Source organism: Furipterus horrens, unplaced genomic scaffold, assembly GCF_987537825.1.
Source record: "Furipterus horrens unplaced genomic scaffold, mFurHor1.1.pri manual_scaffold_1, whole genome shotgun sequence".
Taxonomy (NCBI): domain Eukaryota; kingdom Metazoa; phylum Chordata; class Mammalia; order Chiroptera; family Furipteridae; genus Furipterus; species Furipterus horrens.
The window spans coordinates 8,037,808-8,179,839 of record NW_028327171.1 but is presented as its reverse complement, the minus strand read 5'-3'; the positions used below and the strand labels follow the sequence as shown (position 1 = coordinate 8,179,839).

Sequence of the window (142,032 nt, the reverse complement as noted above, 5' to 3'; positions counted from 1 at the left end):
ATGTCCCCCCCTCACCCCAGGGCTTCAGCTCTGGGCTGTCATCCTGCCCCAGGAGCTCAGCTAGACAAGTCTATCACGCCCCAGATTGGCTCCTCCTCTCAGATGTCCTTGCTTTGGGCACAATCTGGACAGCTGTTGGTGGGGTCCCAGGCGCAGCGGGGCACTCCCGCCCTCCACAGCCAGCCGGGTCCCAAGAAGAACAAGGGATACTGAGCTTTGTGTGAACAGTGCGTTCTAAACTGGCTGGTCAGAGCAATCACTCCCCCAACCCTCTGCCACAGGACAAGCACGCACACAGGCCCCAGGGGCCAGGAGTCCTGGGTACAGGATGAGAACCCCAACACATGCACACAGCAGCACCCACATGTGCACGGTCATGTGTTTCGTGATCTGTGTGCTGTGGGGACCACCATGGCTTCTCCTCATTGGAGAATCTGCAGAGAGGTTTTCTTCTCTCTTTCGTGTCCCCACCTATGTGCTCTCTCTCACAGCCGCCACCTGCTCAGTCGAGGTAGAAAGAAACCATCTTTGTCTAGTTCAAGCCCTTGGGAGATGCCGTGCCTTCTAGTCGTAGCCTCTGGAGGTAACGGTCCCTGGGAATAGACCTCTCTGTCTGTCCTGGCCTCTCCCCTTCCTGATCCTCTCCATGGGGAGGGGCTCACGTGCCCTGTGGCTGCCTAGTGAGGGAGTCCTTGGGTCCACAGCTGTTCCCTGGGATTTCGTCTGGGGAATGCGGCTTGAGTTTTCTGAGGAGTCCAGCTGGTTTTGTTCCCTGTATCTGACTCTAAGTCTTCCTGTAGCCAGGGACAGGCAGCAGCCTTCCTCCTGGCAAATGTGCCAGACAGTGGCCCAGAGGCCAGGTGACAAGGAGACTGCAGGGATACAGGGCTGGTGGCATCAGCCCCTCCCCCGGATCAGGTTACACAGAAAGAATTCGTGGCCCATGATCCATGTTCACCCCCAGAATGTGCGATCCCGTGGCTCCACCATCTGAATGTCAGGCCTGCGGGGAGGAGAGAGACTAGGGGGCTCCTGCAGGGGCGTACCTGCCTCAGCCTGAGGAGCTGGAACACACGTCCTTCTGTCCCATAGCGGCCCAGCACCCTGCACAGGACCCAGAGGTGGGTGCAAAAGATGCGGATCTCTGCCACACGGTCCTTCCAGAAACTCACAAAAATCCAGGAGAATTCTAGCAGCGGAACATGACTGCCGGGAGGGGCAGAGAGCTCTGGGTGGAGCTCAGGGTGGGTGACACCTGACCCAGAGCAACGCTGGGCAAGCTCGCCCTCCAGCGGGGGTTGGAAAGCCCAGATACTCAGCAGGGTGCTGGGGCCACGCTGCCCCTCTTCAGGCCACCCACACCTGTCCACTGGACCTATAGCACTCGCTCAAGTTTTGGGGGTCGGGGGAAGCTGCTGAGTGCTGGGTGCCATGACAGGTGGGGCAGCATGCGTGGATGCAGGAGCTGGGCCTGAGGGGACAGAGGGCACTGGGTGACATGCTACTTCCTCCTTGTGGTCAGAGCCGGGGGAGCTGAGATAAGAGAGGAGGAGGCTGGGAAGGAAACCCACAAAGAGTGAAATGTTTCCTCCTCATGCCCAGGACTATACAGACATTAGAGCCTGTCCAGCACTGACCTCTGCCCTCAGCAGCCCCTCACCCACGGTGCTCCACACCCACCCCTCCCCCTGCCCCTGCCCCTGCCCCAAAGCCTTGTGACGGGGACCATCTCGGGGTGCTGGTATCATACCACAGCCCCATCCATGCCCCTCCACAGCCACGCACATGTGGGCGAGGGAGATGGGGGGAGGGGGAGGGCAGAACTACTGTCTTAAAGAAGCAAAGGCCGACCTCTCTGGGTCCCTGCGAAGTCCTTGCAGCGTACGGAAGGCTGATGGGAGAAAGGCAGCCGCGGCGATAACGTGCCTCAGTGAGAACAGCTCTGCTGATAAGGCCCAGGAGTCGTTAACAGTTCGGGGAATGCACACACATGCAGTACACACGCACACACGTACACTCACGCACGTGCGCACATGGCCCCTAAAGAACCCGGGCCCCTCTCCATCCCCCAACTTAAGAGCAAGCTGAGGAAACCTGTGTGTGTGGTCCTCAGGGGCCAGTGCTCCCTTGCACCTAAAACCATTGAATGTCGGCAGGGGAGTGAAACCCTCCCTATAACTTTCATATTTGAATACATGGCTTGGTAGTGAAAAGCGTTAGACGCTTTCTATTTTTGATTTTGGAATCGGGCTTTCTACCTCCGCACAATGCAGTGGAGTGACGAGTCGGTGTGCAGTTTTCTTGCTTTACCAGACAGGAAGCTAAAATGCTAATCTGCCCCATTCAATACCAGATACTGCCCTTTGCCTGCCGGCCTGGAAACTGCCAAATTGGGGAAGTTTCTAGAATGTCCTGTGTCCTTGAAGAGCTTCAGACAAAAATTCAGGGGGGAAAATGTTTATGGGGAGACTTTCCCATTTATGGGGCGAAGTCGGGGATTTTCTGGAAGATAAGAGGTGTGGAGACTGTCGCATCTGCATTAGGCCGGGAGGGGACTGGGAGAGTGTAATGGAGGAGCCGTGAGGGCATAGAGCGGGACATGCGGCCCGGGGGTGGGGGACAGAGAGCAGAACAGACAGGGGTGCAGAGGAGGGCCTGGGGCAGGTGGGAGCAAGGCCTGACCCCTGAGGCTGGCTGCACTGCTACTTCAGGATTCCACTGACACCCCAAACCCATTTCATAACCCCCACCTTTTTTTCAGCTTGAGTTGGTGGATTAGCCAGCTTGGGGGCCATCATACATGCTATGGAGTTGAGACAATGAAAGTCATTCTCTTGCACTTCTGGAGGCTGGAAGTCCAAGGTCAAGGTGTTGGCAGGGCTGGCTCCCCATGAGGTCTCCCTGGCTTGTGGATGGCCATCTTCTCCCTGTGTCCTCACATGGCCTCCCTCTGTGTGTATCTGTCTTAATCCCCTCCCATAAGTACACCGGTCCTATTGGATTAAGACCCGCCCTGAAGGCCTCATTTTTACTGAATCACCTTTCTAAAGACCTTATCTCTATGTTCTGGAATAGTGGGGGTTAAGACCTCAAACTATGAATTAGAGGGAGACACAACTGAACCCCAAACAGCATGTGCCTGTTACTTGCAACCAAAGCGCACTAATCCATGCCCACCACCACATGCGGGGGTCAGGATGGTTCGCTGTTATTTGAGACAAGTCAGTTCTGCTACCCATGGTGAGAGGACAAATGAGATCCATGAACTTGAAAATGCCTCAGGTACCGATGGCGGGTAACTAGCTTCTGAGATGTAGGTGAGAGTAACCTGCAGGGCACGTTACCTGATCAAAAGGATGAAACAAGCAGAGATGTCATTGGAGATGGGAGAGGATGGAGAGGCTGCCCATCAGAAGTAGAAAGTGCATGTCTAGGCTGACAGCGCCATCATCTGTCATCCCTAATCCAGACAGTCATCATTGACCCCTGTCATGGTCCCATTTGGGTCCCAGGTGTCAGCCCAGAAACACAGACTAACAGCAGGGCTGCTCTGTGAGTCACTGTGGGCTACAGCAGGGCCAGCATCGCCAGCTCTGAGTCTCCCCAATAAAACCTGAGTGTGTGGGGGCCCCAGGCACCACCCATGTTCCAGCCCCTTGTTCAAACCACAGTTTTAGTCCTTGTTACCATGTATTGCTAGAAAGGCCAAGAGTGGGACAGGACAGGCTACCTCGTGACCCAGGATCCAGGGGTGTGCGGCCATTCCACCCACCCACACCCTTGGAAGTGTTAACCTGCCTCACGCTTTTCACCGTGGGTTGTCGATTAATTTAATAACCTCTGGCTTGAACACCTTAGTTGGATGAGTGAGCTTGTTTGTTCTGTGGCTGGTGGTGTACGTGGAGGTTACCACTGCTTCTAGACCATTCCCCACACAATAGGGTTCTGTTCAAACAGTGTTGAACTAAAGACCACGCCAGGAACCAACACTTGAAGCCAAGTTGTGGGTTAAGATCATGTTTGTAGGGTCATAGAGAAAGATATTGTTAGCTTAAGGAAACTCCCTCGCCTTTCTTTGGGAGAGTGGGAAGGGCAGGTTGTGGAAATATTCAATAATTGTGAGCCTGATAGGGAACATCAGTGGATGTTAGGGAACAATTAGACATTTGATCCAAACATCATGGCTATTAGAAAATAGTCATCCATGTTAAGGCCCAAGAAGACAGAAGATTATAGTTATTCACAGAAGGGTGAATAGTATTACAGTATTTTAAAGGTATGTCTTTTAATTTTTAAATTTTAAAATTGAACTTAGTGAGGTGACAGTGGTTAATAAAATTGTATAGATTTTAGGCGTACAATTCTATAATGCATTTTCTATACATTGTATTGTGTATTCTTAATTATTCTTCTCAGTTTTTAATATGGCCCTGAATTAGACATTTTGGGGGTAGCAAACAGATTAAATTAGGCAGGACTACACATAGCTATGTATGCATGAGGTAATGGACCTAATAGGCAGGGCACATCTATACTAAAGGCAAACATTGAAGGGATTTTTTTTCTTTGTATTTAATGTCTTCTAATTCATCATTGACCAGAGCTCAGAAGAGCTCAGCGTCTACCCGACTTGCTAGCTAGCAGTTTCATGGATTCTGGTGGCAGACAGGAGAGTCCTGGATCAGGGATGAAGGACTTGATTGCTGCCAGGGGAGCAGGCAACACGCGATCATCATGTCTGTGCCCCTGAGTCGGGCTGACACAGACGGGCTCAGACACATGCCAGCACACACAGTGGGCTGCACGACAGGAGAGGAACCCTGACCTCTTTGGAGGACTTGGAACTTTTGAGGGCCAGTGAGCTTGCCTGCCCGCGGCTCCAGGCTCACATGCCACATCTGCCTTCTCGGCTTGTTTGCTCCGTGGACATCCTTGGAAAGAGAGCCTGGAACGAAGGGCTGATGGGACAGCCTCCTAACTCATCTCCTCAGTGGTCGGGGGAGTATTTCCGTCCAGGGTTATGGGGGACAGCTGAGATCACCCCCAGCTTATGAGCCACACACACACCGTCTGGGAGAGGAGGGCCCCATGGGCCAGGCAGGGCCACCGAGGGTGCCCTTAGGAACAAAGTGACCAACTGGGGGCTATGGAGGAGTCTGTGCTGCATCCAGAGGGTGGGGTTCCCCATGGCTCCCACCAAGGACATGATTGGCTGATTTGAATAATTCTGCAGGTTGGCTGGCTGGCAAGGGAGATCCCCGACTCAGGGGCCAGCAGGCACTCAATAAGGAGGATTGTTTGACTGGGGACCTTATCCGTGGGGGCAGGCAGGGAGGAGAACTTGTGGTTAGACCACTTGGGGCCTCTCAGCTCACAGGTGTCAAAGCACACTTAACACTGAACCTTGATTTTAGATCTCATTCCACAAGGACAGTTAGTGAGGCCTGCCCAGATGTGAGAGACGCGTGGAGAGTCATCTCCCAACAATTTTAAATGTTTTCAAGTTCATTTTTAGAGAGTTTTAAGATGACAATACGGGGGTAGGCAGATTTCTTTTTTTCTCAAAGGACCAGATGGTAAATATTTTAGGCTTTGTAGACCAGACAGTCTCTGTCACAACTAATCAACTCTGCCTTTAAAGCTTGAAAGGAGCCGTAGACAAATGTGTAAATAAATCGGCATGGCTGCGTTTTAATAAAGTTTTATTTAAATAAACAGACAACGAGGTCATGGGCCACCGTTTGCCAACTCCTATCAGTTAGCTGTGACACGTGGTGACTTAAATGATTTAAATATTTTGAAGGTTTAAGAGAGACCAGATTGTGGTTTGTCTCAGCACAGTGTCAAGTAAAACAAAACGAAACCCCCACTAGGATACCAAAGAGACATCTTTAAAGTAACGCAAATCTCGAATAAACTCTCTCAGAGAAGTACAAGGAGGAATTGCATTGCACAACACATTAGAAAATGTGCTCAAATTTTACTCATCCACTTATATTTCCAAATATAACTCACCAGGAAATCTTGAGTTTCATTCCCTCCCAAACTCTGTATCAAACTTTGCATTAGCATTAATTCCCCTGTTTATGTCTCCAGCTTTGGCCACGTTGCTTTTAAGTAGATAAATCTGGTCCTGGGCTTTCAGAGACTATTAGTTACCCACTCCCGTGGTCAGCACAACCGAACTCCAGAAACCTGGAAAGCTGGGGAGGAAATTGAATTCTACATTGTTCAACCCCCATTTCTCTTCTGCTCTTAGGGGCACTAGGCATGTAAATGTGGGTAATAAAAATATTTCTCCCCTGGTGATAGTGTAAAAATGAGATCTTACCCTACTTAGTTTCAGCAGGCATGTGCGACCGCAGAGCGTGCTGAATAAGCCCCATCCCTCCTCCCTTTACACGCCAGGACACTGTGACCCAGAGAGGTGAGGAGGTTTGCCTTTGTTATGTTCAGATATTATTTTATGAGTTCCACAGGTAACTCGGGTAGTGGGCCACATGAACTGGGAAGTTCCCATTTCTCAGCTCCTGGGGTGCGGGTTACCCACTTCCCAACTCCGCGCCCCGCGTTAAGGAAGTCCACAACGTGCAGACACCGGGTCTGTGTCTGGGATACAGCCCTGGCTCTGAGTCTCACCCTGCACTTACACGCCGGGTTACAATATTTGAGCGCGGTATCTTACTTGTGTGGATCATCAGTGGGGGCGATAATATCAGCCCTTCCTTTGCACACACTCTAGTGTGTAAGCATTGAATACACTGTAGCGTGTGAAATCCTTAGATGGTCACCTGGCACAAAGTTAGCCTGCAGGAAGTAGTCGCAGTTTCCTTTGGTACAATGAATAAAGAAACCAGAAGAGTAAAAAAAATCTACTTAAAACGCAGGTGTGGCCAATGTTTTGAATGAGGTGAACAAAGGTGCTTGTGAGAGAGGTGAAGGGTACCTGTTATCTCTCTGAGGGACGTGAAGGAAGTCTTCCTGGAAGAAGTGGCTCCTGAGTTAAGAGCTAAAGCATAGAAAGGAGTTAGCAAGATGAAGAGTGGAGGGAGCGCACCGAGAGGGATGAGCACACACAAGCAAAGGTTCAAAGGCCGGGGTGCGTGCAGAGAAGGGTGATGTGCCTGCATCGTGAGGGGGGCCCAGCCACAGAAGAGGCTGGAGGGGTACATAGGTCCAGCTCACAAAGTGTCTGGCTTTTCATACTCAGGAAACGCATAGCTGGTTTTTACCTTACAGGCTGTGAGGAGAAAGGGAGTGGCAGAGGCATGGCATGTATAGACTTTCATTATATAAAGATAATTAAGACACTCGACTTTGGAGGTGGATGAAATTATCTGTGGCTGAGGGGTGAGTTAAGGGATAGTTGTAGCAAACAAAGTGAGAAGTCACAAGGCCTAGACTGGGCTGTGAATGCAAACGCTTACAGAGACCAAACAGGTGCCATAACTGGATAAATCCAGCTGGGTGGTTCCTGGCTGCAGCAATCTGGAGAACTTGCCCCCTGCACTGAAGGATCACCCCAGTTTCAGCCTCAAAAACTTCCTTCAAAATTCCTTGGAGGAATTTTGTAAGTGATGGCTTTCCTCAGCTTTGGTTTGTCTTAAAAAGTTATTGAAATCTCTGTACCTTTTTGCTCAGCTCTGCTGTGAACCTAGAACTTCTCTAAAAAATAAAATCTACTTTTTAAAAAAAATGTATTTTGCCTTTATTTTTGAAGGATATTTTCACTGAGTATAGAATTCTGACTTGACAAGGTTTTTTTCTTTTAGCACTTTAGAACCACCATTCTGTTGCCTTCTGGTTTTCATTGTTTCAGATGAGAAGTCACCTGTACTTCTTATTATGCTCCCCTGGGTGCAGTATGGTTTTTCTCCCGTTGCTGTTAAAATATTTTTAATTCCTTATATTCAATAATTTGATTATGCTGTGCCTTGATGTGGTTTTTTAAATCTTGTTTGGAGTCTCTGAGCTTCTACAATATATGTTTATATTTTTCATCAAGTTTACAAAAAAATTTTTTTATCATTATTTTTGCAGTACTTTTTCTCTCCTCTCCTAATGCTGCGTCAATTTTACGTATGTTAGACTGGGTGACATTATCTCGCCCGTCACTGAGAGTATGTTCACTTTTCTTTAGTTCCTTTACTCTGCATATTTCAGTTTGGAGAGTATATACTGCACTGGCTTCAAGTAAACGAGCCTTTTCTCCTGCACTGCTTGATCTAAAGCCCGTACCGTGAATTTGTCGGTTTAGATATTTTTTTCAGGTCTAGAATTTCCACGTGGTTCAAATTTAGTTTCCATTTTTTATTCAGATTTTAAAACTTGTTTTCTCATTATAGTTTTACATTTCCCTTTAAATAGTTGAACATTTTAGTGCAAAATATGGGTCTGTTTTTAGTCACTGATTTTTCTAATGATTATAGGTCATGCTTCTTCACACAATGAGTAAATTCTGGTTTTGTGTTAAATATTATCGTGTCTGGATTTTGTTGTCTTCCTTAACAAATGCTAAGTTTTATTCTGTTAGGCAGTTAATTGACTTGCAGGTTAAATTTATTTTTTAAGACTTATTATAAAGATTTTCTGGAAAGGAGACAGGGAAAATGTCTATAGATAACAGCGGGGTGTGGCATTGAAAGAGCTATGGCTCACAGCCTGCATCTCCACGGAGCACGGTTTTTGTATGAGGATAGAGACATCAGGTCTCAAGGTCAATGTCCAGCTGCCTTCCTGAGCCCATGAATGGGAGCATGGACAGACAATACAGTTATAGGCATGCTGTGTGCACACCTCCACGTTCATGAAGGGCACCACTCATACTGCAGATCTATTATAAAAATTTATTCACAGGTGGAAGCAACTTGTCTTGAAGTAATGTGCCTTTTTCTAATTTGCACAAAACCACTGTGTGGGTGGTTGGTGCCTGGGAGGGGGGTGCTGAGCCTCTCTGCCTGAGATGGATGCAAGGAAGTATCTCAGGGAAGACACAGACTTCTGTTAGGGCCAGAGCAGGGTGAGAGACTCAGGGATTGAGGAGGATGCGCTGTGTTGTTGACAGAGATCAGGTGGTTTCAGCTGGAAGTCTGGAAGGGCCGGGATGGGGACAGTGGGAAGTTGGGCCCAGGGAGAGGAAGCAGAGAGAATGGAGGAGATGAGAAGCCAGGGAGAACAGATGATCCAGGGCCTCATGTCTTGGTGGTGACTCAGTGTGACAGGGACATGGGGAAGGGAAAGTTGACTTTGTATGGTTTTCAAAGATGGAGTCCCATTGGTTGCACAGCAGTAGATAATCAAGTTCCTAGTTTAGGGATGCTATAGCTGCACCCCAGAAGCCCTGGAGGACGAGGCCTGTTCTCTAGACCCGAGGACCCAGGGTTTTGGATTCCTTGAACCTTTGGGTCCCTGGCTGCTCAACCAATGACTGACAGATTGGCAAGTCCTTGTCATTTCTCTGGTGGTGGGGAACTTAACGATCCCCTCTTGGCCTTCCTACCATGTCTTTCTTCTTTCTCGGTTGAGGTATCTCCTGTCTGGCTTCTCTCCTCCCTCCCTGTGTCCCAGACTCAGACTCCCTTACCCAAAGCACCTTACCCATGGGCACAGCTGGTCTACAGGCGGCATCTTTCAGGAAATGCAAAGAGCTCCCATGGAAGATGAAATGTTGGGGGTTGCTGAAATGAACTAATTTTTACACTCATCCAGGCTTCTCCTTTCACCTGGTTGGACTCATCTCCATGGAGGGCAGTCCCCTCCCCAGGATGGAGAAAGGACAAAGGGCCAGGAGAGCCCCTACCTGTGCAGCCCCAGAGGAGGGAGTCTCCTGTCCTCCTTGGAGACCCTCCCTTTCCTGAAGCAGGTGGTCTTCCCTCTGCTGACAGCCAGCCTGGTCATTTTCCCAGATAACCTTGTGCCCAATATTTTTTTAAAAATCCTGTGGTAGTCACCTTTTTTATCTGGAGAAATAAATGGCTTATCCATTCCTGGGTGTGACCCTGTGGGCGCCCAGCTCCAGACGTGCATGTGGCCAGCTTTCCACGCTGGCATTCTGGAATGAGCCGGCCCTCAGCCCAGGCAGGGGCAGCCTCACACGTGCCCAAGGAGCGCAGCACCTGGCCCGGAAGCCTGCCTGCGTGGCCCTCTGTCTCCCCGGCCGAGCTATCTCAGTCCCTTTTTGTAACAAAGGATCCAAAGTGTTGGGGCCAGGGGCGAGAGCAAAAGGTTATTTCCGCTTGCTGAGCAAACAGAGAGAAGATGATAAAACACCCGCTGGCAGTGGGAGCCCTGCATTCTGCAGGAGGCCCTGGGTGCAGCTGAACTTGGACATGGCAGGCGCCCAGCTCCTGGCAGCAGTCCTCATCCTGGGTCTGTGTGCCCTGGCGGGGGCTGAGAAACCTTGTAAGTAGCCCTCAGTGACCCTCCATGGTTCCGTGTTCACAACTGGGCAGGGGAGCATCTAGGCCAGTGAGCCTGGAGAAACTTCTAGAGTCCCAAATGCAATGGGAGGATGTAAGTCCCCCTGGGTGGGTGTCTGTTCTTGTTTGTTTCTTTCCAGAGAAAAGGAGGGATGATGAGTTAACTGGAGGGAGGGAACAGTCAGAAAGGCACCCTAAGATCTGTGGTGTCGGCCACACAGCCAGCCCCCAGTGATGCTCATACTTGCTTTCCTGATATTCAGGGAGGATACCTGGGGTCCCTGTGACCTCCGAGAAAGGCCTCCCTCTGGGACAAGGTCGGGATGGCCCCAGGCGCTGGGGGGGCAGCTTGAGGAGAGGGACTGAGCAGGAGGCCCCACCAGGGGCTCCTTGGAGTCCGGCCTTGATCATTTCTCATCTTGACCTCTACCTGGGTCCATCTGTCCACCTCTTTCCAGAAGGTTATTTATTTATTCATTTATTTATTTTACTAATAAAACCACTTCAGCAAAGCCCTGTCAACATGGGTGAGAGAAGTCTCCCCATTCCCCTGTGTGGGTGCTGATGGTGTCTCGACCGTGCCCTCATGAGCGCTGACCCAGGGTCTCTCCACAGCGCCCTGCCAGTGCTCACGGATGAACCCCCAGAACAGGAAGAACTGCGGCTTTCCCGGCATCACCAGCGACCAGTGCTTTACACTGGGGTGCTGCTTCGACACCACAATCCCGGGGGTCCCCTGGTGCTTTGAGCCCCTCCCGAAGCAAGGTAACCTGCAGGAGAGCTGCACCCTCTTCCCGTGCCCTTCGCTGCTAGCCCAGGACGTGGCTAATGGTGCTTGGGGTCCAATGCCCAGGGCCGCCAAAGGGAAGAGAAAATGCCCCCCTCATCCCACGTCCACACCTGGAGGCCCAAGTGCCAGACTTTGTCCTTTTTGGCAGACATATGTGGGAACCCATGTATGTACAGAACCTGTTTTTCTGTATTTGAAGATAAAACAACTGGCAGGCCTTTCCTGCCTGAAGGAGTTTCTGGTGGGGGAGGAGACATTTAATAGGACATTATGAGCAGGGCTGCTCACAGACCTCAAGGGGTACAAAATTAAGACTTCTGGGGTTATCTTCTGAGAGTGAGTGTTAAAGACAGAAGGTCATTCACTCCAAGGCATGCACAGAAGAAAGTTGTGTATGCAGAGGACGCTGGCGGGTCTGCAACCCCGTGCCCACCGCCTCCCGTCCATGTCCCCTGGGGACTGACTGGGACGCACCCGGGCTCTGAGGCTGGTTGCTGGCCGGAGCCCTCCCTCAAGGGGAAGTGCTGTGGGGTTTTAATACTTGGACCGAATGCTTTGCCACCTTAAAGGGCACTTGCCAGCCTTTTCTCCTTGGGGTCTGATGGGCCACCCCCTTTTACGGAGGAGAATGCTGAGTCTAGAGACGAAAAATGACTTTCCTGAGGCCCCAGCACTTTAGGTCTTCTGACCTGTGAAAGCTGCGGGGAAGAAGGGGTGGCCAGTCGCAGGTGCCCACATGTCTGCCGTCCATGGGTGTCACACCCCAGCTGTAAATCCAGCCGTGTTCCGGGGCAGGATGGGGGCAGGAATCTTTAGGTAATGATAGTGGGCCTAATGGTATCTCTGCGTTGTTTCTCCCCCAAACCTGGTGACGGTGACCAGAGTCAGAGAAGTGTGTCATGGAAGTCTCGGCCCGCAAGAACTGTGGCTACCCGGGCATCAGCCCCGAGAAGTGTGCGTCTAATGGTTGCTGCTTTTCTGACACCATCCCTGAAGTGCCCTGGTGTTTCTTCCCGCAGCCCGTGCAAGGTAACGTCCCCGTGGCTGGGCCCCCACCTGGCTCCTCGACAGCTCCTGGACACGGAGGATTCCTCAGGGGAGGCGGGAGCTGGGGCGGGGAGGGCCCTAGGCTGCACTTCATGCCTGGATGCCACGGAGGGCAGGCTCCTGGGCCTCGGTGGCCATGTCAGGGAGCCAGTAGATGGATGGGTGAGCCTGCCTTTATTGCGAACCTGTTCTGAAGGCAATTCCAGAATGTTCTCAACAATGGCAGCTTCCTTTAGATAAGTTGTGTGTCTTTATGATGGTTAGGGAACATCTCATTGTCAGCCAGGCCCCTGGATCTGGGCCCACTTTGGTGGCCCCTCCAATTTCACTGCAGTTCAGTCCCAATTTTTGGATGCTCTTACATGCCACCACTGGGTTAGGTACTGCGGATGGGGCCCAGCACAAAGCAGATGTGGCCCCTTCTCTTGCGGGCCTCCCTGTCCTCTCTCATGTGACCAGGCATGACAGCTTCTGCCCACAGCATCCTGTTTCCGTGCCAGTCCCCAGGGGGTGTTGAGTTCCCCCCCAACACACTCCCCATCGCATGTGTCTCCTGACACTGAGTTTGGCAAGATAAAGGAAAAGAGGGCATTTCCCAAAAAAGTGGGGTGGGGGGGCACTGATCCTTCCCTTTTAGAAATTTCCAAGTGTGACCTAAATTAGGTCTACCTGGAAAATGCTCCCCCTGCCCCACCGCTGCCCCCACCAGAGGACACTCCAGCCCTGGGCATTTATCCCAGCACGGAAGCTCCTTCTTTAGTGGGCATCGCTGGGCAAGTGGCTTTGTGTCATGTGACCCAGAGCACCACTCGCTCGGGCCTCTGGGCTCCCACCAACCGTCTCGCATTTTAAATTTCTAGACTGTCATTATTAAGCGGCAGTGGCTTCAGAGGACCCACCAGCTCCCAGATGCTCTGAGACAGAACAGGAGACCACCATCTTCTCGGTTCCATATTTCGTGTTTCCTGATTTCCTGGGTTTTCTTAGTTACTTTTTGTCCTATTCCATGGTTTGACACTCGGTGTCTTGAAATAAAGAAAACCCTTCAAACCTGCTAACTTTTACTTTGGGTTCATTGACCCAGATGTGGAGACAGTTTGTGTGTGAGTGTGTGTGTGTGTGTGTAGTTTTAATACTCTTTCATGTACCTTAAGAGCAGCAATTCATTGATATGTTCAGCGCCTCTAGCAGCAAAGTATTGGCATGTAAGTGAACTTGGAAACCCACCCCACTTTCTAACATACACCTGATCATTCATATAAACACTCAGATGACGTTAGCCCGGAAACCTCTTGCAGTAACACGTAAATTCAGTTGCAATTACAAAATCACTTCACTTTTACCAAATGCATCACAGACTGCCTGCTTTTGAGCTGAGCGAGCGCCAGGGCTCCCGTCATCTGTTCCTGAGGTGCGTCGGAGGGGCTGAGGCTGGGTTAGCGCTAGATGCCCCCACAGCTTACCTCCTTGTTTTCCCTCCTGCACCTGCGAGCAGCGGAAGATGAGGCCGCCAGCTCTCCCTGAGGCCCTTCCAGCCCACAGGAAGGTGGTTGCAGGACAGGGGTTTTGTGTCTATGTGAAGGGGTAGAGTGGGACTGCAGTGTGCGTGACCCCAGGCCAGACTGCCTGTAGCTTCTCCCTGCCCCTGGCTCCTCCTCTGGCTAGAGCCCGCTGGCTCAGCACGCGTCACCCCATTCCCTCGGAAACCCAAGGCCTCTCCTTCCCGGGTGGCAGAGGAACCAGGGATGCGGACTTTGCATTGAAGGTGGGAATTTTGGAAAGTGTTTCTTTAAGGAAGAGGCTTGGCTCTGTCACCCATCGGGACTCCTGTTTTCAGGCGGGGGCCACACACAGCCTCAAGGTGAGTCTTTACCCTGCTTACTACACAATCCTAAGCTCAGTAAGCGAGGCTGTGGCTGGAGCACAGGGCCTCAGGCACGCTCAGGACAGACGGCCAATGGAAACAGGGGCAGGCACTTGTGAATTTGCTCATCCCCGGGCAGCGGTCCTGCTCCCTTCTGTCCACATGGTGTGGTTTACCTGTTCCCGAGTCAGCCAGGTCGGCCGCAGCCAAAGCAAAGCCAAGTCCCTTTCCAGGGGCCGCAAGAATTATTCCTGCCAACACCCCAGGGCCCTGTGCAAGGCTGTCTTGCCACCCTTGGGCATTCTCTGATCTGCAGACCTCTTGTGCTCAGGCTGAGTGAGGTCTGCTTGGCAGGAACCCCTGGGTGCCCACATTGAAGGCGTTCTCTCAAAATTCCCTTCCCTTGCTCCTCCCCCATCCCACATCCTGCCTCAGGATTCTCTTTGATGCGTCAGCACCCCGATTCCTGCCTCGCCCTTCTGAGCACAGAGTGCGGGGTTGCCAACGATTTCAGTGGCGTTTGCTACGGGCTTGGGGGTCCTGGTTTCAGGTATTGTAGCTCCTGCTTCTCCAAAGCCGTTGATGACAGTTTACCACCCAGCATCCCAACGTGGCTCTTCCTTCTTTAGGGGGGCCACCAGGAGGTCCTCACTGCCTCCCTCAGCCATGGCTGGTGACACACGAACCCTCTCCCACCAGAAATGCCAACCTTTCTTTGTCCTTCTCTCCTCCTGTCTCATCCCTTCCCCTCCACTTCCTCCAGGGATGAGGTACCTCTGGTCTCCTCTGCCAGTCCCTGCTTCCCTTTCCCCCATTCCCTGTCCCTTCAGAGGCACCCACAGTCACTGCTGGGCTCTGGCAGGCACTCTGCTGATGGTGGGGGAGGGTGAGGGCTGGTAGAGAGGGTCCTTTCAGGAACAGGGGGAAGGGGAAGGGCCCTCACCCCCCACTGTCCTGGTCTCCTGGCCCCTGAGGTCCATCCAGGCCCTTGACAGCTGGTTCAGGTAATGAAGGGGCTTTAAGAAGCAATTTCAGGAGAGGGGACTGGCCAGGGCATTGGTGGAATGGACGTCACAGTGCATGTGGGGTTGATACCCCAAGTGTGTGACATTGGGGGGCTTCTCTTATCTCTTAATTTTCAGGTGTTCTGTTCGTAAAGCCTGGATGATACTTATCTCCCTAGCTGGGTGTGAGGAGAATTAAAATGAATGTTTGTGAGCTCCCTGGTGCCTAGTGGACCCTGCTTGTTGGAGCACCAACCAGGAGAGTCAGGGCAGAGGGGACTGTGTGCTCCTGGTGTCCTGACACCAAACACGGCCACTGCGTGGTCCGTGTGTGACAGCCTCTCCCACATGCCGAAGGGCAGTATGACTGCATCCAGGATGCAGGTGGGTCCCAAAGGCTCTGTCCTTACTCATTACAGTCACTGAACACGCACATGTATTGAACATACATAATCTGCTCTCATTTTTCAAGGTGGTTTTATTCTGGAAAGTCACCAGCACTGAGTTAGCAAATACTGAACCACTGAGATCGGGGGAAATACAGCTTCCGGAGAACATCTTGACCTATTTCATCAACCGATCCCTGTAGGATTTGGCTTGATGGGTGTTTGTTTACAGAAAACTTATTTGATATACATGGTCGACTCACTAACATGGAGCTCACAGCCAACAGCCCCGCAGCTCTCTCAGAAGCCAGCTGGCCTAGTGACCCTGCTTTCTCTCTAAGAAACATCACAGCCTTCTTGCCCATAGGACACTGGAGAACCCTGGCCCACCGAGCTGGAGGACCATTTAAATAGCAACATCACCATCAAAAAGCACAAAAATGCCAAAAAGGAGACACTAAACAGGCCATGTTTACAGTCTGAGAGCAGAGACAGGGAGGCAGAGGGTCATGTTGTCGGACCTCAGTGTTTTAGCTTCTCTGCACATCGTGCATCAGCTAACAACCACGGACGCACTGGAAGTATCAACTTTGGAGGGGCCCATAAATTTTAGTGAGTTGGTAACCTTGAAAACAGGGAGTTCGTGAATAATGAGGAGCTACTGTATACTCATTATAGGTAGAACATATTCATTATACATATTTTGGAGATGTGGTACATATAAGGGGGGGATCCAAAAAACTCCAGAATTTATTTTTAACAAATTGTGTATTTATTTTTACATGTTTAAACTTCAGTCACCTTCAAAGTACTCTCCATTTGATACAATACACCTATCAAGACATCTTTTTTCACTGCACAAAACAGTCTTTGAACTGGTCAATTTTGATGCCTTTTAGTGCTTCTACTGTTTTTTGTTTGTTTGTTTGTTTGTTTCACTTCTTCCACATCAGCAAAATGTTTCCCTTAGAGGACTTTTTTCATTCACAGACACACAGAAAAGTCACTCAGGGTGAGATCAGGTAAACAGGGAGGGTATGGCATGAGGGTCACACTGTTTTGGATCAAAAACAGCTGAACACTCAACACAGTGTGGGCAGGCTTGTAAATCATCTATCATGAAATGGGCAAATGCATTAAAAGAGTCTTAAGAAGAATTCACTGCAGCTGAATACCGCCTCTCACAACAACGCCCGCTGGTACACTGATACAGATGGGTTCCTAGAACACTCACCTAGTGGGGGAAACCTGTACTGCAAGGGACCCACCCTCCAGAAAATAATTCTGCTTTTTTTTTTTTTTTTTTTTTTGCGGTGTGTGTGTGTGTGTCCCTTGTGCACATAAATACCTCTGGCTGTTGCTTCAAGGTTCAGGGGACCAGCCCTTCTGTTGACATCCCTTTTGCCTAAAAAAAGGAGGAGGAAAGGCCACAGAACCATCTGAACCTCCACAGGGCCCCCTGGAATCAGGGGTTGCAATAATATTATTTGTATCAGCTCTCCAAAATAGACACATTGCATTATATGGTCTAACAATTTCTGTATCAAAGTCACTTCCTAGATATGCCACCTTCGGCAAGTTACTTAGGTGTTCTGGGCCTCATTTTGCTTATGTGCAAAGTGAGGGTGTTGCTAGCACCTTTTCTCATAGGCTTTTGTCAGAATTCAATGGGTCAGTTCACAAGCAGCATTGGGCACATAGTGAGTGCTTAATGAGAAGGTAAGGCCTGTTGTTATTATTAATACACACACTTCCCAACAGTCTGGGGCCCATTCATCAGGATGACAGTGTGGTCTCATTAGTCTCAGTACCCATCAGCCCCTTGGGATCTCACCTACTCATGTGGGAAGGCTAGTCCTTGCCAAGTCCCCTCCCTGGGGTTCTGTGGCCCTGGCCACTAGCGGGGGTGCTAGTGGGCATGGTCCCTCTTGTAGGCTGGAACTCTGAGGTAGCCACCTCATCAGGAAAGCCCTGGGGGTCTGCCCCAGCTGGCAGAGTTCCCATGAAAAATAGAGTTCCATGCCCCTCCGTTCCCCAGCCTCTATCCTTCCTTAAGGCTTGTCTGCATTTGTGGGACAGTCGTGGGAGGTCCCAGTATGTCCCTGGGAGTTTCCACAGCTTCCCTGCTACCCTGATGGATTTGGGAACAGAGGAGCCACTCCTGAGAGTGTCTGGCCCCGGCACCAGCCCAGCCAGGCCTCCCTGGCAGCTCGGACACAGGTGTGCAGATGCCATAGCTGCTCAGGCTGGGTGACCAGGTTTCTACAAAGGCCCGTGGGTGACAGCCTACATGTTTATTTCCTGTGATCCAAAGAGAGCTCAACGCTTAAGCGCTCAACCTTAATTTTGCGGTCATAAATGTAGCTTTGAGGAAGGAAGGACCCTTCTATTTGTCCCATTTGGGATGCACGGCTAATGAATCTAAGATGTTTTCCCCCATAAAGAACCTCCCAAGGCTGAGGATGCTCAGGAAACTGCCTGTCCTACAGTGCCCTCTGCTGGCCGACATAGGAGCAGAATTCTCCAGCTTCCACCTTCCCCTTATTGGGCATCCCAGGCAGCAAAGATTTGGAGTCTATCTATCTACAGTTTCTTGAAGTCAAGAGGTTGACCTCATCAGTGATTTCAAGTTGCTAAACTTATAAAGTTGGATCAGGCTGACTTTATTAATAGGAGCTCACGAAGCAGAGATACTGAATTTAATGCTGCACCTGGGGTGATGGGGGTAGAAACAGCTCTCTCCCTGGCTTGAAGTCGGCCACCTTCTCTCTGGGTTCTCACATGGAGGACTTCCATGCACATGGGGAGAGAGGAGCGATATCGCCTCTCTTCCTCTTCCTGTAAGGGCACCAATCCTATCAGATCAGGGTCCTATGCTTATGACCTCATTTAAGCTTACGTCTATAAAGGCCCCACTTCCAGGTACGGTCACATTGAGGGTAGGGCTTCCACATATAAATTTTGGGGGGGGGCAACACAATTCAGTCATAGAATCACCCTTTCATTGATCAGGCTACTGTGCTCACAATAGAAATACTGATCATGGTGATGGTTATACACTGAGCGTTTTTTTAAAATTAGCTTTATTGAGGTATAATTCAAGACACTAAAAATTGCCTATTTTGGACTTCCGGCCAAGATGGAGGCCGAGACAGACACACTGCGTCTCCCTCCACAACTAAGAAGGAACACAACTACCTCAAAACTAAGACAATCAGAAGTTCCAGAAAATCAAGCTGCATGGAAGTCCAACAAACAAAGAAATAAAGAAGAAATACTCATCTAGACAGGTAGGAGGGACGGGGCCGGAGTGGAGAGGACACAGTGTGGTAGTGGCAGCAGCGGCAAGCCTGTGGAAGCATGGCCACACGTTTTAAAAACTACAGAGGGACACCTGGGGAGCTCTCCCAGCACCAGACCAGACCACACAGCTCACGGTCCCAGTGCTGGGTATAAATTAAGCCTCATTGTTTCTGACTGTGAAAACCAGTGGGGGTTGGGGTGGAGGAAGAAACTGCTGGTCTCTCCATAGAGTATGCTTGCTTAAATAGCCCCCATGGTCCTAGAACATCTGCAGACCCATCCAGTCAGGGAACGACAGCCAGAGCAACAGCTAGAGGGGCGCCAGTCCCATACGGAAGTGGAAGAAGTACCTGGAAAAGGGTGAGTGCTGAGCAAGCAGCATTGTTCTCTCTCAGATCCCTCCCTCACATACAGTGCCACAATGTGGTAAAATGGGTTTCCCATAATGAGGAACCCCTAAATCTCCGTCCCTTACAACATAACAGGAGCGACAGCTCTACCTAAGACACAGAGGCAAACAAACACAAGAGCCTGTCAAGATGAGGAGACACAGAAGTATGGCCCAAAAGAGGGAACAGATCAAGGTTCCAGTGGGAGAACTAAGTGATGAAAAGATAGCCAACCTAACAAAGGAGGAGATAGCCAACCTAATAGATGCAGAGCTCAAAATACTGGTGATAAGGATGCTCACAGGCTTGACAGATATGCTTAAGTATGGTAGACACATAAGGGAAGAAGTGAAGGCTATGCTAAATGAAATGAAGGAAAATCCACACAAAACCAATGGTGAAGGGAAAGAAACTGGGGTTCAAATCAATAATTTGGAACATAAGGAAGAAAAAAAGAGTCAACTAGTATAAGAGGAGGAAACAAGAATTGAAAAACATGAGGAGAGGCTTAGGAACCTCTGGGACAACTTTAAACATACTAACATCCAAATAATAGGGGCATCAGAAGGAGAAGATGAAGAGCAAGAAACAGAAAGCTTTCGTGAAAAAATAATGAAAGAAAACTTCCCAAATTTGGTGAAGGAAATAGACATACAAGTCTAGGAAGCACAGGGCGTCCCAAACAAGCTAGACCCAAGGAGGATCACACCAAGACACATCATAATTAAAATGCCAAAGATTCAAGATGAAGAGAGAATCTTTAAAGCAACAAGAGAAAAGCAGAGTTGCCTACAAAGGGGTGCCTATGAGACTCTCAGCTGATTTCTCAAAAGATACTTTGCAGGCAAGAAGCGACTAGCAAGAAGTATTCAATGTGAAGAAAAGCAAAGACCTGCAACCAGGATTCCTCTATCCAGCAAAGCTATCATTTAGAATGGAAGGGCAGTTGAAGTGATTCCCAGACAAGCTCAAGGCTAAAGGAGTTCATCATCACCAAACCATTATTATATGAAATGTCAAAGGGACTTACTTAAGAAAAAGAAGATCAAAATTATGAACATCAAAATGACAACAAACTCACTCCTATCAACAACTCAATCTAAAAAATAAACACAAAATCCAACTAAGCAAACCAGAATAGGAACAGAGTAATAGGTATGGGGATCATTTGGAGGGTTATCAGCTGGGAGGGGGAAGAGGGAGAAATGGGGAAACGGTGCAGGGACTAAGAAGCATTATTAGTTGGTACAAAATAGACAAGGGGAAGTTAAGAATAATATAGGAAAGGGTGAAGCAAGAGAACTTATATGCATGACCCATGGATATAAACTAGGGAGGTGGGATTGCTGGAGGGAAGGGGGATACTGGGTGGAGGGGAGCAAAGGAAAAAAAATTGGGACAACTGTAACAACATAATCAATAAAGTATACTTTTAAAAAATTGCCTATTTTAAATAAATCAGGTCAGTGAGATTTGAACAATGTATACAGTCATGTTAATGCTACCACAGTGAAAATATAGAAAACATCTTCATCCTCAACCCCAATTTCCTTATGTTCTTCAGTCAATACCCTCCTCCCACCTCCAGCCCCAAGAGACCCATGATTTACTTTCTTTCCCTGTAGTTTGGCCTCTTCTGGAATTTCACAGAAGCTCAGTCACACAGCGTGTGGTCTTTTGAGATTCATACAGGGCCTTCCTCCCTTTTCCTTGCTGAGTAGTACTCCACGATTAGGGGTATTTCAATATGTGTCAACCATTCGCCGGTTGTTAGATGTCTGAGTGACTTCCATCTCTTTACTACCATGAACAGTTGTGTACAACTCTTGACTTGACTTGGGTCAACACCTTTGTCTTGGGAAATATCAGCAGGATTGCTGAGTCATATGGTAAGTGTTGTATTTAACTTCACAAGAATCTAATTGCTCTTCAAAGTGGCTGTGCCATTTTGCCTTTTCCCCGACAAAGTATGAGAACTCCAGCCACTCTCCACAACCTCTCCAGCACTTGATGGCATTAGCAAAGCCAGTGTGTGTGATATGATAGCTCGTTTTCACTTTAATTTACATTTCCCTAATAGCAAATAATATTGAGTATCTTTTCATGGACTTATGTTTTGCTTACTTCTTCCCTGGTAAAGTGTTCAAATATTTTACACCATTTTAATCAGGTGTTTTGTCTTCTCTGTACTGAGTTATAAGAGTTCTTTATCGATTCTTAATACAAGTCCTTTATTGGATATATGTTGTATGAATATTTTCTTCCAGCCTGCGACTTGCCTTTCATTTCCTTAACATCTTTCAAAGAATAAGTGCTTTGAATTTTGATAAAGTCTAATATTTCCAATTCTTTTATGATTCACATTTTGTGTCCTAACTTAAAAAAAGAACAACTTCACCTAATCGAAGGCCACAAATAGAGTTTTATAACTTTAGCTCTTATATTTTGGATTTCTGACACAATTCAAATTAATTTTTCAGCATGAATTTGGGTATGTTCCTTTCTTTTTTTCCTCTGGAACAATTAAGTAGCATTGGGACAATTTGGTATTTTCTCTGTGACACAACCCAGGTATGGAGAGTTTTATAGATTTGTGCCTAGATAAAGTTCTCCATGTCTTCTGTTGTTTTATTTGAGCTTCTTGTCTCTACTGGAAAAATTTTGGTAAATTGAGATTTTCCTAGAAATCTATCTATTTCATCCAGATTTCCAAAAATCAGTTGTATAGTTATTCAGAACTGCCTCTTATAATTTTTAAAGTTTTCTCTGTTTCAACAGGTATTTCCCCTTTGTCAATTCTTATTTTGTATATTTGGGTTTCTTTCCTTCCTTTTGTTTTTTTTAGGTTGGCTAGTGGTTTGCACATACTGTATTTTTTTTTTTTTTTAAGAACTGAGGTTTTAATTTATTGCTTAATTTTACTATTTGTCTCTTAACAACTTCACTAATTTCTTTACCTCTGTGTTATTTTGCCTTATACTCCTATTCTTTTCCTAGCTTTCTTTGTTAGGCACTTATTACTGATATGTGTTTCAAGCTATACATTTTCCTGTGACCACTATTCTAAACATTCTTCATAGACTTAGAAACGTGGTATTTTGATTATCATGAATTTTAAGGAAGTTCATAATTTTGGTTTGTCATTTATCTTTTAGCCACAAATGTTTAATAAAAGCTATTTAACTTTCTACATGCAAGAACCTTTAAAAACTGTTGTTATGATTTTCTGGTTTTGTTATGGTTTTTTTTTTTTTTTTTAGATTTAGGATTCTTTATTTTATTTTTTTAAGTATATTTTATTGATTATCTTGTTACAGTAGCTCCAATTTTTCCCCCTTTGTTCCCCTCTGCCCAGTACCCCCCTTCCCTCCAGCAATCCCACCCCACTTAGTTCACGTCCATGGGTCATGCATATAAGTTCTTTTGCTTCACCCTTTTCTATATTATTCTTAACTTCTCCCTGTCTATTTTGTACCAACTGATTATGCTTCTTAGTCTCTGCACCATTTCCCCATTTCTCCCCCTCACCCCTCCCAGCTGATAACCCTCCAAATAATCCCCATACCTATCACTCTGTTCCTATTCTGGTTTGCTTAGTTGGATTTTGTGTTTATTTTATAGATTGAGTTGTCGATAGGGGTGAGTTTGTTGTCATTTTGATGTTCATAATTTTGATCTTCTTTTTCTTAAGTAAGTCCCTTTGACATTTCATATAATAATGGCTTGGTGATGATGAACTCCTTTAGCTTGAGCTTGTCTGGGAAGCACTTCATCTGCCCTTCCATTCTAAATGATAGCTTTGCTGGATAGAGTAATCCTGGTTGCAGGTTGCCTTTCATCACATTGAATACTGCTCGCCAGTCCCTTCCTGCCTGCAAAGTGTCCTCTGAGAAATCAGCTGATAGTCCTATAGGCACCCCCTGTAGGCAACTTTCTGCCTCTCTCTTGCTGCCCCCAGGACTCTGTCTTTATCTTTCACCTTTGGCATCTCAGTCATGATGCGTCCTGGTTGGTCCCTTCTGGGTCCAGCTCGCCCAGGACCCTCTGTGCTTCCCGGACCTGTATGTCCATCTCCTTCACAAACTTTGGGAAGTTTTCCTCATTTTTTTCAATTCTTGCTTCCTCATTCTGCACTGGTTGACTTTTTTTCTTCCTTGTGTTCCAAATCATTGATTTGAACCCCGGTTTCCTTCCCTTCACCATTGGTTTTGTGTGGATTTTCCTTCGTGTCACTTAGCATAGCCTTCACTTCTTCCCCTATGTGTCTGCTGTACTTAAGCATATCTCTGAAGCCTGTGAGCATCTTTATCACCAGTGTTTTGAATTCTGCATCTGTTAGGTTGTCTATCTCCTCATCTGTTAGGCTGGCTATCTCCTCGTCGCTTAGTCCTCCCACTGGAACCTTGATCTGTTCCCCCTTTTGGGCCATACTTCTCTGTCTCCTCATCTTGACAGGCTCCTGTGTTTGTTTGTCTCCATGTCCCAGGTAGAGCTGTCACTCCTATTACGTTGTAAGGAGCAGAGCCTTAGGGATTCGTCAGTACAGGGAGACCTGTTTCCCCACGTTCTGGTGCTGTATGTGGGGGAGGGGTCTGAGAGGGAACAATGCCACCTGCCCAGCACTCGCCCCTTTTCCAGGCACCTCTCCCACTTCCGGACGGGACTGGAGTCCCGCTAGCTGCTGCCCCAGCCGTTGTTACCAGAGTGGATGGGTCTGCGGATGTTCTAGGACCGTGGGGCCCTTTAAACAAGCGGATTCTGCTGAGACCAGCAGTTTCTGCCTCCACCCCAACCCCTAGCTGTCTGCAGTCAGAAACAATGAGGCTTGATTTTTTCTGATGCTGGGACTGTGAGCTGTGAGGTCAGGTGAGGAGCTGGGAATGCTCCCCAGGTGTCCTTCCTGACTTTTCAAAATGTGTGAGTGCACTTTCTGCTGGCCTGCCACTGCCACCACCACACCATGTCCTCTCCGCCCCTCCTACCTGTCTGGATGAGTATTTCTTCTTTATATCTTTGTTTGCTGGACTTCCATGCAGTTTGACTTTCTGGAACTTCTGGTTGTTTCTAGTTGTGAGGTAGTTGTGTTCCTTCTTAGTTGTGGAGGGAGACGCAATGTGTCTGTCTAAGCCTCCATCTTGGCTGGAAGTTGTTAGAATTTAGTTTTGTTGTGTTTGATTGCAGGGCGATTATAACATTTCTACTTTGTGGAAGGTAATACTTTTGTTGTGGACACATATATGATTAAATTTTGTGACCATTTCATGTGCACCTAAGAAGAGTTGGTCAGGACGTAAAGTGTGGCACACACATGTCCATAAGATCTGCTGCATTGATTATATTGTTAACTCTCTATTTTCTTACTGATATTTTTATTCACACAGTTGTCTTATGACTGAAATTGTTCCCCACAGACACAGCACATTTCCCCAGAGCACAGCAGCGGTGTTTGTATACGTTTCTGCCATCATTGCCTGTTCTTTCCGGTTTGTAAAGTAGAATACCTTTGCCTAGCACTTTCTTGGTACACAGATATTTGTGTTATATCTTTGCTGTAAATTGTGGCTTATGAAGTGTCCTTCTTCGTGTGGAAGGGCCTTGGCCTGACTTCTATTTTGGTTGATGACATCCCCTGTGCTTAGCTCGGCCTCTTAGTACTTAAACCACTTTTGATCCTGAGTGTTTTAAAGTTCTATATATTTTAGCAATATATTGACAAATTTTAATCATAATGATTATTGGTTAAAACCAGAAAGCAAACGGAATACTGGTGAAGAACATGGGAGCCTAACAAAGAGAATAATAATAAAAATAATAATACTGAAAATTTATCTTCAGACCTGCAACAGACAAGTTATCTGATGACTTGATTTTAAATTCTCATAGGCCACATCTGTGTTTCTTCAGAGAGTAAAAGTGATGTTTAAAAAGAGGATCTGAGTATAAATTCTTGCATTTTTATTGAAACACTTATCCAAAGTAAAATGCTTTTGTATCAATTCACTTTGTCTTATACCATACAGAATTACTATAAATTATTTGTGTAGCTCCCCAAAAAGTTTGGGGTTCTATTTTTTTCTTTTTTACCATGAAAGTGTGCACAGTCAAAAGGCTTGGCAATCATTCTCTCCTGCCTGCTTTATACTCCTTATCATGCTTGAACCTCCTATTAATGCCAAGAGTTATTTATTAGCTCCAGAATCCCTAGACTTGTCTGCTTTATGGCTACATTATTCTGCAAAATGTACCTTGGCACCTGAGTGTATTGAATTATGTCCCAGATGATCCTCATTATGGCCAATAAAGCCAGGGCAGGGTGCCTGCCTGTCTGCTGCAGTGTGCTTTTCCAGGGATCTATAAACATGCAGCCGTAGGAAGTGTTCAGCCTTCATCGCTGATGGTTTTCCATTGATTCAATAGCTCCTCGGCGCTTGCCCAGAACCATGCAATTTGCCGGATAAGTAACTTCTGCCCCAGAGCTCAGCACTGAGTTATAGAGTTCCTGTCTTGGGCCAGTGTCAACATCCTTCATCCTCTTCACTGACCCATCTCACTCCCAGAGTCGCCCCACGGCAAGGACTTCCATCCTCCCGCAGTTGGGGTTCCAGGGCAGAGAGCAGCGTCCAGGAGGCAGAGGCGGCTCAGCAGAAGACTGGGAGGGCGGGTGAAGCCAAGGCTCTGCCCCAGGGCTGAGTGGCTGCTCTGGGTCTGCAACCCAGCACAGGAGGCAGTCCAGGAGGCGGGGCAGTGCATTAGACCAAGTCGAACTATCATGGAGTCATGAGGGACCGAGCATTGTTATGGAGTAAGTGTGAGAACCAAACGGTCCGAGACAATCAAATTAGAATTTAAAGAGCCTTTATTAGCTGGCCAGAGACTGCCTACCCATCCACAAGCCGGGCTTAGGTGGACAGCCCCGACCTTAGCAATTGGGGGGGTTTATAAAGCATTTCAGGTGCATTCATGTTCCTGCAGGTGCAAAAACTTGGACAGAAATACAGTTTGTGTAAGCAAAAAAAAAAAAAAATTTTTTTCCCACTATTCCCAAGGTCATTGCTCAAAGGAATCGGTTACTGCTATTCCCTAAGTCACTGCTCAAAGGAATAGGTCATTGCTCAAAGGAGGAACAGTTAGGTCAAGTTCCTTGTTCTGCTTGGTTTAAGCATACAACCGTGGGGGTCTCGTTCCCAGGACCCAAGTTCAGCTGTTTATCTTACTGGCTAGACATCTAAGAAATACCCTTTAACATTCCCCACTAAGAAATACCCTTTAACAAGCATGTCTTAGAGTTTGCATCTCAAGGTCATCATCACAAACGTAATGAAGCAGTCCTGTCATGTGGATCTCCTGTAACAGTGGCAACTACTCCTGCTAGTAGTAGCGTGAGGATGGTGCTTTACCCACTGGGATGCCCTGTCCCTCACTGCTCGAGCCCCACACCCACTGTGGGGCATCATGGCTATCCATCAGGAAACCATGACACCCACAAAAGCTTGAATTCCATCTTCTGTCTAGACCCCACAGGGCCACCCTCGCTCAGGTTTCCTGCACTACTGTAACCGAAACCAAGGTCCGGCTGCCTGCCGCTTTGAAAGCCAATACTAGAGAGGCAGGTGCTGATGTAAAGGAAAGTGGTTTTTATTCAGGTGCTGACCACCCGGAAATGGGGGACCCATGTCTCAAAGCCCATCTTTCCCTCTCTGTGCAGGCAGGGTATTTCATAGAGAGGGGGAGGGAAAGCAGAACCAAGAGATCAGGGGAGAGGCTGTGGACGGGCAGGCAGTGTCCTTGCTGGTCCCGATGGGGATGTGGCTCTTTAACGCCAGCACCCTGGAAGTGGTCAGCGCCAGCCAAGTTCCTGCAGTTGGGTGAGCTGCATCACCCAAAGTCACGGTCACGGCCGTTTCTTGGACAAGCAGGAACCAGCACTGCCGATGCCTGCAATCTGCTTATAAAGAAATTGTCAGTGTGTGAGTTCTTTTTACCAGTTCGTGAGCGCATTTTATTCCAATTCTATGTCATGGTAAGTCAGAGTAGTGTAAAGATTTTATTCTCTGTTAGACTACAAGCTGAAGGTGAAGGACCCCGGTCACGATCGCAGTGCTTGGTCCTTGAGCAGCTTCCATCTGGAAACCAAGTACTGGGGACCCTCCTGCCTGGGGCTGGCTGTCCGGGGTCTCCTCCACCGCATATGTTCTGAGTCTCAGGACCGTCCCGCTCTGCCCTGGTGCCCCAGAGACAGTCACATGCCCGTATCTTTGTTAAGTTATTTCCGTGTTTTTCACATTTTAGGCAATACTTCCCCATTGACCTGACTTCCATCTGGCTCAATTCAGTGTCTCCTGTCCCTTTAAGATTTCCCCTGTTAGGAAGAGTGAAGGGTTAACATCAAGGGTCCAATGCCCACAGATCTGTCCCTCCCACGTGACTGTGTGTTATTTGTGAATTTACTATTGAAGTTAGCACATTCACCTACTCAACCTTAATGGGTGATCCACTAGAGGGCAGTCACTCTAGCAACAAGAATGCCTCCTGGATTCCACAGCGTGGATGGGTTTGAGGTTAGAATGTTCCCTCCATGACTACAACTTACTTATCAAGGGTGACTGGGGACCACGTCATCTTCTTCCTCTGCAACCCCCACAGCTCCTGGGCTGAAGCCTGTGCACACAATGGATGTTTAGTAAATATTGACTGATTGTTCTTTGTTCGGTAATGTTTCCGCCTGTAGGAGCTTAACAAATATCACTCTGGTAAAACTCCTGAAGACATTCAGAAGCAAGATCTCATATGAGTGCTATGTATGTGTGAATAATCTGTTAATAAGCCTTGGTATTTAGCTTCTTGACATTTGATATGCAAAACAGGGCTCTTTTGAGTCTTGAGCACATGGGGGTGTGGGGGGGGAGCACCTTTATAATAAGAACTCTGGGTCACTAGCTATGGGAGGCTCTTGCCTGTGGATGTTGACATTCTCTGCCATCTCACCCTTTGCTTTCGATTCCCTGGTGGGTTGGGAATCTATGGCAGCAGGGAAAAGGCATCCTTTCAACAACGAAAGCTTGGGGAGTATGAGAAGACTCACCGTGAGAGATTTGCTTGCTGCAAACCCGGCAAATAGCCACACGGCACCTTTAGCACAAACCAGCCAGAATCCTGCAAGCAGCCACCCCGCAGAGGTGGCCAGCTGTGAGGGACCTTCCTGTATGCGGAGAGGGCTCCCTGCACTGGGCAGACAGCCCCGCGCCTGCGGGTCGGCACCCAGCTGCCCGCCAACCTGAGCTCCGAGGCATCATTGGAGTCCCCAGTCTGCGGCACCTGAGACCTCCTCTGCAGTTCTGATCGAACGTTGTGGTTGTTTTTGGCCACCGACCTCTTTCTTAAGGGTGGGATCTGCTTTCAGTTTCTTCTCTCATTCCCCCCAAACAACTCCCTAGCAGCTGGGCTCATCGCTATTGGAGATGTGGCAGAAAAAAACCACACATGAGATAAGGGGGCATTTTATGAGATATCAGCCACTTTCAACGCTGATCATTTTTATTCCACATTTGAGAGACAAGTAATCTAATAGCCCCTCCCTGCTGGGGAGCAGTCAACAATCACTTACCTGTGCTTGAACAAGTTAGGAGTCATTTCTCAGAAGTCGGAATTGCAATCTCTAGTTTAATTTCTCTGTCGTACCCGAGGTGAGGGACAAGATGGTCCATGGCAGGGAGGATGCAGTGCAGGCACCTTTGGTCCAGGGGTGAATCGTATGACACATGGACACTCATGTGGCGCTTCTCACCCAGGCTACCAGCTCACGGTCAGGCATGCTGTCGCCGCCCCTCCCCCAGAGACACAGCCAGGTCTTCCTCCTCAGCGGACATGGGGACTCTACTAGTGTAGAGAGAGCTCAGATGGCACTGCAGGAGCCCAGGGACTGAGAATTAAATAAGACAATTTGCAATGACTTGAGACTTTGATTTGTCGTCGAGCTGGGTGCTGATGGGATTTCTAAGTGGTCCCCTCCCCCAACCCTGGTCCCGACCAGGCTGGCAGGAGCCCCTGAACCAGGCCGGCCACAGGCTGGCACCTCCCGGGCTGCCCCACACCCAGCACCTCCTCGCCCGGCCTCCCAAACCACTTTGTGATGCTGGGATTTTTCTAATAACAATTTTAAATGGATCACATTTCAAACTCTTTTCATGAGATCGACAGTAGATAATGTAACGGCCATCTATAGATTCACTACCCAGATTTATTAGTGTTGGATTTTTGTTCTTTTTGCCTCCATGCCTTTCATGCTATCAAAAGTACAGTCAATAAAATCACTAACAGGCCTTCTTTTCCCTCTCGTTCGGATTTCCCCCTTGTTCTGAAGTCAGTGTATTTTATCCTCATGCATTTCCGTAAACACGAGTAATAGTATTTGTTTTTTTTTGTTTTTCTAAAGGAATCAGAAATGGTATCATAACATGCTGGTTTTTCGAGTTCTGGTTCTCCGTGGCCTCCCCTCAGGCAAACATCCAGAAAGATGAAAAATTCCCTCCCTCCCCTTGTCCCTCTCCCAAGTATGAGCTCCCCTCCAGCACTGCACGGAAAGGTTTTGCTTTGTCTTTTTTTTTTTTTTTTAACTCTTCTTTGCCTACAGGTCATTGTTTTTATATATTTCCAGAATTTTCATTCTTATCTCCAAAAGGGTTGGGTCTGAGCTGGTTGAAAATTAAAAAGTTACTTTTTAAAAAAATGCTTTGAGGGTTACTTCTTCTTTTTGGCCTTTCATTCATGGGTTGTGAGTTGTGAATCCAGGTGACTTATTTTAATGTGGATAATGAAAAGATGCTTAGTGTTGTGAGGCTGGAAATAACAATTTATCTCTAATATGGTTGGTTGCTGTGACACCATCTATTCACTTGTCCTCTCTTTTCTCACTGAGGTGAAGAATATTTCTGTCATTACCCAGGAGAGAAGGAAAACTCTGACCCCAAAAAACCTCCACTGCCTTGCGGCATATCTCTTCAGGGGAAAGGCTAAGGGAGTAAACCCCGACAGAAAATCCGGAGCCGGAGTCCCTAAGGCGGTTTGACGTTGTAGTCAACACCGGCAACTCCTGCGGCGCACCTGAAGCCAAGCTGTATTGACTCCGTCTTTCCCTTGGACCCTTCAGCTGCGAAGAGAGAGGGGGTCTGCTGCATGGGCAACAGCAGACCCTCCATATTACCCTGCCCAGGCTCTGTAGCTTCAGCTCCACTGGAGAGGACACTCCAGCGTCATCGCAAGATGTCGACTCAACACGGGAGGAGACAGATACCGTGTCACTCCCGAGTCGGACTGCACAGCCATTCTCAGCGGTGCAGATAGACTCTTAAGAAGCTACACCATCGTCTCTCGAGACGGACGGCTGCCGCCGCACCCAGGAGAGCTGGCGCGAGTGGACCTACCTCTGGCTTTCCATTCTGTTCCATTGTCTAGGATTCTGTCCCCGCCCCGACACTTCCCTACACAACACAACAGTTTTGTAATCAGTCTTAACATCGGAGCAGACAGATACCTTCTGATTCTTCTCTGCTGCTTTTTCCTACTTGTCCTTTAAAGTTTTACTGGACATTTTTGGCCCTTTCCATTTAACTTTTAGGATTCATTTGTGGTATTTCATAAGCATCTCCCTTTGGGACTTTGCTTTTAAAAATGCATGGAATATATAGTTCAACCGGGAGAAAGTTGCTACTTTTACAACATGTGGTCTTCTCGTGCACGACGGGTTCCTCCTCCCCGCTCAGTCGGTGTTTCTTTCAGGAGCTTCAGGAAAGCACGTGAGTTGCCGGCAGAGCTGGCCTTCCCTCTCACTGCTCAAGCCCCAGAGAAGGAAACGAACATCATTCCCCTTCGGTCTCTCACTCAAGTCCCTTCCCAATGATCTGTCCTCAGCGGCTCTCGAGCAACAAACCTAGACCTTCCATCCTAGGTTTTACGTTAATACAGAACCCAGTGAATACACGCAGTTCCAACCCTCCCAGGGTGGTGGAGCAGAGGCTCAGCTCAGACACCCAGAATCAACAGACATCATGTTTCCAGGTGCGATGATGGACCCGGACATTTCAGAATCAATTTGGCTAAGAACTCTGAATGATCCCGGCATCGGATACCTGTACTGAAGCCACACGAGGTGCGAGGAAAGATAATTTTAGAGAAAAGGCTGCAGGAGAACTTGAGAGAACTAGGAATGTGCACCATCAAAGTCACACAGCCTTCAAATCAGGGTCTGAAGTGCCTGCCACCCAGTGAGGGGCAGGCGGGCCTCGGGACCATCCCTGTTCACACCTGTGGTCCTGGCATGATCATGAATAGTGCCCGGATACTCTGAAAAGTGTCCCTGTTTGGCCAACTCCTTACGGTCGCCTCCCTGTTGGGCCTCCCCTGGTGTGGGCTGCCACCTGCCCGGGCCTCCTGATGTGGAGCCTGGCCAGGCCCCAACCAGGAAGCAGCCATCCTACACTTCCTGCCAGAGTGTTGTCTTAGCCTCTGCTGAGACGAGGAACCAGGAAGAAAGGACCGGGCGGGGAGTACTGTGGAGACGTGGACGGGGAAGATTGACATTAGTCAGCGAGTCATAGAGACTGGCAATCGGATGGGCACAGAGGGGGCAGGGGACAGTGTGGATCATGGCCTAGATGGGGCACTGGGTGCAGAGCGCCTCTCCCTCACCAGGGAGCCAGATGGGGGCAGGACAGAGGAGGGTTCTTGTGACACAAGCTGTTGAGATCTTTACCAAGCCTTTCCCCTCGCTCACGTGAGAAAGCACAAGTTAAAACAGACGCTCAGAGCTGATGTCCCTCGGTGGATGGATTTCTTGGGGCTGCCATGACAGAGGAGCACACACTGGGTAGTTTAAACAACTGGAACCTTCTCTCCCAGGCAGGTTTAGTCAAGGGACCTGCAGGACTGGGCTCCCAGCTCATGGTGGCTGCTGGCAGCCCTGGCAGGCCTTCGCTCTCAGCGGCATCGGGGCCTCGGGGTCACACGGGCCTTCCTGCAGGTCTGTGTTCCCACCGTCTTCCCTCTGTAGGTCTGTCTCTGTGTCTCTTCCCCTCTTGCAGGGACACAGGGAGACCGGAGTGAGGGCCGCCCTACAGCAGTCTGCCTTCACCTTGACTTAAATAATGACGCCCAACGAAAGACATGCACTGAGGTTGCAGGAAGGACATGCATTCGGGGAGGACACCATTCTGCCCCGCATACTTGGAAGTCACTTAATGGCAATGGCTTGAATCACAGGGAAGAAGTCTGAAACCCAAGAGTGTGGTGGCTTGTCCTCCTGGTCTTGGTGGGCTCCCCGGAGCTCCTGGCTGCCGTCCCAAGCTCTCAAGGGCTGTCTCTGCCCTCCCTGGCTGTCCTGCTGGAACAGGCTCAGTGCAGGGCCTGGCCTGCCTGGCACAAGTAGAGGGCACATCTAGGTCCCCCATCGGTACTCTGTGAGGACCTGGCTCCCAGCTGCAGCACCTCCAGCTCGAGAGGCCCGGCTGGGTCCCGAAGGCGGGGCTATCAGTGAGGAGCCTGGTGTCCCCACACACATCTGCTCCCCAGCTATCACTGTTTATCTCTGACTTATCTCTGCACTTGTGCATCCTGGTCATCATCCTGCTGGCTCCTGGGGATCTTTCTTTGCTGTAACAACACCTGGGCTGATGCCATGGTGCCCGACCCAGAGGAGCTCTGCTGTAGAGGTACACTGGCCCAGCCCCCCGGCGATCCTAAGCGTGCCCCGGGGAGGAAGCTGTGGAAGCAGCCCCGGTGCCCATCAACCAGACCGTGGATAAAACAGCCGTGGTACGTGTGTACAAGGGACTACTACCTGCTTTAAAAAAGTGAAATCTCACCGTTTGTGACGGCATGGATGGACCTAGAGGGTGTTGTGCCCACTGAAATAAGTCAGAGAAAGACAAACAGCATATGGCTTCACTTATCTGTGGAATCTGAAGAACAATATAAATAAGCAAACAAAACAAAAACAGGCTCATAGATACGGAGAACAGACTGAGGGCTGCCAGAGGGGAGGGGCCTGGGGGAAATGGAGTGAAAAAGGGGAGGGGATTAAGAAGCAGGATTGGCAGTTACAGAGTAGTCACGGGGACGTAGAGCGCAGCACAGGGAGTGCAGTCAGTAACATTGTAATAACCGTATGGGGCCTGGTGGGCACTGGAACTATCAGGGGGACACTTGGTAAAGTATATGCTTTTCTTACCGTGATGCTGTATACCTAAAACTAGTATAAAATCATATTGAATGTTAACTGTAATTTAAAAATTTTTTAAAAATAAGCACCGGTGGAGACCAGGGCAGTGGTGGGGTGGGTCCTGCCAGGGCCGCCTCCCAGTGACTGTCCCTTCTAAGCCCATTTCTGGGGTGTGTGTGCTTTTAGGAACCTGGCCCAGATCCACAACTTGGCCTGGTCTGAATTCTGGACGTAGGTAGGCAGGGGTCTGGCTAGAAAAGGCTCCCCGGACTTCCCCAGGATGCTATTTTTCATAACAGAAAAATCACGCCGTCTGTGAGCAGGGCTGCACCCACCCTCGGGGAACAAAGTGAATGCATTCACAACATTGTAGGAACTGCTCTGCCGGCTTTTTCTGCACCTGCCTTGGAGGGGCTGGCAAACCGTGGTGGGTGTCTCCCCCATATCCACTCCTCTAGGGCTCACTGAATACCAGGGGCTGGGGCTGGGGAGTCGCAAGGTGGGACATGCCTGTTGTCCCTAACGTGTGCACAGTCTGTCCCCATTAGTTACTTGGTGAAGGACAAGTCTGTGGACAAACCCGTGGGTAGTCAGTTCCCCTCAACACCATCCCCCCAACCCAGGAGATAAGTTTGACCAGCCAGGTGCACCTGCTTCTGTGGTGATGTGCAAAATCTACCCGAGGTCCCTGGGTAACATTGGTGCTGGGCAGGTGGGTGAAATGCCACAGGCAGAAGAGAGACAGGGGGACATTACAATAATAGAACCCTGTACCCTCCTGCTCTCACCAGGTCGGTCATCACCTGCCCAGGGGAGGGGCGGGGGTTGCTGTGGTGGACACCTGAGACTTCAGGGGCCTCAGAGGGGGAAGGAACCGCAGCTCCTTGGACAGACACCTTAACGCCTGAGCCTTAGTTTGCTCCTCTGGAAAATAGGTATAAATATTTCCAATTCATTTAGACGTGCTGTTATAAAACAATTTCCCAGAAAATGCAAGCTGGGTGAAGGTGTATAGTAAGCTCCCATCTGTGTAAAATAAAACCATGCTTAAATCTAGAGAGAACATTTCTGGAAAAATACCTAAGAAAGTATTAAACATAGACCCATTAGACAGGAGAGGATCTTTTGCACTCTGATTTTAAAAACCAACTGCACGTATTATATTTTTATTAAAATGTATTGAATAAGTTTACTGAATACATTTATTAAAATGTAATTAATATTTTTTTTTTTTTGCTAGGAAAAAAAAATAAAAAAAGAAAGGAAAGGATTTGTACCTTCAGGGGCTGTGAGAGAGAAATGAAATTCTAAGCCCAGTACCCGGTCAGGTTTGTTGCGTGTCTTCTCAAGACCCAGGGCTGATCTGGGATTAAGGGACTCCTATCATTGCACAGGGAACCTTCTGGACTCTTCCTGGCTGGATCGTTGATACTGATGCCCAGCCCTATGCTGAGCCTTTAGTCTTTCCTCCTGGCCAGGCACAGCCCTGCTCCCTGATAGAGGGGCGTGAACCGCGGGTATCATCGATGGGGTCGGGTCAGCCCCACCTTTCTGCTCAGGGAGCCGAGCCTCTGGGGGCTTTACAATCAGGTCCTGGGACTGGCGGGTGGGGCCCGCAAGCAGGGAAGGGCCGGCCCCAGACAAACAGACTCCAGTGTGCCTGTGCAAACACAGGGGCATAAAGGAGTCGCCTTGGCTGGCACACAGCATGTGCTCTGAGCGGCTGGGTCCCTGGAGCCTGCCCGTGACCATGGAGGCCAGAGCGCTCTGGCTGCTGGCGGTGGTCTTGGCCTTGGCGTCCTCCACCTCGTCTGGGCAGTACGTGGGCCTGTGTGAGTACTGTTCACCCTTCTCTTCCCTCCTCAGAGAAATGGGGGTGGGGGGGTGCTGGTGGCAGCAGGGGACCCAGGGCAGGGGGAAGGAATACAAAAGATCCAGTCTCGGGGGCTTTCTGTGGGCTTGAGGAAGGTAACCAAGCCTCCACGTTAATTTAATAATTGCCATTTCCCAAACACACACACTTTCCCTCAAGAGCCCTACAAACTGGGTCCTGCTGTCCCCATCTCAGACAGGGAAACTGAGGCTCAGAAAGCGAATAACTGCCCTGAGGCCACCCTCCCCGTCAGTGTGGAAGACAGGGTTGGAAGCCAGGTCCGCCCGCCTGGCAGCCAGCGCCCGGCCCCGCTGTCTCATTGCCTTCCTGGCGAGAAACCAAAAAGAAAGGCACACAACAGGGATGACTCCCAGAGCAATTCTGGCTTGTTCAGCCCTCGCGTGGCAGCTCCAGGTGGGGGATGCAGCGATGTCATTCTCCCAGGTTTGAAGAAATTAGGGCGCGGCTCTTGTCAGGTGACCTACTGAGCTGTGTCGAAGGCAGCGGTTCTCAGCCTGGGCGCCCGTTAGGGTCCCCAGAGCCCGGGATGTGCCAATTACAACTGAACGTCTCCGGGTTGGAGTGGGGCCTCGGTGGAGGTCCGAGGTTCCCTGCAGATCCCCATGTGTGGGAACCATGGGAGGAAGGAATTACAGACTGGCAGCCATAGAAGAGGACTTAGGTGCTTTCTGTATCCCTAAGCAGACCTGCAGTTAGGTGACAAGGCCGGGTGGACTTCTGCCAGCTTCAGACAAAGAGGCTCGCTTGGACAGGGAGCACTGGAGACCATAGGATGCACGGGGAAGAGCGGCAAGCCCACGGTCGAGGGGGCAGGGAGATGCAGAAAAGAAGTAAAAAGCTCAGCGTGCATTGTGACTTTCTCTATTGAATGCATATATCCTGTTATACTTTTCATTTGAAAGAAAGGACAGGGAGTTTTTATAGAAAAAACAGTGAAAGGGAACTTTGTTTCTGGGTCCAGGGGACCCTGGGTTTCCTGGGCCGCTGCCAGCCAGCCTCAGAGAACACAGGCCCGTAGTGACTCCCTGACAAGGTGCTAGGAGCACCCAGGTGGACAGCCAGCTCTCCTACAGCGTGTTTCCTCTTAAATATTGACACGGAAAGAGGGTTCCCCTCAAGAAGATGTTGGGGAGGGTTGTCAAAGCCTTTGAACTCAGGAGGGGGAAGGGGAGAGGGTGCAAACTCGCAAAATGAAGCCAAAAGACCAACCACAAGCCAGCAGGGTGCCGGCAGCTGACTGGGCTTTGTCTGGGACAGCGGAGAGCCAGTGCGCCATCCCGGCCACCGACAGGGTGGATTGCGGTTACCCCGAGGTCACCCCCGAGCAGTGCAACAGCAGGGGCTGCTGCTTCGATGCAAGCATTCCTGAGGTGCCCTGGTGCTTCAAGCCTCTGCAGGACACAGGTAAGCCGGCCCACGTGCCCACCCCTCGGCGCTGGGCAGGAAGCCCAGTGCCATAGCTGTCCGTAGGCGGTGGCCTCAGTCCATGGCTTCTTGCTCTGGGCAGCTGGCCACCAGTGACTGTTCCCGGCTGTCCTGGTGCAGAGCGGTTCGTGCGAAATACAAAAGCAGCTGTTTCCAGAAGGTGTCCAAGTCAAGCCACTATGTAGAGAGAACTGGTCTAAAACCTGTCTCAGAGGGAAATGGAAAATATGTCGGTTTGGGAAGCTGGGCCGTTAGGCCAGGTCATAGTCAGCAAACAAACCATGGACGTTTGTGACGTGCAGACAGCAGAAGGGTGGCAGCACTGGGTGTGGGGGTCTGATGTCTCTCCACACCCACTGCAAGTGCACCCCCTCCTTGCCCCTCCCTCCCTCAGTGGTGCAGTGGGGTGCAAGACAACCACCCCGGGAACCCCCATGCCAATAGCAGATGGCACGCACACAGATAGTTGCTGTCCTGGTTCCATCAGCCCCACCTCACACATCCTGGGCGTGGAGGTCACCATAAGCCATCTGGCAGCCAAGTGCCAGCTCACCTTCTAAGGAGGATAGCTTCCTGGAACCAGCTCCCAAGGGGCCACTTGACCTTTGTCCCAGGATAATTCAGAGGGGGGACTGGGTGGCCCTGCAGAGGCCCATCTCATTTATCACCTGCCTCCCAACATCCCTGGGCCTGGTGGGGCACGAGGTGGGGACTCAGCACTTCCCCGGTGACCTGGGGGGAGAACGCAGCATCAGGCACTGATCTTGGAGCTGAACTTGGCCTTGAGAAGGTGGGCAGCTGTGGGTGGAGAGGAGACCAGCTCCGGGTAACGCATCCTGTGATTTGTTTCCAGAATGTACCTTTTGAAGCCACACCCACAGCCCCCAGACACCTCAGGAGGTGAAGTTCCACACTCTGGAGCCCTGCCTGCTCGTCTCTGCTTCACTGTCGCCGTGCTCCAGGCCAGGCTTTGGCTGGAGCCTGATGTCTGGGACCTGATGCCTGACTTAAAGAATAAAAATCCATACCCAGCATGAGGACAGGCCTTCACTCCTGAGATTTTATGTTGTTGTGTTTTATTTCTGCCAAGTCATTCCCACTCCCTTCTCAGCAAGTCACAGACAGGGGACAGCAGGGGGTGTCACAGCATCTCTGAGCAGAGGGTCTGTCCCAGCCTGGGGATCAAGTGCAGAAAACAGCCCCCAAGGAGCCACCCCGCCTGTGGGTTTGCTGAAGACCTCAGACATAGGGCAGATGTCACAGGGAAGGTGGCGACCTTCTGCGTGGTCACTGCCTCCCGTAAGTTGAGCAAACATATTTCAATGTAAGTGTTACAAAATTATTAATATTATTAATGTGTTCCTTGGTGAAGAGAAAGCAAAAAAACAAACAAACAAACAAACAAACAAAAAAACCATACGAACTGGCACTTTTTTTGTATTTATTTACAAGTTTAACATATGTTTCACCTTGGGTGGCCCCCTTTTCCTTTTTTTCCTCTGAAAATGGACCTGACTATGTGAACAAATGCAGCAGGGTCACCTCAAAGATTTCACGTCAAGTTCTCATGAAGTTTTAGCAGCCCCTCCAAAGAGAGTTGTCCCCTCCCCTCTGGGACACGTAGTCCCAGGGATAGCGGGAGGGTTTCCAGGGTGGGAGGCTCAGGCAGGGTGTCCTCTGCTGTTCCTGTTGATGGGAGTCTCTTGGGAACTCAAGGACAGTTCCCCCACACACCTGGTCATGCTATGCAGCGGCCAGAAGGCAGTGCTGCCCACGGAGGGGGCTCCTGCTCTGAGCCAGCCTTCACCCTGGGAGAGAGACATCAGCTCCTCACAGAACAACAGCTTTTGTTCTTGAGCTTGCGCTTGGGACCAGGTCCCTAGATATCTCTACCCTTGTCTTGTAGAAAAGGAACCTGTCCCATAGCCCCTGCTGAAAGGGACCTCATCAGGGGGTCCAGGTTTCTAAATCCTACACCCTGTGTGTCCCCTCTAACACTTTCCAGGCCTTGCGGGGGAGGTTTCCAGGGATACCTCAGACCAAGGGGCTCAGGCAGAGAGCGGCCTCCTCGCTGGGGACTCTGCTGCCACCTGGGCAGTTCTCACCTGGAAGGCACCTTAGTCCCGCCTCTATCCCTCTCCTCACCCAGCCTTGGAGGCCAGGCCGGAGCTTAGCTGGAGGGATTTCAGGGTCACCTCGGGCCCTGGGCGTCAGCTCCAGCTCAAGTCACACAGCTGCTGCTCTGGCGGCGACCATCTGTCAGGCTCCTACAACCAGCTCTGCCCCAGCCTCGCTGCCTGCCGGGACCTTCTCTCTAGGGTGGCCACTCTCCTTGCTGCCTGACCTTATCCATGGTGACCCCCTGTCCCGCCTGCCCTTCCAAAGAATCCCCCTGGCTCACCTCTGCCTGCCTCTGCCACCCCTAAGCGCTGCCCTTTCTGCTCTGGACACCCTTACCAGCTGTGTTCCCACCGGCCCCTGGTGTCTGCCACTGTGTCAGGAGTGACAGGTTCCACCCCAGAATCTGCAGCTGGGGGGCCACTGCAGAGCCAGCCCCATCTCTCCACCCGGTCTGTGCCTTCCTTAGCTATGGCAATGCTCTAGATGGTTCGCTGCTTCCTCCTGCTGCCCTGGGGGGGGGGGGGTGTTCTGGTGTGCTTTCCTCCAGTGCGAAAGGATGACACTGGGAGGTTTGTCATGTCACCTGTGGTTGGAAGAGCAAGATCCCCACGGACATGACACATCACTCCCCATGCACGAGTCCTCTCACCCTGCCCAAGGGGCTCCGCCCTGTCCCTCCTCTCAAAGTGTCCCGAGTCCGTATCTGTCCCTGGTGGCTCCCCCAAACCACTCCACTGTTCAAAGATGCACAAACAGTGCCCAGGGTGGCAGTACCCCCCACTCCGGCAGCCCTCAGCTGTAGTTCCCATGGCCTTGGGTAGCCCTGTGCACCCGCCCGCAGCTGAGGACTCACTGCCCTGTGGGCTGGGCATCCCCAGGTTGTGCTCCCGAAGCTGAATAGCTGCTGGGTTTCAGAGCTGTGGGCTGCCAGGGCCCTCGGAGGACCTCACCACTCAGGTGGGACGTGGGCACTTGGTGCCATGCTTGCTTCCTGCACAGACCTGCTGGGTGAGGAGAGAGCCAAGGCCTGGGCCAGGGACAAGGGACAGCCCCACCCTGGAGGCAAGAGGATCCTGAGACTTCTGCACTCTGCCCTTCTCAGATGGAACCCACAGTCCAGGTGACCTGCCATCACCCCCTAACAGACGTTGCTGTCACCAGCTGCCTGTCACCAGCTACCTGCCACTCAGTGGCCAGATCAGAGCCACTGCTTCTTCATCAAGGCCACTGACACCACCCGGGGGACAATCCTAGCTCCTCCACTCCAGACGGCAGTGTCTGTTCTGTTGTTGGCTGTCTGGGGCTCATGTCCTGACAGTGTGCTTCCCCAGGGTCTCAGGGGGACCCCAGGCCAGACTCAAGAGGCTGAACCAAGGTTCTTCCTGGCACAGAAGCCTCTCGTCTGAAAGTGGGAGGGTAAGGAGGTGCAGGGGGAGGTGAGGGGCTTGATCTTCCTCTCCCAGGGCTCCACTGTCTCTCCCCAAACTTTTCTCTGTTGTTCCTGCAGGGGTCATGGGGGTCACCATGCAAAGCAGGCTCTGGCTGTCTGCCCCATGCCCCTGGGTGTGGGTCAATGCAGATGCTAGCCCCACACCCCCAAAGCCAGTGCTTCCGGGAGTTCAAGCAAGGGACTCAGATGTGAGCATTAGAATCACCTGGGGAGCAGGAAACATCTCAGAGTTCTGGTGATCAGATCAGGGTCTCTCAGGTGGGCCCCGCCCAGAAGCATCTGGCTGGGAGGGCAGACACCGGACATTGAAAGCAAAGTGGGTGGAGAGGGGCTGAGACCGCTGGGAGGACAGGAGCTCCAAGCTGAGAAGCAGATGCTGGCCCGGGGTTCACGGTTGTTATGCTGCCACGAAGCCTCTGCGCCAAGATGACCACAGACACCTGGGGACCCACCAGGCCACTTATTGAAAATGCTACATTAAAAAAATCAAATATCTTGATCGCTGAGCTTGGGGCGTCCCCTTCAGTTTTGTGCCTCACCAGGCCTAATGGGGGTGGTGGGCCCTCCCTGAGACCCCAGGTTTTACTTTTGGGCCAGACAGCTGGGGAGATACTGGGGAGAAATGGGTTGTCTTGGAAAGAGGGTGGGGACACCTGGATAGGAAGTGAAGGTGCAGGGTGATGAGGGAGGTGCCAGGTGACCCTCCCCTATCTGGGTGGGGGAGGAGGGGGCAGTGGTAATCTCATAGACGAGTTCACAGAGCACCAACATCCGGCCAGACCACTGACGGTGACACAGCAAGACACATTCCAGCCCATTGCGCAGTAATGTCTGACCTGGTGCAAACCACACAGTGACCAGCAGTCCCCTCTGCTGGCTGACAGGAGGGACTGCAGCTTCCTACAGCCACAGCTACATGTGGCTTCATGTCTTCCCTCCAGACAGGGCTCTGAAGATACCCACGACACAACTGTCCTCCCTCCTGACAGCACTCAATCCTGATAAAGCTGGAACCTCCTCCAAGTCCACAATACAAGCCCAAATCCTGCAATAAGTCCCCTCTAACATCTCCTTACTGAGATGCCCCTCATACATGCAGTGTCCCTCACTGCCACAAGGGTATCAACCTACCCTGGTGGTATGTGTGCTCCTGGGGTCTTTGGCAGGAGGGTGTTAGCAAAATGCAGCCAAAAGCTTGGTGTGGGTGATGGAGGCTCAGGGACACATGGTCTCACCCTGTGGTCCCAGTGGGACTGCACTGCCATAGGGGACAGTTAAAAATCTATAGGCATGTTTCTGCATGTCACATGAATGAGGGGTCACCACTGGCTTTGAGTGGGCATAAACCCTACGAGGCAGGGGTCTGTGATATGCTAGTGTCCTGTGGACTTCCCAACATCTTGCTGGACACTGAGGACAGCTGCCAAGCTGTGCACAACAGTCTGAGACCAGAATCTACTTCTGCTTAAATCTCAACACAGTTGTTCTTTTGATTCTGCAGTGTCGTGTAAATCAAGGGACGACATCTGTTTAGCTTGGAGCTTTAGCTGAATTGTCCATCTTCAGCACATCTCTCCTGGGACAGCGGCCATTGTGGTTTGTGGCTGTCTGCCAGGGGCTGCCTGCTCTTCTGCAAGGCATGTTCATGGCGATTCTGGGCAGAGTACGAGCCCCTCTGTTCTGCCACGCCCCTTAGTGCCGGTGTGTGGAACCTGGGTGCGCCAAATACAGTGGTGTTGCCTTAGTTAGTCCTTTCTTTTCCTTTCTCATATTTTATAGAGAATTATGCATATTTATTTATTTATGTATATTTTATTATGTTGTTACAGTAGGCCTAATTTTTTCCCCTTTGCTCCCCTCCACCCAGTACCCCCCTTCCTCTCCAGCAACCCCACCTCCCTTAGCTCATGTCCATGGGTCATGTATGTAAGTTCTTTAGCTTCACTCTTTCCTATACTATTCCTAACTTCCCCCTGTCTATTTTGTACCAACTGATTATGCTTCTTAGTCCCTGCACCATTTCCCCATTTCTCCCCTTTCCCCCTCCCAGCTGATAACCCTCCAAATGATCCCCATACCTATGATTCTGTTCCTGTTCTGGTTTTCTTAGTTAGATTTTGTTTTTGCTTTTTAGATTCAGTTGTTGATACTTGTGAGTTCGTTGTCATTTTAGTGTTCATAATTTTGATCTTCTTTTTCTTAAGTAAGTCCCTTTGACATTTCATATAACAATGGCTTGGTGATAATGAACTCTTTTAGCTTGACCTTGTCTGGGAACTTCATCTGCCCTTCCATTCTAAATGATAGCTTTACTGGATATAGTAATCCTGGTTGTAGGTCCTTGTTTTTCATCACATTGAATACTGCTTGCCAGTCCCTTCTTGCCTGCAAAGTTTCTTTTGAGAAATCAGCTGATAGTCTCATAGGCACCCCTTTGTAGGCAACTCCCCACTTCTCTTGCTGCTTTTAGGATTCTCTCTTTATCTTTCATCTTTGGCATTTTAATCATGGTGTGTCTAGGTGTGGTCCCCTCTGAGTCCAGCTTGCCTGGGACTCTCCATGCTTCTTGGACTTGTATGTCTATTTCCTTCACCAAATTTGGGAACTTTTTCTTCATTATTTTTTCACATAAGCTTTTGATTTCTTGTTCTTCCTCTTGTTCTTCTGGCACCCCTATGATTTGGATGTTGGCATGTTTAAAGTTGTCTCAGAGGTTCCTGAGCCCCTCCTCATTTTTTTCAATTCTTGTTTCCTCATTCTGTACTGGTTGACTGTTTTTTTCTTCCTTATGTTCCAAATCATTGATTTGAACCCCAGTTTTCTTCCCTTCGCCATTGGTTTTGTGTGGCTTTTTCTTTGTTTCACTTAGCATAGCCTTCACTTCTTCCCTTATGCATTTGCTGTACTTAAGCATATCTGTCAAGCCTGTGAGCATCTTTATCACCAGTGTTTTGAACTCTACATCTGTTAGGCTGGCTATCTCCTCATCGCTTAGTTCTCCCACTGGAACCTTGATCTGTTCCCTCTTTTGGGCCATGCTTCTCTGTTTCCTCATCTTGACAGGCTCCTGTGTTTATTGCCTCTGTCTTAGGTAGAGCTGTTGCACCTGTGACGTTGTAAGGGGTGAAGCCTTAGGTATTCATCAGTATAGGGCGACCTGTTCCACCACGTTGTGGGGCTGTATGTAGAGGAGGGGCCTGCGAGGGAACAATGCTGCTTGCTCAACACTCACCCCTTTTCCAGGCACTTCTCCCACTTCCGTATGGGACTGGCGCCTCTCTAGCTGTTGCCCTGGCCATTGTTCCTAGAGTGAGTGAGTTTGCAGACGTTCTAGGACTGTGGGGGCCCTTTAAACAAGCAGACTCTGCTGAGAGACCGGCAGTTTCTTCCTCCGCCCCAACCCCCACTGGTCTGCACAGTCAGAAGCAATGAGGCTTGATTTACACCCGGTGCTGAAACTGAGCTGTGTGGTCTGGTCTGGTGCTAGGAGCGCTCCCCAGGTGTCCCTCCTGACTTTTTAAAATGTGTGACTGCACTTTCTGCTGACCTGGATTTGTAGCCAGGAGGGGCAGCTGTGAAGGATACGCCTGCCTACAGCAGGAGCCCTTCTAGGAGACCCTTGTACAGTTACAGCACCTCCCACATGCCATCCTATCTAATTCATTTTACAAGCAGCAATAGTACTGGGTAAAGAAATTAAATAGTTCATATGTTTTCAACCTTGTTTAAAGGCCCATATTAATTTTCTAGGTTTAAAAATGAAACACTGAGCTGTGGCCGGGTGGCCCAATTGGTTGGACCATCATCCCATCAGAAGGTCATGGGTTCAACTCTCGGTCAGGGCACACAGCTAAGTTGCAGGTTCACTACCCAGTCAGGGTGCTTACAGGAGGCAACCAACTGATGTTTCTTTCTCACATCCGTGTTTCTCTTTCTCTCTCTCTACCTCTTCCTTTCTCTCTAAGATCAATAAACATATCTTCGAGTGAGGATTAAATGAAAGAAATGCTGAAATTCTGACAAACTACACTTGAATAATTACTTCCAAGTACTCACTTGCCAGGACCTGGCACAAAATCCCACTGAGCCCAATTCGGTCACTGAGTTCCGTGTGACTCCCTGAAGCCACCAAGGGGTTGAGAGCATGGTCTTCCTTGAGAAATTTAAACAACATTCTTGGCTCTGGACAGTTGAGGTTATTTAAGTACCCAGTGAGTGCTAATTAATTTTAAATTTTTTGGCTAGGGAGTGCTATAGTGTGGCCTGGAAATTTTTTTTCACCTAGTGCCAGGAGCAATCTTCTATTTACCCTTACTTTATAAACGAGGAAACGGAGAAGATTGTTGCAGAACACAAATTGCTAAGGTTCAAACTTGGGATATGCCGGCCACTTCTGCTGGGCTTCAGGTAATACAGTCATCATTGGTGGACTTCAGGCTCCCTGAGCGCTCAGCTGCCCATGACTATCCTTTGACCAAATGGCCTTCACACCTCCCATCAAACCTACCACCTCCTGCTCAGGGTTCTTCTCACCTTTTCATCCACCTGCGCCTCAGGGTGAATTCAAATAATGAACTGGGTTTTGTAAGATCCAGGGATTATTTTGATATCAAATAGCTTCCTCGCTGACTTGAACGTGGTACATTTCTAGACTTTCAGAAACTATGGAATGAGAACTTTGACTGGCCCAGGAGAAGCCAGACCCCCTTGTTGCTGATGAAAGGGGAGATAAACAATACTCCCCCCCCCCACACACATGTGTACTCTGGGCATTCAACCTGTTAATTTATTTCCATGCTGCTTGTATGTCTGTCCCCTCGACCTGGATTTAAATGCAGTTGGTCGTTAAAAGTGTTGCTTCAACATTTCTTATTTGGCTATGGTTCCTTCCATGTTGGCTGGATAGCTGTGTATTGTTTCAGAATACGTTGGAATTCACCGAAATTCATCCCTCTATTCCAAGAATTCTTAAACTTTCAATAGCATAGAGCGAAGTGGTTTTGCTCCATTCTTAGATGCCAGAATAAAGTTAGATGAGTAGCCGTCTCCCTGGGGAGCCCTTCAAGGTAGAAAGGGCAGGCATGACCTCATGCAGGTCTGACAACCGTGAACGGGGAGTAGGGAGGAAGGACTGGGTGGGCAGAGCCTCAGACCATGGCCAAGTCCAGATGAGGTCTCCCACAGGCTGGAAAGTCTCCCTTTGGACCTCGTGCTTCGGGATCAAAGAGGCATCACTGTATATTGGAAAGAGTTAGAGACCCTCTAAGCCTCTAAGTCCCCATTGGCAACCTGGGAACAATTGCAATAGCTGTATCACAGGGTGTTTAATGGCTGTGACAAGCAAGAAAAGCCACAGGAGGTCCAAGTTCACAGACCTTGGTCCTAATGCTTTGGTGTTACGGTTTCTGAGCTGCGGCTCCCTTTCTTCCTGAGGCTGCGTGTTGCTTTTGAAATCTAAATGTGCTTTCTGCTGAGTGAAAGAAGCCAGACACCAAGGCCACACGTAGCGTGATTCCATTTATATGACGCATTCAAATCCACAGAGACAGGAAGTACATTAGTGGTTGCCAGGGCTGGGGGAGGGATGGGGAGTGACTGCTGGTGGGGTCTGGGGGTTCTTTGGGGAGTGACGAAACGTTCTGGAATCAGAGAGTGGTAATGGCTGCACAATTCAGTGAAATACTAAAAAAACGGTGAATTGTTCACTTTAACAGGGTGAATTTTATGGTATGTGAATTCTCTGTGTGTAAGTGCATGTTTGTCTCTGTTGATTTACTGGTTTTAGACAGTGTCTGACTTTTTGCTGAGAATCAGGAGTGTAGTTCCAAGGCTTTCCCAAGGACCAAGGTGTGGACTGGCTCATTTTGTCCTTGATACCGTTGGTTCTGCCAGGTGGCCTCGGAGGGGACCTTGATCCCTTCCAGGTGGCCCTAGGCCGAGGGCTCTCTGCACATTATCCAGGCCGCACTCGGGGAGGTGGGGGGCGGGGGCAGGAACTATTTACGGCTTCTCTCTGAGCAGCTGTCTTTGCCTTTATTGGCCTGGACGCTGTGGCCTTTCCTTCCTGGATTTCTGGGGCACAGATGTCCCCCTTTTCTCCTCCATCCAGCTCACACAGCGGCTCGGTTCCGCAGGATGAGAATGGTGCGCAGTCCCAGCGCCCTCTAGAGGGAGCCCTTGGACAGCGTCCCGAGCCTTTCAGCGCTGCTGCCCCTCCCACCCCCACCCCCACCCCACCCCCACCCCCACCCCAGCCCTGCCCTGCCCTGCCAAAGCGGAAGTGTCTGTCTCCGGATGGGCAGAGGTCCCTTTTCCTTCTTCCACCTGCATTCAATTCTGATAACTAGATGGGGAATTAGGAGAAACAAACAAACTTTCAAGGTCCCGAGCTAAGAGGTGGCTGCGTTCATGTCTTCCGAGCGGGGCAGCACTGAGCACAGACCCTCCCATGGTTGCTCCCTCACCAGGAAAGAGCAGAGAAGGGAGGAGGTCGGTGCCTGGGGAAACGAGCCAATTCTTCAAGAGGCATACATAGGGGTTTATCTCGCTCTCTTAGCCCCTTATCTTTGCATAGAATGAGGTTGCTAACAAGCCCCACTACTTTTACTGCCAAGGCCATGGTGATCTTGTCCGTGACAATGAGCACCCTTGGGTGAGGTGGGATTCACACAGCAAGTCTTCGTTGGCCACATCACCGAGGCCGCCTGCAGGCCCAGGGAGTCACTGCCTTCAGGTGTGACTGGCAGCCAGAGGCCTAGTGGCAGCATGTCTGTGCTGGGAGGGGTGGCCTCCACAGCCCCAAGGGGACACTGGGAGAGTGAGAGGGACCCCGTGGGGGTCTGCTTCTCTACACCCCCGTTTTACATTTTGGAGTTCCATTGCTTGTATCCAGAAAGGTTTCTGTGGTTTGAATCGCAGGTTGTAAAGATGTCAGTGTAAGGATATTTTCCAAATTTTCAAAAAATTTGAAGCATGGTTGTTATTGGAGAAATGACCACAGGATCTATCAGACGGGAATGGCCGCACAGATTCTGGAACATTCCACAAAGGTGTGCCACGCAGAGGGAGTGGGGGCTCTGCTTCTTCTGGTCTGGAGCACTGTCTGCGATTCGGCACAGGAGAGGAAAACAGGTGTCTCTCTCTTTCTGGTGTGATTCCCAAGGGGTGAATGAAGTGTTATCTGGCTGTCCACACTCAAGGGGGGGTGCTTGGAAGGGTTGGGGATGAGATTATTAGCTTTTGTATTATTTGTTGAAACAAGTGCATGGATATTTGTGATTTAAAAATTCAAATAAAGATCATTTTGGAAGAAGTGGGGGAGGAATGGGGCTTTTATGGGGAAGGTGGCAGATGGTTTGGAAGCACAGAGTAGCACCTGGGACAGAGAGACTTGGACAAGAAGAAGGGACAGGAGCACCAGGTCATCAGGCCTTGGCCTTTCTCTCTGTCCTATCCCTGCATGCACTGCCCGTTCCACACCTAGAGGTAGCCTAGTCTTCCCCATCATGGCCATACCCAGGTGACGGTCCCAGAGTGACACCTGGACCCAGACCCACTCAAACTCCACTGTTGACCCATACCGAGCCCTTAGACCTTAAAGAGCCCAAAGCTGACCCCTGGGGACGTTTGTCCATCATCTTACCCATTAACCACACGTCTCTGGGAGGAGTTTCCCTGGGTTATGGCCACTTCCTGTGACAAAACGGACTCCCCTCCTTTGCTCTCAATGTCTCTGCCTAAAACGAGGAGTGTGATCAAGGGGTCAGGAGCCCTGGCTCCCCAGTTACACGGCCACCATTTGAACTCTGCCTCCACTCCTAGGCAAGTTGTCTAGTGTCCCTGAGCCTGCTTCCTCCTCTGAGAAATGAGGCTGGCGGTGGCTCTCTGGCCCTGAGGACCGTGGTTAAATTAGATAAAGGCGTGACAAAGCACCGGACCCTGCGCTACCCACCACAGAACAATGGGGCTGGCATATCACTGCCGTCACTCTTAGTTTCCTTCCCAACTTCATCTGAACCCATTATCTCAGCTACTGAAGAAACTGCCGGGTCAAGAGCGAGGGCGGTGTGGAGAGGCAAAGACACTCCACATGGTCTGCCAGACCCAGGCCCATTCCCCCGGCAGCTCTCAGGGTTGGTGTTGATGAAAGCAAGAAAGAGAGGGAGGAAATCTGAAAATAACAATTTTATTTGGTTTATGTCACATTTTCATAAATGGCATCTAAGTTCAGAAAACAAAGTTCAAGTCTGCAAAAAATGCACGTACAAATCTAAGAAGGTAACTCTACAGAAATATACAAAGCAGGACCACGGTGTGTTAGGTAGAGTTAGAGCGCACGTCTGGGATCTGCTCAGGCCTGTGTTCTGGTGGCATGAAACAGCCCAGGAACAAGGGCCTGAGGGAGGCCCTGTTATTTTTAAATATATATATGTGTGTATATATATATGTACGTATATATATATGTCAAGTTTATCTACAACAGTGCAAACCTCTCACAGCGTGCAAGCAATTGTATTTCCTAGGTAACATGGCTAATTCAAAGTTACCCATACAGTAGTATAAAAAAACAGGGCTTATATAATTACATATTAGATATACAGATATATGCACATGTTTGCACGCTGGTTAAAAAATGTTACTTGCATTGACTCTTGCTTTGGAAGGAATAACAAAGGGAAAACGTTAAAATAGTTGCTCATCAAATGAAAGGCAACGATTCACAACAGATTCAGCCACGATCGGTCGCTGCACCCACATGGCTGTGCAGGAGAAAATAAGCAAGGGCAGGGTGTCAGTTACAGAGATTACCTTGCGAAACACACATGTTCTATTGAGAAACTCAGCTCCATTCCCCTTCCCATGGGGATCATAGCTATAAAAATGGAAACCTCCCATGTGGGGCTGGTGGTGGATTTTATTAGCAATTTAAATGACAAAACCTTTTCTACCATTTTAATCAGCTGAGGACATAAAGATGAGACATTGACGACTAAGCTAGGGCAGTTTGTGACCCAAAGGTCATGGAAAAGAGACCCCGAAGGTGCATGAGGACAGAACTGGAAAACATGGGAAGGTATTAAAACACAATGGCCGCCATGGCCACTGAAACAGTCTCGGAAGAACCGAGCCCCCTTGGGTGTTCAGACTGGGCCGCGTGGCTGCCTCCAGGAAGCCATGGTGAGCGGCGCTCAGCCTTAAACCTGGAACCCTGGACTTCCTTCCTGCCTCCCCTTGAGGCCTGATCCATCTCTCCTGGCAGGAGAGGGCCCATGAGGTCCCCACGGGGGGCGGTTAGTGGATGTGCCTGGTGCCTCAGCAAAGCCTCGTTTGGCGGCTGCTGTTCTCACGAAAGCTCCCTGTGTTGGGCCAGGGCTGTGCTAGAGGGGCTGGTGCGGACCAGGCCTCAGGGCAGGAGAAGTGCAGGAACATAGGTCACTCCCGGTGCCGGCAGCAAGGGCTGCCTGCGCTCTTCTGCAAGAGACACTCATCCAGGGGGCGCGAGAAGGGCGCCACGCAGGCCAACCCAGAGGGTCACGCCTTACCACTCCTGTGCTTGCCTGCTGGGCTTCAGCACCTTGTCCCAGCTCAGCTGGGCTCCTGCTGCACATGAAAAATCACCCCGTCATGAATGTTAACAGCAGGTGGCCTACCAGGTCCCCCAAACCAGATCTCCTGACTACAGTGAACATAAGGAGATACCATTTAACTGTATAAACTCTGGGGCCACGCTTAAATTCAGGTGCAAAGCATAGCCCGAAGGCGCCCAGGGCAAGCAGCCGAGTCCCTCCTCTGCTCAGTGCAGACGCAGCCCACAGGACCCTGGCGCTCTGCTGAGAGAAAACGTCCACCGAATGTGATCATTTTAAGTTTTGCCGGATTTTTTGTTTGTTTTTGTGTTTGTGGCTTGGGCTCATGCCATTCCCAAGATCTGGTTAAAACCTCGAAGCCCAACAAGAAATTCACACATGCTTGTGGCCATGTCCTTGACTTGGACGGCAAGGCGGTGGCCATGGGAGTCAATCCCCCAGTGGCGGGAGGACCGCACAGAGCTGGCTGTGGTCCCGCCCGCCCTCACAAGGCCCAGGCCCCGCCGCAGGCTCCACCTGGGTTGGTGACATAACAAGGGCGCTTTTGTGCTTCCGTTCCTTTCTCTTCAGCTTTGCAATGGTCACTGCATGGAGGAAAAGCCCCAGAGTTGTGTCCCTGCCCATGACAACACCTCCCCTGGCGGGAATATGGGGGCTGGTGGGTATAGATTATTTTCTGCTGTTGAGCCCAGGGGACTATTTGAGGACAGAGCGGCATTTGGTCCCTAAGCCTGGCTTGCACTCACGGGAGTTACGTACATGCCCCAGGTTTGTACAGGTACAGAGCAGGTCTCCTCGAGGGAGCCACAGCTCGTCTGCTGGAGAAAGATTCAGAAAGAATATCAGAAATGGAGCAAAGGTCAAACTCTTCTGTCTCCTCCAAGACGGGAACAGGAGATTGGGAAGGGCACGCTGTAGTTCTGAGGGCATCTAGCCACAGCCTGCAGGATGGTGGGCATGCGGGCATGAGAGTGACCTCTCGTACTGCCTTCCTGCCGAGGAGGCGTGGGCTCCAGTACAGGCTGGAATGAGCTTCCAGGCATGAAAATTCATGTGCACTAGGGGGTGGGGGCTCCCCTACTTCTTCCCTGCTTCTTGTCCCAGGGAGGCCCTGGTGATCGTGTCAGAGACATCTCCCTGACGCGAGAGGACAAGTGCAGGGACCCAGAGCCACCTTGATGGTAAAGTAAGCTGGACCGAGGGCGGGCCCGTGCGCTGCAGAGCCCGGGGGATGTGGTCGGCAGGCATTGCCTTCGTGAGCTTGTCCCACATCTGTGCACACCACGCCTGGCTCCCTGTCACTCAGGAAGATGGCGAGGGTCATCGGTCCTGTGACTTTGGACAGCCCTGCTCTCTGTGCTGTGCCCCAGGTGGGAGGGAAGCCCCGTGCGACAGCTAGGCCCTAAGCACCCCTGCCCCAGCAGCTGTGGCCGGAGCTGAGGGACCAGGGAGCTCTTGCAGCTGGTGACGCCCAGCTCCTCCTGGGTCCTGCTCAGCCTGACTGGGAGCCAGACCTCGTGGGGTGCTCTCCCTGGAGCAGCCTCCTGCAGAGGCCGCGGCCTGAGGAGTGGGTTTCCCAGACTCCTGGAGCCATGAATGAGGATGCCCCCCTGGTGGAGCTCATGTGCGGGGAGACCATTGCAAGGATGAAGGGGCCAGAAAGGAAGGGTGGGCGGGCGCAGGCCACCTGCATTTGGTGCCTTGGCACTTCCTGAGGTCATGGCCCCAACATTAGCAAGGCAGGAGAAGGTGGGCGAGGAGTCTGGGAAGACGGAGGCAAACCACAAAACTTGAAGACAGTTCAGCATAAAACATGACAATTCCCAAGAGCAGAAGGCGATTATTTACAATTGGTGTCAGACCCGAACGCTACGTAGTAAACCTGAACCCCTCCTAGACATACAGCCAAGCTGGTCAAAATACCCCCTCAGAATGCATTTTCACCAGCCAAGGTCAAGCGAGTCATCTTGAATGGGAAGCACTTAACAGTGAGCACAAGAAAAAGCTGTGTATAAAATATTTTATTAGAAGTCTTCATTTCTCAAAAGCATCTAACTTTATAGCCATACCCTCTGCCACCCCTCCCCCCACTTAGCGTGGTTTTCCTTTTTGTCATATTGTCATTCGGTGGGCACCGAATGGAAACCTTAGTGGGGTTTGACTGGGCTTTTACCATCTGCGTAATCTGAGTCCAGCCTCTTCTATGTAAATGTTCATGAGGGGTTTCTGCCCTCTCTGGGGTGAGCTTCCCAGATCACCCACAGGAACTTTGGAAGAATTCAATTCTCTAGCTAATACTCAGCAAGCGTAAGAGAAAGGGGGTACAAGTGCTTTCAGTGGAGGAGGGGACAGAGGCGGAGGGCTCCCTGAACGGGGCTGGTCAGCAGAGACCAGGTCCTGACACTGTCTTGGGGCCAGGACGGTGGTTAGAATCCCCGGCGCCCTTTTCTCTTCTGACAAGTTCCGCTTGAAAGCAAACTTCCCTGAGCTCCCACCTCCGCTCTGCCGCTCACCTTTTACCCTGGGGTTCATCCTTCTCCAAACCAAGAAGCAGTCAGAGGTGAAAGGGGTGTTAGTGTCCCCGCGTTCAGGAATGACTGAAAAGCCTCAGATTTGGGGCGCTGTCCTGCGATGGATGATTTCCTCCTCTTCCTGACTCTGTATTGCACGAGGCTGTTCCTATGTGGGCCTTCCTATATGTGATGTCTTACAGGCAAATCTATCTTGATGTTAAAGGAAGACTTTTCACAAAGGCTAAGTTTGACCCTGGTTACATAACATAGTCTGGAAGGCAATGCTCTATTTGTGTGGAACAAGCAAACCTAAAATTACATCGACTGTGTTTACTGAAAAGGATCTAAGGGTGAGAGAGCAGCCTCTAAGAATTTGCAAATTAAATGTGTGGGCAAGGAAATATTGAACTCTTTTTCATTCTCTGAAGTAGGAACTGAGAGTTTTGGGAGCAGAACTGAGGAATCTTTTAGAGCTGAAATGGCCTTGAAGACTAGCTAGTGCCAGAGAGGTTTGTGAACTTTCCTACAAACATACAATCTTCCATTAGGGGACCCTGATTCCAGGACCATGATGTTCTAGAAGGGGAAGCAATTCCTTTTTCCTTCAGATGACCTTTGTTGGCCAGAACCACCTCCTACCCTGCCTCTGACAGCTGACAGACACATGGGCACCCTGTTGGGGAGTCACAGGCTCTTTACCCTGCACACACGGCTGTTCCTGCCCTAGAGAGATCTACTCATGTGATTCCACCACCGGAAAGAAGGGGCCTCAGTCTGCGAGGTCTACACAAGCCCAGCACGGAGAAGGCAGTACGGCAGAGATGCCGTAAGAACCGGCGTCCGGAGGTGGACGCACCCACAGCTTCATGGGATGAGCCACAGACACTCTGGCCGCACCAAGTGTCCGCTGGGCTCCTGCATGGACCTTGGGCTCTAAGGAGGCCCCGGCATATCCCATCCCGTGCGTCAGCTCACCCTTCACAGCTGCACCTAGGACCCCTCCACATCCACACCCAGCTGTCCCTCGGCCCAGCGTTCCCAGGTTCAGTGGAGGTAGTTGATGTGATTAATGAGGGAACGGAAAAATGGTTGTAAAAACTCAACAGGGTGGATCTTCTAGAATGTTTTCGGAGGCAAAATTAAGGTGCTCAGAAAGGAAGAAAGAAACGATATATTTTGCTTAAAATAAGAAGCAAAGGGAAAATAAAAGGCTTTGAAAGAGTTGGCCAATTTCACCTTCCCACTTTTTGTTTAACTTTTTAAAACTTGGGCACGGCTTAGCACACGCAGTTCCAAAGTCTCTTCTCGACCTGGAGCCTGCATCTGCATCTTTCACAAGTTCATTAATGAGGCCAGCTCACCCTGAACAATTCCCTTCAACGAGTACTAAAAAGATACAGTTTCTTAATATGTTTGAAATTCATCGACTTTTGGCTTCGAAAATGACTTCTCATTGGAAAAAGAGACAAACTGTAGAAAGACGAAAACTACAAAAAGCAGGTCAGAACATGGGATTGCTTCCCTCTTTGCCTTCCTCCCCCAAGACGTAACCGCGCAGTGACCAGCTGAGAGGCTGCCTGCATCCCCTATCTGGGACCAGAGCCACCTGGTCACGAGGAAGAATGCCACTGAGGAAGCCTCTTGTCACCAGCTTTGTGGCAGGTTTAAATTCTGCCCCGGTTGTGGAGGTTTTAAATTCTGCATGTGAAAATTATTCTTTCTACATCTTCTTCCTAGTTAAAGCTGGAAAGGGTAATGGGGAGAAGACCTGACCCCTCAGGGCGGAGCTGTCAAACACTTGGCACCCGCCAACCAGACGTGGTGGCTAGGGGTGGGGTCACAACCGTCCCTGCGTCCTCGGGCACAGGCGGGCCGCCATGAGTCTACAAGTGGCCCCTGCGGCAATGTCTGATTTTCCTCTCTTCTGGCATTCAGGCGCTTTACCTCTCTGCCCGGATTTTGTACCTCAGGACAAAATAGGCGATGAGCCGCAGTGAGATGAAGAAGATGCCCAGAACGATGAAGTCCAGGTAGAGTTTGGCATTCTCCACGTCCAGCTCGCGCAGAATGGCCTCCGACTTCTGAAAGTGGCAGGTCTCGTCAATGTCGCAGTGCAGATCCTCGCGGTCCAGGCCGTAGATGGACAGGATGACCCCTTCAAAGCCGTACCTGCAGAGGAAAGAGCCCAGTGTGAGGGAGGTCCCTGCCCCAGGTGACACGATGACTTCCCCGCGTCCCTGACTCTGCCTCCAATTGCTGAGGGCAAAACACCATCTGCCTTCTCTATGGTTCCCGTCGGCTCCCTCCGCAAAGCTCCATCCTCACTAAAATACTTCCTATTCCCACAACAGGCCCAAGATAAACACAGACGCTACGCTGCCTCCAGACCTAACCAATCGTAGCTGTTTGTTCAGCGGTTCAAGGAACGGACTACCACTTAAGATTACTTCTGATGGTACGTACTTTTAGAAGTTAGATATAATAGAGGGTCTGATAGCCTTCCCAGCACCACACAGCACTCTAACAAAACACTTCTGCCCCATCTCTTGTTCTGTGCCAGCCCCATATTGTCAGAACAAAAACGCTAATTCAGAGGAGAAAGACGAGGTTTCGGATTTCTTGGCACTGGCGCGCGTGCAGAGCGCTGAAACTCTGTACGAGGGCTTTGTTTCCAGTTTGTTTTCCAGAACAATATACCTGGGCCTGAACTGACATAGAAAAGAGAAGCTTGTCCCAACTTGGGATCTGTGTGGCACGTGAAATCGCTACAGCTGGGCAGGAAAGCTCTGAAGCAAGCGTGGCCCGCCGGGGACCAAGGTGCCATCCAATCCAGCGGGCGGGAGCCAGAATGCTTGTGTCCAAAGACGCTCAAGTCATGACTTGTCTTCCACAGGATTTCTTATTAGGGTTTACAATATTCAGAATTGTGTTAGGAGCGCTGTTTATTTATTTCAGAGAGGAATAAAGTGCCTAAGAGGTGGAAACACTCCCCAAAGACAGCTCTTCAAAGGACCAGAATATGGACGCACCTGGGCTTCTTCAGGATACGAGTGGCTAGTCCCCATCTTATCCTTGTTGTGTGTGTGTTGGTGACAATGGGGCACACAAAACTGGGACAAAAATAAAAGGCACTGCTCTTCCTGGATCCATGAGCTAGGACTCATGCCAGAATTTAGCGGAGAGCCAAGATGTGGCTTTTGTGAACGTCTGCACATTAACAAGAGTCCCCATCCCTCTGTCACTATAAAGCTCCCAAATTGTAGAGGGTGCCCCCCAACATCCTACCTGACGTAGGAGATGTAGGACATCCACTGCAGGTAGGTTGGGATGGTGTCAAAGCTGACGAAAAACCCCGAGAAGAGGAGGACAGGGATGGCCGTCACCGGGCCCACAAAGGTTGCCACCTGGGGGGACGCAAAGAGAGCTTACAGTCATGTCCTACTTCCTCCAAAGGTGGCATCTGGAGGCCATATTCCTGGACAGTCATTTGGACCACTGGGATAGGACTGGTTTTCAGGATGGGTCATCCTAGGGCCAGGATGGCATGGAGAAGCATCTGGTTGGGGGAGTGAGCAGCCTGCTCTCGGGTGTTCATGATTCACTTGAATTCTGACTTTGCTTTTAAGGAAAGGCCTGGCCTGAGCTCCTTGAAGCCACAGAGGTGCAGAAATGCACGTGGGTTTGGCCAGTTGTGGGTGGGTGGTACGAGCAGTCTAGGGGCCATGTGTGGGGACGGGGATGGTGAGGGAATCTGGGAGTGCAATGGGATCTAATGGGCGAGTGGATCCCCCGAAGCAACAAAACCTAGGCATCGAGAGCTTGGCCTCCGAGCCAGCTGCGCGACCCTGACCAAATCATGCTGCGTCTCTGGGCTTCAGTGTCCCCGCCTGTACGATGGGGATAGCACAGCACTTACTTCAGGTCTGTGTTTGGGACTCAATGAGCTGTTAGGTGGACAGCACTGAGAACAGCGCCTGGCATACACCAAGTGCCACAGGAGGGCACCTGCAGCTGTCGCTATGCCAATTCTGACCAGCTGGGACAAGATGAGTCCTGCCCCAGAGACTGACCTGGCGAAGCCAGCCTAGGAAGGCTGCGCATAATCAGGAGGAGGGGGCCGCAGGGAGGCGTTTCCTGGGCTGGTACCTGCAGGGACGTGGAGGCAGCTCCGATCAGGAGGCCCAGGGACTGCGCCACCAGAGACGTCATGGTGCCCAATGCAGCAAACAGAACGAACCGCACGGCGTCAGATGGCTGTGACGTCATCCAGTACACGATGCTGCAGTAGGCCACCGGGAACATGATCTGGAAACACAGGGTCCATCAGCCGCTCGTGCAAACGGGATCCTCCACCCCATTTTACAGGGCATGGTGGAGAATTCCTGCCCCTCTTCAAACACACGCCCTTTGCATATGTACCTGGAAGGGGACATCGGCCATGGTCTTGGCCAGGTAGTAGGCCTTCAGGCTGTACCAGTAATTCAGGTGTTCCCGAAGAAACACTCCCATCTCCAGGGGAACTAGGAGGCAGGAAAATGGAAAAGGGGTCAAGCAGTCATACCCAGCGTGCCAAATATTGACCCAGGTCACCTGGCCTGGGCCTTTCAATACTACGGTACTCAGGGTTTGGATGGAAAAGAGAAGGATCAATTTACTAGCCTGAGAAATTTGCCAACCACTCTTATAACCTTATAACCTTATAACTCTTATATTGAGTGCGGAATATCTCTGTGAGTATTAAATATTATTTTAGTGATTAATATAAGCATTTATTACTCAACATATTCTCATTGAGTAATTAATGATGTGATTTCTTCCTCTGGGCAAGACCTCGCAAGCTAGTCTTGGAAATTCCATGCAATTTAGGGAGGAGCTGTCGTGGGGAGGAAGTGTTTACGCTGGAGTTCAGCTGGAGCAATGGGTCTCCCCACTGTCAGCCCAAAGGGACCAAGGGCAGCCTACTCTGCAAACAATCTAGACTTGCACGGAAATCCATCTGGAATAGCTTTACCCACTTACCAGCTTGGCTGTACCAGGGCTGCCATAATAATCAAATGAGATTAGAAATCTCTCTCTCATTAGCCTTCCACTAGGCATAAAAGTCTTCCACTAGCGATTCATTCCTTTGGCTCAACTACGATTTGTATTTTCTTGTCTAACAGAAAAATACAGTCATGCCTACATCTGTCTACAAAAAAATTGGGGTTTTAAAAAACAACACACTATGTGTTCAGAAAACTCATCTCTTGGCTGAGCCATGACCTCAGTCCCCGATTCATGGGTTGGAATGACAGAAAGTGGAGGAGAGGTGGGCGGGTGGCCAGCCAGGCACTCACATGTGAGCACAGTGGGCATGAGGGCCGCGAACATGAGGAACAGCATGGAGAAGAAGAGGAAGCCGGAGTTACTCAGGACCTTCTTGGCTTCGTTCCCAATCCCCAAGTAGAGCAGGCCAATGAGAAGGCCGATGCCGATGTGAGAGGTGATCCGCAGGTGTGTCAAGACCTGGGGGTGGACATGGCTGTTACTCAAGCACCTGGAAGTCATGGGGCCAGGCAAGAACAGAACCACAGGGCCAAGGCCGCCGGACGCATCATCTGTCACCGACCTCATGCTTTGTCCTGCCCCTTGTCCTCCAGAAAAACAAGCCTCCCACCCTAAACCAACGCACAGACGTACGCACACAGGACAGCAGTTTATTGCTGTTAGAACAGAATTGTTCAAAACTGGCAAGGTCCACCGACCTTCAGAGGAGAGGACAAGTGACAATGATGGTGGAGAAAGGGACAAAGGGTGGATATATCAGAGACCCATCCTTGAAGAGCTCCATTTTTCAAATGAGGCCCAGAGGCCCACTGAGCACTGGACCCCCCCTGGGCAGGCTGTCAGACTGTCCCCATTAAAGGTGGACATCATTATGGCTCTCAACCATTCACCCCCCTCCTTCCCGATAAGCCTCCAAACAGCCCCGGAGCCCTATGCCTGGCTGTGCTTCCTGAGGGACGAATATACTCCCCCACGTCACGCTTGGCCCTACAACTTGCTTTGGCCAGAGGAATGTGAGCGCAAGGGACAAGTTGCCACCAGAAATTTTACGTTTGGTTCCTCCCTTGCATTTTCCCTTTGTCACATTCTAGAAAGGAGCTGTTCCTCCATTCTGAGTCCCAGGAGAGAAGAATTGTGGGGCAGAGTCACAGCGCTAAGCCAAAAATATTTACTGTCATAGCCGCTGGTGTCTGGGGGTGTTTGTCACAGCAGCATCACAGAGTGAAAGCTGACTGAGCAAATGGGGGAACAACAGTCTGAAAGGTCAGTGAGGATGGATACCCCCGAACATGGCAGGCAGCTTCCTTTGCCACCAAGGGAGGCCACTGCAAACAGGCTTACCGAGTCCCTCATGATACTCAGGAAAGTCCTTTTGAAGAGGATGCAGAACTGGGTGAGGCAGCTGGCGGAGAAGCTGTGACAGCCTTCCACGGACGTGGAGTCCTGAGGACACACCGAGAAGGGAGAGGAGGTGAGACCCCAGCCCCACGACGCATCTCCTCGCGGCTAAGAAACAGCGCCAGGCCGCAGGGGGCCAAACGCAGCCAGGGCTCTCCCGGGCCGGGGGTGGGATTACCTTTCTCAGCCCCTTCAATCGTTTTGCCTGCTTTACCTCTTCAGGGGGCCGATGCCAAAGGAAAGAGTTCACCTCGGCATCCCCCGCAGGCTCTTTCCTGTAGTCCGAGTCGCACATGCCCTCGTGGACGGCTCTCACCAGACGGCCATTCTGATCGCCGTACTCACCGGACGCCACTTCCATGACTGCGGGAGACACAGGCGTACAGGTCAGCCAGGTCCCGGGACCGTGGGCCTCTTTTGTTTTGGCAACAGCAGAGCCACGAAGCCAGCAGAATACAGTGGTCCCTCTCTGTATCGCGGTTCACTTACCGCGGCCTCATTGTATTGCGGGGTTTTAAAAAATATTATATTTAATTATTTATCATGGATTTTTTGCTCTATCATGGGATTTTGCGGTACTGTATATGTATGTTGTTAAAGTTACGTAGATTTAAGAGTGTAGAATATGTTTAAGGACATAAGTAGTGTTTATAAAAGTGTGGAAAAGGTTAATAAGGGAGTGGGAAAGGTTAATAAGGGACTGGGAACAGTTTATAAGTGTGTGGGAAGGGTTTATAAAGCCTTAAAATATATATAAAAACTAAAATAAATGTAAGCTTCCTACTTTGTGGATTTTCACCTATCGCAGGGGGGTCTGGAACGTAATATCCACGATAAGTGAGGGAATACTGCATTTTTAACTGCATTTTTAACGAGCAGCATGAGGATGATTATATGATAAAATCATTTGGCGACCCGTGTTCTCTCAGCTCTAACCCCCCCAGCGAGGCCCATTCTCAGGTCAGGAGACTGGGCATGAAAATAATCAGCCCATTCTCTATTAACTTAGGCAACCATCCAGTGTCCACTGAGTGCCTGCTACGGGGACCCACGCCTGTTTGGAACAGAAGCTGGAAGTTGAGCCGCATTTTGTGCGTGGGCTCGGGTGTGAGTGACGAGAGCGGCGGCAGATCAGTGGGACCGCAGAAAAAGGGGTGCTCGGGACCTGAGGTGTGCTTGGCACCTGGGGACGTTAGGGAACTTGTCATGGTTTCCAGATATTTTATCTGGAGGAAAATCAACCTCTTGTTCTCTGCGCTTAGAAGTCCCACCACAGGATGGCACTTGAGCCATCTGTGACACAGTAATTCCCGACTCGGGGCCTCAGGTGAAAGAGGAGACCCATCAAGAGGGGCAAACAAACGAACAAACAAACAAATATCCTTTCCCTTCCTGATCAAGACTCTACTTACCAAAATCAGCTGGGTTGTGGTAGGTTGGGCAGTTCAAACCTAAATCCCTCAAATATGGTACAAGATTGGAGACTTTTCCCCTGTACACACATTGTCCCTGACTAAGGACATAAAGCTGGAAAAAGAAAGGAGAGGTGAGCATCAGCCCTGCCTGTCCCAGTAAAGCAGCTGGTGCTTTCAGCCCAGCCACCCATCCATCCCCCCCAGCCATCCCCCACCTACTCAACCACACTTCCACTCCTCCCTCCATCCATCCGTCCACCCATCCACTGACCCACCCACCATTTATCCACTGTCCATCCACCCATATCTTGCTTCCTCCCTCCCTCCCTCCCTTCCTCCCTTCCTGCCTTCCTTCCTTTTCTCGCTTTCTCTCTCTGTCACCTCCCAAAAACTCTGTTGATGTTCACAGGGAAATCTATGATAAGTCAGGTAAGTCAGGGAAAACTGAGAATATCACGAGGCCCTGGATTGTTTTATTATATTGATTTTATTTACATTAACTAACTGCCTATTCAGGAAAGATTTTGGAGCCATACATATTTCAACTGTTGCGACTTTTTTTTTTTTTTGCTCATAATAATACCAAAACCTAAGATTTATAAAACATGATACTATACAAATAAAGTAGCCTGTCATTTAATTCCGTAAAGCAGGTATTTCCCCATTGTAACAGGGAAGGAAATGAAGCCACAGCAGCATCAGTGACTCACTCAAGTCCCTGTGGCCACACACCAGCCCCGGAGAGAGGACACTGGCCAGCTCTCCCTATGCCCTTCCTTAGCTGCTTATGGCGCCAGCATCTTAAGAAACATAACACCGAAGGCCATCCAACAGTGAAGAGAACCCTGTGCACTAAGGGGAAGCTGAGTACCCGGAATTTGGGTTCCCCAGGCCTGGTCCCAGCAGGGCTTGCGTACCTGGTCAAACAGCTCGAAGAGCTTGGCACTGGGCTGGTGGATGGTGCAGATGATGGACCGCCCTCCTTGAGCCAGCCCTTTCATCAGGGAGACCACCTGGAAGCAGGAGGCGCTGTCCAGGCCGCTGCAAGTCAAGGCACCATGAGACACTTGTGGGACCCCCAAACCGTGCCCACCCAAAGTGCTCTGGGTAGGTCTGTGTGCCAGCCTGAGCCATGGCTGTCTCCTAGTCTCAGACAGGGAGAGTGGGGCAGGTCAGGCCTCTGCTCTGTGACCCCGAAGTGGAGGGAGAAAAAGACAGGTCAGCCAGGGCACGTGCCTCCCCCCAAAATCTGCAGGCAGAGAGGTCAGGGGCTCTTCCCTCTGCTGCTTCTGAGTACCTGGTTGGCTCGTCGAAGAACATGACAGGAGGGTTGTTCACCAGCTCCAGCGCGATGGCCAGGCGCTTGCGCTGCCCACCCGAGAGGCTTCCGGTCCGCGTGTTGGCACAAGAGAGCAAGCCCAGAGCCGTCAGGATCTCCTTGACCTGGGGGTGGCAGAGGCAGAGTGGCTGTCAGGGACCTCTTGTCACAGGTCACTACCTCCAGTGTCTACATGGAAACCTGCTGCCCCCTCCCCACTAGACACACACAGACAGATGCCAGTGATGCCAATCCCACCCCAGGCTGCCCATTGCCAAGTCCAAGGTCCTGATTTGGGTCCCGGAGGCTGAAAGGCAGCAGAGAAGCCAGGCCTGCCAGGGCGGAGTCCTTGCCTGCCTGCTGCTGTGACCTTCACTTATAAGCCCGGCTCAGGGCCCAGGTCTGTACAACAGGTGGGCGGATGGACCCAGAGATGGACATATGATCAGGTGCTGACCACCAGGACAGTGCAATGAGGTAATGAATGAAAGCGCTTGACACCTGTCAGTGTTCCATCAGCGGCAGCTATTAATGATGTTACTACCAGCGACGCACAGCCACACAGGCCAGGCCTCTGGGAAAGAAGAGACGGAGTCCCCTGTGCACATGTCAACGGGAGAACAAGGCCTCTGAAGGGGCCGCAAGACAACGGCACTGCTTGAAGCAGCCAGTCCCTCCCACAGCGGCCCCAGGGTCCTCCTGGGAGGCGGGCTGGCCGCTGAGATACACACATCCAGTTCGCTGAGCCTGCCCAGTCTGATGGGATTATCAACCCAGTATTGACTCAGGGGACAGAGGGTAGCCGGTGGCGCTAGGTCAGCTGCAGCATTCAGGGTGCAGCCCGGTGTCTTCTCAGGGGTCAGCTGTCAGCCTCCCTGCCTCTGCATGGGCTCACCTCTCAGGGAACCCCCAGACTTTGCCCGGCCATCGTCCCAGCCCTTGGTGGCTCCTGGGTCCATCTGGGTAGCCCCAGTCCAGCGTCTTCTCTGGGGAGATGAGGTCATCCAAAAGGAGAAAGGACTCACAAAGAAGAAAATTTCCATTCCGGCGCTCAAATTACTTAAGCACGGTCTATACAAACTTCGGCTTTGGTGACAGAGGGACCCAGGACACTGCTGCTCCATGGGCTGGGAAGCAGTTGGCCGGCCAGGCCTGGCTTCAAGTGCTGCTCATCCTCCTCTTGTTGGTCCCAAACCCCACTCTACTGCCTATTCTGGAAGGTCATGCCTTTGACGGACACCAACCCAGAAATAAGGTCAGCGAGGTCTCTCCGAAAAGGCCATCATGGTGGGGTGGGTGGGGACGGCTCTTCCTGGCACACTGCTGCCTGTGCAGACAGAACCCCAGGCCAGAGTTATAGGACAGAGTCACACTGGCCATTCTAGGCTCACGTTGGGGCTGTCACAGCAGGCACACGCCCTTCGCCTGACCATCTGCTTCCTCTTAGGGCTCGCTCCTTGCAGCCAAGTGTGTCCCAGGAGTGATGCTGCAGGTCGGCTTTGTTTCAAAACTAGTCGGAGAGAACAATGTTGGCCCTGGAGACCTTGCTCCTGAGGAAGCCCCCTCCTTGGAGGCTCTCTAGCACTGAGGCTGCTTTTCTGGGAAGAAAGGACAACTTATTCCCCTACGGCCAGAGCATTCCAGTCTATTGTGCTTCCTTGCATGGAATTGGAGGGAAATGAGTCAGGGCATGTGATGGGCTTCTTATCTTTAAAATAATCACACAGTCCTGTTGATGGATTCCTGTAGGAGACGGGACTTGCACATGGCTGAGGACCAGGAGGATGGGTCAGCCGGCCTAGGCTGCAGACTTCCAGGGAGAGGGGTGGGGAGGACCCAAGAACACCTGTCGACCCGGCAGGGGTGGCTCACTGCCTTGTTCAATCAGCATCAGACGCACCTGAACTGAGGGGCAAGGCTCTCGCTCCCTGGGGGTGATTCGGCCCCATAGTCCAGCAGTGAACAACACAGGGCTCTCCTCCAGTCTGTGTCTTAGGACATGGAGGACATGCACTGGGCAGGTGCTCCCAGGAGACACCTCCATTCCCTACCAAGAAAGCTATATCACGCATGCCCCTTCCGCTCGGGCAGGTGATGTGGGTTCCAGTGGCCTCCCCCCAACACCCTGACGGGCCCCTGCCCCTAGGACTCTGGGCGCCCACCCGTAAGGAGGGAATGGAAGGCCAGGCCCCACCTGCCTTCGGGGCAGCGTGAGGCTCAATTAGATGATGCCAGCCAGCTACCTGGATGGGGCCGGAAGCTGCCTCTGAAGGCCGGGCTGTAGCAGACAAAGCTGGTGCAGGCGGCCACAGGGCGGCGGGCTGTGCTCCTCAGTGTAGGCAGTCAGCTGAGCAGCATGTACCTGTCCTCCTAGCCCGTCAGCAAAGGCTACCTTCCTCAGTGCCCTCATCCCGCATGGAAAGGCTGGTCCACGCAGCTCATGCTGCAGGGAAGTCCTCCGTGGCCTACTTACGATGGGGGCACACCTGCTCTGGGCAGCTCAGACCTGTTAACAGCATCATCTAATTCAGCCTCTCGCTGTCCCAAAGGCAGGTGTCGCCTGGCCTTCAACTCCCTCTTTACAGCAGAAGCGCAGAATGCCGGAGGCAGGGGTCTGAGGTTTCCAGTGCGTTCTGGGAGGCCAGGGCTGAGGGGACACCCCTGTGCCGCACTCTGTCACAACTGAGCTGTTTGCACTGGATCAAGTTTCCTTCTTCAGCGCACCCCAACTGGGGGGCTCCTGTTGCTGCTACAGCAACGCCACTGACCCTCAGTTGACAAGGGACAAAATCACGCGTGATTCCCACGGTTTCTCCATCTCTGCTTTGGGTTCCACTAAATCGGCTTATTCCTTCCAATCTCAGAACAGAGGAGTCTCACACAATACGTCTTCTGCAGCAACAAGCTTCACTGGTCACCGAAATGGGGCTCTTCCACCTACACTGTGCAGTTCACCCTTCCCTCCCCCAATTCGAGGGCGGAACCCTGAGAGTTCTGGAGGTCGCAGTGGGGTGAAGAGAGGAGGACAGGGCAAGTGAGGAGGAGCCCAGACATACCAAGGCGGTTTACACTGAGTAACAGTAAGTATTACACAGGACAGGGGAGGTAACAGACGGAAACAGAATTGTCATCAGAACGTGGAGTGTGGCTGCACCTCTGGGGCTCACCCCCCAGACCCTACTCTTCCCGCTGCTGGGCTGCAGCCCTACGAGGGCCTCAGAAGACGGGGTGATCGTTTATAAGTGGAATTTCACTGAATTCTGTTCTTATAGGGGAAATCCCACTGGTGCTCACTGGTGGAGTGGAGAGGCAGGAAGCTGAGTTTCCCTTCGATGTGCGTAAATATCAATTGGTCTCCACCCCCCAAAATGGAGCTGTCTCGGGCTCCCTGCCGGGTCTCCTTACCCACCACCCTCCCTGCTCCCTGGGGCTCTGGGAAATGAAAAGAGCCATGAAAGGGATTAGAAGAAGGTCTTACTCACCCTGGAAACATGTTCATTTTATTTTAAAAAGGCTGGTTAATAACACGTGAGAATCAAATTTCTTCTTGCAAGCGGGTGTGGGTGGGGGCTGGTTATTTTTAACTAAATGAGGGGGCATCCTCACAGTTTGTATTTTGTAAAAAAACAATTGAGTATGAAGTGTGTTAAACATGAAAAGGGACGGCGCGGGGGTGACCCTGTGGTCAGGCCTCCTGGCCACCAAAGGTCTCAGGCTCTATTTGTGTGGCAGCCCCAGGACGTGAGAGTCAAGGCCATGGCTCTTGCAGCAGAGGGGCTGCTCCTGGCTGTCAGGCGAGAGCATAGCACACCGCGATGTCGCGTCCCCGTCACCCATCACCCCCCCCACACACACACAGGAGGAAAGGTGACACACCAACAAAACCAGCACCAAAAAGTCCCTGCCCAGGAATTTGACCAATGGCGTTCCTGCACTTTCTGGGCCACTGTGGCCCCAAGGCACACACTTACCATCTCTCTTCTGCCTTCGTCTTTCTCCTGGAGCTTCAGATGTGCAGATACCTGCAGGGGACGAGGGATATGGTGTAGAGTCAGGACAGATGGCTCTCAGCGGGCAAACCCCGTAAGACACACCACGGGCCAAGAGCCCCAGTGGCTGGCGGAAGACCCGTGGAGGGGGCCTTGGCCTCCCACCTCCCTGGTTCAACAATGGTGGGGTCTGGGTGAGCAGTGTGTGTCTGGGGCGCTTCCCATTCTCTCCATTGAGTTTGCTGCTGTGCCCACGAGTGAAGTTGGATCTGGGCAACTGACAGATAAGGGCACCTCAGGCCCCAGAGGCTTGAAGACTCATGGTGTGTATTTAGGAATTTCACAAGCCACCAGTTAAACTGTTGATAGCTTAGAACTATCCATCACTCATCACAGCCTATTGGAGAGTATTTACACCACAGACATTGGCAAATGCTATAGATCAGGGCTCTGGTGTTGTTGCTTTGTTTGAGATCCTGTTTGCCAGCACACCCCAGGGCCCCTGACCCGCTGGGTACAGCCCTGGGCAGTCACCATCACGCCCAGTGTCAGCCTCAGGTCTGCTCTGCCCACTTCTATGGCCTCGGGGAATGAGGAGCCTCAACTTGCTTACGGGCACAATGGTGATGTTAGAACCTGCCCACCCGTGAGCTGCTGAAATTGCCATGAAGATCAATGACAGACTGAGATGCAGAGGAAGAGGCCACTGTCCCAGAGTCAGACAGTAAGGCCAGCTGCTTGCCCTGTGACACCAAGTATCACTTCTTGGTTGGCCTGGTGGTGGTGAGGGTCAGAAGCAGCACATGACAAGGCACAACCCATAGCTGGTAGCCAGTGTCATTCCTACGTGTGTGACAAGACCTCACGTGAAAATCTCATGTAATTTAATCTTGAAAAGAAGTGGATGTCACAGCAGAGCCTGGTGACAGAGAGGTTAGGCGGTGGAGGCAGATGCAACACAAGTCACCAATCTTGTTTACAAAAGAAAGCAGCACCTGAGCCAGAAATCAAGGTAGCTTCTCTCCGGTCACCTGAGACGAGATGACCAGGGAGTAAGGCAGACCGGCCGAGAACATCACGTCATGTGCCAGGAGCAGCCCCGAGGCCCTGTCTTTCATGGTGGACAAGGGAAAGCAGAGACCCAAGCAGCTTTGCCACAAAATGCACCACGATGAGCAGGGCTGGCTGAGCGGCCTTCCCATCCCTTCTCAATGGGAGACATTCCAGGGGTTCCCACTGCTCACAGCCGGGTCCGTGGAGTCCCTGTTGGCGTGGGCTGGGCCTTTTCAAAAAGTGGCCCTGGAAGCCCAGGGCAGGGCACCTGGCTGGGTCGTGGTCTGCTCAAAGGGCATGGTGGCCAGGTCATTCTGGACCCCAGTGTACAGGACGCCCTGCGCGAACAGCTGCACGCTGCTGGCCGCCTTTCTCATGTGCTTTTGCAGGACTGCACGCTTGAGGACAGTTGGCTAAGTGGGCGCAGGTCCTGGGACTCACAAGTGGGCAGTAAACGCTGATTCCCCTCCCCACCTGGCAGGCAGGTGAGTCAGAGGAGGATGAGGCCATAACCTGGCACCAGGTTGACTAGAACTTAGGCCCAAGGCCACAAATGACTGAAGGACAGCTGATGGGAAGGGCTGACCCTCGGCCTGAGAGAGCAGGACTGTGGTCACCTTGGAAGAGGCCAATCACATCCCTTGGGTCAATAACTTTCTCAGGAATTTGACCTCAATGTCTCAATGTTGCCACCCAGGGTCCAGGGGCTTGCTTTCATGGAGCTGCCCAAACAGCAGGGCTGGTGTCTGAACCCCACTGAAGGGAGGGGCCTGGCCGAGCCCCAGTCCCGCCCTGGGCTCTCTTCTCCTGCTAACAGAGCAGAGAGGAGGTAGCTCACCATCATGGCCTCCTGTACGGTGAGGTGCGGCAGCAGCATGTCGTCCTGCATGATGTAACAGGACACCTTCCGGAAGCAGCGCAGGTCCCGCGGCAAGCCGTTGATGAGGATGGCCCCCTTCATGCCAGTCTCCCTGCGAGGCCAGGAGAGGACTTGTCAGCCCAGCTTCTGCTGCTCCTCCCCTTCTGGGGGCCAGGGAGGGCCTGAGAGAGGGGCAGCCCCTCCCAGCGCCTTCCCGTAGGGGCAGGAAGGTCAGGGACTGGACACAGCCCCAGCACCCCAGGAAGGACTGCATGGAGAAGACACCCAACACAGAAAGGGGAGGGCGTGTTTGTAACAAGTGCCATAAACAAGCAGAGCTATGCACGGATGCCCGTGCAGACAGCCACGAGGTCAGGTGTACACCCCCGGCTTCTTGGAGGGGTTCTAAGATTGGCTTTGAGCAGTCCTGTGGGTAGCCGAGGCACACTGGCCGCGCCAAAGGCCAAGACTCTGCAGTCAGGGGTGTGGCTCTTACATCAGAACCAGTTCCTGAGGGTCCGGCTCTGATGCTGACAGGGAGGGACCACAGGAGGGTCTCTGGGCTCACATAGCTCAAAGAGGAGGGGACCTGTGCCCTGGACCCACTCAGCCAAGTGAATATTCCTTCTCCACCAGGAATGTTCTCTATGACCACAGTGGACAGGTTGGGGCAACCCGTGTATACTTTGGAAACGGAGGGAGCACAGTCCGGCCAAACACACTCACGCGCTATCTCCCAGCCCACGTGCGTCTCCACTGCCCGAGGCTCTGCTGGGTGCATCAGCTCAGCCTGGGGAGGCGGTGGGAACCACGGCCATTCTGTCCCATGGCCTCCGTCCCCTGAGTACAGAGCATCCACCTCCACTAGCTTGTTGCAATGACCAGGTGCCTTTTGACACTTTCAATGTCATTTTCTTCCCTGGGATATTTCCTTCACAGATTCAGAAGCCTCTTAAGGCTACCTGTCCCCCACCCCCAGCCCCAGGCTTCACTGCAGCCTGTACTGAACCTCTGAAGAGATGGGGTAGATGGACGTGGCTTCACTTCATATTGTCACAACGCCACCAGAGGTGAGGACCTTGTTCTCCTCAACAGGGTGTGCTCACCTATATCCTGCCAGGATGTTCATGAGCGTGGACTTCCCAGCCCCGGAAGGGCCCATGATGGCTACCAGCTCCCCACTGTTGAATTTCCCTGAAATTCCTTTCAGAAGCGTCTTGTATCCTGCAAAAAAGCAGACTACATTCACTCTCTGGGACGGGACTTGTTGGTCTCATCCCCAGGGCTGTACAGACAAACAAGGCGCATCTGACCACAGAACCCAGGCCAAGGGCAAGATTTGTCGCCTCTGCCTACTTCCTCAGCTGCAGTTCATGGGTTATGTTAACAACGGTTACCAGTGGGTGTATCATGCTTTAGACCCTACAAAGCACTTTCACAAACACCACCTCCTTTCAGAAGGAGGACGCAGGTGTCTGGGGCCTGGGGGACTCGTCCTGGCCCCCACAGCCAGCGTGAGCAGATCCTGACCCAGGCACCCATGATGGGTAATGAAATGATTAATTTATCATTTCATTTGTGAATTTTTATTTATAATTTATAGAAATATAAATTATTCATATAGGATTTATTCATAAATCATTACTCTACAATAATTAATTTATAATTAAAAGTTATTATTTTGCAGCCACATCAAATTGCTTTGGAATTCCTGCCAAGTCTCCTTCCAGGAGCTTTGTAAAAGGACAAAAATTCTATACATCGCAAAAAGAACCACATGAGGTTTGTTTTTTCCAGTACACTGTTCAAATGTGTGATAAGGAATAAAACAGAAGAAACTAGATTCATGGACAAAGACTCTTACCTCACAAACAGTTCTTGGTTCCTGAGAAATAGTCCCAGAGCATACCCTTAACTGACCAGGGTTGCAAAAACGTAACATCTTAGCTCCCACATGATGTTTGGTGGGGCAGATGAGAAAGGGATATGGGGCACCCCACCAGAACCCCAGTCCAAGGTTAGATGCTCCCTGGACCCCAAACCTGTATGTTTATTCAAGCCCCAGCCAGGGTCTGGAGAGTCCCTGAGTCCCACAGATAAGACACCTGAACACCCAACCTGTCACCAGGTGCACCTTGATTTGGATGGGGAGTCCCCAAGGCCTTGTTTAATCAGGCAGAAAGAAGCAGAAACAAAGGCAGGAAGCTTGTGGCTCTGTGATCTGGCTCATTACGGAGAGTGACAGTCACCTGGGGAGGGCTGAGCTAGTTGTCCCGGTGGGAAAGGGGCAGAGGAACACATGGAGGGTGTTTAGAAGAGCAGTTCAGAGCCGTAAATGAGCCAGATGCCTGCCGCTGGGAGGTCAGCCAACACCGGCAGGCGAGAGTTAAAGGAGACCATGGGGACCCCAAAGGACTGCCTCAGCCTTTCAGTGGGCAGACAGAAGGGCTGGGGGACAGCAGAGACCCCTCCTCTGCAAGGTCAAGCTCCCAGTGCAGCAGGCTCTGAATCAGGATGGGCTCTGGGACCTGGGCCACAGGGGCCCTGCCTGACATCACCGAGGGAGCGTTAAATGCCAGACGTACCAGGCATCTGCTCATTATCCTCCTCCTCTCAGTTCAGGTCCAGAGCAGGGCTACTTCCCAGCAAACTCTCCTATAACCTGCTTCTTCTCAAAGTTCAAGGTTGATTCCCAGCCGGTCCCCTATAAACCAGGAGCTGCCTGATGATGCCGATGCCTTACTGAGATGGCCACTGGCCATTTGGAGGCCAAGTGCAGTCTGCACATGGGACGTGACAACCTGAAAGCAGCCTTGCTTCTGGGATTCTGAGAGGCCCTGCTCTCGCTCTGACGTCACCTGGTGCTGGCCCTTGGGGTTGGGGTTCACACCGGGGCACAGATAACAATAGTGGCTGCGGGAAGGTCACAAGCTCAGATGCCCATGGCCAGGAAGCCAGGAAGCGCCACAGGTGTGTGGCAGCTGGGGGAGCATCCGGCTCTTTCAAGGGAAAAGTCTGGCAGAGTAGCAGACAGACCGTGGTCTCCTCCCTTACAGCCACCAGACTGGAACTGTGGGTCCAATCATGAGCACTGATGCTAAACAGATACAGGTAAACCCCCGTATAACACGGTTGTTAGGTTCCTAACAAAGGCCGTGTTATGTGAATCCATGTTATACAAAATGAAGAACTAGTACAAAAAGGGGGGTTAGGTTCCAAAAGTTAAAAAAACATGCTATTATATTTTTATAATTAAGAGAAATATCTTTATTAAAGCAACTTTCATCAGAAGTATTACATGTTATTATGAATTAAGCAATGTTTTCTTCATCATCACTACTAAGCTCCATTAACCGAATGCATTTTCTTTTTGACAAGATATCCTCGTCCTCTGAACTTTCTTCAGCATTATCTTGATTTCCATGCTCTGCTTTTTGCAAAAATCTGTTATTTTAGATTGCTTGCTTTTAGCCGAGAGATCTTTATAAATTTCCTTATGCGGTGCTAAGCACTTCTGAAGTTCTCTCTTCAACTCTGTGCTCCTGGCAGTGCAGGGATCTGCATTTAAGAAATAGGACTGACTGCTCGGCTAAGTCTAGGCCTTTCTTTAGGCTTTTTAGAATAACCTGTTTAACTTCTTCGTTTTCCTCAGTCTATCGTCCCCTAAGTTGGCACATTCCAGATGTCATTTCCACCAAAATTGTTTCATTAGTTTCTTCTTCTCCCAGCAATGCTTGGATGTCTCCTACATCCGTGTTAGAGCGAAACCGTGTTATAGAAGTACCGTATTATACCGGGGACACCTGTACACAGTTGAGCCAAGGGCTTTATGAGGCCACACAAGGCTGATGACTCTTGCCTCCAAGGGGAGCAGCGGTTCCCAAGGTGACGTGGAAAGACAGGGAGTGTATGTGTGTGACATGCTCAGGGCCAGCCGGGAAGGGTCTTCACCTGTGGGACTCACGGGTGGGACTTGCATGGGGTTTGCTAGTGGAAAAGATATGAGACCCAACATGGGGCTCCCTTCTCTAACATGAGAAACCTGTTTTTCTTTAAAAATGACAAACATGCCTTTGGGATTTAAGACTCAAAAGTGACGCTAGAAACAGAAGTCAAGTGGCCATCAATCTCGTGTGCCGGCCGAGGCTGGGATGGAAGAAACAGAGCGGGGGGCTCCCGGCACCAGGCGGAGAGGCCGGGACACCTCTTAAAGTGTCCAACATGTGCACGTCCCTCTGTGTGTGGAACGAAGCTGGCCTGCACTTCAGAGCCTGCTTTTGTCCCCTTAAAGTGAAAAACAAACGGGTCCATCCCAGCACTCCCGCAGCCCTACTTTCCCTCCCATGAGCCCTACGCAGCTCCATTCTTGGCATAATGGGGAACCCACCCGACAGGCAGGGCTGTGGCTATTCATCAGCCTCGCAGGGCACAGGCGTTCCCACCTTAAAGCAGCCAGGCCAGAAGCTAGGCCAGAGAGGAGAAGACAGACAGAGAGACAGAGAGAGAGAAATGGAGACAGAGACAGAGAGCTGACTCGCCTGGGCTCCTGTCCCAGGGAAGGGAGAGCTCTGCTCAGACACGGTCCCAGTGAGAGAGCTCAGCGTCCTTCAGGGAGGAGAAGACAGGGGACCAAAGGCCTCCGGAGCCAGAGCCTTGGGGCAGCCGGGCTGATGGCAGGAGAAAGGCCTGGTGGGAGGGGCACGTGGAAAGGAGGCTTCTCATGTGTCTCCCAGACCCTGAGGCTTTACAACATGGGAAAGGGGACGAATGTAATATGTGCCTTTGGTTCTGGCTGAAGGGCTATTCAAGCCAGGGCAGCTGAGAAGGAAACGCTGTCACAGCGGGCACCTCGGCTTCCATCTCAGGCCTTCCAGCCCTGCCCCCCACCCAGCCCAGGTAGCAAACTCAGTAATCTGGTGAAGTAAGACGCACGTGAACGGACGTCTGAAAACCACATGGGGAATGGTGTTTCGGAACAGCTGGGTGAGCACTAAAGGGCTTCCTCAGTTCGGTCTGCAGGATTTAGGTTTAAATGTTAGAGATTCCCAACGAGCCTATCCAGACGCCCTGCATCTCAATGACCTGAGCTTCCTGAAGTTCCATAAAGGTGAGAACACAGTGGGAGAGGCAAGGCTTCCCCTCCTGAAGGCCAGCCAGCCAGCCAGCCCCAAACTGGTGCCCGACAGGAGCCTGGACATCTGATACCTGCCCCCAACCCCTGACACACACACACCTTGTTCTACCTTCCAGCACTACTTATTTTCGTCCCTAGAGGCCCCAGAACATCAGCTCCATGATGATGTGACCAGAACTATCTCTTGAATCACCATGTCGTGTGTGCAGAACAGTACTAGGAATGTCGTAGTCACTCAAAAAATGTTCGTGGAATTAACAAACAGAATATGAACTCTTTGCATAAGTAAATTCAGAGTCACGGCCGCTGTCTTGGCACCACCATTTGGTTACAGCTTCTTTCCAAGCCGTGGCTCCCTACAGGCCCCTCTGGGCTTCAGATCAGCATGTGCTGGGTCAGCAAGAAATTCCCAGAAGCCCCTGCTGGTTCAGCTTTTCACACAGTCCCTGAGGTCACCCCAACACGGTGGAGGATTGCTGTGCGGTGCATTTTAGAGGGGCCGCTGGTGTCCCTCACTGGATGGACAAAAGTCACCAGTAAACCCTTACATAATCACAATCAAAATATGCATTATATGTACTTCAGAGTAATTACTTTCTGATGCAAATTTTACTAAAGTTTGGCATACAGAGAGAGAAATGCACGAAGTGTAAGTGTGTGCCAAGTGTGGCACTCCCCCAAACTGAGCTTTCTGGGGAACCAGACCCCAGGTCAGAAATGGGATATAAAGAATCCTGGAAAGCCCCTCTCATCACTTCAATGGGTAACTGCTTTTGAATCTTAAGCAGAACCCCAGGGGTGCTGATGTTTAGATAGAGGAATATATTTTTCCTAAAGGGGAACATGCTATTTGTCTCCCTTAGAAATGAAGACAGCACTCCTTTGTCCGTGGAACATTCCTTAGATGGGAAATTGTGCCCCCAATAATCCTGTGAGCCCGCTGCTGCCCTATGACCCTTGCCCTGGGCTGAGCTGATACTTGTCAAGAAATCATAGAGAAATGGAACGACTGACTACTTACATATCCTGCGTGAGCTAGCAGCGCTGTGGAGGGAAACGGTGTCTGTCAGTTCCTACAAGGTTTGGGGGACACACGGCAGCTTTGGTTCGGTTGGGTAGAGGTGAAGATTTTCTCATTTGTACAAATGTATCCTTAAAGGACAGTCCCGGCTCTGGGCGGGCTCATGCGGATTAGGCAGAGGGCCAACTTTGCTCACATTTTCCCCCTACATACCTCACAGCCAGCAGAGGACAAGTTTCTTCTCTGTATCTTGCAGACAAGAAACAAGGACTCAGAGAGGGTTAATGAACTGCCCAAGGCTGCACAGCCTCTCAGCAGAGGAGCCAACATTCCAACCACTTCTGCTCAGCTCCAGAGGTGGCCCTTGCCCTCGGCCACAAGCCCTTGCCAGCCTGGGCAACGCAGTTGAGGGCTGTGGGTAGCCGGCCCCCCCCGCCCACTCCCCTTCCCATTCATCGCTATGGACAGCTCAATTCAGGAATATGCACTTAGCCTACTGCTGAATGAAACACTTAGCAGAGGACTGGAAAAAAGTACATGCCTTTCCTTCCCCTGAAATGAAATCCCCTTGGTCACCGAAGGCCAACGCTGCCACCTGGGTTTGGGTGTGGGTGTGGCATGGTGATCTGAAAGCTAAGGCCCCAATATCCTGCGAGTATCCAAAGAGCTCTTAACTCATCCAGTTGCCCCTCATCCTTCAATTTCCTTAAAACATTCTCAAGTCAAAAAAAAAAAAAAAATTCTTGCCAGGGTGTGTCCAGGTCTCTGTCATTTAGGGAGGACTCCAGCCCCACACGTGTTCAGGACCCCTCGGTACGTCTGTGAGGAAATGTACGTCCTCCGACCCATATGCCGCTTCCCATGGCTCCTTGTTAGAAGAACAGCCCTGCCTCCTGTCGCCACCAGCTGCCCAATGACAGGGACTGGAGCAGATGGGTTTCAGGGCAGCTCACAGCACAGCGTGCCTCTTGGGACCCGTTAGGCCCCCGATCCTGGTGACCTGCAGAAAATAATAAGCAGCTTGTCCCTCAAACTCCAGCGAGTGACTCACTCAGGTTTCATTTAATAAGCTGCTGTTTGGAAGGGGTGGCAGTTTCTAAAGCGGTGCCAGGGTCACTCACTGGCTTTTGTTTGCGAGCTGCGCCCGATAAAGGCTGCTGTCTCCCCATGGGGGCCGGACTGGGGCAGGTGGAGTGGGTGCCCACTGGGGAGCAGGCCCGCTTTGTGCTTGCCCAGATGTCACATGCCAGGCTGACTGCCGGGATGAGAACGCTGCAATGGTCACTGGAACAGATGAACAAGTCACCGAGAGGAGCTCAGTATGGGGAGGCCACAAAGGGCCACGGTCCTGGCTTTGGTCTCTTGCCTGAGAGCTCGCCAAGGTGGCTGGACCACACCAAGTACTCTCCTCTAGGCCTCACGGTAAAAAGGCAAGTGTCCTCACAGATAAGGGGTCCCCAGTGCACAGAGGGAGGCCTGGTCTTCAGTAGAGAGAAGCTCAGGGAGATGTCCAAATTCACCCCTCCCCACCACCACCACATTCCCCTCTTTTTCTCTCTGGGGTCCCTGCACTGGAGACAGAGTTTTATATCCTGCTTGTCCCTGTCCTCATCGGGACCCCTCCTCTCACAGAGGGGACATTAAATTGCAAACCAGGCAACCTCCACAGCCTCAGTCCCTTCGATCTGCATCCAGGACATTAGTTTTTCACACAGCCCTGCCCCTACTTTGATTATAGACTTTTGCCCTGCAGAACCACCAGATAATAAATCTGTGCTATTTTAAACCACCAGGTTTGTAGTAATTTGTTACAGCAGCCAACGGACATGAACACACTCACCCTCACCCTGCACACACCAGCGCTCACCCCTGCCGGGCCTCCCAGACCCTCCTGGAGGGACTCACTTCCCTCTGAGGATGACTCCCTTCCTCCTATGTGAACATTGTGTAAAAGTTACGCTTTGTAGCCAGCAAACCCTCTCCAGGGGGCGGTGTGATGGGGTAGTCCTATTCTGAGATGGAAGCCCCAGGCTGTTCTGGAAGAGCCGGGAGCTGAATCTTACAACCCTCCCAGGAGCCCTTCTTCAAAGCAATGTCATTCTCAAGTTTTTGTGCAGCCCTCACGGGCCCACAGCCTGGTCAGAACAGGTCCGAGTGCAGACGGCTCATCACGAGGTCATAGGCGCAGATTAAGACCTGTGCAACTAATTGTGAAAAGAAAAAGAATGAGCCTGGAGTTCCCAGTGGGGACCTCTGGAGAGCCCGGGGGCAGCTGGGGTCTCATGGCAGCCATGCTCATGACCAGGGAATAGCCATGGAAAGGCTGCCTTCCTGTCCTGGCCTCAGTTTCCCCATGATAAAAGAAGAGGTCTACTCTGCAAAGCCCTTTCCAGCACTTGAATTCTATAGTCACATGGAGCTCTCTTTCCCTAGGCAACCGAGTGGTGCCAGAGGTGCATGTGCGAGCTCCTACCTAAATGGCCAAAGGGCACTGACGTAGGACCATTGGCAGGGAAGTCTGTCTGCAGGTGCCACGCTCATGGAAGCCTTGCTGTTGAGGCTGGACCCAAATTCACTGTCACGCAGAGCCTGGCTCCGAATCTTCTCTCAAATTACAGCTGTCTGATCTGATTAGCCGAGGCGCTCAAGATCACTGTCAAGGTTTGGAAACCAGGAAGTGCACGTGAGTTGAGAGAGGGAAGGGGGACACCGAGGCGGCATCTGCATTCTGGAGGGGCTGTTCCCGCAGTTCAAGTGGCTGTTCCGATCGTTCAGGTCTCCGCCCCAAGTGTCCAGGTCTCCTGGGCAGCCCATCTTGATGCACTGGTGTGGAATGCGGTTGAGCCCGCATGCAGCTGCTCCGTCGTCATGAAGTGTCATTCTCAAAAATACCTTTGCCGGCCTGGGGCTGGGGCTCCACTCCCACCGTGCAGGGAGACATCTCTGGACTGCAGACACTTTGGTGGCTAGTTTAACCACGACCTAAGCTGGGCGAGATCTCTCTCTGACACTAATTGAAACACATTCTGGTTTCTGAAATATTGTATTCTCTGTGGGGGTTGGTGAGCATAGCAGGCACGTGGTCAGAGTGAGGGGTTGGCCCAAGTCTGGGCTGTGAGCCCTGTGCTTTCCCTCCACGCTGGCCCACCAACACGCTTTGGGACAAGGGCTCTAGAGGAGGCTGATGGCAGGTCTCAGCACACCCACGCCCACCACCGACGAACTCTAGCACATGTCCCACTCGAGTGCATCTGTACCCAATGGTCCTGCGCCTCCTTCGTGACACCGTAGACAACAAAGAATAACTCAGAGCCAATGCTGTATGCAAAGTAATTCTCTGAAGCCCTCGCCCAGTGTTCTCACCGCTGCCTGCACGTTGGACTGTCCTGTGATCTCTGAACAGCAGTCCTGGTGGCACTGGTCTGCGGCTTGAGTGTGAGATGCCCCTGAGGCTCAAGACCTGATCTAATTAACTGGGTGACCTGGGGCGAGCCCTTCATTCTCCTGAGCTCATTCCTCCTCCGATAACGCGCAAGAGAGGAGCGTTCTGAACCCAGAGGTGTTTGTGTGGCCCCCAAGGACTAAACTCGAAAAGACCTCGAATGGACTCAGGCAAAGCTCACAAGCTGACCAGGACGGAGGCCCTGACTCATTCTTGAGGACGCCTAGTACCTGCCTTCAGGGCCGCTTCTGAAGATCTAGCTGGACTGTGGCCCCTCAATGTTTGAGCACCAGTCATGCACCTGTGGGCCCCTGGGGGTCCCAGAGTCCTCCTCTCTGTACAGGACGCCCATGGCACCCATAGGGAAACAGAGAGCACGGTGGCCCCCAGCAGCACTGAAAGAGGGAACGGAGTTTGAATCTGTCTCCTGTCCCTTTACAACACCTTCAAAAAGTAACCAGAGGTGCCAAACTCTTCAAAAGCCCAGCTCATAATGAAAACGGGGGGAAAAAATTCAACTATTTTCTATTATGAAAATTACTGAGATGGGGAAAGAAGCAAACTCACCAAGAAATAGAAAGTGGGTCAGTTAGAAATTACTTCTCAAAAGTTTATAGTAGCTACTATTTCTTACCTTAGATGCTCACGTCTAATTTAAACTGATTTCCCTGATGCAGTCTTTAAGTCACAGTCAAGTTTACAATCTTGTGGCTTTATTGTAATTGTAATGTTTTGCCTTAAAAAAAAAAAAAAAAAAAAAAAAACTTACCCTTATCTGGTTACACAGGACTTTAGTTTTGAGAGCAGAATTAAAGGTATCACCTTCCTGCTCAGAATAAAATAAACATGTGCATATAAGATACAAAGTTAGATGTGGCAAACAAATAAGATTTGCTCTCGAAATCTGGTTTGTCTTGAACAAAAAAACCTCTCAACCTAGGCCTTGGTTTCTAATCTATGAAATGAGAGGAATGGACTATATGAATCTTGAAGATCTCTCCCTAACTTCAAAAAAATACTGACATGTAAGTATAATCATACATGCATGTATTTAAACATACAAGCGCAAATTACACATCTGCCATTGATTTCTGAAGTGACAGTTCTGACTTTCTGCAAGGCGAGATTATGAGAAAGGAACTGAAAAGTTCGTGGGCTTCCATTCCATTCCTTCACACCAGGGAGGAAGCGCTGTGACGGACAAACTGTCCCCTCGGTCCAAGCAGCTCTGAGCACTCTTTTTGTCCTGAATTGAGGTCACTTTATGGAAATATTCATTAACAGGTGAACTATCGGAACAAGTTTTATTGTCTCGAGAGCAATAACTCCCTTTAAAAACGATTTCACGCCTGTCAATGACTATTTTCCCCCCTTAAGGAGCTGCTTTATAGGTATATAGGCAACCTCAGTAAAAATCCCCCCATTTATGCCCCTGAGCTGCTTGGATGGCAAGCTCAGTTACTGCCATTGCACACACCTAGAAGCTGGCACCTGCAACCGTGGTGTGGGCGCTAATCCGCCCTCCTCACCATCAGCTCGCTCTCTCCACCCGCCCAGAGCCGCTGGGGGTATCCCCCACCCACCCATCCTCTCTGGGATCTCCTGGCAAGGGCCACTGTTCCTGATCTAATTTCAGGATGTCTTACACTGCCTCGTCTACTCGAAAGTCAGAGCTCCACCAAGACGCTCAGATGTGCAGGCATGTTTGGGAAAGGGTGGGGCTCAGGGACAAATAGGCAAATGCTCGAATAGCCTGGTTCTCCCCCAGGTCGGCCCAGTGACCTTCTTACCTACCCTGCTGGGCGAGTACCGGCCCTGAGCTGCTCTCCCTTCTCTGCCTGTCATGGGACGCCTGTTCACGTGTCCAGCCTCCTGGGCCTCTCCCTGCCCCCCACCCCTCACACAATGGCACTCAGCTTCAGTCTGTGTGTGTGTTTTGCCACCTGCCCTGTCCTCTTCTTGTCCCCTGGTTGACCCTCTCACCTGGGCATCGCAGTATTTTCAGCAAACCATAGTTTTCAGGTGAAGGGACCCCACCCTCCAGCAGAGCGCTTTGTCCAGGCAGTTTTGTGAAGCAAGTTGGGGCCCACAAGTCCCCTTGCCCTCACCTGGTCTGCCCTTTCTTTGAACCGAGTGCCGAAAGTCAACAGGAGAAAAACGCGCCACCCTGGTTCCTTCGTCATTTTCATGACTACAAAAGCCCCAACTCAGGGGCTTCCTTACAAGTCAGGCTCACCCACCAGCCAACGGGGAGGCTTAGGTTTTTACGTAAACCCCGTTTTCTCTGCTCCTTTCGTCTGCAGACTTTAAAAGCCCTCTGACCCACAGGCTTGCTTCATCCGCCACACTGCGGCACAAAGCACGGGGGTCCAGATGTCATTGGAGCGGCCAGAGGCAGCCCCAGGGACACAGGTACAGAAAACACGGCTCAAGTTCTTTACCAAAAACAGGGTGGGGGCTGCAAAGTTATTTTTTTTATTCTCACTCAAGGACATTTTTTCATTACTTTTAGAAAGAGAGCAAGGGAGGGAGGGAGGGAGGGAGAGACAGAGAGATTGACTGGTTGCCCTGACCGGGGGTTGAACCCACAAACTTTGCAGTTTTGGGGTTAATGCTCAAAGCAACTGAGCCATACTGGCCAGGGCCAAACTTCTGAGGTCTTTTAGATACAGCATTTTATCAGCAAAGTTACATCTATGTCAACTGTCTGTGCTTCTTATCTAGTCCCTAGAGCTGGTGCCGAGGATTAAGGCCATAGCAACCTTATTCTGTCATGGTCAAGTACAGTACTAAAGACTGAGAGAACGGCTCAGGTGGGTTCCTCTTGGAACCCGGCACCAGAGGGGAGAGGAGCCACTCAGGGTCTGGGTGGCCCACCCTGAGAACCTGCAAGCCCCGTGTCTGCTCCGGCCACACTCTTCCACCCCAGGCCGAGCTCAGGCTCCAGCCACTGCCAGTGATGCTTCGGACAGAAGAGAGCAATGTTTTGTTTAGTCAGAGACAAGGAGGGTTTACAGACAAGGAAAGAAAATGACCAGGTTAGACCTCGTGGTTTTCTCCCGCCCTGTCGGTCTGGACAGTGCCTGGGTCCTGCGACTCACATCTGTCCCTTCACACCAGCCCTCCTACCAGATTTCACAGAGGAACTCGCCGGTGGACAAGTTGGTGCTCGAGTTCAAAGAGCTTTATTTGGGGCTTGAAAAGGTTTTACAAATAAGCAGAAGGAAACCTTATCTTCTTTACCCCACACAGGTGATACTGCAAATCAGTAAACATAAACACACACACACACACACACACACACACACACATACACACTCAACTATCTAAAACACAGTTCTCTGGATCTAATTAAGATAAAAACACAATCTGCACTCTCTTAAATAAGAAGAATATAAATTTCAGAATCCAGGCATTCCTGCCCTGTTATCCAGCATCTGGAAGCCCGCTGTCCCTACGGAGGTGTCCCAGGGGACAGTAAGCTTTTACTGGGGTCCCTGTGGAGGGGAGAGGGCTGATAGGCTCTGCGGGTGCACAGGGGGCTCAGAAGACTGTGCCTGGTCCTGCATCTCACACAAAGCAGTGCCTGCATCCTTGTCCCTCTGTCCCAGCCCCGGGGAAGCCGACGGTGCACCCTGGAGCTGCTGGGACCCTAAGACGCTGAGCCTGGTCCCCTGATCCAACCTCCTCAACGGGCCAGCAAGGCCATTTCCTGCTCCAGCTTGTTTTGTTTTTTACTTTATTATTGTTATTCTATTACAGTTAGCCCAATTTTTCCCCTTTGCCCTCCTCCGCCCAGTCTGCCCTCCACTCCCACAGTCAATCCCACACCGTTGTCCATGTCTGTGGGTCATTCACACATGTTCTCTGACTAGTCCCATCTCCTTCTTTCCACCATTCCCTCCTCCCTGCTCCCCTCTGGTCACCGTCTGCCTGGTCTATTTTGCTTGTTAAGTTTATTTTGTTCATTAGTTTCCCGTATTAGGTGAGATCATATGGTACTTGTCTCTCGCCACCTGGCTTATTTCACTTAACATAATACTTTCCAGTTCCATCCATGCTGTTGCAAAAGGAAGGAGTTCCTCCTTTCTCTCTGCTGCATAGTACTCCACTGTGTAAATGTACCACAGCTTTTTGATCCACTCATTTACTGACGGGCACTTAGGCTGTTTCCAGCACTTGGCTCCAGCTTTTAAAAGGCCAAGTGTGGCTTTTGGGCGGCCATCCATTCCTCTTTGCTCTAAGTCAGCAGTCGTCAGAGTGGGGTCCCGGGGCCAGCAGGGTCAGCATCACCGGGCACTCATGGACATGTCAGCTCTCGCTTGCCCCAGGCCTGCTGAGTTAGACCCTTGGGTGGGCCCAGTCCTCTGTGATGCACAAGCCCTCTGGGTCATCCTGGTGCTCACTCAGGTTTGAGACCATCACCTCATGTCACTTTAGCTTCTGGGGGCGTGAACACACCAAACACCACTACATGGGCCACTGCTCTCCCCGTCAGCTCAGCAGCGCCCACTCGGAGGGAGACTGGGGTGTGGGGGTGCGAAATAACACCAGAGCTCAGGAAGGGGAGCCGGCCCCTGAAGGGTCAGTGTTCTTCCCTCGGCTAATTCACCTGACTCATCCCTTAGCATTATCCCATCCTTAGATTTACCATTTGGTTCTGGACATCAGCCAACTATTTCCTTGCCTGCTACAACACCTTCCTCCCTTCTCACAGTGCATTTCGTCAGAAAGTCGAAGCACGCTAATAAGAATGGCACATGCTCTGATGAGTTTGCTTCAAATATAATGCATTAGAATCTACCTTAACACACTGGCCCCGCGTTTCTTGGAAACATAGCTCGTTGTTCTGCACCATCAATAACAGGCATGTTTGTAAAACAAGTAACCAAGCAACACTGGGCATTCTTAATAAAACGGAACTTCTGAAGAAAGAGTACAAAATTATTAATGCTCTCGGGAGTTTCAAAGCCCCACAGGAACAGTTTCCGAGCAAGCTCACTGGCTTCAGGATGAAGAAAGAGTGTCCACTTTGCACTGGGCTGCACGAAACTTGGTGGCCCATTGTCCTGAGAGGCAGTCACTTTTTTTTTTATCCTCACCTGGGGACATGCTTATTGATTTCAGAGAGAGGGTAAGGGAAGGGGAGAGAGAGAGAGAGAGAGAGAGAGAGAGAGAGAGAGGGAAACATTGACATGAAAGATGAAAGAGAACCATCAATCGGTTGCTCTAATACGCACCCCAACTGGAACCAATCGTGCAACCTCAGCTTGAGCCCTGACCAGGAATTGAACCCAAGACCTTTCATTTTATGGGAAGATGCTGCAACCAACTGAGCCACACCAGTCAGGGCGAGGCAGCCTCTTTTGAACGTGGGCAGTGTTCTCATGAGTCTGGGAACATCAGAATTATAGGTTCCCAGAGATCACCATGCTGTTCACTGGGGTGCAGACGGAGAGAGTGGCCATTCCACACCCCCATGCCCCGTTTCCCTCTGCCCACGCCCACTCTGTGCCAACAATGTGACAAAGCAGCCGAATTTGCCCCAAACTGCCTGCCTGCCCTCAGTTACTTGGGTGGCACCAGCAGGCACGCCTGCTGAGCGTGAGCAGGTGTAGCTGAGGGGTGGGTTTTATCTGGGCCGGGTCATGAGACCCGACTGCAGCCTTCCACACTGCTCAGCCCTCCCAACGCAGATTTCTCTCCCATGACACTGCTTCATTCTCACTGAAAGCAACGCTTTAAAGCACAAGACTGGAGGAAGTAAACATTTTCATGTTTTGAATTCACTAAAAATGGTCGTGGACCTGGGTGGTCACTGGATTTGTGTCACATGACACAGGGCAAAGAGGAGGAGCGTGAGGGTCAGTCAGGCTGCACCTGATCCTGGGGTCCTGGTGGCCCTCGCAGGAACTCTGAACCTGTTGCTTACACTTCTCCAGCTGTGGTTTTCTCATTGATGATGTGGGAACAATGCCTCACACGGTCGCTGGGGACACGATGAGGCAGGTCAGGCCACTGACCTCCTCTTCTACCCACGCTGGGGTGCCTTGCAGTCGAGGATGAGCACACAGGGCTGGACCCTGTCTCTAAGATGAGACATACAGCCCTGTGACCTTGGGCAGGTTCCACACAGCTCCCCTCTCCTCTTTCACAGGGCCCATCGGGGGGAGGCATTTAGAACAATGCCCGGTTCCCGGGAGACACTCAGGTCGACATTTACCATCACTGGGAACTTAGTTCTACTCTTTTTTATTTTTAAAGCCTAAGATTTTACCCCAAACTTACTTTGAGAATGATAACAAAAAGGCTTTGATCCATCCTACTGATTCTAGGCTATTATTTTGTATCACATATCACATCATTCATAAGGATTGTTTATTAAGCAGTACATGCGTGGCACAGTGCTTCATATGTGTCAAGTTATTTAATCCAATGAGTATTAGCATTATTAATATGCCCCTTGTACAGGGAGGTTAAGTAGCTCACCCAGTTTCCCAGCTACTAAGTGGGAGAGCAGAGTTTATACAGACTCTCTCATCCTTGAGCCCACACCCCTGGCCTGCCCCTTCCTGCACTGAGCGCATGTTGCTATGAGGTGCTGGGCCTTGAATCATTTTTAAAAAATGAATAGAGAAGGGGGGGGAAGAGAACTGGAACTAAGGCCCACATATAGTTCAATTCATCTTAACCTCCTTCTTGTTACACGTTAACTTAGCATTACTGCAAAAGAAGGAAAACGCATTTTCTACAAACCTGCCACCTGCTGAATTTTACATTAAATATCTGCAAAGTTGAGAAGAGCATTCATGCACCACCGAGGCTGCTGCCACACCGAGACCGCCAGGCCCACCACGCCTGCCACTGGGAGCAATGGGTACGCTATCCTTTCTTTTCAGCCAGGAAAATCCAGCCGCAAGACTAAACTGCACAGCCCCTGATGAATCTGACATCCTCCTGAGATAACCTCCCTGACCCTTCCTCCTGAGCCAAATTCTGAAGTATAATGTTGCTGGGAGCTTTGTCGCAACGGTGGAAATTTCCACCCCGTAACCACAAATGTACAATAGATGCTTCAATGTAAATAGTCTCAACCACGCAATTCTCATCAGAAGATCTGAAGTTCTTGAAAAACCTCCCAGAAATAATGAAACCTTTGCCTGTCTGGTCCCTGAAAGCACACAGCCTTAAAGAAGAATCAGTTATTAACATCTCTGAAATGGTGGGGCTAAGTCCTAATAGGAGCCATGAGCAAGATACCCGGGAAGCCTTCAAGAAGGAGAGAAGGTACAGTACAGAAATTCTCACAGACAACAACTTACCATGCTGATGTTAGTATTATTACTACTTAGTCAGACCCTTAATAAAGCCAAGAACACAAAAACCAGCCCTTCAGCAAACTGACCTATACTCTAAAATGCACTGAGCTCACTTTAGTATCGGTAAGGGGGCCTCAGCCACTCCCTACTCTAGGTTGCACCATAGGGACAAGGGTAACTGATAGAAGCTCAGAAGGGGGTACCTGGGAAGGACTCTAGCCACAGGGGTAAGGATGAATGAAGGCAGGCTCCCTTCCCCCAGCCTGGGAAGTAAAGTGGGTTCCTGGCAGAGGGTATAGCACAGGCTAAGAACATACAAATACTGACTGAGCAGACAGACCCTTTACTTAACAGGCAGCCCACCTGGCTAGCCCATGGCGGGTGGCTGCAGAGAAGAAAGGCTGGGAGACAGGCAGGAAAGGGCTCTCCTTGAACCCCTTCTGCCAGGCTAAGCACTTTGAAAATTATATTATAGAGACATATCCAATCCTAAATCGAATAACACAGAACACCCCTGGGAAGAGAGAAGCTGATGAGATAAAAATTGCCACCCTCCTCTAATAAGCCAGATAAAAATTAAAGATGAGGAAAGGTTGCATGGTTTGGCCCAGGACACACATATCACACATGGCCCATCTGTGACAACTTAGGAGGGCAGGACTAGCCACACATGGTTACAGGGCTCTCTGCTCACCATTTAGGACCTAACCATCTTCTGGCCAAGCTGATATGCACGCCTTTAGAAACAGGAAACCCGCAAGCTTCCTCAACAAGTCTTAATGGGGATTCTGATAAAATATGAAACTAAATGTAAGGGCTCCCAGTTTTCAATCAGACTTCAGGATATAGTATTTTCTTATGTTAGCAATATGCATGGTGATCGTTTGCAGTAATGGAACACCTCAGTTATCATAAGCATGCACTGCCTTCCTTTTGCAAATGTTTTCACTTGCCTCATCCACAAAACCCCAGGAAGGCAGAGGGAACTGATCATGTCAAAGTCACCCACTGCCACCTCTAACTTCCTATATGCCACCTCTAAGTTTCTGTATTCCACCTTCAGCTCAGCGAGTCTCAGAGGCGTGAGAACTATAATCTCCACATAGGTTTACAAAAATGTCAACTCCGCCATCAAAATCAAACAAGCAGTACAACCCAGGACTACGAGAAAAATTATTTGCCGCTGGCAATTTGCATTTGCCCAGGAACCCAGAAGGTTGAGCAAAGCATATAAATGATGGTATTTAACTTTTCATAACACACAGAAATTAAGCCCGAAGTCACCAGATCTGCCAGTTGTCTAGGGAAGGCCCTGGTCCCAGGCAGAGGCAATGCATGGTACCTCCTATTCCACCAGGGTGGTCCCAGGCCATGCAGGCATTAATTAGAATGTAGCCTAGGTGGCAGAAATCATGTTTATCACATCTGTGGTGTCACCAAAAAATGTACCACAGAAAACGCACCTCAAGATCAGCTATTACCTCTCCTTGCCTCACTTACACACCCAGGATGGAAGTGACTTGGCAGGGAGTGGGGAAGAGTCGTCATGGGGCTGGATTCCAGCCCGTTGACTGGATCCTCAATTCAGATACCAGAGGGGAATTCCAGGATTCCAAAACCTACCCTGGTCATCTTGAAATGCTGATCTGGGAGAAGAACAGTGGCTGGCTGCTTCCTGCCCAACCTACTTGGCCCCACCCAAGAGGCCCTGCCTCTTGTCACTTCACCCACGTGGTGAGCCCAAAACAGAACAAAACAAGAACACTGGGTTAGATATTGTTTGTCTCATAGAAAATGTGTTCGACCTGCGCTATGCTACCTGCCGCTTTAAACAGAAGACTGACTTATATGATCCTATTGACCAGTGTCACCACAATAAATTTAATTTAAAATTTTTAAAAATAAATAGAAGTCTGGAAAATTGTGAAGCCTCCCCACTCTGATGAAAGTTACAAGGACACAGAAACCACTAGGGACGCCAGCCATCTTCCTTAGGACGGCCTTTCTAAGCATTTGTGCTATTTCCATTCCAGTGAAGTCTCCTAAATATGCTCGGAGAGACATCAAAATAATAACAATCAGTTTAAAAAATATCTCCGTCCATCAGATCCCTTCTAGAGATATCTGGAGTAAAATGAGGCTACAGGAAAGGTTCTGGCACTTTCAAAGCCCAGGTGTCCCACCGGCCTTGGGTAGAACACGCGGTTTGCCCTCCCCAGGGGTCCGCAGGGCGGCCCCAGTCCCAAGGAAGCGGAGACCGGTAGCCCCCGGTCGCCCCACGTCGCCCCCGGAGGCCGCAGCATCCGGACCCCGGGAGTTCCGCATCCCCTGCTTCCGCTTAGCAACAGCGCCCCGCACGCAGCCAATCGTGTCTGGCCGCTGAGGTTACTCGCGAGCGTTGACCGAGAGTAACCTCCGCGCTGGCGGCGGCGACTGCGGCAGGCCGTTACTGCGCAAGCGCGGCAGCGCGCACTTGCACCGCCGCCACCTGCGCGCGCGTGCGCGCCAAAGAGGGCCGCGCGGTGCTCATCTTCTACAACCCGTCAGGTTTTAGGGTTCCGGAGGAGCACGGAGTCCGCCGGACAGCCTCCACCAGACCTGCAGCCGGTGTGTCGGGCCGCCTGGTGGGGACAGTGCAAACGTGACCCCGGGCCTGCAGGGTCAGCAGGGCACCATAATAATGGGGAAAAGATGGGGTTTTACTCCACAGTTAAAGCTGAAGCCCGCGGAAGAGCCGCCTGAGCCGCCGCTTCTCTAGGGCCTGCTGGTGAACAAGGCCAGAATGAATTCGCCCCTTGGAGACAAGCCGGTCTCAATGCCCTTGGAAGGAACGTCTGGGTGCAAGGCAGGCGGCCCGATAACCCCACCCACGAGGGAGAGGGCCAGCAGAGGTGCTTAGCACAGCCCCCAGCCGGGTGCCCCCAGCACAGCGGGTGAAGGGTGCCTGCGAACCCCCTCCTCAGAAGAGGCGGGGACGCCTTTTGTGGCACCTCTGCTGCCACCAGGGTCTGGGGTTGTGTATGTCGTGGGCAACGGAAACCCAACACAGCTCATTTTAGGGAGCCTGACAAATGACCGAGTTCTCAATGGAGGTAGTTGACTGGAGGGCTCAGCTGGAATCAGGAGATCTGCCTCCCTCTAAAGCTGCCCCCGCCCCTCCTGGGAAAGATGTCCATCCTGGTATGCCCCTATGGCTTTCCCATGATGACTTGATGATGCAATGTGCTACAGCTAACAGCATTTGTTTAGTAAAAAATATGTTGAAAAAATTAGCACTCCCAGAAAAGTGGGAAGAGAGAAAAAACAACTGAGAAATCACACAGAACTCCTGCTTAAAGGTTCGCTTTCAAGACAGGCAACTGAGCTATCAGGCCAGGGCCTTTTTTTTTTTTTTTTTTGTCCGAGCACACGGCTCTCCTGAATGACTTTAAAGAAACAGAAAGAGTGACTCATATCTGCTCTTCTGTGATGCTCCACCCTTATCAGCTTACAGAGAACAACCACGTTTCAGCAGGGGCTCCTGCCCAGTGCCCTGCCCCCATGGGTGCCACTCTGATGCCTGCTCCCAAAGCAGGATTCAGGCCTCATTTCCTCCGAAGACACAAGCTTCTTATTTCTTCCTTTCCGGGTAGCTCCGGCTCTTGACCCACTTGGTTACCATTTTGTACTTGGTCAGGCTTTCTCCTTTCAACTTGTGAGCGCATTTCAAGACCAAGACCAAGGTCTACTCTGCAGGGTTCCAAGAAGAAGAACTTGGATCGACGAATGAACATTACTCAAATTCAAATTTCAGCTCATCAGACAGAAGCTTTTTCTAAGAATTAGATTGTGCAAACACGGGCCTGGCTGTCCAGGGAAGTGTCAGTCCCTGGTTACTAGAAGTGCTCAGACAGAGGCTGGCCACCCACTGTTGGGGACAGGGCAAGAAGGCGACTACTCCTTTGGGTGAGAGGTGAGACCAAGGGAACTCTTGAGTCCCCTTAGGGCTCCAAGATTCAGATTCTAAATATAGGTCTCAATTGGATATAATCATAATCCTGAAGTCAGTCTGGTATGTCTTAACTTTGACACCGAATGCCACTTACCCTACAAAGCTGGAGGGTGACTAACAATATCTCAGCTGACAGAGTGAGAAGTGAAGCTGATGGCAGGGGTCAGACTGGACTCTGCAGATGCCCCAGCCTCCATCCCTGACTCTGCACACTCCTCTTGCTGCCGTTCTTCATATTATGAGCAACAAAATTTGTATTTGACACATTTTATTTGAAGGTAAGCTTTCCTCTGAAGGTTCTGCAAGTTCATCAGCATGGGTCTGATAGAGAATCACCCCCATTCTACAAACCCCTACTTCGTATGATTCCTTCTTTCTAAACAAACTATTTAATCTGACCCATGTGGTACCTTTGTTTCTTAAATAAGCAAATCTGTTGATTCTAGAACTGAACTCAAAAAGAGCAGGTGTATGGTTACTAAACATTTTTTTCCCTGCCAATTTATAAACAAAAGAAACGGTTTCATATTCAGCAAAATGTCACCTTGGGTTATTTCTTGGCCTTGGCAGATTAGATTCTGGTTTGTAAGAGAGGACTTCAGTTCGAGAATGTGAAGTTTTCAAGGTACAAGCATATTTGAGGTTTTAAAAGTAGGCAGGAGGGCACCCACCCGGCAGGTGAGAGTAAGTGTGGCAAGGATGTCCGCAAAAGGTGAAGCAGTGACACCAACTCCCCACTGGGCAGAGCACAGCCCTGCAAAGTTGCTCTGGAGAGAACAGATGGCTCAAGAGCAGGGACACTCTCTGGGAAAGTGACGGAGTGTGAGCGTGCAAGAATAAAGAACCTGCCAATCCGAAGGTAACGGGTGGCCAGACACTGAAGCAAAGCAGGAAAGGAGACCTCCAGGCCCCTGTTGGCAGGGCCACCTGAGCCATTTCTACAGGGGTGTGGAGCCTGATCGTGGCACATTTTGGAACCATGCACCCCAGGTCCCAGGTCCCAGCTTCCATGCAGCGTGCTCAAAGGGAGGGGGTGTGCTGGCTGGAGTAGGGAAGCACCTAGCCTCCTTGGATGTAAAGTTCTTGTAAACTAGCAAACCCTTTGGTTTTGTACCCAGTCACTACACATTCATCTGTCATGAGTCTGCTGAGAGTTGGCCCATCCTCAGCAGTTTTTCAAAGCCTCTTTCAGAGCCTATAAGGTAATTGTTCCAGAAGACCCATCACCAAAGGGCCCTGAGTGGGTTCTTGCTTGCCTGCCCCAGGGAGCCACCAAGAACTGAGAACCTAAGAACTGGCCCCAGAGGGGAAGAGAGGAGCTCTCCATTTGGCTCCATTTGTCACACCTGAGACTCAAGCAAAGCACTCTTGTGAGCAAGGTTTAGGTTCACCACACTGTACCAAAAAAAGACTAGCTATAGCCACAAATGAAGACAAAGGCGGAGAATTTAAAAGCAATTTCCTTTTGCACCCAAAAGAAAACCCACCTTGGCAGGATGGTTCCCAAGAAGCACAAGAGTAATCTATCCATTCATGCTAGGGGAACAGAAATCCCCACTGAACCTGAGCAGCCCACCTCCCCCCCGAAAACCCCTTGCTACCTTAGGATTTCTGCAGCCCCCCTTTAACTGGCTGCCCTTCCCATCCCTGCCCGAGAGGGTTGGATCAAGTCACCCGGCACTTGGTTAGACTCCAGTCTTCCCTTAATGGAATTCCTTAAAGGCAATTATTAAAAGCACATTCCACTCATTTTAACCAACTGGTCACTACAGGCCTTGGGAAATAGTTATGAAAATCAAGAGAAAGCAGACTTGAATTTGAGAAGGGTGTTGAAATGCATTTTTATAGCTTAAAAGCAAACCAATACAGATAAGCTGGAGCTGCCCAGATTGTTTAACTCCTTCCTGGCGTTTGGCAAGGGGGAGGCTGGAAGGTCGGATTTCAAAGTAGGAGATGCTATTTCATCCTGTTGGAGTGTTACCATGTTGAGACAGCAGCCTGGCTGACGAATAGTAAAGAGAACTTGCGAAAGCCCCAGATATGATTACTTTTGTTCTCAGCCTGAACTTCATCACACAGTAATCCTGGGAGGGGTATTTAATTTCTAAGAATCATGTCACCTGTTTATGGGAAAGCATGTCACACGCCTCAGCCTCACCTCTCTCATGAGAGGAGAGAACAGCCAGGGACTGTCCAAAGGACTAGGAGATGCCTTATGAATGGCAGAGCTGACTGACATCCAAGCAGGTCAATTCAAAGGAAAATCAGTCAGAACTGTCCAGACAATCGCTAATAGCTTTGTGAAATGCAGTGAGGCCCATCCATGCTACGGTCCAGTGGTGGGCCCTTCTTGGGCCAGGTGCTTACTGGGTCCCTGTTGGGTCTTAGCCTCAAATACCACAGACCTGCTATCAAGTCCCATCTTCTGTGCTCCTGTGATCCAGGATGCATCTCTGAACCTCATGTATGCCATAGGTACGAAGGGCAGAATAGGCCCTTTAGCCAAGTGGACCTGCTTCAATTTCACAAATGGAAAGGGCTGTGGTATCCTTTGGGGGTTGGGGCAGGGTGTTAAGCACTATCCAGGGGACCCCAAGCACTCCACTTGTAAATTAGGACCAGTCATACCTAATAAAAGTAGAGACCCCTGTAGGAATAAGCCCTGAAAGCCAAGAAGTGCTATTTTAGCATCAGATGTTCTCATCACCCACCACCCATATCATCTTGGAGGTTCTGAGTGTGGATTCTCTCCTTAGCATGGGGTCTCAAATGTTATCAACAGAGCGTGTGCCTGCAGGAAGCAGAAGCTGATTTCAAAAGTCAGTCATACCGAGGGCTCAGTGAAAACCAACCTGAATTGTCCAGGTACGTCCCCTGACACAATAGCTCCAGTGCCCGCGTGGAAGTCCACATTGCTCCGAAGCTTTTGCCCCGTCAGCTTAGGCTACATGAGTGAACTCCTGCGGGAAACTAATTACTGTGTCAGAAGCCGGTGAAATCATCCTCTGGGTGCACTTTTTCTCTTGGGAATAGTTTCTTTCATAATTATGTTCTCTACTAGGAATCTATTATATGGTCTAGTTTTTCCTCCAAAGACATCATTAATCATATGGTGAAAAGGTAACTACAATTGAAAATACAAGATGTTTTGGTAAATGCTGTCACCAACTCTCGGTAATCATCAAGCTCGGCGATGCTGAAGAACCAGTGCCTGACCTCTCCTTCTTCAACACTGCCCTCGCTCACTCACCCCTTCGTTCTGAGGATTATGATTTTCTCTTTCTCTGTCTTCTTTCTTTAAAATAATCAAGTAGGAGTTTAAAAGAACATTGCAATCACAACGCAAGCTTTGCTCTACAGCAGTCTATGTTGGGTTTGTCTCATAGCACCATGCTCTGGCAGAAACTGTGAGGAAAAGACTTCCGTGGGATTTACTGGGGTCGTCTGGTGTCTCTGTGATGGAAAGAAACCTGGCCTGGGAGTCAGCCAGCTAGAGCCCAGCATTGACTCTGACCTTGAGCACATCACTGCTGCTCCCTTTGCTACACAACCAGACTCTACCACACATCTGGAGGTGTCCATCCCCTACGTGATGCCCTGCCGCCCAACCCCAGTGCAGCCTATTACAATGAGCTCCACACGTAAAGTTGAACTGAAAAAATCAAAAACATGCCCTGAGTGGTGTGGCTCAGTGGGTTGAGCTTTGTCTCACAAACCAAAAGGTCGCTGGTTTGATTCCCAGTCAGGACACAGGCCTGGGTTGCGGGCCAGGTCCCTGGTTGGGGGCATGCGAGAGGAAACGGATTGACGTTTCTCTCCCTCTATTCTTCCCTTCCCCTTTCTCTAAAAATAAATAAAATCCTAAAAAATATAAAAATAAAAACAATCAACTTGATAGAGACAGCAAAACCGATATGGTGAGTTAAAGAGCTCCTGCCCGAAAGGCTGGTCAACACCAAGGTGAGGCCAAATAGACAATTGCCACATAGAGAGACGGGAAATGAGAGAGCAGCTGGGATCTGACTTCTTAGCTTAAGCCCGTTGTTGCTGGGGACAGGGACAATCACCGACAATCAGAGGGACAAAGCGAAGAAGGCCACGTTGAGGGAAAGGAGCCAGACCCGAGGAGTGGGTGGGAAGCCGACAGGACGGCGGACCTGCTGGTAAAGGTGCAGGTGGAATTCACAGGTATCTGCCCAATGCCTGGGTCCAGACTCGGAGCCAGCTCGTACTGCTCATCCTAGAGGCAGCTCTCAGTTGGGGAAATGTGGTCCCCAAGTTACCAGCTCACTGGAGAGGTAGCACTTGAGACCCTGCTGATGAGCGTGCTGTGAGCTCTGTGATGAACCCCAGCAGCTGACTCCCCTTCATTCGGGAAAACTCAAGGCTTCCCTGCGTGCAGCCTCCGGCCTAATGGGGGCAACCAATTCAGCAAGCAGTGCAGGCTTCGCGGGAACCAAGCCTAGAGAAGTGTTGCTTCCCTGTGGCTCCAGGGACCCTGGCACCCCATGGTCCTGTGCCAGGCAGGGCACAGGCACCAAGTCAGACTGCAGAGTTAGGAACCACCCCCCACAGTCCCAGGCCTGCCTGGCTAGATTGGGCACACCGGCAAGCCGTAACCACTCGGTGGACAGGTATTTCCCACGCGGAATTTATGCCTGAGTGAAAAACCGTCTGAATTCTGAACCGCAGGACACCGAGAACAAAGGAAAGATGGTGCATGCAGTGGGGGAAGGGCAGGGAGCTTGAAGCAGGCACAGGTGCCACTGCTGAGGAGGGCATCTGGGAGGGAGCCAGAAACTGGGCCTCACAGGTCCACAAACCAGCCCCTGGGACACAGAGGCCCCATCATACCCAGCTTCCTCTTGCCCTAACCATCTCTGACTCATGGGTGGGTCCCTCAAGGCTCACTTCCTCCTCTTCCCCCTCCTCCCCTCCTGAGCCAGCAGGGGTTACTATAGGGCAAGTGTCTAACCGGCAGCCACATGAGCTGAATTTCCAAGTGGTGGCCCCTCCCTCACTGGTTAAGATGCCATCGTCATTGGCTAAGTTGGACAATTAGTGTGACAAGTTCTAACACTCAGAGAATACAGGGTGGACAAGCCATATACTCCATGAGGAAATGCTATTCTTCACTTACAAACTTTGGTTGAGTACCTGCTGTGCTGGATTTCAAACCAAGATCCTGCCACAGTTTTCAAATGTTTGCATTTCTGCATTCCAAGCTATCTTCACTTTAAAGGAGAGCCATCCGAGCATTTTCGCCCATCAGGACAGCGTTCCTAAGGCCACATGTATCAGATGGACAGAAACTGGTCAACGCTGCTCATGGGTTTGCCACAGTTTGTCTTCGTAGAGACACCAATCCAAACATGACAAGGCCCTCCTGGTCACTTGGTGCACTTTTTTTTGGTAAAAATATTTTTTCAAGTTCAGGGGGAAAAGGCTGAAATCCTATGTTGAAATTTTGATAGGCTCAAACAAATGAGTCCAACCCTGAGCCGGTCACAGAATTTCTTAACAAAACAGGCTGGATACTGTGAAAATGTGCCAGATAAAAATGTTATACGACCAGCCGGTGAGAAGGTTTAGGATCTGTTCCTGGTTGTGCAAACAGACATAAAGTCATCCAACACCCAGCTTGGCTCACAGGTCCCAGTAACCAGTCAGTCCAGGTTCTAAAATTATGGTCACCAAGAAGTCCAGAGTGCTCATGCCCACAGCCTCAACGGCTTAGCTCTCAGAGAGTAGGAGAATAAGCGGGAGGTAAGGGAGAGGAAAAAAATAATAAAATAATAAAATAATTAAAAAGTGAGTCTTGGTGGATCTTTTTCAAAGATTAAGAAGAGTCAAATCTAGATTCAAGTTGGGAGCCCTAAAAAATCAGTGTTCCAGTGGTATGTGAGTCACTTTCATTGCTCCCAATTCCTCATAGATTTTTAAGATGTTTTAAGTGATTCGTTAGAAACTAGCGACCATCGTTTCTTGTTGATGTATAATGTGTCCTCTCCCATGGGCACCCCACCCAAAAGATGGGGGGATGAGGGGTGCACGGAGCAGAGGAAGATGAGGGGTAAGCGCCACAGGAAGAAATAGATCAGAAACATCAACTCAGGAGACTCCACACACTTTAAAATCCTAAAGTGGGCAAAGCAACATCCAGGTTCTTAAGAAAACTCAACAATCGCCAGTTCCTGTTCATGCGCCACGAGCTGGTGGCAAGCTCCAGGACCATGTGGCTTTCCAGAGACTTCCCGAATTCCATCCTCCCTATCTCTTCTATTTTTATTTCTATGGTTCACTTGACCATAGTTTTTTTTTGTTTTTTTTTTTTTTATCTCATATAACACCACCCATGAAAGTCCTTTCAAGATCCTTAAACATACATGATTGGTTTTGAGAGAGGTCATACTAAGTCACCGGCTACCTTTCAACACTTCAAACCTGGGAGAGAGCACCTGTCTCCCATTTTGCTCTGAAACATTAAAAAATAGTCCCCTCTTGACATAAACAGCCTTCAGTAAGGAGGACCTCCGAGCGCAGTCCCAAAGCCAGCATATATGGGCACTGGCCGATCTCTGTAAATTCTTTGTACACAATTGAAGCTAAGACCCACTGCCAGTCTTGAATCATCTAATCCACTTGGTCGTATTATAGGTGAGAGAAAAAATCAGGCACAAAGTCATCAGGTACATTAGCCACGGCAGTAACAGAGTGGGAAGGCTCAGCCCCCCGCCCTCAGGCCCCGGTTTTCCCAGACAACCGCAGCCACCCTCCCTACCTTTTTTCCTCCACCAGGGTCCTTCTGGCACCGAGTAGGAAAGGTCCTTGAATTCAATGTTGACAGCTGCCCTCCGAGGCAAGGAGGACAGACGCTGGGCCTCCGAGAGGCTGTTGTCCACCTTCTTCAGGTGTCCGTTCAGCAGGTCCTTCTCGGTGGAGTCCATGGTGCTGGAGACCACCTCGTCCACCGAGACGCACACGGACTTGGGCTCCGTCATCGCTGCAGTGTAACTGCTGGCATTCTAGACACCAGGGAGGAAGCACCGGGAGAGGATATAAGTCACATCAAGGAAAAGAGCACAGGGGACTGGCTAGGAGGTTCGAGGTCATTGAATATTCATAGCTACCCTTCTTAAACTGCAGTGACTTTGTGAGAGAAGAAAGTCTTTCTCTAGCCATCACTTTTCCTTCCGGTACAACAATGCTTAATCGAAGACATGAAACTCACCTAGCCAGTCTTCCTTTGGGGTCATAAACTCTAATCGCGAAACCACAATAAATAAATCATGGTTTCAAAGGGTGGAACACTAGCCACCATAAAATATTCTCTGTGTACAGCCCACTCGTTAAAAACCCCAATAAAGGTGCATAAGGCTCCTAAAAATATGTATGATTGAAGGTGTTCTTTAAAATGAGCTTTTTAAGAGCCTTTCTCATGTAACCTCATGACCATTTCTCAAGAGCAAGGACACCGCTTGAACCTCTGGGTTTGGTGAGAGTTGGCCTTTGTTTCCCTTGTAAATTTTCCAAATCACGTACAACCCTCCTCTCATTGTATCTTAAAAATAGCAAAGTTAGAAACATTGATATTTTTTCTCCGTTACACAGACAAGGAAACTGAGGCACAGACAATTGAAGGAACTTGAACTTGCTCTAAACTCTATAATTAAGGGAGGGGCAGATGTGATTCCAGAATCTGAGTCATCAAATAAACAAAACAGAACAGAAAACCCCCTCCGATGCCCCTTCCACTGCATCATGCAAGTACCTAACATTCTGTAGCTCAGTGGCTTTCAAGCTCCCACTGGGAGTCAACTGAACCGCTACAGATGTGCCAGGAACCAAAAGTATCTATGCAAAGAAAGGAATATCTTTTTCTAATGGCTTGGCAACCCCGAACAAATCAATATGCTTCAGACACCGCCAAAACTGAGAAGGACCCTGGGGTGGACAAATATGCTGTGCTCTCTCTAGCTGTCTCTTGAATCAAGAGGGAACATTCCACGGAGCCCAAAGTCGGGGCTCCTTCATACCACTGAAGGAAGTGAGCCTGACAGGAGAGGCCATGGATAACCATCGTGGCTCATTCAGCCCCTGTGACTACGGTAGGACCGGGGACACATTGTAGAGCTATTGTGTGTTCTGAAGAGGAACGACATCGTACTGTTAGTTTTCCATAAAGTTTTGCTTCTGAGCTGATAGCTTTTTGATCATTATTGTTTCTGATCAAAAACCTAAAACAAAATCTGAGAGTGGGTCATCCATAAATATTCCTACCAACCTAGCAACTCATGTGGCCAAAACAAGCCCTCCCCCCACTGGAATGCCCTCTTCAGGGCACCTGACTGTGTCCTTGAAGAGCGGGTATTTTTTTCCCTCATGGTATTGAAGGGCTCAAGAATCTGGGAAGGCTTCGTGGTTTTGAATATCCAAAGCACACAGGAATGGGCAGATGTGGGCGTAGGGGTCTCTGGTTCTTGTGATGTTAGAAAATGTTGCTTTGACATTTAAGAAACAGGCATGGTTGCGCACACACACACGCAGGCACGCACACACCTCTCAAGCATCTCCCACCTCTGGAAAACTTAACCAAATCAAAGCTCAGCTCACGGACTGTAACATTTTGTGGACAAAAATCAAGGTGCAGAATAAATCTGACAAAATTAAGTTTGGTTCACTACTGGCACCGAACCCATGAAAAGTTTCAACTGCAAACATAAGTAAGTTCATACATTCCAGAAATCAGGGAAGGTCTGCGTTAGCCCAGCATTGAAGGTTCTCAGAGCCTTGGCACAACAGGTGTCTCTCCAGCTCCCAAGAGACAGCCACAGGACGGACGCTGCTTCTCCCTCTGAGCTTGTCCTGGGCATTCTGTGTCAGGGCCCCTTAAAGACTTAATAGCAGACCCTGCCATAGCTCAGCACATTCTTGGCTTTGGCTTATCGGGAGAAAATGGGCAACTTCAGCTCTGGCAGCCAGAGCAGGCACCAGGTGCCATCCCTTTGCCCACCCATCTTGTCCTTTGGGGCACATGCTGCTGTCCCAGGTTTATAACCCACTTTGACTCCATAAATGCCCCAGAAGCCCCAAACCTTGGCCTTGGGGGAGAGTGGAGAGAGTACTGGGCAAACAAATTAGCTCCAGGCCAGGCCCCCAAGGTTCGTTCTCAGCCCACCACGCCACCAAGAGAAAAGGCCACCCGTATGGTTCCAAGCTCACATCCTGCTGGCAGACTTGGCTCTAACCTGGGATCCCCAATTGCTGTGTGTTCAGTTGGGGGCAAGGAGTATCCAGCAACTCCTCTCCAGGGGCAGTCCCCTCGGCTTCCACCCCAGCATTCCAGCTACCACAGACCATCCATATACTCCCCCAGAATCCGCCACACGTGTCAACCCCTAAGGAGGCTAAGGAATAGGTCACAGCTTTCCCTTCTGATGAACACAGAGACGAATAGCCATTATTCCAACCACCCACTCACCACCAGCTGTAGGAGGTGCCAGATCTGTATTATGAGGGGCTGACTTTCCCCTTTAGACCCCACGCTTATCTATTCTCTCCCTCATTCATTTAACAGACTGAGCATTAAATAAAGCCCTGGGGGTTAGTGGTCACCCACACAGACATGGCCTATGGCCTATGGCCTTAGCAACTCACGGTCAAGATCAGGCCCCAGGCAAGAATAGGGGGAATTAGTTATAATATTTTAAGGCAAGAGTTATAATGAGACCATGCAGAGAGTCGTAAGGGACATTCAATGCTGCTCAGGACAAAGCTGGGTGACTAAACTGATCTGGGAGAGACAGACAGACAGAGAGAGAGACAGAGAGAAGCCAGTATTCACTATTTAGAGTATTAAACAATAATAGCTCCTGCATAGCAGGTAAGTGACTATGAACAACAACTATTAATTCAGCAAGTACACATTTAGTGAGTAGCCCAGCCGGGGTGCAGCTCTGTGTGGCTTGCGTATCTGCACCCTGTTCTCCCAGCCAGCGTCCTTAACAGTGCTTAGCTTTTTACAGAGAAGTTGTAGGTGATCCTGGGTCATCCCAGCTCCTGTCCATTATCAGGAAAGCCACACACACACACACACACACAAAAAAAAAAAAAAACCCTGAGGAAACCATACAACCCCACCCTTAAATAAACTAACACCAGAGCTGTGCACACCATTATCAACCTCCCCTCTGTGGATGTCCACTGGCCTCGCCCAATTAATAAAATCATGGAATCCTGTATAATGGGAGGCAGTGGCTGTCACTGCAAAATAGACCAACTCTCTGGAAACACATCCTTAGATGAGAGCGACCCACAATGTAGGTTACCGCTCACTGTCCTCAGCCTCCTGAGCTCATTAACAATGAAGCAAATACGCCTTCCCTCCCCACTGGTTCACTTCCATTGTATGTTTCCCTGCTTTACCTAAACGTTGTCTTGACCTCACCCACTCCACACGCAATTTGTGCTGCATAAGAAATGGTAATAATAGGAAGTCTGTTCATGGGTGTTGAATGCCGAGGCAATCCTGTTTGGAGTGATCCTGCCTTTTGTTGGTGAGAATGTTTTCTTTGGTGCTGATTTCAATTTGAATGCTAACATACAGAGATGCCCACTTAGCTGGAGAGGGTGTCTAACAGGCAGAACCCTGCCCTAGGCCATTGTGAGGCTGGCTCACTCTACTTACCCAGGGAAGCATGGTTAGAGATAGAAACACACATGCACACGCACACACATGCACGCACGCACACACACCAGCATCATGGGGAAGGGAGGAAAAGGAAGAGGAACCCGAAAGCACCAGGTGTTGGCATGCTCCCTCTCTTACTTCTCTTTTCAGTTCATCACCACTGGCCTCAGTTCCCACCTACGCAGACCATTCCCTGGCACCTTGGGCATGTTAGAGGAAAATGTACTGACAAGAATTCTCAAGGCCACAACCTGTGGGAATATAACCCAAATGGCACACCATTAACTAAGCAAAGGGCAGATGCCACTTGGGTGGTCACTCGGAATGCCAGCCTCACCAAAACCAAAACCTGGCTTCACACACCCCCAAATGCCACCATCCCATTGGGAACCCTGCCTGCCCCTTCCACCAGCCCAGGGACTCCACTACCCAGGTGGTGCTGGTTGCTCTTTAAACTCACACCTGGCCCAATCAGCATGGGCTAAACCCCAGGGCTGGGGCTATGGTAAGGCAAACCTCAGGATCCCAGGGAGCTCTCCAGGGCTCATTGTTTATGACTGGAGTAGAATTGCTTAATTAAAATAAAAGTACAACCATGGCTGATGTGGCTCAGTGGATAGAGTGTCAAGCTATGAACCGAAGGGTTACTAGTTCGATTCCCAGTCAGGGCACATGCCTGGGTTGTGGACCAGGTACCCAGTTGAGGGCATGTGAGAGGCAACCACACATTGATGTTTCTCTTCCTCTCTTTCTCCCTCCCTTCCCCTCTCTCTAAAAATAGATAAATAACATATTTTTAAAAATAAAATAAAAGTACAAGGTTTTCAGAGAGGAAAATAATTTTTTTTTTAAATTCCCTGGGGGTGGGGGGAGGAAAGCGCAGCCACTAGCATCGCCACATGAGAAAAAAACACTTGACTTCTGGGGCTGTGTATCAACCATAGCGTAACATAAAAAAAAAATCTTGACATAAAAACCTCTATACCTCGAAATATTCTCATTCATTATTTTCCAACATGTATAAGGTGCTTCTGTGGCTCTGAAAGGACTTCAAGAGTTACCCAGCACCTAAAAGACCTGAAACTTTCTTTACTGGCAACTAACAATAATCTCCTTAATTTTCCACTATCAGCACAATTTAGGAATCGCAAATAGGTAGGCAAAAGGAAAAGGTAGAATTGCCAAGTGTGACCCAGACACTCAACCAGATCAAAGCAAATGTTATAAAGAGGGAATTGCCTTTCCTGGTCCCCACCCCCCACCCCTTATCTGTAAGAAGCCACATAATAAAGGCAAAGCAAGCCCAGAAATAGGACCTGACCTGTGAGCTCCCAGCTCCCCTCTGCTCTACCAACCTCCTTAAAGTGCTCGTGGCCCCATTCTATCAGTTTACACAAAATCATTATATAATGAGCTGGCGAGGCGCGGTATGTTCTACAGTAACCTGTTTGGAATCATAGGATGCAGTTGGCAGAGCAGAGCATGCGCAGAAACCCGGCTACATTTTTTTTTCTCTTGAGCTTAAGGCAAGAGGTAACTGTCGGTCAAATACTGCTGAGCCCTGCTGACTTCAATACAGGATGCTAAAAATGAAAGAAGGCGAGGCGTGGAGGTGACAGATCGGTGCTGCCATGCTCTGTGGGCTTACAGCCTATGGGAAGGAACTAGCAGGATAGTAAATACACAGACATGGGATAGAAAGAGGGATGGGTAGGGAAGGTGATATGGATTGGAATACGTAATGTGCTCTATTTGTACTTTAGATGACCTGAAATCTAGTCCGTAAGTACCTAACTGCGAATGCCGGCTTGCTAGGCGTAGAAACCAAAGGCCCTAGGATGGTTCCACGGTTGGTTTGTTTCTTTTGTCCTAATGTGAGTTTATGGAGCTATTATAAACGAGCAAGAAGAGACTTTTGACCAGCCCTGGGAATAGCACTTGCTGTATCTAGCAATGAATTCGCGGCACCGGGTGGTCCCCCTGCGGAGCTGGTACCCTCCTGAGACGTCAGATGAGCGCCGCTGTCCCCACCCTGTCTCTCTAAAGGGTGCAGAAAGGTAGCCTGCAGGTGTCCAGGCTCGCCCTTGTCTGCCTTCTCGGGACTCCGCCGCCCCCTTCTGAGCAGGTCCCAGAGAGGCAGTTCCCGGGCAGCTCAGGGGCCGTGCAGGCTCTGGCTTCGGGGAGCAGCTCCCTCTTGTGCTCCCCCGGATCATGCCCGGCACTCCGGAGGGTGGCGAGAAGTGCCTGTTTCAGGAGCCCCGGCCGCGCGCGCGAGCAGGCGATGGGACCCTGTCCGGCCCAGGTTGTCGCCCTCCCCAGTGCACTCCAGGCCCTCGGGCCCCATGCCCCTCAGCCAGAGGCGGACAGAGGTCAAAGCCATCAGTCCACTTGTGGGGGTGCCGGCCGCCTCTCCCCAACTCCTGACCCTTCCACCTTCCCAGCGTTCTCGGCAAGTGCAAGGAGCATTCCGCAGCACCAGGTTGCCAGGACGTGGGCGATGGGAGGAGGGGATCCAGGGGCAAGTGTCAAGGTGAGGGTGCGGGTCTTTGTGTGTTCCTTGCTCTCCCGGAAAGAAACAGAACCAAGCCCTGGGGGCGTAAGATGCGCTCACTCACCATGGCGGTGCCGACCGAGAAAGCGGCCATCAGACAGGCCATGCCCCGGGGGCGGCGGCAGCAGCAGCGGTGGGACTAGGCGGCCGTGGCGGCGGCGGCGGCGGCGGCAGCAGCGATGGAAGACACTGGCAGCGGGAACGAGGCTGCGCTCGCTCCTGGCAGGGCCACTGCGCCGCCGAGCGCGTGTTCCAGCTTCTGCCGCTGCTCGGGCACGCCCAGCCGGTATAGGCCCCGCCCATGCCCACGCCCCGCCCGCGCCCTTCCATTGGCTAGTGTGCGGGATGGGGCGGGGCCGGCAGGTGCGCGTGCTCTTGTTTTGCTCCTGCTGGGGGCAGCGGGCACAGCCCGCTAGCAAATCCACTCCCAAAGCTGCCTGCGCCCCTTGGCCAAGCAGGCGCTGTGGGCCCTCCCCAGCTCCGGAACCCCTGAGTCCAGAAACTCGCGGGAGCTAGGCCAGCGGCCCAGGGCTCCGACAGACAGTGGGGTCCCCTTCTAGGACCGCCACCTCCAAGCATGCGTGGCAGTGGCCAGACCAGGAGTCCGCGGGAGGGAAGGGAAGGGACAGGGGATCTTCTCTTTTCTTTATTCATTCTTGGCACGTTTCTGCCAGGTAAGACCGTGAAGACTAATGAAGAGATGACCACTCACTCCAACGTCCCCTTCCCCACTACAGCTCCATATCTGGAGTGACCCGCCCCCCTCCCCACACGTGCACACTGAGGCAATACACACTCATACATACAGCATTGCTTTTGTGCCAGTCACAGAACTAAGTGCTGGTAACAAAGGGCAGGTAACTTAGGTGAAGATATCCAGACCTCTGTCCGCCCCCTTCCCCTCCATCCCCCATCCCCCATCCCCCAACACAATAAGAAACAGGCTTGCTTTTGCAGAGTGGTGTCTCCACTGTCTGGCCCAGTACCTGGTCCACAGCTGTGTTCAGGTCGCTGAATAAGAAATGACACTCCAGATACTCTCTCATTTAGCCCCAGGCTGGAATATCAGATGGCCTGGAATCTGCTAAAACCCTTATTATATATAAGTGGGACCATTTCTTGGTAACCATAGTGACAAGGCAATCTTTACTCCCAATCTCAGAGGCTAATGTTTTTTTGTTCAGTACTTTTCATACTGGGACCACACACAGGAATGTTTTTCTTTTCACCTCCGGCACACCTGAGTCTCCCCTCCCCACCACACCTCAGATGAACGAGCCTGTCTTCTCACCTAGAAAGGGGGCACAATTTTCATACCAGGCAGGTAGACTCCACACCCACACATCTGATGACCATAACCAAATTCTCCCCTCAAATCAAAAGAGTTATAATGTACAAGTTCGAGGAGGAAACAGCCCTGCTTTTGTCTGAAAGGTTTCACTTGAAGAGTTGATGTAATACCTCTACTCTATCTGCCTGCTGTATTTCAGTTGCCCCGCTCCATGCACCAGATCCAGGAGGCCATGGGGTGACTTAAATGTACTGAACAGGGAGGCCAACAACCTCTGAACGTTCTGGAAAGAGGATTAAAATCCACAACATCTTGGGGAGAGTAAAGGCCAAAAAGCAGAGACCAAGGTGCTTCATCTCTGGGGCCTGGCGTTGTGGACAGCCCTGCAGCCCCCATCTGCTCCAGGGGCAGATAGGACATAGAGCAGAAGAGGCTGACACAGAGCACAGACGGGAAGGGAGTGTCTGTGAGAATCCGGCTGAATGCTGCCCAGCTGTGTGACCGGCCAAGTGACATGACATTGCGGTCCTGTTGTGCTGGCCTCTAATCTCTCCAATATCTAGTTGCCTCACTCTTAAGAACATGTCCAGAGATTTTTTTCCGGAATTCCCCTTGCCTCCCAGTTCTATGCAATGCAATTTGTAGCCATAACTGGTCAGGAACCAGAGATGTAAGGTGATGGATGCTTGCTGGGCTCCTGGGAATGGCCAAGGGGACAGTGTGCAGAGCCTGAGGATAAAGCCCAAGAGGGAAGGGAGTGACAAACTGGTTCCTTGTTGGTGTGCTTTGAGCTTCTGGCTTTTCTGTTACAGGCCCCTGGAAGAGCCCTCACTTCTACATCAGTAATTGTGGTAATAATAATCTCAGCCACACGGGAAACAACGCATGTCAAGCCCCTCCCACCGTGCATGGCACATAGCAAGCACTCCCGTTCTAATCCTCATGAATGTTACCAGCTTGTGCCAAATTAGGGAATAAACAAATGGTAGAGTAGGTCAGATATGTGATATTTGTATTGGGACTCTTGGTTGTACAGGACAGAAACCTGACTCCAGCCTGCTTACACTAGAGGTAATAATGCATTGTCTTAGGTAACAGAAAGGTTCCAGGTGCACTGGTTTCTGGCCTGCCAGGGCCAAGCACTCATTCTGTGTCCTCAGCCCCTGGTCTGTAGCTCTCTCCATGGCTCTGCTATCTGCCTGCTCGCTTCTCCTTTATCTTGGCTGTCTCTACATGGCCCTCCCAACAGGTCCAGGCTTGTATCTTATCGGCTAGCAGCCAGCCACTGTGCCTGGGGAGTGGCCTGCCATGAGTCACATGTGCCAAATGGGCCAAGGGGAAAGTCAGCCCCAGTAGCACCATTCGGAGAGACTGGCACATGGGTGCTTCACCAAGGCCATTTCGGGGTGCTCTGAGAAGAAGTGTGGGTGCCAAGCAGGTAAACACAAGAGGAGCTCATCCCAGGACTGTCCATTCCAGACCCCAACCCCAATAGATATTTCTGTTAAGACATCACCGACGGGTGGGCCAGGCTGGGCTTGAGAAGTTCTGGTGGGGAGGCACTGCGTGCCTCAACAGGCAGCCTGTTCTAGTATTAAGTAGTTGTCATTGTTAGCAAGCAGTTCCTGTGACTAACTGAATTCCCTGTCACCCCCAGTGCTCTGTGTTCCACAGTCACAAAGCCAGTGAGCCCCTCCTCTGCACAGCAGGCCTTGAGCGGTTCAGTTTTTGCACCTTATTTCTCTGCAAGCCTTTGCTTCCATGGACCAAACAGCCCTGGTCCCTCTAGCATTGCTTCACAGAGGTGCCCTTTCTTCCTGTTCACCTTTCTCTGCGTGAGCTCCGTTTTCCCAATGCCCCTCGTGAAACTTGGGAGTACCTCTGAAAGCCTATTCAGGGCACTCCCTCCTCGTTAATGAGCGGGCTCTCCCAGGGCCACGCCCATTGTTCCCTGTGCACTGCAACAGCAGCCAGCTACATTCACTTCCCTTATCATTATGTAGTCAGGTTCAGCTGCCTGTTTTCTCTGTATTCCCCAAATTCCATTTTTAAGGAATGTCCCACTTTATCTCTGCCGAGGCCCAGAACTGAGGCGAGGAAATGAGGTGGAGACAAAGGTGCCTGAGGACTTGGTCTCTGGTTCGAGGATTCTGCTCTTGGCCTGACTGCCATGGTGCTCTGTCTCCAGTGTCCAGATGTCCCTGCCTTATCATCCCCTTTGGGAGCCCCTCCCTTCCCAGCCTGCCAGGAGGTGGGGACAGAGGAAGGGCCGGAAGATAAAAGTAGATGGAGCAAGAGGAGAAGTGCCCGGAGGCTGAGATGAAAAAACAAGATTAATGAGAGATGTTTACAGGGAAAGAAAACTGTAAGTAACTATTTCATAAACGAAGTTAGAAAGAGGCAAAGTAAGTATTGCAAACAGATTATTTCTGTTTTCTTCCATTAGCCAATGGCATGAAAAGAGAGAATAACATCTGGCATTGAGATGACCTTCAAGCTGAAGATTAGGACAGAAGTCTCAGAGACGGACACTGGAAAATTACTGGAGACCTCCTTCCCACACTTAAATATAAGAAACGTCCAAACCTGTAGAGAATTTTTATGAGTTTATTTGATCCAAACTGATGACAACTGCCAAGAAGCAAAATCTCAACTGATTGAGAAAAGCCCCAGGAAATGGCCGTTTTACTACTTATTTTATAACTCAGAATCAAAGGGGAAGTCATGAGAGAGTTACCTGAAATTCACTGGTAATAGATTGGGGAGGTGGGAAAAAGCAAAGCAGGACATTGCTGAGATCGGACAAAAGGTAAACGGGACAGGATAAAAAATAAGCCAGATAGACACACACACTTGGTTTACATGGGTGGGGGCAGAGCAGTTAACAGTTCACAACAGTGAAACGGTAACAATGAGGCAGTTCTGTGGTCTGTGCCCTGGTGGGTGGTTGTGCTCTGAAGGGTCCAGGGAGAAAAACCCGAAATCACTCTGACATGCCAAAGGTATGTTATCGGAAATGCAGAAAGACAACAGACAGGCTCAGTTAAGGTGAAGATTGACCTCTGTCAGGGAAATATTGGCCTAGGACATGACTACCAGCCGTGAACTGCTTTTAGTTAGAAAGGATTAATTTCAGACCATCCTGTATGGTTACTTTAGGTCTCTGAGTTTATAAGGCCACCATGCAGGCCTCCCCTGAGCTTGTCAGGTTTAGTATGTGGCCCCTTTTTCGTGCACAAATATGAAAGCGTCCCATTCCCCCCACCCATGTCTCTGTGCTCCCCGCCTCCGTCACCTAAGTCCATGTGACCCATCCTACAACACAACCCTGGTCAGTCACAACGGTCCCCGCCTCCAGCCACTGCAGTTGCTCTATTGTAGCAAGGATTTACAAACTCAGTGTAGCCATCTGAGCGTTCATGGGGGCTTACCCATGAAGTGGAGGATCTTTTCCTTTTGGAGTTGGCAGCCACATGCCGTGGCCATCTTTTTTGCTGTAAGGAGATTGTCTGGGTGAGAATGACGTGGCCACTTGGAAGGAGGTGGGCTGAGGGTTGAGCAAAGTCACAGAGCACTTTCCAGGAGGCTGGGCAGTGTGGTGGTGAGCACAGGCCTCTGAAGCCAGAGGGCTGGCTCCTGAAACAGGTTTGTGTCCCCTAGTGCCTCCATGATCTCCGCTGTGAAGTGGGTGACAATTGCACCCCTCACCTAGGATTGTTGTGAGGATTAAATGAGTCCAGTTTTGAAAATCATATCTAGCTCATAGCGTTCCAGTGTGTCTTATAAATAGATATTGGTCATTCTCATTATTTATTTACTGTATGAGACCCAGTACTTTCCCTCTGACTTTGAGCTCACATGAATTAGGTTTCAGTCACTTGTAGCTTAAAACGTCCTGATTAAGTCAGTTTGACAGTGCTGTTAAAAGTCAGGGGCCAGAAGCCAGTTTTTTTGAAAATCCTAACAGTTTATAGGTCAACCCTGCAAGCCCTACTGCCTTAGCCTCTGTTCATTCCCCAGCACCTGCCTTCTCTCCCCAAGGAGATCATAAAGCCCAGCACCTCTCAGATATTTCTTGGTCTCCGATATCATTCATAGCATGGCATCTAGCTAGAGTAGGTGCTTGATAAAAATCATGAGTTCTATTTGAACAACTGCTAATGGTTTGCAAAGCTCTATAACATGCATTATCCCATGTGACACTCAGGGCGCCCAGTGGGGTAGGAGGGCAGCTGCCGTCGATGAAACACATGTGAATTTGACTCCCCAGACCAGATGCAGGGAAGGCTATGTTTTGTTTTTTTCCTATCAGTCAGATAATCTGTCTCTGGTCCCTGGAAGGTAGTGCCTCCACATCATGCCAGCTCAGGCCAGAGCGACTCAACTCTCCTGGCTCCAAAGACCACAGCTCAAGTCCAGTGTGCTCAGCACCCTGGTCATCACTGCAGAAGTCCTCCCTGAGACACCTGAGCTCTCCTGGGATCTGCAAACCCCACCTCTCCCCTCCTTGTCATGGCAAACAGTTCCTGACCCTCCTGCTTCCCTACTTCAGAGCCCCAGCTCTGCATCCCCTTCCCTGCAGGCAGACCTGGGCGGTCACCCTGTTGAGCCCTGGTTTCTGAAAGCAAAAGTCTGGTTAGGGACATTATCTCCTCCCTGCCTGGAAATTTCTGGACAGATCCCTGTGACTCAAAAGTCCCAAGGGTGAAAAAGAAGCAATTCAATTGAAACATAATTTTTAAAAAGACTTGGTTATTTTTTTTTTTTAAGGGAAGGGAGGGGAAAACAGCTAGAGTAAGAAAATTTGTATCCGAAATTATCTCAGCAAATTATTCTGACACATGGAAATAAAGAGTTGGAGGCTCTATGAGGTTTGAAACCTGCCTAGGGCCATGTGTCAGGCAAGGACCCAGGACTCCTGACTCCTGCCCAGCACCACTTTCCACAGCTGTCAATTATGTGTTGGGGAATAGGCCAAACCTATGTCAAATAAGGAGAGAGATCTATAAGAAACCCCAAGTTCAATCTGTGACAGGTCACAGGGCAGGCAAGTGGGGACATGGAGTAGACATGCTTTTCTCTACTCGTCCCCCTGAGCACAGCTCTGGACATCACAGAGGACAAACAGGAGGAGATTCTGAAAGGCGAGGAGGACAGGGATGGTCTGACCTTGGGCCTCAGGAAACTCTACTGTGATGAGGTCTCTGAGTTTTCTTTTTGCCTCACATATCCCAGCCTTTCAGAGGAAGAAACCAACAACCTTGAAACAAAGGCCCAACCAAAGACTGCTCTCTCTAGTCAGAGAAATGGAAAAGAAGCAATCAAGCAATACACACAATGTCTACACAATTATTGCTCTGCTCCAGCCCAACACCAATACGCGGTGGTCCTACCCCAACCACCAGCAAAGATGAGCAAGGAGCTTAGACTCCTCCTTCTCTCAGGTTGTAATGAGGCACCAACCCTGCTCCCACCACCACTCAAAATGGTGTCCGGAAGGCCAGATGGGGAGACTGGAATCCATCCCCTCCTGGACGGGAATGAGGAGCCCCCCTTCCTCACTGGAGAGGGGCCAAGGACACCCAGTAGAATGAGGACTTGCACCACTACACCATGCTAATCAGGACACTACTCATGTGGGGAGCAGCAATGATACCTGCTATCTCTCCCCATCACAGAGGTGTGGGTAGCAACTACGTGGAGAGCCAAACTCCAGCCCTTCTCAGTGGTAACAAGGAGCACGCTCTTGGATGTCAATAAAGGCAGAGTGGGGAACTTGGGCTTGGACCCTCACTGGACAGGAATGAGGAAGTGCCCCCTGCCTGAATGATCTCAGAGGAAGCCAAAGACTTAAGTAATGCCTAGAGCTTTATAACATAATACCGAAAATATCTAAGTTTTCACAAAAATGACTCATCTTCCAAGAACCAAGAAAGTCACAATCCAAATGAAAACATAACAAAACAGAACACACAATAAGCAGATGTCAGCGGGAGGGGGACAAAGACATTAATAAAGATTTAAAAGCAGTCATCGTAAAAATGCTTCATCAGCCATTATAAGCACCCTTGAAACAAATGAAAAATTAGAAAGTCTCAGCAAGGAAATACAAGGTATAAAGAATAAAATGGACATTTTATAACTGAAAAATAGGCAAAATTAAAAACTCAGCCATGGGCTAAACAGCAGAGTGGAGGGCAGAAAAGAGAGAGTCGATGAACTAGAAGGAAAAAAAAAAAAAAAAAAAAAAAACAGGGAACAACAAAAATTACCCATTCTGAACAGCAAAGAAAAAAGAGGCTGTCCAGCAAAATGAACAGGGCCAAGAGAGCCTGTGGGATTATAACAAAAAAATCTAACAGAAGGTCTAACGGTCCCAGAAGCATGTTGGGGGATTGAAAAAGTACTCAAAGAAATAACAGTCAAAAATTTCCCAAATTTGCAAAAGACAGAAACTAACAGATTCAAGAAGTTGTTCCAAGTCCAAACAGGATAAACTCAAGGAAATCCACAAGACATCCCCCAGTCAAACTTCTAAAAACTAAAGAGAAAGAAGAGATCTCGAAAGCAGCGAGAGAGACATCACATCCTACCTGGAGATAGAAAGCAATTCAAAGGAGAGCAGATTTCTCACAGAAAACAATGGAGGCCAGAAAAAAAAAAATGGCTCAACACTGTTCGCTGGCCGAAAGAAAAAAATGGCCAACTCAGATTCCTATATCCAGAAAAAATACCCAAGATTTGTCACCAGTAGACAGAGCCTAAAAGACTGACTGAAGGAAGTTCTCTAAATATTAAGGAAATGGTAACAGAAGGGAACTTCACATATCAGGAACAAAGAACACAATATGTAAAAATATGAGTCAACAAAAGTAGACTTTCCTTCTGCCTTGAGTTTTCTAAATTGTGTTTGGGGGCTAAAGCAAAAATTTTAATACCATCTGACGTACTTCTAAATGTACGTAGAGTAAATATTTAAGACAATTATAAACAAAGGAGGGTAAAGAGATATAGAGGTAAGGTTACTATACTACACGGCACTCTAGCTTATAAAATGGTGATGCCAGTAGACTGATAAGTCACGTATATGTAATAAACTACCCAAAGAAACCACTAAAATAGCCATATAAAGAGATACACTCAAAGACGCCATAGATAAATCAAAATGGATTTCAAAAATGTTCAGGTAACTCCCAAGAAAGCAGAAAAATAAAATAAAATAGGAAAATGAAAAAAAAGAAAGAAAACACAGTGAAAACAAAAAATAAAATGCATACTTAAGCCAACTAGGTCAATACTTAAATTAGATGTAAATGACCTATACCAATTAAAAACAGAGATTGGCAGAGTGGACTCAAAATATGTCCCAATTAAATACTGTCTATAAAAAATTCACTTCAAGTATAATGATATTGGCAGCATGCAAGTAAAAATATGGAAATGATATACTATGCAAACATTAATCAAAAGAAATCAGGAGTATCTAGCTATACAGGAATCCCTCTCTATATCGCGGTTCACTTATCGCGGCCTCACTGTGTCATGGGATTTTTTAAAATATTATATTTAATTATTTATCTCGGAATTTTTGCTATGTCACAGGATATTATGGTACTGTACAGTAAATACTAAAATAAATGTAAGGTTCCTACTTCACAGATTTTCGCCTATCACAGTGGGTCTAGAACATAATACCCGCGATAAGTGAGGGATCACTGTACTAATACCAGATAAAGTAGACTTCAGGAAAAGATGATCAGAGATAGAGACATTATATAACAGGGCCAATCTTAAACACACGGTGGGGCAAAAGTAGGTTTATAGTTGTGAGTACATAAGACATTTTCTTCTTGTATTATTATTTATTAATTATTGCGCTATTTTCCATATGAACAGGGGTAAATCTACTTTCACCCCCCCAACCCCATATGAACCCAACAACAGAGCTACAAAATACGTGAAGCAAAAACTGAGAGAACTGAAAAGAGAAATAGATAAACCTGCAATTACAGTCGGACGCTCCAACACCTCTCTCACAATAACACTAGAACAGCTACACAGGAAATCAGCAAGGACATAGAATTCAACACCACCACCCACCAACAGGCGAATACACATCATTTTCAAATGTTCTTGGAATGTACACCAAGATATATCCTGGGCCATAAAACAAACTTGAATCAATTTAAAAGAATTGAAATGATACAGAGTGAGTTCTCAGATCCAAATGGAATCAAATGAGAAATCAGTAATAGAAAGAGAAAAATCTGTGAGGACTTGGAATCCAAACAACGCACTTCTAAATAATCAATGAGTCGAAGAGGCAGTCTTCAGAAGCAATACAAGACACGGTTAACTGAATTAAAGTGGAAATGCACATATCAAAGTCGGTGGGACAGAGCTACGGCAGCGGCAGCGTGGAGAGGGGACTTTATAGCACTAAATGCATATAAATTAAAGATGAGGAAAAGTCTCAAATCAACCATCTAAACTCCCACCTCAGGAATGTAGAAAAAGAAGTAGGAAAATAAAAATAAAGATAAGAGCAGAAATCAATGAAATTAATACTTAAAGAACAATAAAGAAAATCATAAAACACAAAACTGGCTCTCAGAAATGATCAATAAAATGGACACACCACTGGCATGACTGAGAAAGAAATAAGAGAGAGGACGCGAAATACTGATATTAAAGCTGGAGCGAAGGCTGTCATTCCAAGTCCCACAACCATCCAAAGGACACTAAGGGAACACTATAAACATCTCTGCACAAATAATTTTGACAACTTAGATGAAGTGAACCAATTTCTCAAAAACATGTATACTCTACAACTCACTGAATATAAAATAGGTTATTTGAGGAGCCCTATAACTTTAAGGACATTGAGTTCATAATTTTAAAATTCCAAATAAAGAACTCCCCAGGCAAGATGGTTTAGAGAATACTTCCCAATTCATTTTATTGGTTAGTATTACCCTTATACCAGACAAAGATAGTATGAAAAGAGGAAACTACAGAGGAATATCCCTCAAAAATATAGATGCAAAAATCCTTAACAAAATATTAGCAAACAAAATACCACTATATATTTTAAAACTTATGCACTATGTCCAAATGAAGTTTATTCAAGGCATGCAAGACTAATTTAATATTTGAAAGTTAGTCAATGTAGTAGATCATATTAACAGACTAAAGAAAAGAAGTTACATGATTATACCACTTGCAAAAAAAGCACTTGACAAAATTCGACGTCTATTCATAATTTTTAAAAAACTATTAGAAAAATAGGAATAGAGGGCAACTTCCTCAACCTGATATAGAACACCTACTAGAAACCATGGCGAACATTATAATTAATGGTGAAAGACTGACTGCTTTCCCCTTAAGATCAAGAATAATGCAAGGATGTTTGCTCTTACCAGTCTTACTGAACGTAGTGCTGGAGATTCTAGTCAGTGTGGTCAGGCAAAATGAAATAAAAGGCATCTGGATTGGAAAAAAAATAGTAAGGTGTCTCTATTTGCAAGTGACATAATTGTCATCATAGGAAATCTCAAGGAATCAACAAAAACACTCTTAGAACAATAAGTGAGTTCAGCCAGGTTGCAAGATATAAGATAAACATACAGAAATAAATTTTATTTCTATATTCTAGCAATGGACACTGAAATTTAAAAAAAAACAAAAAACTATATCACTTAGAATTGCACAAGCTAAAGTAAATACTTAGGTGTAAGCCTACCAAAAACATGTACAGGACTTATATACTAAAAACTATGAAACATTGATGAAAGAAATCAAAGATCTTTAAAGCTAGAGAGACATATTTTGTTCAAGGATTAGAAGACTTAATGTAATAAAAATATCAATTGTGTTTGATGCAATTCCAATGAAAATCCCAGTAAGATTTTTTATAGAGATAAATAAGAGTAGTATAAAATTTTTGAAATGTCAAAGGAATTAGAATAATTAAAACAATTTTATGAAATAAATATAAAGTAAGGGAAATTGGGCAACCTGATTTCAAGATTAATAACAATAATCAAGACTATTTGAGATGGGCAAAGTGATAGGCACAAAGATCAATGAACCAGAATGGGAAATCTGGAACTATATCCACACAAACATGCCCCCAAATATGATTTTTTACATAAGTACAAAGCACTTCAATGGAGGAAAGGTAGCTTTCTCAATAAATGGTGCTGGAGCAATTGGACATCCTCAGGCAGGAAAAAAGACAAAAAACAAAAAAAAACCCTGGGCCTAAGTCTCATGCCTCATGTAAAAATTAACTCAAAATGAATCATTGATTTAAATATAAAACAATTTTTTTAGGGAAAAAATAGAAGGAAACAAATTTGAGATCTAGGGCCAAAGTGTTCTTAGACACCAAAGCATGATCCATAAAATAAAAAATTAATAAATTGGACTACGTCAAAATGAACAACTTTAACTATTAAAAAGATGAAAAGACAAGTTACAGTCTGGTAGAAAAGACTTACAAACATCATACCCAACAAAAAAACCTAGAAGGTAAAAAGAGCTCTCAAAATTGAACAGTGAAAAAATAATTTTAAAAATCCCGTTAGAAAAAGAGCAAAAGACAGAAACAGACATTTTGGTGAAGAAGATAGCAAATACGCACATGAACAGAAGTTCAATATCACTAACCATTGGAGATATGCAAATTAAATTCAAATCAGATGCCACAGCGTGCCTATCAGAATGGCTACAATAAAAAGTAGCGCAGCACCACCACGTTGGGGGCGTAGATACACTGGAGGACCAAGTTCCCACTGGTGGGAACGTAAAACATAAAGCCAGTCTGGTAAACAGGCTAATCGTTTCTTTAAAAACATGCACCCAGCAATGGCCCTCCTGGGCATTTAGCTCAGAGCAGTAGAAAGTTACATTCACACCAAAATCCCCACGCACGTGTTTGCAGCCGTTGGCTCAGTAATAGCCCAAACCTTCCAACAACCCAGAGGCCCCTCAGTAGGTGACAAGTTAAGTAAGCTGTGATCCGTCCACACCACGGAACCCGACTCAGCGATAAGAAGGCATGGACTGCTGATACACACAACAACCTGGGTGGGTCTCCAGAGAGTTCTGGGAAAAGCCAGTTCCAAGGGATTATATCTAATATGTGATTCCATTTTTGTAGCATTCTTGAAATTATAGAACGGAGACAAGGGTAGTGGCTGCTAGGGGCTTAGGCGGGGGTGGGGTGGAAGGAAAGAGGGTGTGGCTGTAAGAGGGCAGCACGAGGGACCCTGTGGGGATGGAATGTTCTGTGTCTGGACCGTATCAGTGTCCACATCCTGGATGTGATGCTGAACTGGAGCTGTGCCAGACGTCGCCCCGCAGGGAGTCTGGGTCAAGGGTCCATGGGATCTCACAACTGCCTGGAAACTTCAATTATTTCAAAATTTAAAATAATGTTTAAGAAGTCTCAGGACATTCCTCTGTGAGGCCACGCTGGATGGGGTGGCCTCGGACGAATCTGTAGCAGGAGCGTAGATGTCACGTGGAGTGCGGGGAGGGAGGAAATAAGAGAGGACGTGGAACCATACAGCATCTGGGACCAAACACAGCCAGTCTGCAAGGCAAGGAAGTGTTTGGGACTGTCCTTTGTCCACTGTGAACTTGATAACGTGAAGACTCTTCTTCCTTACTGAGAAAGAGAGAGAGAGAGAGAGCAAGAGAGAGCGCCAGGCATCTGCAGGCAGACAGCAGTGGATGGGATGCCAGCCCCCTCACCAGCCGTTGGTGATGCTGGGCCAGACCCTAACCTCTCAGAGCCTCAGTCTTCATCAGTAAAATGGGAATGAAAAGGGGTACCATTGTGACAGCTGAGTGAGAGAGCGCAGTTATGGGGCGCGGGAGCCAAGAACTGACAAGGAGGCTCCTATGCATCAAACATTTCCACATCCTGAGTCCATAACCCCCAGCTAAGCCCCCCTTGCCCTGTTTTCACTGCTCACCATCTCCCCGGTGGCTTTACTCTTCTTTGCTTCCTACAAGGAACAGTCGTGTGGGACGTTCTGCAAGGGAAAATGGGTAGATACAGATACAAAGGGTCCCTTAAGTCACCCACCTCAGAGGGACAGTGCTTCAGTAATAAATACTAAGACATCGATGCGGTGGTCAAAAGGTAAAAACTTCTACTCAGGAGGTAAGGCCCGAGGATGTAACCCACATCACAGGGACAGCAGTCAGCAACACTGTGTCGTGTGTTTGAGAGTGGCTAAGAGATTCATCGTGTCACAAGGAGAAAATGGTAACTACGTGAGGTGATGGATGTTCACTACACTCATCACAGTGATCGCTCCACAATATAAATGTTTCAAATCATGATGCTGTACACCTTAGACTCATGCAATGTTATGTGTCAGTTACAGCTCAATCAAACTGGAAAAAATATCAAAGCATCTCACTTTTTGCCCATCCAAATGTACAGATTCGTTGTTTCCCTCGCTAGTGTCTGGGCCAAGAGGCTGCTGAAGCTCAGATGTGTTTTCACTGATTTCCAATATCTAGCAGGTGCCTCGCCCTGGCTAACCCTCCAATATTTGACAGATTGCTGTCACAGAACTTTACACCACAGTTTAAATCCAAGTTATTATTTGCTGCCTGTATAAGAGATAGGACATATTTTCTTTGACCTGCAATTAATTACATTTACTCCATATGTTTATATTACAAAATATCATTTTACTAAAAAGCATTTGGTCAGTGACTTACCCACGAGCTTACTTGTACACACCCCTAAGGAGTCCTTCTTCTGCAAACAGATCATCTGCTATGGAGCATATTTATTTTGCAATTAATAAATGGAAGAAGCTCCTGCCTTATGTAAAACAGAATTTCAGCTTTCACCACCGCAGACATGTGAAAAACCCCAAACCACAAAGAGTGGTTCAGTTTCTGTTTTACGCTGCAAGAAGAACGGTCTTAAAATAGGTATGACGCAATCATATGTATGATAATATTGCCCAATGCAATTGTTACTGAAGAAAACAGGAAGCTACAGAGGTTACTAAAGAGCAGTCTGGTCCCTCCCAGGTTACTGGCACAAAAGAGCGCCTACCACCTGTCTGTCCACAGATTGGCCAACTTTGAAACCTACTGCCTTGCCCCTTTGGGTCAGAGGATAAATTTTGCATTTGTGAATATGGTGGAATTTATTTATTTTTATACCACACATTGACAACAGCCCAAACAGGAATTCACCAGGGTCTACAGAGTAACAGAAATTCACCAGGGTCTACAGAGTAATAGTAAAGAGTATGTTCTAGCAGGAGAGCTAGAATAACTTAAAAAACATCATATTATGATAGCTCTAGCCACTGATTCTTGCTGCAAAATGGGGTAAAGTGTGTTGCTGAAGTGCCTGAGACCTCAGCGCTTAAGGCAGCTGGTCATCACCTGGTGACGACAACTGATAACCATGAAGGCTATAGTAGGTGCTGACACTGTGCCTTGAACACACAGACACCAACTCACTTAATTGGATCACAGCTCTGTGGGCCTGATGCTATTATTATCCACCACGGGGAAGTAAGGCGTAAAGAAGTTATCTGACTTCTTAAGGTCACACAGCAAGAAAGTACCCAACCTCAGATCCAAAACAGACAGGTCTGGCTTCAGAGGTTATATGTTCTTCTTCTCCCTGTAAAAAGGATTTTTTCTTTTCTTTTTAAAGTAAAGGGCACACACCTCTTAATGTAAAGCTTGGTGATTTTTGCATATCTCTGCACTTGTATATTTCGCACCCAGATGAATCACCACGGAGAACATTTCCATGGTGTGAAATGTTCCTTGTGCCCGGTCCCAATCAATTCCTGTCTCCACAGGTAAACACTAGTCTGGCTGCCATCACCAAGACTAGTTTGTTTTAGTCCTGATCTTCATACGATTGGAATACAATATGCACCACTTCATGTCTGGCTTGGTGATGTATGGTGATTAAGTCATCAAGGTTTCCATTTGCCTTTCTGTACTGACTAATGATGTACCTGTTTATTTTTTCCCCCATATAAAAATTGGATATTTTTAGTATTGATTTGTAAGATTTCTCGATATAGTCTGGATGTGTGTCTGTCACAGAGACATATTGACAATATGTTCTTCCAGTCTGCAGCTTGCCAATTTCTTAATTTTCTTTTAATCATGGAAGTTCTTAGTTTTAGTTAAATTTAATTTATCAATAATTTTCTTTCTAGTTTAGGGGTTTGTTTTTTTTTTTGCATTTATTTCTTCTTTGTGAAATATCAACCTACCACAAGAATATGAAAATATTTTTCTATGTTTGCTTCTAGAAGTACCATTGTTTTCATTTTCAAAACATTAAAGTTCAAGAATTTTGAATTCATAGCAGTTAGTCATTTTGAGTTAATTTCTATGTGTGCTGAAAGGCAGCAATTAAGGTGCGTTTTTTCCACGTGCTTGTTCAGGTCATTGCTCCAGCGCCAGTTTACTGAAGACTCCCTCCTTTCTCCGTGGAATTGCACGTGCACCGTGACGTAATCACGTGACTACGTATGGGAGGAAGATCTAGTTCTGGAGTACCTGTTATTTTTCACCGATCTCTGTGTCTGTCTTTACGCCAATATCACACCATCTCCATTGCTGTAGTTTTAAAATAAGTCCTAAAATATGATAGTGTTCTGGATCCATGCACATTTTAGAATGAGCTTGTCAATTGCCACCAAGAAAAGGGAGAGGAGAAAGAACTCAAACCTTTTGGAGATCCACCTAGGATGGCATTATTCATAGATCGCTTTGAGGTGAACCACCGTCTTCACAGCACTAAACACCCGAGTCCACAGCTGTGGTATATGTCTCTTATGTTTAGTTTCTCTCCATGGTGTTATAAAGTCTTCAGCAAAGAGTTCTTGTCCACTGAATAAATCTTTAGACTTATTCTTTTTTATATTTTACATTAATGTAAGTGATACGTTCCCACCTCACTGTCCAGTTATTTCCCACTAGAACAGTGGTTCTCAACCTTCCTAATGCCACAACCCTTTTATGCAGTTCCTCATGTTGTGGTGACCCCCAACCATAACTAAAGCATAGTGGTTAATCACAAAAACAGTATGTAATTATATATGTGTTTTCTGATGGTCTTAGGCAACCCCTGTGAAAGGGTCTTTCCACCCCAAAGGAGTCGCAACCCACAGGTTGAGAACTGCTGCGCTAGAATGTAGAAATGCAACTGGTTTTCCTATAGTGACGTTGTATCTTGTAACCTTGCTGACATCGCTTATTTTGGCTCTAATCTTTGTTATTGTCTTCCTTCTGCTGCTTTGGGATTAGTGTGTTCTTTTCTAGGTTCTTAGGGTGACAGCTTACGTTATTTATTTGAGGTCTTCTTTTTCATATTGGCATTGATAGCTATAAATTGCCCTCTAAGCGCTGTTTTTGCTGCATCCCATACATTTTGGTCTGTTGTGTTTTATTTTCCTTCATCACAAAGTGTACTCAATTTTCCTTGTGATTTCTGTCCTCTTTGTACTATTCGTTATTATTTAGAAGGGTGTTGTTTAATTTCCACATATTAGTAAATTTCCTAAGATACTTTATTAATAATAATAGTTTATAGATTCATGTGCTTAAGTTTGATTTTTTAAGATTATTCATCCTGTTTGGATTTATTTTCCTGAATGTGTGAGTTGCTATTTTTCATAAGATTTAGAAAATCTTTGGCTATTATTTCTTCGACTATGGCTCCTCTCCCTCCCCTTCTCTCTCCTCTTTTTCCAGGACTCCAGCTACACCTGTGCTGAGATCACTCCTGTCCTGCCTGTCTTACCCTTTGTTTTATTTTTACATGTTTTCCCCTTTCTGTGACTCATTTTGGATATTCTCTATTAATCTGTCTTTAAATGTCCTAATCCTGTATGCGGTTTTCCATTTGCTGTTAACCTCATCTGAAATACCCATAATTCAAACTATTTATTTGTGCTTCTAGAATGTCCATTTGATGATTTTTGTAGATCCCAGTCCTCCATGGGAATGCCCCCTCTTTGCATCCGTTTTGACATTTTAACATATTTACCATAGTTATTATGAAGTTGCTTGCTAATTTTGCTCTCTGAAGTTTTGACTCTAAACACCAAAGCCATTTCCACAGAGAGGAAAACTGTCCCCTGACTTAGGCCACTCCTGCGGGAGCCTCACCTCTCACCCACAGCTCAGGCCCTTCGGCTGGTTTGTCTTCCGGCTCTGTCACTGCAGGAGGCGAGCGCTACCATCCGCCCTTGGTAACAGCCCAACGCCCCAAATCGTGTTGTCACAGGAAATCAGGCGGCCACGTTCCCTCCCGCAGACACATTGGGAAGGTGTCTTGGGCAACACCCGGTCTCCAGATACAGATCATTTCCACCATTTTCCTTGTATTGGCCCTTCCACATTGAAGATTGCTAACTCACCTAATTACAACCCACAGCTTGAGTAAAACATTCTTAAAAAAAAAAAAAGAGCTAAAATTGACTGCAAATTTAATTAAGATAGCATATTGCATGTGTTTAAAACTCTGTTCTCTTAAAAACAAAGGTAATGAATGGATACTCTAACGAGCTCACTACAATGGACTTCTCTGCTTCTACGGACGGAGGGTTTTGAGGGAGTCTGTAAAGGTTTGTGATTAGTTACGGACAAGCCTCTGCGTGCACTTGAAGTTCACCTAGCGCATGGAGAAACTTGCTATTATGTCTCAAGTCTGTCTCAATTGCTACACAAGTTGAAGTGTGACACAATGTAGGTACTTCCTATTTCAATTGTATCGAGTCCTTAACTCAGCTTGATGAGAGATTAGAAGAGTTGCTTGGCCTGTCAGTGGCAGTGACTGGGAAGGAAAGACTTGGGAAAAGTCGGTGCCAGCCAAGGATTTAGGCCTGGAACAGAGCCATGTTGCCGGCCCTGTGCACCTGACACAGCCTGTGTGTGCTGGTGACGCTCTTGTCCCTGATGCTCTTCTGGCTCCACGTTGTCCAGCCGATCTCATCCCCCGCCACCTGGAGCCCCTCCTGGCTACGCACCAGCACCCCATGGTCCTCGCTCTGCCCTTGAGGTCTCCAACTAAGAGCCTTCTTGGCTCCTTCATCCACCCCTCACAGGATGTGGTCTCTGGTCGCCTTGCTCCAAGATGCTGGGGCGCCTTGGCCTCCCCAAAGAAGCTGTGCATGCACCATGCTCCCCCAAGGGGCCTGAGAAGAGCGGGACCCACGTCTGAGGCAGACACCACTGCTGCTGCCTGAGAGCAGCGGCACCGCCTTAGCACCTTGCTTTGCTCAGCCATGCTAGTTTGCTTTGGGCACTCACCAGTTCATGGCCGAGGGAGGCCAAGGGCCAGAACTGAGGGCCCCCTCCATTCCCCACAGTGCAGCTGCTGGCGTGGGCACCTGTCTGATCAGTCACATGGTCACAGAAACGTGGGGGCTTTGCGGGGCTGTGGGAGCACCGGGAGAACTGATCACACCACCTTCCTGTCCGTTTGCCTGATCGTCTCAGAAATCAGTGGTAACTCATAAATATGTGCACTTCCAGATCCAAACCCAGACACCCTCCCCTGCCTCATGCCCCCGTGCCCCCAGCAACGACCTGGCCTTGGGATGGTCTCCAGCTCCCAAACATGCTCCCCTGCCCTTTGCTGATGAACTCCTTATATTCTATATGGGTGCCCGCAACCAGAGCCTCCCTAACCAGGTCGGGGGAAAAGGTTGAGTATCAAGAGTGTGTGTAGCTCCCAGGTGATTTAAATATGCATCAAAAATTAAGGAAAATACCCTAGGCCTAAACTGGCCCATGCATATAAGAGTGACCTGGGAGTTTGTCAAACAGTCTACCCCACACCTGACAAGTGCGGGGTGGAGGTCTGTGCATTTTCAACCAGTGTCTCGCAGCGCCCATATCACCTCCGTATTCCTGTGCCCAGGGTGTGTCCTGAAGTCTGTCCTGGCAGCGAGCCTGCCGGCCCCTTCCCCTGTCATGTCATTGATAACCTGGCCCTCCAGCTACCCCCCAGCTCACGCCCAGCGTGACCAGGCCTCCTGTCCCTTGCATTGGTGGTCGCACACCATGAAGTCAGTCAGTCCAAAGCCAGGCTGTCCTGTCATCCCCTGGGGGAGGGACTGATACAAGATATGGAGGCCTCCACGTCACCCCCCGCCCCATGAGTCAGGACCGCAGGGTAGGATCCAGGAGAGAGAACTCTAAAGGTCGTGCCTGGGAGCCGATCCTGAGCCCTCGGAGCTGCCCATGCAGCCCACCTCTCACACAGCCCTGCACCAGCCACGCACCCCCCCCCCCCACTGATACCCCTAGTCGCTTTGCAGCCCTGCTGGAGGTGGCCGTCCTCCCCTGTTGACCTAAGTCCAGACCTGTGGTGTCCCCACTCACGGCAGTGTGGTCGGAGGTCACTGCAGGGCCGGACTGTGGAGCCCAGACTCAGGGCCGCAAGACCACGAGGAGGAGCATGCTTGGCTTTGTTTTGTTTTTCCTGGTGAACCCCAGGGTAAGAAATGGGAAGTGAGGCATGAACCCCAGTCAACTGCCTATTTGCTCTTCCAAAAAGATCCCAGAATATTCTGGATATACCAAAGGTGAAGTGGGATTGAGAACAATTGCAGGACACAAAAACGAAACAAAATATAGAAAATCAGGGCTGAGCATTTTGTTCCCCTACACAGGAAGAGGTTTCCAGTTAATCACCGCAGGTTCTCAGAGCCGCTGCTGTCTAGTGAGTAATTTCTGAACATGGCAACTGAAAGACCACATAAGAATCCCACATAGTTGGGATTGAAATACGCACACACACATGCGTGTGCGCACACACACACACACGCGGTGTGTCCAGAAAGCATCCAGCCATGGAATATGAAAAATAGAGACATTTACTGAAGAAGATACAAGATACAAGAAATAAGAAACATTGTACACAGGACAATGGTGCCTCAAGTCCCTTTCAAAGTAGACCCTGTGGGACCTCACACAGTTCTCCCAACTGCCATCAGCTGCCCTGTTGTATTTTCCTGAATTTCATCAATGATCTGAAATCTCTTCCCTTTTAAAAGGTGATTTTAGTTTTGGGAAAAGCTAGAAGTCACAGGGTGCCAAATTTGAGCTGTAGCAGAGTTGAGTCACCTGGGTCATTTGATGTCTCACCAAAAATCTCTGCACGAGACGTGATGCATGAGCAGGTATGTTGTTGTGGTGAAGCTGCCAACCACCAGCTGCTTATAGATGTGGCCTTCTGAATTATGGGAATAGTTTCTGTGGAGGAATGTTCAAGTTTAACACAAAATCTGATGCAGATTTGTTGCCCTACTCACGCGGTCATTTTGAATACGATGACCACACAGTACACATGCTCACTCAATGGTGTCTACCACTCCCACTGACTAGTACAGTGAAGTCATCATTGTTGACGCACACAGATTCTAGTCCACTCTGCTTGGCTGTCAGGTTACACTGATGTCACCCAAACCATTCTTGTTATATTAACAATGGCTGGACTTTTTTCAGACAGACCTCATGACCTTATATATACGTAATTTGATATAAATCACAAGGGTGGTGGCCAAACCTTAAGTCTGTTCGCCAAGCAGCCTCGGTCCTGTTCACATGGTCGGGACAGTCCCAATCACTATGGGAAAGGTCATTTCTGCAACCCAGAAGCCAAGAGGAGAGACAGAAGCAAACCTAGGAAACACCTCCCTCAGGACCAGAGGACTTGAAGGCAGGAGGGTCAGGTGACTGGGACCCCATGTGAGTGCTCCTCATCTAGTATGCTGCAAATCCCCACATGGTCACCATCAAATACGGTCTCCAGGCAATGACAGTGGGGTCTGGGGGTGGAGAGCTAGGCCAAGCGGAGTTGGGTGTACAAGGTGGCACCAAACATGGAGCAGCTTGTGGACGGGACCACAGAAATATCATTTAATCTCAGAACCTATGAGAATCAACCTTGATGGCTGAGCTTCTAAGAAAATTCTGTCAGGGCAGGAAGCCGTCCTGTTGCAACAGAGCAGAGCTGGAGAGCACCCAAGGGGATCAATAGTGCCGTTCAATGTCAGCCTCCCTGTCCCCAGGGTAGACTAGCAATCTCCTTAAGTCATACTAGATCCAGAATAAAAATGTGCCCTTGGTAGGAGGACACCAACTTCTAAAGGCTTTGCCTTCTGGAATCATCGAAATCCCACGTAAAAGGCTTGGATATTAGAATCTCTTCACCAGCTCGTGCTGCAGCCCAGCTCCCACGACAGCCCCGCACAGCTGGGAACGAAGGATTCTGAGCTCACGGGCGGGTGGCCCATCAGCTCCACCTCGGTGCCGAGCCCCAGTCCACGGGCACACGCCGCATCCGGAGTGTTGGCAGTCCCCACACAGGGCGTGCCAGCACTTTCTCTGGCTTATTGTCTAAAATGTAGAATGCATTTTCCCATAGACACAGGGGTTAGGTTCCCAGGCCAGGCCATAAAAGCCTGTTTTTGTTTTATTTGTAGATAAATTGCATTACTGCAATTCTTCACAGTATTAAATTGTGGAACTCGGTATAGAGAGCTCTACAGCCCTGAATTTGTCGGAAAATATCCCAAATTCAGCCTCTGACCTCCAGGAGGTGGGGGGGCCTGGGCTTTTTTTTTTTTTTTTTTTTTTTTCTTTTTTGTACAAAGCCACTCTTTAGTGAGACAGGGCCCTGGGACGCCACCTGGATCCAGGTGAGAGATGGTTCAGGGGCTGCTGTAGCTCAGGGCCGGAGGAGAAGCTGGGGAGGAAGAGGCGGGAAGGGCTGGGACAGCCTTTCATAGGTTAAGGACATCAACTGGCTCAGTCATTTCCAAGGGTGGAGTCCTGAGTGCTAGGCAAACGTTTCTGGTCTCCCACACTGGCAGGGTGGGCACCTGCAGTGAACCTGCCAGAGCTCCCGTAGGGGCAGGCAGAGTTGGTTCAATCAGTAAGGCTGTCACGGCCTTAATTCCTTTCAGGTCATGTTTACCCTCAGCAGGACCCAGTGCCCTGATCAATTTGTGATGTCTGCCAAGGGGAAGGGCAGGGGAAGCCGTGAGGTGTGGGGGCAGAAGGGGGTCCCTCATTGGGGCAGTCACAACCTGTCATGATTTTAGAACTTCCCAGGGAAGAAACAAGCAAACACTTGGATCTTTTTTCCAAAGTCCATAATAGAAGCATTTCTTATCACACTGGGCACAAACCTAAAAGTGTTCTATACCAAATAATGTCTATGTAGTGTGGGGGAAAAACAGTGATCATGTTCTGGGGGAAAAGTACTGCTTTTTTATATATAAAATTAAGTATAGCCTGGATGGCTGAGGTCACTCTTGTTGAAAGTTGTATGCTTCTTCGGTGTCCAGAAAAATGTGGCCAGTCTGCATCATGTCTGAATTTGTACTATAATTTTATCTCTCTACACTTTATGTCTTTCCAATGCTGTATTAATATATTTGGGGAAGTTAAATAATATTTTATTGATTGGTTTGCAACATTATTTAAAGGATGGCAAATCTCCAGAGGTAAAATTCTATTACTGTCATTTTAAAGGGTTTTTCCTCTGCAGTGACTCCCCTCTAACTGTGTCTGAGAATTTCTCCCAAGAGAGTTCCTGAGGCGCAGGCAGGTACTCACGGGTCTCCAGGGGAGTGCACCGTGAACCCTGGGGGCATGGGGGCTCCTTGCATGGAAGGGGTTTCTGTATTCGTGACACCCCAGTGAAAGCTCCCAGCTCAGAACAGAGATGGGGACGGCTGATGGAGAAGCACTGCCCTGGCCGTGAGGACTGTCCAGCAGAGCCGTGTGTGCCAGGCCTGCAGCTTTGGTGGGAAGCACCGGCTACCTCCCTGACCCCTGCAGAGGTCAGGTCTCCACTGAAGTCCACTGAGAATCTTCCAGGCTTTTTAAATAAAAATATACCTGTTTATTAACTTAAGTGAGCGCAACCCACATGAAGCAACCACATTTAGGACATATGTTTGAATAAATGGATGAAAGATAGATAGATAGATGATAAATGATAGGCAGGTAGAAGACAGGTAGATGATATAACAGACAGATAGACAGACGATTTTAAAGTGAGTACACACTCAGCCCAGACCTCTTCTTCCTGGGCTTTAACTGCCTTCCTCTGCTCCTGGCCACAGGTTTGCTCCAAGTTCAAGAGCCAACCCCAGCACAGCTGGCTGCCCCTCCATGGCTGCCTGGCCGTCACAGCCTTGGCTGAGAGTTTTGATCAGGAAAAATACCCTGATTTCTCCTTTGGCCTTGCTGTTCTGATGTTCCCTGCAGCCCCTCTCTGCCTGGAGAGGAGAAGAGGGCAGCTGGCTGGGCCCCGGTGCCCCGTAAAAGGCTGGCGCTGCCGGACTGCGGATGGCGGGCATTGGCTGCTCCTGGAGGCTGATCCCTGCTGTGTTTAACCCCGTGGCTTTCCCGGTAAGCAGCTGCAGCCCGTGAAATAGACTTAGAAGCACTGCCCTGAGGCAGGGGCGGGGTGCACCCTGGCAGCCAGCACCCGGCCAGCCATTCAGCTTGTCACCGGCCTGCCCAGTTAAGTAAAATATAAATATGGACTTCTGATCAGCCGCATAAGCTGGCTCGGTTATAATCCCTAATCTGTTTTGTACACTAGATTTTAATGTCTTACACCGTCTCCCAAGCAGATGTCTATAAACTGATTCCATTATTATGAAAGCCATTGTCTGTTTATCTATCCATCCACCTGTCTATCTGCCCCAAGCCTGGTACTTTGCGCGGCCGAGTCTTTGCTTCCTGTACTTTACTCCTCACGATAACCTAGAGGAGGGAGTATTGTTTAGGGTGACTGGCTGTCCTGGTTTTCCCAGGCCTGGGGTGGAGGGAAGAGTAGTTCCTGGGACATGGGACTTCCGGTACTACAACCAGGATGAGTCAGTTACTCTCCATCATCCCCATCTTGCAGATGAAACAACCAAGGCCCAGAGGAATCCATAGCATGTCCAGGGCACAGAAAGTGGGGCTGCAGCCCCTGGTCCTGTGCACCCGGAGTCCGGGGCCTGTGCTCCCGGCCACACAACCACAGGCTTCCCTGGCAGGTTCCTGTTTATAAAGAACCAGCCACGTGTCTCTCGTCATGGCCTGGACATGAACCAAGAGTGCTGAGAACATCTCTTTCCAAGTCTCACGCGATTTCCCGAAGACATAGAAGCAGACAGAGGGGTGGGCTTCAACATATACATTTTGGGGGGCCACAGTTCAGTCCATAGCAGGTTTTAAGAATGATATCTCATATGTATGTTGGAAGTGTTAACCAAACATAAAAGGCTAAACTGACAGGCTACACACATTTATTGAGATAAAAAAAGGAATACTCTTCAGGCACCTGCACCGGGCAGCCTCCTATGGGCACCCCTCTTGCCCTGCGTGACCCCCATGCCTCATGTCAGCCCCTCACCATGGAGCTGCACTCTGCCTTAGGCACCCTACGCCACACCTCCGCTCCGTGTGGATGACCCTCACCCTGCTCAACCCCAGCCCCTGCCCTGAACCCTGGCTCTGCCCCCCACCTGAGGGCATATTCCTGCCCTGCTTGGCGCATCTAACACCCTTCAGCTGAATTTTTCAAACTGTGAAAAGAGAAAGGTCTCTTTTTTAAAATAAGACAAACTATGCATGTTTATTATAACAAATTAAATGTATATGAAAAATGCTTACAGCCGTCTTTACCTCTGTAAAAGAATGATAATAAATGAGCCACTTTAACACGGAGCCGGAGCTGCCACCAGGGCGGGGGGGTGGGGGCTGCCCTGCAGGTCTCACCCCTCAAACCTTGGAGCCTAAGAACAGGGCACAGCTACCTCTGACTGAGCCTGAGCAACCGTGGGCCCCAAAGCACTGTGTGCAAAGGTGACAAGAAAGCAGACGTGATGACCTCGGGACTGAGGCCAACAGGACAGAAAATGTAATACATTGTTCAGAACGAGCCTCACTCTGTTATGCCGTCTGCGCGGACAGCAATGCCTTCCTTCTGCGGGTGCACGTGTTCCGCCTCCCGTTCTCATCAATACCTGTTGCCTTTGCCTCCTCATCAGAACACTCTTGGGGCCTCTGCCTGAGTCAGTGTTTCCAGAATAGCATATATTTTTTTTATCTCAATAAATGCTTGTTGCCTCTCACCTTGGCCTCTTATTTTTAGGTTAATACCTTCCACATTACATATAAGACACCAGTGTTAGGAGTTGGGTGGATATCTGCTATGGACTGAATCGTGGCTCCCCAAAATGTATATGTTGAAGCCTTAATACACAATGTGATGGTGCTTGGGGTGGGGAGACCTTTCGGAGGGGATTAGGGCATGAGAGGGGCGCCAGGTGATGAGCTTGGTGCCCTATAGGAAAATACCCCAGAGGGAGCACCTGTCTGAGGACACAGTGAAGATGCCACCTGCAAACCGGAAGACAGTTCTCACCAGAACGCAACCAGGCTGGCACCCCATCCTCAGACGCCCCAGCCTTCAGAACTGTGACAGATCAGTGTCTGTAGCCTACGAGCCACCCAGCCTACAGAGGTTTGTTAGAGCAACCAAGGTGATTAGAAAATTGGCATGGAGAGGTCAAGGTGCTGGAGTAACGAACACCCAAAAGTGCGGGCGTGGCTTCGGACCCAGGGGATGGGTCGCGGCTGGGAGGGTTCGGAGGTGAGGCTAGAAGAAGCTCTGACTGCCACCAAGGGCTGGCTAACAGCTGGTGAGGTCTCACGGAAATGAGGGCCCGGCTGTTAGAAACTGAAGCGGCAGAAAGCTTGGCCACATGGCATCCGGTGTTTTGTGGAAGGTAAAACTCGCCAGCTATGAAATTGGAGACGCAGCGGAGTGTTGAGGCAGCAGCTCAGTTTTGCCTGACTGCTTACAGTAAAATGTGCGAAGTGAGAAATGAAAAGAAACTTAAGCAAAACAGAAACCAGAACTTAAAGGCTGGAAAATTCTCGGCTATCCAGATTGTAAAAAACGAGGAAGTGTGTCTATCTGGGAAGACTCAGAGTGGGACTCCAGAAGCGTGCGTGCCAAATTTCTGCTGGTGAAGCTACTCAGACAAATTTCTACTCGTGAGCTGACTGAGGCAATATCCTCCCATAAATTTCTCTGTAGCCACAAAATAAGCAATGTGTGTGTGTGTGTGTGTGTGTGTGTGTGTGTGTGTGTGAATCATGTAAGGTAATTAGTTTTCTTCTATATAAGGATAGAATCATCCTAGCCACATTACTTTTTTCCTTAATGTGAAAGTATTTCATGGCAATATATAAAAATCTTACCCATTATTTTATTAGCCACCTAATCTTCCATTGAATTGCAGCTGCCACAATTTATTCAGGAATGTATGAACACGAAATTTGCTGCTCGTTTCCTTTTCTTGCCGCTAATTTTCTTTCTCTTTCTCTTTCTCTCTTTTTTGGCTAATAGGGGTAAACTTAGCTACTTTTTTCCTTGGGGTTTTCTCACGCAATCTAAATGTCACGTACCTCCTAGCTTGGTTCTGGGAATGATCAATAATATCATATTGCTTCTCTATGAGCCCTAGTTTTTCCTTACCTTGATAGTTTGTTTCTAAGAAATTGACAAACAATTTTTCTTTTATATTGATTTTTCTAAGTTTTTTTCTCTTCCATTTGAAGTAGGTTTTTATTCTTCACTTTTTGAAGGACTCTTTTGTCCATTAATTTACCGAGGACTGTGAGGCACTGACCTTCCAATTGGAGAGTAGTTACCTACATGGCCACACTATTATTCCATCTGAAATGACACAGATAGAGGGGGTGAGTGAGTCCTCATTAACTTGGAAAACCTAAAAAAGCTATAGCATTAAGCAGCTGCGTGCTGATTGATGGGTGACAACTGGCCATTGGGGGGAGGGGAACATCTCTGACTTGTGGAGTTTGCCAATTTCCAAGATGTAAATACTCTCACCGTTTTCACACTACCAATGTGATATCACTGAACACAGCACTAACAGAGATGTGCGTAGCAGGCCATCAGGAAATGTCCCCACCAGACAGGCACAATGGATATCAGTGGTCTCAAGAGCACAAATACCAGTAAAATGTTAAAACAATTAGGAAGTGATGCAGTTTGCATGTCTATCACCTTTGGTTTTAAAATTCTTTACTTCTGAATAATGGCTGGGTTTTACAACTGGTTCTTGCTGGCTGACAGGTGTCAACTCCAGCCCACCCTGAACTTGACACGCCAGCAGCTGGATCATCTGCCTCCATCTCCTCTTCTTCCCTCCACCAGCCCGAGTGCATCATGAGAGGTTTGCCAGAACAATGTCATGCTATCCAGAGGAATTCTTCACTTCTGGGCACAAGAATCACTTAGGGTTTAAAAGAGGCATCTCCTCAACTTCTAACCACTAATACTTAAAAATAATAATCTTAGACCCAATTTTCAAGTGGGTTTCTGATACATTAACTCAAGGGACTCCCTCTTTTAACTACTTTTTTACACGAACACACAGGTGAGTGTACATCCACACACACACACTTTTTCTAATTTAAAAATAAACTGTTGGCTTTATAGAGTGTGTTTGCTAAAATTTCATAACAGTTCATGCACATTTTTGCAGTTGTTCACTTAGTTCATGATGATTTTAAAGTCTTTTTTTTTTTTTTTTTTTTTGCTCTGAGGCATCCCATGTCTGATGGTGGAGCTGGCAGTCCTACCCCTTGTCCCTCCACTAAGGGGCATGTGATTTTGGTCAAGCGCTTCATCTCTCCGAACCCCTTCAGCTGAAGGCGAGATGAGACGTCCAGGCAAGGTGGTGCAGGAAGCTCAGGTCGCCCCAAGCGTAAAGTCTGAGAAGAGACAATGTGCCAGGTAGGAAACCCTTGTGGCCTGGGAAGGGCATAGCAATGCAGAGTCACAGCTGTGCAGAGTCACAGCCCTGAGGGGACCTGGGGCTGCAAGCAGGTGCTGGAGGCCAGCTGAGGCAGGACTGAGCCAGGTGTCTGTCTAAAGCCAGGGCGGAGACAGAGCAGCCCTGCTGGTGGACAGCAGTGAGAAGCAGTGTCTGTGGATGGCCATGTGGCTGAGGCTGCCGGGACAAGGACACGAAGGACATCACGGACAGCACACATGGCCGCCCTGCTGGGACAGACAGGAGGCTGGTCTGGTGTGGGCGTGGGAATGCCAAGCAGCCACAGAGTCTCTGGTCAGTGAGGCGGGGACACAGAGCGACAGAAAGTCCTCACCCCAAATGAACCTGCAGCCCCAAATCTAAAACTCACAAAAAACTGAATCCCCATCGATGATGAGCGGGGAAAACCAACATTCAGAATACAAATTCACTTCAATTACACAGAATAAACAAACAACAAACAGAAACAAACTCATAGATGCAGAGAGCAAACTGAGGGCTGCCAGATGGGAGGGGGTGGGGGTGGGGGCCGGAAGAAAAAGGGGAGGGGACTGAGAAGCACAGATTGGCAGTTACAGAACAGTCACAGGGATGTAAAGCACAGCACAGGGAACCTACTCAGAAATATTGTAATAACCATGTTTAGTACCAGATGGCCATTTGACCTATGGGGGGGCAGTGATCACGTCATAAGGTATATAAGTGTCTAACCACTATGCTGTACACCTGACACTAATATTATATTGAATGTCAGTTGTAATTTAAAACATAAAACAAAATATTTAAAATGGCAAAAAAAAAATTTCATAGGCGATTATGGCTGAAATAAATGAAAAAAGACACATTTTAAATAAAGAAAAAGTAATTTTTAGATGAACAACAACAAATATATGAAAGAGCCACTCAGGCATCTTGTAAAAGAAGGATAGAATTATTGAAATGAATACCCAATCACTTTATATCTGGCATAAGGTAAAAACAACAAATTAACAGATAAAGGTAGAAATTCCTGAGTTAGAAATCAGACTTTATAGAATGCATGAATGGGTTGCACCTTTGAAAAATTCTCCAGAATAGAAAAACCAAGAGACAACCTCATTATTTTTTAAAAACAGAAGCTAAAAAGCAGGTTGGGTGACGGTTCCTAAAGCTGGGTGGGCAGTACACGTAGTTTGTTCTACTACTCTCCCTATTTTTATGAATAGAAATTTTTATATTGAAAAGGAAAGAGAATGAGAGAGAGATAGAGAAGCAGAATATTAGCTCAGGTGCCACCCACGGACAATAGGACACCCACAGTCTGCAGAGAAGAGGGATCCCTCCTCTGCTCCCATGCTCACGGTTGGACGGTCCCCGGGGGTGGCCATTCCCAGGTACTGCCTGCCTGCCCTGCCTTCTCCGGTTCCAGAAAAGCCTTCAGACATGGAGACGCAGATATAGGGAGTTGTAAGTTGGACAAAACATCCCCAAATGACAGGGCCCTGAGGTCCTGCAGCATTTGTGACGGAACGGAACAGGCATTTTTACGGTACACCCAGGACATTTACAAAAATGTACCTACATCTGGGACACAGAGCAGGCCTCAAGAAAAGTCAAGTTTGCTTTCATCAACGTCACATTCTTTGTCCATAAATAAGTGAATAATTCACCACAAAGATAACTTGGGTGGGGGGGAGAGGGTATAAGGGGGATAAAAAAATAATGGAAAAAATACAATAAAATACATACATACATAAACATAACTTTGGGGAAGGGACAAGTGTTTGGAAATTAATAAATAAACTTCTAATTAACTCATGAGTCAAAGAGAAACTATGTTGAAATTAGAAAATGTTTTAAGTAGCCATATTACAACTACTACCTCTTAAATCTTGAGGGATGCAGGTAAAATAGTTCTTAAAGTGATATTTAAAGCTCTAACAGTTTACACAAGAAAATAATAACCCACTAGATTTCCAATGTAAGAAGTTAGGAAATGAACAAGCAAGGGAGCCCAAGGAGGACAGAAGAAGAAACTGATAAATGCTGAGCAGTCATTAGTGAATTGGAAAGCAAACTATGCCAGGTGCCTGGTACACAGCTCAGATCCACAGGCTCCCCACTGGTGCCAGTGGTGACCTTAGAAACAAGTGCATGCCCCTGGCTGCTGTGGCTCGGTGGATTGAGCATCGGCCTGAGAGCCAAGTGTCACTGGTTCGATTCCCAGTCAGGGCACATGACTACGTTGCATGTCAGGTCCCCAGTTGGGGGCTCGAGTGAGAAACAACCACACAGTGTTGTTTCTCTCCCTCTCTTTCTCCTTTCCCCTCTCTCTAAAAATAAATAAACAAACAAATAAATAAATAATTTTTTTTAAAAAAAGAAACAAGTGTGTGTGGCTCGGTCCCTCCCCACTGATGGCTGTCACCCCAAGCCTGCCCAGCCCCACATCTCTTATGCCCTGCCTTCCTCCCACCCGACTTCTCTGATGCATTGGAAGTAGGGTGCCAGCCAGCAAGATCCCACTCAGCACGCAACCCTGAGCAGCCCCAAAGTAGAGAAGGTTAACACCCCACCTTCACCGGTGGGAGGCAGGAACCCCACCTTCACTCCCTGGACGGACAAGTCTGGGAGAATTCTACACCCTCCTCAATAATAGGACCCAGCCTGGTTGAGCCCTAATTGCCACAGCAGTGGCCATCATTCAGCACCGCAAAATAAAAACGTGCATTCTGACTTCTGGCCAAGATGGAGACCTAGACAGACACGCTGCTTCTCCCTCCATAACTAAGAAGGAGCACAACACCCTCAAAAGTAGAGATAGCCAGAAGTTCCAGAAAATCAAACTGCATGGAAGTCCAACAAAGATATAAAGAAGAAATACTCATCCGGACAGGTAGGAGGGGCAGTGTGGTGGTGGCAGCAGCAGCAGCAGCAAGAGCAATGGCAGTGGCTGCACACTGGTGGGAAGCGCAGTTACACATTTTTAAAAGTCAGGAAGGACACCTGGGGAGCATTCCCAGCTCCTCACCAGACCGCGCAGCTCACAGTCCCAGCACCAGAGAAAATCAAGCCTCATTGCTTCTTACTGTGTGGACCAGTGGGGGTTGGGGTGGAGATCAAAACTGTTTGTCTCTCAGCAGAGTCCGCTTGTTTAAAGGGCCCCCACAGTCCTAGAACGTCTGCAGACCCACCCACTCTGGGAACGACAGCCAGGGCAACAGCTAGAGGGGCATCAGTCCCATACGGAAAACGGAGAAGTGCCTGAAAAAGGGGCGAGTGCTAGGCAGGTGGCATTGTTCCCTCTCAGACCCCTCCCGCACACACAGCACCACAACGTGGTGAAACAGGTCGCCCTGTACTGATGAATCCCTAAGACTCTGCGCCTTACAACATAATAGGAGCGACAGCTCTACCTGAGACACAGAGGCAAACAAACACAGGAGCCTGTCAAGATGAGGAAACAGAGAAGCATGGCCCAAAAGAGGGAAGAGATCAAGGTTCCAGTGGGAGAACTAAGTGATGAGGAGATAGTCAACCTAACCAATGTAGAGTTCAAAACACTGGTGATAAAGATGCTCACAGGCTTGACAAATATGCTTGAGTATGACAAACATATAAGAGAAGAAGTGACGGCTATGCTAAGTTAAATGAAGGAAAATCCACACACAACCAATAGTGAAGGGAAGAAAACCGGGATTCAAATCAATGATTTTGAACATAAGGAAGAAAAAAATAGTCAACCAGTGCCGAATGAGAAAGCAAGAATTGAAAAAAAATGAGGAAAGACTAAGGAGCCTATGAGACAACTTTAAAAGTGCCAACATCTGAATCATGGGGATATCAGAAGGAGAAGAGAGAGAGAAAGAAATTGAAAACTTATGTGAAAAAATAATGGAGGAAAACTTCCCAAATTTGGTGAAGGAAATAGACATACAAGTCCAGGAAGAATGGAGAGTCCCAGGCAAGCTGGACCCAGAGGGGATCACACCAAGACACATCATGATTAAAATGCCAAAGATGAAAGATAAAGAGAGAATTTAAAAAGCAGCATGAGAGAAGTGGGGAGTTGCCTACAAAGGGGTGCCTATGAGACTATCAGCTGATTTCTCAAAAGAAACTTTGCAGGCAGGAAGGGACTGGCAAGCAGTATTCAATGTGATGAAAAGCAAGGACCTACAACCAAGATTCCTCTATTAAGCAAAGCTATCATTTAGAATGGAAGGACAGATGAAGTGCTTCCCAGACAAGGTCAAGCTAAAAGAGTTCATTATCACCAAGCCGTTATTATATGAAATGTCAAAGGGACTTACTTAAGAAAAAGAAGATCAAAATTATGAACACTAAAATGACAACTCACAACTATCGACAACTGAATCTAAAAAATAAAAACAAAATCCAACTAAGCAAACCAGAATAGGAACAGAATCATAGGTATGAGGATCATTTGGAGGGTTATCAGCTGGGAGGGGGGAGGGGGAGAAATGGGGAAATGGTGCAGGGACTAAGAAGCATAATTGGTTGTTACAAAATAGACAGGGGGAAGTTAAGAATAATATAGGAAAGAGTGAAGCCAAAGAACTTAGGTGCATGACCCATAGACATAAACGAAGTGGGGTGGGATTGCTGGAGGGAAGGGGGTACTGGGCAGAGAGGAACAAAGGGGGGAAAAATTGGGACTACTGTAACAACATAATCAATAAAATATACTTTTAAAAAAGTGCATTCTTTCAAGTGCTTATGAAATTAAATTAATTAATCATAGGCAAAAGTGGTGTTTTTTTTTTCATTAAGTTTCAACAGATTTTTTAAATTGCCATCAGAAAGAACACATTCTCAGACCACAATGCAATTTAATTACAGATCAGTAATAGGAAACTCAAAACTCAAAAGCATGTTTAGAAAGTGTAAATGCTCTCTTAAATGACTCTTGAGAGAGGAAATGACAGTACAAGGTATAAGACACTGGCTCCACCTGAATGGGTGGCCAGCAAGATCTCCGGATATCATAACAGCTAAATACCATCCCTAGAAACAACAGCAAGAAACCAGCGAACACAGAAGTGAGTTCTCCGTAAAAACTAAGAAAACAGACACACCGCTGACCAGAATGCACCAGAAGAGAGAGGAGGGGGTGGGGGGAGGGAGGATAGGAGGGGGATGAGAACAAATTATGATCAATAAGAACGAGAAGTGGGATTTAATTGCAGCGGAAATAAAAAATGTATTTAAGACATACTGTAAGTAACTTTAGCCGATGAATCTGAAAACAGTATTGAAATGGATAATCTTTACGAAAGTAAAAATCACAAAAATTGAATCAGGAAGAAAACAAAAACCTGAATAAACCTATAAACGCTTTATATAAATTGAATGACTAGTCAAAATTTTCCCACCTCCCTAAACATCCCAGACAGATTTTAAGGTAAAATTTCTCAAATCTTCAAGGAATGGATCATCTTCATCTCACACAAATTGTTTCAAAGAATATAAAAAGAGGCTGTGTTTTATAATTCATTTTAAGAAGTTAATATAAGTTTGATAAAACTGGGTGAGAAAAATGTATATGTACAACTTAAACACAGACTTAATATATGGACTATATAAAGAAATCCTACCAATGCATCACAAAAATGGAACAACCTAACATCTAAAATGGGCAAAGTAGATGAACAGGAAATTCACAGAAGAAACTCAAGCATCCAATAAATGCATGAAAAGATGCTCCAGTTTGTCAGTCCACGCAGAACTAGAAATTGAAATAATCATATAGCATTTTACACTCGTGGGACTGGCAAACGTGTTAAGTCTGTCAGTTACAAGGGTCCCCACACGTGGAGAAACGGGACTTTACACACGTTCTCAGTAGGGACGTACAATAGCACAGCCACTTTGGAGGACCATTTGGCAGCATTTGGTGAACTTAACGATTCCTATCCTCTACAACCTGATCCTTTGAAAGCTAAAGGAAGTGAGGCATGTGGTTCAGGCACTAGGTCACGTGATCCACAAACAGCAATGCCCCATTCTGTCCATCAGGCCACCCGCCTCTCAAATAAGGAGAGTCACCCCATGCAGTGATCACTTTCTAACAGCCCTTGGACATTCTAAGAAGTCAAGACTTTTTGCCGTGGCTGGTGTGGCTCAGTGGATTGAGTGCCGCTCTGTGACACGAAAGATTGCCAGTTCAATTCCCAGTCGGGGCACATGCCTGGGTTTGGGGCCAGGTCCCCACTTGGGGACGTGCGAGAGGCAACCAATCAATGTCTCTCTGGCACACTGATCAGTTGCCTCTCTTCCTCCCTCCCTTCCCCTCTAAAAATAAATAAAATCTTCAAAAAAAAAAAAAAGATTTTTCTCACTCTAATAATTGTCTCATCATTTTAAAAAGAACTTCCAAAATGTTTAATCCAAATAGAAGACCTAACGATGAAAGGTCAGCTCCCTGAGTGTGTCAATAGGAGATGTCAAAACTGCAAGCAGAGAACAAACCAGTGGGTGTATTTTTAGTCTTCACGCTACACAAAACATCAAGTGCACTCATGTGAGAATGCTTCCCAAAATGTTTAACGGCATATAAACGGCCTGTTTTCTGGAAGGAAACCAAAGGTGTTTTGCTGGAGGAAATCCACGTTTCTAAACAGCTGAATTGGATCTTAGGGGAATGGTATTGCGGAAGAGACTCTTCCCCCAACCCCACCCCGACCCCCAGTTCTGCCCACGAAAACCAATACTGTGCTCCTGAGGGTCGGGCTGTTCAGCTGGAAGGAAGGTGGGAGCCTCATGCCCCGCTCGTTCCTTTACAGATGAAGAAAGTCATTTGGCATTTCTCCTGTTGCGCTGTGATGGTTGGGGAGACTTCAGTGTGTCTCCCCAGCTACCGGGTGATCTTTCTCAGCTACCTGGGAGGGGAGGTGCCAATGACTGGGCTTTTCCAGGACATACCCCGGCATTGGGTCTTGTTCATTCACATGTTGATCCTTGATGCAGGTTCAGAAAACAACGCCACAGCAGTTCTATCGTCCCCCCACTGTGGCTGAGTGGCAGGGGGCAAACCCCCAAAGGGCCTAGGAGCTGAGGGGATGTCACAGCAGACTGATGGGTGGGGCGCTATGAGCTCTGATGTGCTAGGGCGACTGAAGAGCTGGGGAGTAGAACCCAGAAAGGAGAAAACACATTTGTAAATGTCAAAATCAGTCTTGAGTTCATTTAAAAGCGTTTATTGAGCAGCTGCAAAGCGGGCACCATGGGACGTCCAAAGCCGCAGAGTATTGGTGCCCAACCTCAAGTTTTCCGAGTTCGTGAACAGTCAAGGTCCACAAGTGCATACAACATACATGCGAACACACAGGCACACAGTCGTGCTCACATGCATCCCAGACAACAAACCTCTCACCAGCATTTGATCAAATGTCGGTGTTCATCGAAGCCTGAAGAAGGAAGGACCTCCCGTGAGAGCAGGCCAGCAGGACGGCTTCTAGAAAGAAGTGGGAGTGTGTCAGCTGCGCGTTGGAGGTAAACTCACAAGCCTTCCACTCCCATCGTTGCAGCGGAGAAGCCACCCGCGGTCTCGCTAAACGACCAAGGAGCAGGTGTCCAGCTTTGAAGACACAGAACAGCCCATCACTGCTGTGCAAAGCCAACCTCAACACGGCAATCTGGGGTCATTTCTTACAGAAGATCTCAGGGGCAGTGAAGAGAAGTCATGTGGAGCCAGGAAGCTCTGGGAAGTTGTGAGGGACCGTCAGCGGGGTCAGGTTCCCACAACACAGGGGTACCCGAGGGTAAGGGTGGGCAAACAAGTGCTTAAGGACTATTAGGGAAACACCGTGACATTCTGAAGAACAATGCCAGGAAGAGTAGGAATATCCACGAGCTTCCCCTTCCTGGCAGGTTTGAAGGTCTCCAGTTGGGGGATTTGAGTAGCCAAGGACGGCAGGTCTTCCAGCTCTGAAAGCTCTGGAAGGTGCCAATGCATCTCTCTGCCCGCTGGGCATCCAGGGCGCGGGGTGTTGTCACAACAAGGGGGTTCTGTGTGAAGGAAGCAGTCGGACTTAAAGCTAAACATTATACAATGAAAGCACTAGCCACAAAGACAGCAGGCAGGACGGTTTCAAAATGAAACACAATGGATATCTAGGCCCAGTCAGTATTGACACCCAGCTTTGTTCTGGAAGGAACTGGATGGTAGAATCTGTGCTATTGGTGGGCCTATCAATATTAAAGGGTCTGCCCTGACCAGGGCAGTTTAGTTGGTTGGGCATCGTTCTGTGAAGCAAAAGGTCACCAGTTCCATCCCCAGTCAGGGCACATGTCTGGGTCAGGGTCTGTGCGACAGGGAACTGATCGATGATATTTCCTTCCCTCTCGTCCTTCCTCCCTTCCCCACTCTTTCTAAGAATAAATAAATAAAATATTTTTTAAAATACTGAAGGGTCTGAAAAACAGGGTCTAACTCTGGCGGCTTTTGTGTGGCCAGTACCTATCCTGCCTTTCTGCAGTTAACCAAGCCCCTGTTCGGGCAGGAGTCCTTTCCACTAGCCCTACCTAGGGCGGACTTCTTGCCGACCATGTGGCCCACAGGGCTTGATCTGGGCTTGCTCATGTGACACGGGCTGGGCCAGTCAGAGTCCCTCCTGGGCCTCTGCCACTGGAGCCAGTGGGAGGCTCTGCCAGCCTTGTCCCCAGCCTCGCCTTGAGTGCCTTTGAGAGACAACAAGATGACAGCCCTGCCAGTGGCCTCCTGAGTGCACCTGGACTTCCCATTTCTGTGAGCCGGTAACGCTCTACTTTGCTTAGACTAGGGGCGGTGACTGCAGTTCAGAGGATCCTGACACATACAGCCATTGTTGGATAAGAGGTTCTTAAATAGCGTCTTAAGGAAATTATAGCTAATAATTGCCCAAAATAGAAATAGAAGTGGATGTTAATTCAGGCCATCGAGAGAGGAATGTTCTACATTTTAGAGTTACAGATAAACCTTTGCATTTGTACATTGTTTTCCCAAATATTCTCTCCTTCTCTCTGTCTCTCTGTCTGTGTGTCTCTCTCCTTCCCCCCTTACCCCCTCCTTCTCTCTCACACACGCACACACAGACATACACACACACAGTTTAGAGACTGTTACGAGATGAAATCAATCTTCTCAGGTGCTAGGATGCCATTAAGTACCAGAGAGTAGTAATTTACTAAATGATACCGTATCATTTTGGAAGAGTTAATGGAACTTCTAAAACAACACCTGGCTTACTTTCTTGGAGCAATTTTGAATTGGTTGAATCAGGCTGAATAGTTCCAGAAAACTAAGCGCCAGCCATAGACTGCCATTTCAAATGTAAAGGTGACGCTGGCACTATCTCGTGGGGTGAAGTTGCAGGGGGACTGAGATGACGATCTGGAAGATTCTGGATCAGACTTGCTGCCTCTCTTTCCCAGTGAACCACATGGGCTGATTCCTGAGGGAAAAGCCCTCCGCCGACCCCCCTTGAGGGTCTCCTAGATTCACTGCCCTCTCCGTGCCATTTCCAGGTTGGCCGCAGCTCTCCACACTGGCCGAGGCCCAAATGGACTGTTTTTGCAGGATTCTATCCTAGCCTTCAGGCTTAGAAAGTTTCCTGCTCCCAAGGCCCCCTGGCCAAGGGGAATCCTGGCCACTGACTCAATAGGTCACCCCTGCTGCAGCTCGCCAGGTCATTTCCAGATGCCTAGATGTGCCGGTCACTTCCCCAGGCAGCCCGTTCTCTCCCTGCCCATGCCCCTGGCCTTCACAGAGGGATGAAGCTCTGAGAATGAGGCAACCCTGGTCCTGGGGTCACGTGACTTCAACTGACCCCAGTTGAAGTCCTTGCTTTCCTCTCCCTGCCTGTCAAGTATTCAAACAATCCACTGCCCAAGGCTGGGCCAGGCCACTGGCTGTCGGGGAGGGGGACAGAGCTGCGGGTCTCCTACCTGCTACCAGGCAGCTCCTCTTCCATCTGAGTCACCAGACATCTGCCTCCTCGGCTACAAAAAGTAAAAACAAAAGAGTTTGAAAACCACCACGGTACATTATCCTCAAAGGCTTTTCTAGTTCTGTGATGAGTGGGGAGACCAATGGCTGATCAAAAGGACATTACAATAAATAAATAAATAATAACTATAAATACATAAATGAATCAATCTAGAGAGAATTGGTGATTATTTGGGGGGACTGCCCCATACCTGTCCTGGGGCATAAAGCACGGACTTGCCTTATTCCCCTGTGGTGAGTGCACATCCCCTTCATCACGCTGTCCATAAGTGCTTCGTACGTGTGCATTAAATCTACGAAATAGGAAAAAGGAAGACTTGAACCTAAGTTTAATTTTATACTTGAAAAATTTTTTTTTACTTTTTAAAAATTTTTAATGTATACATTTAAGATCCTTTTTTGAAATAAATTCCCTCCTAGAAGGTTAACACTAGCTGGAAGGGGAAAAATATTGTTTAATTTTGTTTTTTTTATTTACTCATGTAGAATTTTTTCTTTTTTTGAAGCACATTGTGAACATTTTTATAATCCTCTCAACATTTCAAGGTTTGGCAAATCAGAGGAAGGTCAGCCAAGCAGGGTAAAACCTGTAATGCTCTGATTGTTCTGAATTCACTGAGCTAGGAGAGAAACATTTCCATTTCTTCACTCTCAGAAGAACTCGCTGTTGCCTGTTGTGAGCCAGCTTTAACTATTCCCAAACCACCCGACTCTTCCCGAATGCCTTTAATACACAACCCCAGCGGTGTAAGCAGGAGATCCCCACACCCCGGAGCACTCACGCCGTCCGCCTCATTAGTCAGCCGGCGCTCTAGTTCGGCTGCAGAAACATTTTTCACGTGATAAAGCTGCTTACTGCCCCAGTTTCCCCGATGAGATCGGGAACAGTCAGGGCCGCAAAGATGCAAGCAGCAGCCCAGGGCTCTGGGCCACTTCCCAGGCCAGCGGTGACATGGTCCAGCAGTGACCCACTGTCCATTCTCTGATCTCACCCGCGTCACCTTTGTCCCTAACACAAACCCATCTGAGGCCTCCAGACAAATGATGTACCCGCTGGGGCCTCTCCCAGCAGTCCCGGAGGTGCAGCCACAGGCAGAGTCCACCCCGAGTGCTGCTCTGGGACCTTTGAAGGTCTCTCTGAAGCGTGCCTGAGGTCCTTGCTTTCCTCCTCCTGCCTGTCGGGTTTGAGTGGGAGCCGGGCGGTGTGAGGGAGCACAGAGGGGAGAAGGCATAGGGAGAAGCGACTGGACGGCAGCGCGCATCTGTCTGCCGGCGAGGGCGTGTTCCAGCTGTGCTTCAGGTGCTCGCCTTTCCGCTGTTCCGTCACTCCTTCGTTGGGAGGTCAGGCCGTGGGTCGTCAGGAAATTCGTGAGTGGCACGAGCTCCGTGCTGAGGTTGCCAGATGAATAGATATTGTTTTGGCTCTCAAGGACTTTATTGTCTAATGCAGGAGAAGGACAAATAAATAATGACAGCATAAAAATGCTGCAATCACACTACACACAGTACATTCTGGAAGCAACGTGCTTGCTGTGTCATTTGGGCATCTTCTGTTAATGATATTTTTCTTTGAAAATTACTTTTTTTATTCGTGATTTTAAAAGACCTGCTTTAAAAAAAAAACGACCACGTATTTTGAGATCCCTAACATGTGTAAAAGTGAAATGTACAACGTGAAAACAATATTACAAGAGAAGAAATGGGGAAAAGGAAAGTGCAGTTACTGCTGCGAAGTTCTCACCCTCTTTAGGGGAAGGGGTGTGATACTATCTGAAGGCGGACTGGGGCAAGTTCAAGGTGCAGCAGAGCATAGCACTAAAAACAATGCAGTTCCCACTAAGTGACAAAACAATCAAGTACAGCTGATGAGCCAAAGGAGAGATAAAACGAAATGCTGGGAAGTACTCACCTTAAAATGTCATCTTTATTTTACTATGCATTTACAAAAGAATTTGATGCACATTTGGTCAAAATAAGGGAAGAAAATAAGGAAACAGAAACAAGATGATAGATCTAAACCCAACCACACTCCAAGTCATCCCAACTATAAATGGGCTCAACATTCCAATTGGAAGTCAGAGATTGTTTAAGTAGATCCAAAAACAGAACCTAAATATTTGAAGAAACTTTCTTTAAATATGATGACACAGATAGACTTAAGGTAGAGGGATGGAAAATGATATCTCATGCACATACTAGGCATGAGATTAGCTGGATTAGT

General features: G+C 49.1%; 3 protein-coding genes and 2 long non-coding RNA genes across 8 annotated transcripts; 3 read left to right on the top strand and 2 right to left on the bottom strand.

Annotated features, from left to right (window-relative positions):
- Positions 1 to 10,271: 10,271 nt before the first annotated feature.
- TFF2 (trefoil factor 2) lies at positions 10,272 to 13,313 on the top strand. Its single transcript, XM_090271918.1, has 4 exons — positions 10,272 to 10,401; positions 11,034 to 11,183; positions 12,091 to 12,237; positions 13,116 to 13,313. The coding sequence occupies exons 1-4, from the start codon at positions 10,329 to 10,331 to the stop codon at positions 13,127 to 13,129; spliced, it is 384 nt and encodes a 127-aa protein (XP_090128044.1). The 5' UTR covers positions 10,272 to 10,328; the 3' UTR covers positions 13,130 to 13,313.
- A 21,792-nt stretch (positions 13,314 to 35,105) lies between these two features.
- Positions 35,106 to 37,769, top strand: TFF3 (trefoil factor 3). Its single transcript, XM_090271928.1, has 3 exons — positions 35,106 to 35,245; positions 36,565 to 36,711; positions 37,586 to 37,769. The coding sequence occupies exons 1-3, from the start codon at positions 35,122 to 35,124 to the stop codon at positions 37,597 to 37,599; spliced, it is 285 nt and encodes a 94-aa protein (XP_090128054.1). The 5' UTR covers positions 35,106 to 35,121; the 3' UTR covers positions 37,600 to 37,769.
- A 15,788-nt stretch (positions 37,770 to 53,557) lies between these two features.
- On the bottom strand, positions 53,558 to 101,778 carry ABCG1 (ATP binding cassette subfamily G member 1). Of its 2 annotated transcripts, none has more exons than XM_090271901.1 (15): positions 101,694 to 101,778; positions 95,170 to 95,413; positions 68,588 to 68,705; positions 67,461 to 67,593; positions 65,552 to 65,602; positions 61,560 to 61,705; positions 61,180 to 61,303; positions 60,260 to 60,374; positions 59,026 to 59,210; positions 58,791 to 58,892; positions 57,740 to 57,908; positions 56,823 to 56,923; positions 56,550 to 56,708; positions 55,689 to 55,807; positions 53,558 to 54,572 (listed from the first exon to the last, which is right to left on the bottom strand). In XM_090271901.1, exons 1-15 carry the CDS (start codon positions 101,733 to 101,735, stop codon positions 54,344 to 54,346), a joined length of 2,037 nt encoding a protein of 678 aa, XP_090128027.1. In that variant the 5' UTR covers positions 101,736 to 101,778; the 3' UTR covers positions 53,558 to 54,343. The 2 variants fall into 2 exon arrangements, with proteins under 2 accessions (XP_090128027.1, XP_090128035.1); XM_090271909.1 differs by having other exon boundaries at positions 59,062 to 59,210.
- Positions 101,779 to 104,262: 2,484 nt separating this feature from the next.
- LOC150020585 (uncharacterized) lies at positions 104,263 to 105,503 on the top strand. 2 transcript variants are annotated; one of them, XR_016509818.1, is made up of 3 exons: positions 104,263 to 104,358; positions 105,000 to 105,285; positions 105,367 to 105,503. It is a non-coding gene; the product is annotated as an uncharacterized LOC150020585 (long non-coding RNA). The 2 variants fall into 2 exon arrangements; XR_016509792.1 differs by having other exon boundaries at positions 104,974 to 105,285.
- Positions 105,504 to 137,006: 31,503 nt separating this feature from the next.
- Positions 137,007 to 141,027, bottom strand: LOC150020584 (uncharacterized). 2 transcript variants are annotated; one of them, XR_016509715.1, is made up of 5 exons: positions 140,594 to 141,027; positions 140,003 to 140,104; positions 139,751 to 139,804; positions 137,478 to 137,833; positions 137,007 to 137,279 (listed from the first exon to the last, which is right to left on the bottom strand). It is a non-coding gene; the product is annotated as an uncharacterized LOC150020584 (long non-coding RNA). The 2 variants fall into 2 exon arrangements; XR_016509688.1 differs by having other exon boundaries at positions 137,007 to 137,833.
- Between the last annotated feature and the right edge of the window lie 1,005 nt (positions 141,028 to 142,032).

Bases quoted from the DNA above. Each gene is read 5' to 3' on its own strand.
- TFF2 (XM_090271918.1), top strand. From the start codon at position 10,329: ATGGCAGGCGCCCAGCTCCTGGCAGCAGTCCTCATCCTGGGTCTGTGT. The intron at 10,402-11,033 runs GTAAGTAGCCCT...GTCTCTCCACAG, and splicing joins GGCGGGGGCTGAGAAACCTT to CGCCCTGCCAGTGCTCACGG. The intron at 11,184-12,090 runs GTAACCTGCAGG...GACGGTGACCAG, and splicing joins TGAGCCCCTCCCGAAGCAAG to AGTCAGAGAAGTGTGTCATG.
- TFF3 (XM_090271928.1), top strand. From the start codon at position 35,122: ATGTGCTCTGAGCGGCTGGGTCCCTGGAGCCTGCCCGTGACCATGGAG. The intron at 35,246-36,564 runs GTGAGTACTGTT...TGTCTGGGACAG, and splicing joins TGGGCAGTACGTGGGCCTGT to CGGAGAGCCAGTGCGCCATC.
- ABCG1 (XM_090271901.1), bottom strand. From the start codon at position 101,735: ATGGCCTGTCTGATGGCCGCTTTCTCGGTCGGCACCGCCATG. The intron at 61,304-61,559 runs GTACTCAGAAGC...CTTGACTTGCAG, and splicing joins TTCTTCGACGAGCCAACCAG to CGGCCTGGACAGCGCCTCCT. The intron at 54,573-55,688 runs GTAGGATGTTGG...TTTCCTCTGCAG, and splicing joins TCCTACATCTCCTACGTCAG to GTACGGCTTTGAAGGGGTCA.